At 42.8% G+C, this 144,179-nt stretch overlaps 2 protein-coding genes across 3 annotated transcripts; one reads left to right on the plus strand and one right to left on the minus strand.

Moving 5' to 3' along the window:
- Positions 1 to 21,945: 21,945 nt before the first annotated feature.
- On the minus strand, positions 21,946 to 97,896 carry LOC147900269 (uncharacterized). 2 transcript variants are annotated; one of them, XM_087377048.1, is made up of 16 exons: positions 97,728 to 97,896; positions 68,984 to 69,028; positions 60,529 to 60,610; positions 60,073 to 60,223; positions 59,737 to 59,902; positions 59,405 to 59,624; positions 58,500 to 58,683; positions 48,557 to 48,658; positions 47,668 to 48,000; positions 39,473 to 39,556; positions 39,199 to 39,357; positions 36,025 to 36,108; positions 35,693 to 35,830; positions 24,578 to 24,696; positions 24,298 to 24,476; positions 21,948 to 22,657 (listed from the first exon to the last, which is right to left on the minus strand). In XM_087377048.1, exons 2-16 carry the CDS (start codon positions 69,006 to 69,008, stop codon positions 22,506 to 22,508), a joined length of 2,178 nt encoding a protein of 725 aa, XP_087233174.1. In that variant the 5' UTR covers positions 69,009 to 69,028; positions 97,728 to 97,896; the 3' UTR covers positions 21,948 to 22,505. The 2 variants fall into 2 exon arrangements, with proteins under 2 accessions (XP_087233175.1, XP_087233174.1); XM_087377049.1 differs by lacking the exon at positions 39,199 to 39,357 and having other exon boundaries at positions 21,946 to 22,657.
- Positions 89,273 to 105,826, plus strand: LOC147900270 (uncharacterized). The gene is made up of 3 exons (XM_087376610.1): positions 89,273 to 89,281; positions 89,868 to 90,591; positions 105,597 to 105,826. The coding sequence occupies exons 1-3, from the start codon at positions 89,273 to 89,275 to the stop codon at positions 105,824 to 105,826; spliced, it is 963 nt and encodes a 320-aa protein (XP_087232736.1).
- Positions 105,827 to 144,179: the final 38,353 nt, after the last annotated feature.

Consider the following 144,179-nt stretch of genomic DNA (forward strand, 5'->3'; position numbering starts at 1 on the left):
GGATCCGAGACCTCGAGTATTTCTTTGAGGGGGACGAGTACGAAGACAAGGCGAAGATCCGGTTTGCCGTCTTGCACATGCAAGACCGTGCTTCACTCTGGTGGGCAGCTATGGTCAACACTGGATAGCAAGCCCACACCTGGAAGCGCTTCAAGAAGAACTTGATGAGGCACTTCCTGCTTAAGGAGTTTAAGAGAGATACAATGGTGCAGTGGGACATCCTCTGCCAACGCCAAGAAGAGAAAGTCAGTGAGTATATTGATCGTTTTTGGGATACTTTGTTAAAAGTTCAAGCATTCAGTAGGAAGGATAAAAAAGAGCATCAAAGGAAGTTCTTTGCTGGCCTACGGTATATCGTTTAGCATGAGGTGGACATTGCCACTCCTACTTCTCTCGAAGACACCATCAACATCGCCTTGAAGGTGGAGAAGAAACAATCTTTCTCCAACAAGCGGAATGGTAGCAACAACAAGCGGAAGTCCCAAGGAACCTCTTCCAAGGAACAAAAGGGTAAGGAGATAGCAAAGGACGCACCAAAAGAGCAAAAGTCAGCCAGCCAGCCTCCTTCGAAGAAAGCAGCCCGCACTTTCAGCTCATTGTCTCCACAATAGAAGCAAAAGTGTTACTCCGAAGGGTGGTGTTTCAAGTGTAGCGATCGAGGCCACAACTTCTACGAATGCCCTCAAGTTGCCAAAAATAGCAGCAACAAAGAAGCAACCCTCAAAAAGCCAGTTTTGGTAGTTAACAAGGTGGAAGCATCTCTAGAAAAGGGAGCTGTAAACGACACCCATAGTTTGTTGAAAACATGGGGTCAGGTAAAGGATCATCCGCTTTGTTTTTGTTCGATAGTGGAGCTACTCACAACTTTATTTCTCATGAGATGGCACAGAACTTGGGGATAGCCCCAGAGGATAAAGGAGAAGCCTTGGAGGCAATTGCAGCCTTCAAGAACCAAGAAGAGAAGGTGTACCCCATCTTCGGCGAGCTTCGGGTACACATCCAGGGGTACTTGGATCATCTACCCTTCATGGTGGCACCACTTCAAGGATCAGATGTAATTCTCGGCATGCCCTGGCATAAGCAAGTCAACCCCCGAATCGATTATGTGAAGAATATTCTAACCTTCCAACATAAGGGTAGAGATGTGAGCATTACAACGGGAGTTTCAGGAAACACCATTCCTATGGTAAGTCATGCACGATCTCCCAATTTGCTTGAGAAAGGAGTATGTTCTTTTCTAGTGTTTGTATGCGATAAGCAACCAAGTGAAGAAAAGTCAGATCCTCTCACAAAAGAAAGATTAGATTTCCTTCAGGAATTCTCTAGTTGCTTCTCTCAGGAACTTCCTAGTCACCTCCCTCCTGAGAGACCATAGGATCACAAAATTGACATAGTTCCAGGGTCTTCACCTCCAAATAGACCCCCATATAGAGTTAGTCAATCTCAACAAGATGAAATCTTCAAGCAAGTCCAAGAACTCTTGGACAAGGGATTGATCCAACCCAGTAGTTCTTCTTTTTGCTCTCCTGTCTTACTAGTCCAAAAGAAGGATAAAACCTTCAGGATGTGCATAGACTATAGAGCCTTAAACAAACAGACGGTTAAGAATCGTTTCCTGATTCCTTGTATAGACGATATCTTTGATCGTTTAGGAGGATTTGAAATTTTCAGCTGCATAGATCTTAAGAGTGGCTAGCATCAGGTACGAGTTGTACCTGAGGACATTCATAAAACAGCCTTAAAAACCACATTTGGGCTGTATGAATATATGGTAATGCCATTTGGCCTTACTAATGCCTCAGCCACGTTCAATCGGCTGATGGAACAGTTGTTTAGGAACTACAGACAGTTCACTACCATCTTCTTTGATGACATCCTCATTTTTAGCAAGAATGAGGAAGAGCATAAGGAACATCTAAAGATTGTATTTCAAATCTTAGCTGAAAATGCTCTTCACATCAATGAGAAGAAAAGTGAGTTCTTTCTTCATGAGATTCACTATCTTGGTCACATTATCTCACGAGAAGGTGTTCGTATGGACCCAGCCAAGATACAGACAATTGTAGAGTGGCCTGACTTGAAGAATGCCCATGACGTAAGGTCTTTTCTAGGCCTATGCTCATATTACCGAAGGTTTATTTGGCATTTTGGTGAACTTGCAGCCCCTCTACATGATCTCACTAAGAAAAATTCGAAGTTCAAATGGATCCAAAAAGAAAAGGACTCTTTTAATGCTCTAAAGCATGCCCTGACTACAGCTCCTGTACTTATCATTCCTCACTTAAGGAAACCATTCCTAGTAGCAGCTGATGCCAGTGGCGATTGCCTTGGGGCTTCTCTTACCCAAGATGGTCATGCTGTGGCCTTTGAAAGCTGACGGCTAAGAGATGCTGAACTTCATTATGATATCTATGAAAAAGAACTCTTAGCTGTAATTCATGCTCTCAAACTTTGGAAACATTATCTTTTAGGGATAGATTTTCTTGTAAAAAGTGACCATGAAAGTCTTAAATATTTTCTAACTCAACCTGTGATCAGAGAGAGACATATGAAATGGTCTACCTTTCTACAATCATTTCATTTTCAAATACAATATACTCCTGGAAAAGAGAATGTAGTGGCTGATGCCCTTTCTCATAGACCACGGCTTCACCATATTTCAGTTCCCTATCATGATGAGCTAACAACCCTCAAAGAATTCTATGAGGGAGATGCTGATTTTGCTCAGCCATGGGCACATTTGAAAGATGGAGGCAGCCATCATGCCTACCACATCAGGGATGGCTATTTATTCATGGAGAACAAACTATGTATCACAAAGCAGCTTAGATCTAAAGTGATGGAGGAAAGCCATAACCCACCCTATGCTGGTCATAGGGGTATTGTGGCCACTTTTTCAGACATGGATAAATTTTTCTACTGGCCTAACATGAAAAAGGACACTGCTGCCTACATTTCAGCTTGTCTCGCATGTCAAAAAGCTAAGTATGAGAGAGGAAAACCCAAGGGTTTACTTCAGCCCCTACCCATTCCTGAGAGACCATGGGAACACATCACCATCGACTTCATTACAGGAAATCCCAGGACCAATCAAAATCATGACATGATTTGGGTGACAGTAGATCGATTTAGCAAGCAAGCCCACTTCATTCCTTGCAGAAAGAATCTCAAGGCACCTGAAGCTGCCCATTTATTTATTAGACACATCTTTAAACACCACGGCATGCCCAAGTCTATAGTATCAGATAGAGACTCAAAGTTCACTAGTAACTTCTGGCAAGCTTTGTTTGAGAACCTTGGAACTCCTCTAAGTTTCTCCTCAGCTTTTCATTTTCAAACGGATGGCCAAACTAAAGTTACGAATAGTACACTCTTGGATTTGCTGAAATTTTATGTGCATGACCAGCAAACCTTTTGGGAGAAAATCCTTCCTCTTGTGGAGTTTGCTTATAACAACACAATTCATTCCTCCACTGGAAAAGCTCCTTTCAAACTTGTATATGGTAGATCTTTACCAACTCTACTCATGCAAACAAAAGAGAAAATATTTGCCGTTGATTAATTCGTGGAGGATTATGACTCTGCTTATGCTACAGTTCGAGCAGCCATTCAAAAGGCACATGAGAAACAAAGAGTAACTGCAAATAAAAGACGGAGGGCGTTTGCAGTGAAAGAAGGCCAATGGGTCTTATTGAAATTTGAGAAAGCCCGGTTAAAGACCAAAGTGGGCAAAAAGCGCATCTACTTCAAGCTATCCTTTCGATATTATGGTCCTTTTCAGGTGTTGCAGGTAATAAATGATGTCTCAGTCTGATTGAGACTTCCAGAGCATTGGAAGATCCACAATGTCTTCCACGTAAGCTTGGTGAAACCCTTCATTGGGGAACCACCTCAAGAGCCCACACTGGATGATGCACCTGAAGTACAGGACACAGAGATCTTGTTGATCCCAGAGCAAATTATTTTGCATAACTTCACTGCATAACTTCACTACGGGACGTCGAGGCACAACTCGCGAGGCATGACTCGCAAAATGTACCTTTTGAAGTTCAGAGGGTTTCCATCCACTGATGCCCAATGGGTGGACAGAGCTACATTTCAGGAGTGTCTTGAAATCCTAGATGCTTATGAGGAAGCATTTCAGTTGCGGACAATCGAATCAAAGACAGAGGGAATGTCATCCTACCTCAACATGTATCCACTTGCTTGGTACTATTTCTTTTTGTTTTTCAATAGTATGCTTATTAAGAAATGAAATGTTTTCCTACTATTCAGTTACAGACAATGGGGACTAGGTCTGGCATTTGAGGGTGGACCCCCTTGCTTGGGGTTATGGGCATTAGTGACCCACAAGAGTGATGGCCTCTCTTTGAGAGGGACATCTGGAAACCACACCCAACCTGAGTACCCAAACATGGGACCAATCAAATGCACAGATTGCATATCGACCTAGGAACCATTCAAGAGAATGTTCCCTGAGCTTTGGGTGTGGGCCTGGCAGCATGCCAAGAGTAATGGAGATACAAGATAAGACGACAATTAAATGAGCTCAGTATGGCTCAATTATGACCTTAGAGTATGTCAATAGATAGTCCAAGCTGTTAGGAACCCGTGGGTGCGATCAGAATTGAATTCTGACAACTTTGAAATTTTAGGGTTTTTGGGAGTGACACGTGGTAGCTGACACGTGGCAGATTGCCACATGGAATCTGAGCTGGTAGGTCAGTCCACCTGTCCCACACATGTGGTAGCATACAAACTGATACAGTCTTGTATCTAGGTCCTAGGTTTTCACTGAGTTCATCAGTTTGAAAGGTGCATTGCACCTTGGTCTTGTATCTCCATTTTCAAGAATATAGTGAGCCTGGATAAGGGGGGGGGCTGGTCTTGGCCCCTCAATCATATTGCATTTTCCAATGATGTGACTTTGTGTTTAAGCTGTATAAGTCTTAATTCGAGCTTAATTGCAAACTCTTAAGTTCAAGTATCTGCATTTGGCAACTCGTAATCATCTCATTCAAACGCCTCTGTAAAATCCGTTGTCTAAATTGATAGAAAGCACCGAGTAGTTTATAGACACAGGGATGTTGCATGCAATTGACTGTTGCATTCAAAGCCCAAAACTATGAGTAACGTGGAAACAATGGACCTCGAGTAGTGCACAGGCTGTGGAAGGTGTACTTCATTGAACCCTCCCACTGGTTTGATAATTGAAACAACAAAGGACGTGACGACGAGCGTGTCCCTTGAGGTAACTCTCAGCCGAATTTCAATGGTAATCGATCGGAGCAGGTGGCGCACCTTATTGAGTATCTGTACTTTCTTAGGAGGGGGTTCAAGATGGCATACAATTCTCTAGATTCAAAAGACTGCTACGAGCAAGATTGCAAGAAGCGACTGCGAATTAATGTTGTAGATGTGGAGAAAACGTTACTTTCAAAGTTGGCAGTAGCAAGGGACAACGTTGGGGAGACGGGCCATGCTTCCTTGATTGGTAACTTGCAATCTGAGTCGATAGGCAACAATCGACTGCACTGCCTCTTGCTATTGATTACACACTTTTGTCAAGCTCTACCCTTTGTTGTTTCTCCAGACTTGATTCGATCAGTTGAATTGGTGTCACAAGCTACGCAACGTTTTGTCCTTACAATTTCTTGATACATTCTTGTGCCATAGATGTAGGGGAGCAAAACTGTACACAGACGTGCAACCCAATCACAGGCTCCTCCTACAACGAAGAGACAGCCTTTACCGACCATGCCTTTCCATCTAGCTATCCTCGTAAATGATATTCAAGCACTTAAGACTTTTACGAAATGTAAGACGATTGATTGGGTTTTTTGGGGATTAAAAGTTCGTGTGGAATTTGTCACATCAAGTTGCTTGCCAACTTGCATTTGTCCGTATATATTTAGAAAATTGACCTCAATTTCTGGAATAGAAAAACAATGCATCTGTCAAATAAGACTTCACTGGCACACCCTCACGATCGAATTTGATGCAATGATCTCAGGGAGAGGGTCTGGCTCGTAGTAGCTGATCGATGAATCCTCCTTTAGTTGCCTCGCTCGCTACTTGCCAACTCTTGAATTGGCCCTCAAATTGAACTTGATATTGCATATGGTTGTTTAGAGGCTTGACAATTTGCTAAGCACCGCACGATGCCTTCCTGGAGGCTTACAAATCCATGGTGCAATAGAATGCCTTGGCAGGGAAGGGAGCAACGAGTGATGAAGAGAAGAAGCTAGGAAAGGGAACAGTGGCACTTAAGAGTCAAGGCATATAAGGTAATGACTTCGAAATCATGGGCTGAGCAAGATCCTTGAGGACAAAAGGTGTACACTCCTCTGAAATCCCATTCTGTTCGAAAAGAATCTGACACAGATTATCCTTTGCTTTTGGAAGAGCTTTATGCATTTTAATTCCTTCATTGGTTGGACACAGATATCCAGTGTTCCATCAATCTGGACGTTGCAAACAGATTCAAAGCTTGCAAGTTTCATTGATGGGTTGGTGGAGGGAACTCGAGCTCAAAGCTCAACAAAGAGATGGGAGGAAGGGAACTTGCACTAGACTTACCATGTTCGACTACGATTATGACTATTGACACTCATGTAATATGCCAACACCTTATCCATTCGCGAGACTTATTCTTAGCGCTAATATTCTTGGCGTTTATATTATTGGCACTTATATTCTTGGCACATGGGGAAGGGTCTGTTCCCTCGGATTATAACTCTTTGGGGAAGGAAGCGCGCTGCCTCCCTGCCTACACACTGTGTGGTTATAATAATTATATATTATATGTTATCATAAAAATATTTTGAATTATTGGTCCATTCAAAATTGCTTCTTTTCAATATGAATTCTTACAACATTTCTCTCTTTTAATGCATGTTTTCGATGCGAGGGAGCAAGGAAATCCAAGCTAGATGTAAGATCGAAAGATATAGACACCTTTATTCATATGAAGAGAGCTCTTGTGAGTCGCCTTATTCATGTATTTGTTGGGCTTCAACTCCCAAGATGGACAAACAATATGGCCAAGTCAATAAAAAATCACCACCCTTGACATTTGCAAGGAGGATCGGGTCCTAATGGACCCTGCGTCGTGTCTTATGTCCACATTTTTACTCATTTGCCTTTTTCCTTTAAAAAGTTAATTAAAAATTAGGATTCAAGTTCAATTTTGAGTTACCAGTAATGTGCTCCACGATGGAAAGGCTACCTACCACAACCTAGTTTATTTTTTAGTATAAAAATACCATGCTGAAAAACTAATTTGCATTGCATTTAAGGGCCATACTTGACTAAAGAGACTCTAATTTATCCTAGCCTAACCTAACCCAATGTTCCTAACATGCCTCACTAACCTAATCTAATTGTTTAAGCCAATTGAGGTGGAGTGACTGCACCTTTTGAAGGACTTGTGACTGCTTATGAGAGGGTATCACCTTGCTCTCACGTGTGCTTTACCATATTCAATGGTGATAAGTCACCATGCCTCTAATGGCTCTACTTTCTTGTAAACTTTGTGAGAGGAGCATGATACTTAAACCGACATTTTTATTTTTTGGTATGAAAATCCCATGCTCAAAAACCTTGCATTGCATTTAAAGGCCATACTTGACTAAAGAGACTCTAATTTAGTCTAGCCCAACCTAACCCAATGCACCTAACATGCCTTACTAACATAATCTAACTAGCCTAAAGTAACCTTGCCTAACCCAACTTAACACAGTCTAACATAAGCTGATGTAACCCAATAGTATAGGAAGAGGGAAGGGGGAGGCAGAGAGGCGAGTGGAAATGGGTGAGGAGAGCATGGCCGAGAGGTAGGGAGGGAAGGGGGTGAGGGGAAGGGGAGGTTGAGAGGCAGGGAGGCAGAGGGAACAGGGGAAGGGGGGGCAAGATGAGGAGGGGAGAAGGGTGAGGGAAGGCGGGAGGGCAATGCTACGGGGGATGGAGAGGAACAAGAGAGGGAAGGGGAGGCAAGGGGCAAGGGGAGATGGTGGAGGTGAGGCAAAGTAAGGGGCATGCGAGGGAGGCAAAGTAAGGGAGGCACGAGGCAGCAAGCAAGGGAGATGGATGATGGGAAGGCAAAGGTGGGGAGGTGAAACAGGAGAGAGGGATGGGGAGGGGTAGGTGAGGGAGGCAAGGGAGGTGAGACGGGGTTGAGGGGGAGGCAAGGGAAAGAGAGATGGTAGATGAGGGGGAGGGAGGGAACTATGCAGGGAGGTTAGGGACTTAGGTTAATCATTTCATTTGGGGTGGAGGGGCCATTAACTTAGGTTAATAATTTTCATATGGGGGAGTGGATCTACTTAACCTAACATAATTTTCATATGGGGGAGTGGACCTACTTAACGTAATTTTCATATGGGGGAGTGGATCTACTTAACCTAACGTAATTTTTATATGGGGGAGTGGATGGCTCCTTCTACTTCCTAAATGGCTCCTTCTCCTTCTAATTTTCATATGGGGGAGTGGATGGCTCCTTCTACTTCCTAAATTCGTATCTATCACTCTAATGACAATTATCACTGCGAATTGCTTGCATCCAATATCTAATTTTGTGAAGAAAATTCTAGAGGGTGCGTGATAGATTTGGGTGGAGAGGTTGCTGCGTGACACGAATGAGAGAGGGTCAATTAATATGTTAATTGCATGTTACATTAACCCAAGCTAATTTTGAATTAACCTAATCTAATTCATCAATGTCTGTCCCCTCTCTCTCCCCACTCTCATCTCTTCCCCCATCTCTCCGCCTACATCTCTCACTCCACTCAGCTCACTCCTCTTGCACAGTCCACCCCCTCCTCCCTCCCCATCTCTCCCTCAGCATCGCCCATCCTCACCCTCGCTTCTTCTGAATCCTCTCCTCTAGCCCATCTCACGTTCAGCCTACCTCTCCATCCAGAAGCTCAGTGGAAGCCCGAGGCCGATTTGTCGACACCATTCTGGAAGAAATGCAACTATTTACAATGATGAGAGAGCCGAAAGAGCAGATTCTATGGTCTTCAGCAATGGGACTGGAAGAGAAGTATGAATCTTCCAATGGAGGGGGATCAGGAAAGAAGCCTAAGGCGACTTAGAGACTAGAGGCATTGCTGGAGCGAGAGGGACTCAAAGGGGGAGGAAACTAGAGGTGCAGGCAAGAAGGCTAGATTTTTAAGTGGATCGTGGAATCTTCTAGAAACCGTGCCTCTTTAATTGGATTCCCTTTCCCTTAGCTTAATTGGGTCTTTCACAAAATTTCTCCCTTAGACCTTAACTTAATCGACACTCACGTTGCCCACCACAAATACTAATGCCCATTTTTCAATGTCGTGGGCACCTATTTAATAGGAAATTTCATTTAAAAGTTGACAACCTAACGTAAGATGTAAGTTGTAACCCAACCTAAAGTAGCGCAAGAGGGAAAGAATGGAAGAAAGAAGGGTTATTAAAAGTCTTCAAAAGATCAAAAGGGTCTATGAGATTGAAAGAATCGGTTACAATGAGCTGTGTGGGTAGAGCCTTGAAGTGGGCATCAACACCCAAGACAAATGCAACATAATCACATAAAAACTAATACATGAAGGTGGTTGAGCCTATGGACAAAAGTGGAAATTGTGGTGTGGCATAACTATGGTGACACTCTAGAAGCTAGCAAAAGGACAAGCCCAAGGGGGAGCCCGCAGTGTATAGGGTCGTAGTGGTATAAAACCTGTGATAAAACATTGGCGATGGTCGATAAGTGCGGTCCACTGTGGGTCTCCTAGCTATATATACTCTTGCATTGGACGTATCAATCATGCCTCTGGTCTAGTGACCATGGAGGGAAGGTCCCCAGTGCATCAACCTGTTGGCAAGTCTATAGGGCCTCTCACTCTAGACCTCAGCTTCGTCGTCTCCCAGGGGCTTGCTAGTCTGGGCTATCTTGTTGGAAAAACTCAATGATCATGCTCTAAGTGGACTCAGGCTGTGCACCATGATCTCGCTTGTGTTTTGAGCACTTGCTTTCTATGTCAGACAGCCTCTTGAATGAAGGTTGTTAAGCATCTTTCATTTGGATAAGACAAGAAACTAGAGGGGGGATCGAGCCCATCCCTAAGACACAAAACTAATGACCTCAGATCCTATAGTACTCAGGGCATTAGAAAGTCAAAGCCCCTCTTATTCAATCTCATGCCTATCACATAGAGTACAGATGCGACCCTCGCTAGGGATGTCCTCCGCAGCCCGCCCACTCTCTATGCATAGTCATGTGATTGAGACATGGAATTGCCTATTGATATCCTCAAGGAATAGGGGAAGTGGTGACAAAATATAAAGAGGGGAGAGGAGAAGAGTGGAGATGAGGAGAGAGGGCACAACTAGAGAGCACACCACAAATGACTAATTGTACACTAGATTTAGTTGAAACTAGTTTCGAGCAGGTAGATGTATTGAGCTAAAATATATTTCAATGAATTTGTTGTGATTTCCCATAAATTTAGAATTTTATTAAGTTTATATGTTTTACTGTATAATTTGATTCTTATTGAATTTATAAAATGAAGTGATGAGAATGTGGCAATAGAAGTACCTTTTTTGGTTTAATGGACGAGGGTTTAACTAGCACACTTCCTATCTTAAAATTATAACACCAATCATAGACTTGGATCCCTTGTAGACTTCTAATTTTCCTAACCATGTACCCCATGTATACAATATATACACATATGCCCCACCATACACATGTACACTCTTCCATCTTTAGCAAAAGGAGAATATGATAGAATACATATTAAACCCTAATGTGGCTTGCTCCAAGTCCATAAGGACTATTTAAACACACACTTGGATCCCTTATTGAGTTCTAATTTTTCTAACCATCTACCCCATTTATGCAACATATAAGCATATGACCCACCATATATACGTGGATGATGAACATGCCAATGGCCCATACTTTAACGTGTGATGGATTCTTCTATGTGAATATTCATGGAGATGTAGTGTCCCTCCTTAGAGCAATGATCTCAGTGGACACCATCTGGTGTGAATGGTGTGACCTGTAACATCTCAGGCAAGTATCTTGCATAGAAAAACATAATATCTAGATTTGCCATAATAAACGCCCAAATTTGGGATGCCTCTTACTGGGTTAGGGAGTCAAAAAATGTGAAGGATATTGCAATGTGGTTCTAGTGGGACCAACCTTTATAGGGTGTTAGGCATTATAATGACCCATGCCACCACTAAGTTTCATGGCATTTGGGAACCGATAACCCCCTCTTTGGCCTTCCCTTATGGAAAATTTTCCCATCACCAAGGCAATCAAATTAGTTAATTGGATTCCAAACTAGTCCATGCTATGCATGGAATGGGACCCAACGCATCCACAAAGTTGGTTCCATTTGGGTTTGCTTTCCCCATCTTCAGTAGGGAGCATGATGGGGCTTAGCATCCTATCATATTTGGGACCATTCTGAGACCACATTTAACTATCCTTCCCCCCTTTCAAGTTTCAAACTCCCCACCAGAGCCATATGTGATGAAGAAATGTGTAATCAGTATTCAAAGTACATAATATTTATCTACAAGAACAGGTTTCTAAAATGGACAAAGCTTTAAAGAACTGATTGAAGATGAGATGATGAATTTATTGACACTACACAAGTTACGTTTGAAGGACACCAAGTTATCCCTTGGGTTTGAGGTGAGATTTCAAATGATATATTCAACTTTGTTGATGCAGTGCAATGCCTAAAATCAAATTTTCAATGAATGATGTGTTGATACCAAAGTATGCAAAGTCATTTCGATAATAATTCATGCAAAGAAAGGATCTTCAAATATTATAATGTCTAATAAAGGACATCCAACAAGGATTATGGATTTAATTTATGATTTTAAATTGATGAGGCTAAAGTTGATGTTTTTAAAAGCCTAGCTCAAATCCTAGTGAATGTATTAAGTTTGTAACTTTTAGTGCACCAGACTTGCACTATTGTATATGGGATTATTGAGAGTGCTCTCAACAGAAGCAAGAACGAAAGAGGGAGAGAGAGAAACAGAGAGCCACACAAGTTTTGGTGGGTGCAAAACCACCCTATTCTTCTTTTTCATTCATTTATATATGTGTTTTAGTATTGTACATACCCCGGGTAAAGGCACAGTGACCTTTAACCCCCACAACCTCCCACTTAAAGGACAATGTGCCTTTAAGGGAGAACAACCAGTGAGCATACTATCCAATGCCCATCAAGACACGACAATACTCAAACCGCTGACTAGGTAGACTCTTCGTCAGCATATCTGCAGGGTTATCATCTGTATGAACCTTGACAAGCTCTATGCGCTTGTCCTCAAGTACCTCCCTAATGAAATGGTACCTGACCTCAATCTGTTTGGTCTTTGCATGAAAGACCGGATTCCATGCTAGCTGAATAGCACTCATCGAATCACTATCCGATGTCGGTACACCTGTATGAATCCCCAAATCTCCCACTAGCTGATCAAGCCATATAGCCTCCTTGCAACCCTCTGTGGCTACAACATACTCAGCCTCTGTGGTAGACAAAGCAATGCACTTCTGTGCATGTGACATCCACGACACTGCACCAACTGCAAAGGTGAACACATAACAAGAAGTGGATCTCCTACTATCCACATGCCCTGCATAGTCTGAATCTGTGTACCCAAGTACACGCATGTCTCCTCTACCAAAGCAGATGCACATCTCCTTGGTACCCTTCATGTACCTCATGATGCACTTAACTGCCTCCCAATGCCTCTTTCCTAGATTAGCCATATACCGGGTAACAACTCCCACTATAAATGCAATGTCTGGTCTAGTAGCTATCATAGCATACATAAGACTCCCAACTGCTGATGCATAAGGAACCTTGGCCATCATGGACCTTTTCTCATCTGATTTGAGACTATCTGTATGACTCAGTTTCACACATGGAGGCGATGGAGTACTCACTGCCTTCCCTTCCTCCATATTGAAACGCTGCAATACTTTTGTAACATACTCTTTTTGTGAAAGCCAAAGGAGTTTCCTACTCTGATCACACATGATGCGCATACCAAGAATATGACCTACAAGTTCCAAATCCTTCATATCAAAGGCCTCATGCCACTTGGCCTTTAATGCATCTAGCTCATAAGTATTCTTGCTAGCCAATAGCATATCATCCACATATAGTGCCAGGATTATCAGGCTATTATCCTTAGCCCTTTTAGTGTAGAGGCAATGATCAATTTCACTCCTTCTAAAACCCTGGGACCGAATGAAAGCATCAAACTTTTGATACCATTCTCTAGGCGCTTGCTTAAGACCATAGAGGCTCTTCTTCAGCTTGCAAACTAAATGCTCTTTGCTCTTTTCTTAAAAGCCTTCCGGCTGCACCATGTAAATTTCCTCATGCAAATCCCCATGCAAGAAAGCTATCTTGACATCCATCTGCATAAGCTCCATATCCTCTGATGCCACTAGTCCAAGCATGCATCTAAGTGTGGTCATCTTCATAACCGGAGAGAATATCTCATCAAAGTCCACACCCTTCTCTTGCTTGAACCCTCTAGTGACCAAACGGGCCTTGTACCTAAGCACATCATCACCTGTGACCTTCATTTTGTAGACCCATTTACATGGCAATGCTTTCTTTCCATGTGGCAAAGAAACCAAGTCCCAAGTCTTATTCTTCATAAGTGAACTCATCTCTGATTGCATAGCATACTCCCACTTGCGTTGATCCTCATGCATTCATAGCCTCTCTGTAGCAAGAAGGCTCCCCGCAATCAGTAAGCATCACATAGTCTACCCCTGGAACAAACCTATCAGGTAGTCTAGACACTCTAGATGATCTTCTCAAGGGCATTTCAGATTGCTGTCCCACCTGCATATCAGCCACATTTGGCTCATCAATGATCCATCATCTACCCTTGATTGTATACCTGTGGGAGTACTTGGTGGTACCATTTCTTGCACATTTGGTGCATGGACAGCTTGCTGTCTATCAACATATGTAGGTGGATTCACATCTTGGAAAGTGATTCTCCTCATTTCCACATCCCTCATGGGTGCCTTATGCATCTTCTTCTCATTGAAGACTACATCATGGCTGCGTATGATCTTCTTTGCTTCTGGATTCCAGAGACGATAGCCCATCTCTCCACTTTCACCATAACCTAGAAAGATGCATTTCCTAGACTTAGGATCTAGCTTCTTTCGAAGCTCTTTTGGCACATGTGCATATGCCTCACACCCAAATATACGCAAATGAGAGTAACAGGGCTCCTTGCCACTCCATGCCTCTTCAGGAATACCACCATCCAAACTCTTACCAGGTGATCTATTGATCACATGCACTGCAGTCTTCATTGTCTCAGCCCAAAAACCACTAGAAAGACTTGCATTGGAAAGCATGCATTGCAACCTTTCTTGAATGGTACGATTCATCTTTTTTGCAACTGGATTTTGTTCTGGAGTATGAGGGGATGTGAGCTCCCTCTTAATCCCACGTGTATCATAGAAATGCTGAAAGTCATGAGAGAGATACTCTCCACCATTGTCAGTCCGTAGGCATTTAAGTGTTCTACCTGACTGATTCTCAACCAAGGCCAGCCATTTCTGAAATACTTGGAACACATCACTCTTCCGAGCTATGGCATAAGCTCACAGTTTCCTAGTTGCATCATCAATGAATGTCACATAGTATTCAGTCCCACCTAATGACCATGTAGGCATGGGACCACATACGTCTGAACGCACCAAATCAAGCTTTTCAAACTCTTTCTTTCCCTTTCTTTTATGGGCTGATTTAGTCTGCTTCCCATAGAGACAGTGCCAACAAAATTCAAAATCAGAGAAACTCAAATGTGGTACATAACCCAAACGGCATAAGAGTTTCATTCCATTCTGGCTCATGTGCCCCAACCTACAATGCCACAAAGAAGTGCTTGGCTGCTCGCTTATTGCAACAACATGATCAAATACCCCTGATACATGTAAGGGATACAAAGTCCCACACTTGGCACCCCTGGCCAAAAGCATAGAGCCCTTCTGAAATTTCCAAGTCTGAAAGCCAAAAGTGGTGTGAAAACCAGCATCATCTAGCTGACCCATTGAAATAAGACTCTTGGTCAACTTAGGCACATGTCTCACATGTTTCAAAACAAATGCAGACCCATTTGCAAAAGAAAACTTTATGTCACCTACTCCCACTATGACACATGCATAGTCATTTCCAAGATGCACACAACCTGTCTTTCCATTAACATAAGTGGAGAACCATTCCCTATGGGGAGTAACATGGAATGAAGCACCAGAATCCAAAATCCAATCCTAGGAATATGCATCATCTGAAGTGGTAAGCAACTCTGCAGATAAACTAGACATGAAGAGAACGTCATTGTCACTATCATGTGTGACTGCATTGATCTCCTCGATCTTCACTTTTCCTTTGTCCTCCCTTGGACTCTCTTCCTTTTGATTTGCACCCCAATTTGCATTCTTTTTCTTATCCTTTTGCTCTCTTTTCAGCTTGTAGCAATCCTTTTTCATATGGCCCTTCTTGCCACAGTGGTAACACTCAATGTTCCATGCCCTGGATTTGCTACAAGACTTCCCTCTTTCTTGGGACTTCCCCCTGAACTGTGATCTGCCCCTTTGCACATTTAAGGCTGCATCCTGCTTGTTGCCGTCCATAGACTTGCATCTAATCTTCTCGGCCAATAAGCTACCCACAACATCATCAAATTTCAATACTCCACCAGGTGCAAAGTTACTGACAGTTGTACAGAAGGTATCCCATGAGGATGGCAATGAACATAAGAGAAATATTGCCTTAGTCTCCGCATCAAAATTCATCTTCTGAGCCTGAAGCTGGCTGAAAATAATATTGAATTCATTCAAGTGAGAAGCAATGGAGACCCCTTCCTTCATCTGCAGCTCAAACAACCTCTTCATGAGGTAATTTATTAGAGGCAATTTCCTTTTCATAAGTGGCACACAGTTTCTTCCACAAATCTTCCATAGTCTGCTCATTTACTACTGTGAAATAAACTGACTCTACAAGATGAAGTCTAATAGTAGATTTTGCTAATGCATCCAACTCATTCCAATCATCCTCAGACATATTTGCAGGCTTAGCTTCAATCCCTGCCAAGGGTTTAATCTGCTTCTTTTGAATAAGCACATCCCTTATTTGTACTGAAAATAGAACCTGAGATGCCTCAAAACATGGGCGCCCTTGCATAATCGGACGCAGCAAGAAAATCTGCAAATATCTCTCTTCTATCGGAACTCCAAAATCCCAACCGATGAGTGAGAAATGGGAGTCAACACTTATCCACTGCCATGTGGCATAAATCTAAGGTTTCAAAACCTTAGAATGAAAAATGCATAACAGAGAGACGAAATCGAATACACAGAGATCTATAACTCTGAAAATCCTCCACCGAATCGCGTAAGAACTGACAGGTAGGGGTTTTTGGGTGTCCGAAACGCAATGTGACAGACGGTTTTAAAAACCGTGGTCTCAATCACTAGGTCCAACACACGGACTGAAAAATGTTTTTGGAAACAGAGCTGTTTGTAAACTCCACCGGAGTGCGAATGATGAGCAACATAGAAGTTTTAGGACCTCCTAAGTCCACCGGAACTGACAGATCTACAAATGGTTGCTCCAAACTTGAGTTCCAACACCCAAGCAGAAAAACGCAGAAACTGACACAGTGAGTCAGAAATCCAATGAAATGATCCCAGATTCAAGAATGAAGGTGTTTCCAAGCTCCTGAAGTGAAGTGGACACCAAAAGCAAGCAATAGTTGCCTTTACAAGTCAATACGAAGTCTCTGTCATCGAACGGAACGGGAAAAAGCTCAAAAAACGACTTTTTTCTTTGAAAACACTTAGCAGGCTCTCAAAACCACTTCGCAAAACCAAAGTGACTTTTCCAAAGGTTCCTCCAAGGTCTCTGCACACTTGGATGCAAGTAAAGTCACCCACAAAGCTTCCCACAGAGCTTCTCCTTCCTCCCACAGAGCTGCTGAGCTTCAACCATTCACGCACGCTCAACTAGATCACCCGAGATCTAATACCAGTTGAGAGTGCTCTCAACGGAAGCAAGAACGGAAGAGGGAGAGAGAGAAACAGAGAGCCACACAAGTTTTGGTGGGTGCAGAACCACCCTATTCTTTTTTTTCATTCATTTATATATGTGTTTTAGCATTGTACATAACCGGGGTAAAGGCACAGTGACCTTTAACCCCCACAATTATTCCCAAGGGCCATTGCCATAGGGAATCCTCCAAGTGTGCATTTTAGCCCTTATGCTTGGATTGCTACCATAGACCACTTTAGTGGTTACAACACATTTCCTTAATCCAAGCATGAGGGAATTCTTTAAGTACATTGCCTAGCATGTCCCACATGTCAAATGCCATATGGAAGGAACGAATCACCAAATACTATGGCATCCTTGCACCATATCAATAATATCTCAACCTGCATCTATCTACTAGATGCAACTATGGAGACCGCACCATCTCGCGAATCACATGTAGTCGACCACTCCTTGATTGTTGTGCAAGGGCCTATGCCCTGCTGCTCTCTCTAGTGTTCTATCCCACCACCACCATGTGGCAATCTATGTAATCTCTAATCTCGATCTTGTGCCAAGTGTGTTGCTATTGACGCCTAGAGTCGACGTCGTTCATCACAAGGTTGCCAAGATCATCCATGTTGCTGCATGGAGCACACTGGCAACTCGCACTTCACTCCTTTTCAAAGCAAAGCTTTGATACCATGTTACAAAACTTGACTGCCACCAATAGAGCAGGAGCACTTGACTCACCAATCGAGCGGTACCACTTGACGGCCCGATTTGCCCAGATGCCCTCTACCCTATCTCAAAAGGTCCTTTTGAGAGAAGGCTAGAGACAGGGGTCTTCAACTTATGTACCATAATGTACCACATGTGCACTATTGTTTGTGGGATTATTCCCTAAGGGCCATCGTCATGTGTGGTAGCCCCTTAATGCTTGCATTTTACCCCTTGTTCTTGGATTGCCACCATAAAGCACCTTAATGGTTCTAACACTTTTTGGAAAGATTCGTGAAGGTGTTAAAAGGGTACAAAAGGTAGAAGACAAGACTAGAGGGTAACATGATAGGATTGGAATTTAGCATTAAGTTCAAAGAAAAGATGAATAGAAATGGAAGAGGTGTGGAATAACTCGATGATTTGAAGACTAGAAACATGGCTATAATACCAACACCAAGCACAAAATTGAAACACCATTTTTTGATAGGAAAGGTTTCAAAAGCCAAGTATGTAGATGCAAGGACACTGAGGATTGATGTTCATTCGCACTTTACCAAAGTCACAGATGCTTTTACAAGTCGCTACAACCCAAAGATTATGGTGTCTATATGAAATCCAACAAGACAGTACAAGTACTCGTGACCACTGCCTTTCATACCAACTTATCAAAGTGTCAATCATGGATGCCATTTATTACCATCACACTCATAAATTAATATAAGTGTAGTCTATCAACTAAATACAATGCAAAAAGACACATACATATAATATAAGTGTACTCTATATTAACTAAATACAATGCAAAAAGACAATACATCTTCATGCATGGAAGTGTGTATTCGCATACACGGATGTACATATGTGTATGTATAGATATGTATATACACGTGTTATATGTGCACTAAAAATTGTCAAATCATCATTGCAAGGACATGATGCTTTGACATCTAGATATTCAAACCCTTGCTAATTTATCTCCTAAGAAACGTAATTGTAGAAAGGTACAACTAATCTAACAAACCAAACAAATACAACCATCTAGCTTTTATCAGATGATCCTTATTTTCATTTACCATTCCTTCATATGAGTTGTAATCTATGTTTGGATGTAGGATGTTCACGTCACTTGTGGATCTTCCATTTTCCTTTAAGAGGTCTCGCTCAACAGTCCACCAAGCCATGTAAGCATTGCCCAAACTTGGACCTTTCACATCTAATTTTCGAATGGCAAACCATACTAGCCTTATTGTATCAACCGCATCAGCTATTCTCTTCCAAAAGCTAGTAGTGTGAGCCATTTGCTTCATCTATGTGAATTCAGTACGGGCGTCTTGTGAGGTTGACTCAATTATCCACTCGCTAGCTTCTACAACATTATATAGTTTGTTCCGAAATGTGTTTCGCCAGGTTTCAAAAACTCAATGGATGTTCAACAGGTTGGTGGTTTCTGAATATGCCCAACAATCTCTCGTGGTCATGAACACTAGAGTACAAAAGGAAACATTAATATGAGGTTACAATTGATTCCTTCAGATATTATTGTTGTCATCCAATTATTGTCATTATCATTGTTATTTCTCATGTTGTTGTAGTTGACTTTGTTCTTGCCACTACAAATATTGTTCTTCCACCATAGATTGCTTGAATGTTTGGCATGATGCATTGCCATCTAGGTAAAAACCCTTTCTAATTTATCTCCTAACAAACTAAATTGATGAAGCTACAACTAATCCAAACAAACTAAATAAAGATGACCACATAGTTCAAGTCAAATAATCCTTATTTTCATGTACAATTCTGGCACGAGTTATAATCCTACATGAGTTGTTAGGACATGTGATGTTCAATGTAAAATGCTACAATACAAAAGGAAACATTAATATGGGATTACCACTGATTCCTTCGGTAGTTGTCGTCCTGTTTTTGTCATCATCATCGTTATTTCTCATGTTGTTGTAGTTGAATTTATTCTTGTTGTTGCAACTATTATTGATCTTCTTCTCATCCAATAAATGCCATGAATGTTTGCTAGTTCATCAATTGTAGGTTGTTCTCAGTAGATTTTTCCCTATCCGCCGTCTCAAGTAGATTGTTTTCCATAGACCATGTTTTTAAGCTTGTTGCAATGCTTAATTGTTGTTTGTATCTTTTGTAGATTGCCATTGCGAAACAATGTCTGGGGAGCAAGCTAAACACAACACTAGAACCACACTGGCTTGTCATCACTGATGTAAACTTCTCTCAATTCAAGCACTCACTTGTTGCAATCCATTCTTCAATAGTATGCCGGAGGACTATGCATGGGTTACTCTCTAGTGCCTTTCCTGTCATGGGACAATCACGATTGCTATATGGCAATCCTTTCATAGGTCTGCTTGTTCTCTAATGTGACAAAATCTTGCATAATTGTTTTGGTCAAAGGAGACACAAATCACTCAGAGTGTGGCTCCATACGCTTCTGTGATGACTATTGTCATAGGAGAGGCTTGCTGAGTCGCACCCAATTGTCCACAGGTTGAAATCAGACATCGAGACTCTTTAGTACGCCAAGACATTGAACTGCTTGGTGTCTGAACATAAATCACTTTACCAACTGCAATTGCCTAGGGAAACCGATATGACACCCTTCTTGTCAGAATTCGAGGCATGCCAACGTCGTGGAAACCATGGAAACTCCTAGATTCGGGCCAAATTCCTGCACAGCTGTGGATATGAACAACGCTATATGAGATCGAAAGATAATTAACTGTGTACACAATGGAAGGTACCAAAGTGCCCAATTGCTCTACCGGTATCAATCATTCCAATAATTACATCCACCTCATGAATTGTGTCCGCCCAAGTTGCTTGTCATTGACATGCTGTATGAGCCCTCAAACGTAAGGAGCCCTACGATCTCGTTGCATGGAGTTTGTGAACCATGCTTACAAATATAGACAAACGTTTGCATTATAAGAAACAAGAAAAGTGTTGTAGAAGGCCTTGATTCAAAGCACCTTGCTTCAGCTTAGCAAGGTGTTGAGCGCGTCTATTGCACAAGCTTCTATGATCGTCCGCCTACGATATCATTCATTTGCGATAAAAATCAAGCTACTCCCAAGAGGAAGATACTAGGGAGCTTGAGTGGCAAGGAACCTGACCCAAACAACACCAAATTGTCGGAGTGCAAAGCCGATTTAATGCTGTGGTGAACATCTAGGATGGACTTCTGGTGCAACCCGTTCTCCGACAAAAATTTATTTGCAGAAGCAAGATGGAAGTGGGGAGCAAAAGCAAGGTGGAAGGAGAAAACGAAAAGCATGAGGTAGCCAGCTCGCGAGAGGTTATCGATGCTTAGAGAGATTGTCACAAGGTGCCTAGCGTTCTCTCATCGTCCGAATCACACTTTTTTTTTTTTAAGTTTCCTTTTCAAGAGTAAATTTGCTCTTAAAAAGTCAGCTTTAAACGGGAACCTCACCTCGTTGCTATAGCCTGCCCCTAGCGGGGCAATGCTAATAAAGGCCAAAAAACAAATAAAAATATATATTTCCTTAAATATCAGTCCATTTTCAATAATTTTTTAAATTACATCATGCATTGTACGTTTGACATCAAAATATGGAGACCTATGACTAAATCTACAAATTGGCATTTTAACAAGTCATCCTATATCAGTCAACTGTATTAAAGCCCAACTCACAATTGCCATGCAAGGCTTTATGTTAGGAACAAAGGTAAGGCTGCTCTACATTTAACAAAGGTAAGGCTGCTCTACATTTTATTTCAATAAAACTTGATATATCCTTCGATTCCTGCAATTTTGCTAATTACATCAAGAAACGCATTGTTCATGACATAGCAACCTATAAACACATGTGACTTAAAAGTCTAGAAAATGGCATATTAACAAGCCAACCTCCCTCCTTTTGTCCATGATGTCCTACAGCACTCAATAAAAGCAGCCCTTTCAACAAGAGAATGTACTGTTTTACACAGTAGCATGGAATACCAATCTAATTAACTCTCTTCTAAATTGAAGCTCCAGGAGTTCTCTGCAGCATTAGGGCCACTTCGAAATTTTTGAAGAATTTGAACAGTGCCCTCGCACAATATTCATTTTAAATAAAAACATCCATGGTTTATTTGAGATGCAGAAAGCATGCACACAATGTCTGGATGTTTGCACAGTGGCAAATTTGTCACTATTCCTTGTAAGATAATTGCCCTTTCTCTTCTCCACACTCACTCATTCACTACTGCCTTTTTAATAATGCATTCCATTTTGGACAATCATACAATAGATCAAGACTGTAAAACTTTCTACAATTAATGTCATGACCTCATGAAGCCATGTACAAAAATGTTGCCTTCAGTCTTGATTATCGTGCTAGTTTGAGACATCTCAAACTTCGGATCCTCCGAGAGAAAACACCAAGAATTTCCTACAAAGAACCAAAATGAGATTGTACTTCTAGTTCAATTAAAATCAGGAGGATTTTTTTACACAGAACTGGACATGTATATCTCCTTTCAATGTAACTGCTTGATTTCAATAAAATAGCCTGATTGTTATGCGGTTAGTAGATTACAATGTACAAGATTCTACAGAAGTTCATGAGAACTACATTGTTGATCCTCTGCGAATAGCACACAAGATTGCCAGACAGTCAAAATGGCACCCTTGTAGCAGTGAAGGTTGGCTCCTCCACTCCCTGGAATAAATCAGCCACTTTTGCGTGACTTCTTATTCGAAAGCTGACGTCCCTTTGCAATCTGAGCAGAAGGCCCTCTTTTTAATCGCCTCAACGGTGTAGTGGAACTCCTGTGATCAGTCACCTTGACAATATCGTCACTTTCTGATGCATCACTAGAATCTGCAGAGCATACATAGTTTTTAAACTCATGCCAAAGATAAATATATAGTGAATAGGGAAAAGAAAAAAACAGATTTCCAGTCGGGCCCTGATTAAGGTATGCATGCATGGTGCTATTTTATTAGTCAGCTCCTTGAGTTCCAGAAGAAAGCTAGTACATATGCATGCATGCTGTGTTTTGGTTACCCACTAACCCCCACCCTCCTCTCTCCCAGCAGCCCCCTTCCCACGTGGGACTGCTCAAAGCACGAATTGCCCTGGTGCTAGAGAGTGCACGCTGCAAGCTCCTCTACTGGAGCTCAGCTAGACTCTCATTAGCAAGGAGAGTGTTGGTGGTGGGCAAGCGCGGACAGGATGAATACCCAAGCTAGTAATGCCTGGAAGACAATGAGGAAGGCCTGGGTATCGTAGAGCTGGAGATGCAAACGGAGCCACGATGGTGAGGCTGATGTAAGGGGCTTGGCTCCACGCTCCAAGCCTTGGAACCTCCTAGTACATCAAGGGCGCACGCCCCACACTGGTGGTTATTGGCAAGAGGCCCACCCTTGAATCTTCACCGAGGTCCCTCTGATAGGAAAGCGGTCGCCACTAATGCGGAGCTTGATGAGAGTGTGATGACATCTCTTAGGCAACCTCATTAGGATGGACCCCTATGGCAGAGATGAGTTCGAGTGGCAACTATTGATATGGCACCTGGATGTCGATGATCAGGAGGGTCGTATACTAGGGCAACGTGCACACATTGGGTTGGAACAGCTGGTGGACCAATACATGGACTCAGAGCGAGGGGACAAAGATCTGCAGGATGACAGGATCTTAGACTCAACAGCGTGAGAATCATAGTATTCCAGTTTGGAGTGGAGTTGGACCATCGATCCTATACTTTTTTGGTACGGGCTCGATCACTCTTGGTGGCACCCCTGGCTATGGCATGCTACATCAAAAAAGACTTGGACAATGTAGTACAAGGAAGATAAATTAAAAGCGACAAGTCCCAAAACACTAAAGCTACTTCGCCAATGAGAATGAGCTTTGCTCTATAATTCATGCTTTGAAAGCATGGAGGCAATGTTTGGCATGTGGCTGTTAAAAGTAAAAGACCAAGTCCCAAACACTAAAGCTAATTAGCCTATGAGGATGAGCTCTGCTTTATACTTCATGCTTTGAAAGCATGGAGGCACTATTCATATGGTGCCTAGACTGAATGCTTACAATCATGAAAGTATCAAATGGTAGGTAATTACGGCCAACTAAAGGTTCTAAGCTAAGTCAATGCAAGGGTTCAGTGTTTCATTAGGTATGACCTATGCACTTAGACCAATGTATATAGTTCATGAATTCAATTATACTCAATGTCATAACATCTCCTACAGTTCTTGACAGGACACATCTGAGTGTGTGAGACTCTAATTTGATTTGACGATGCAAGTTCATGCCAAAGTCCCTAGGGGGTAAACAAGGGGATTCAGTAGGCATTAGTCTTATCAATGTGCCCCACAATATACTGTGGCCTGAGTCCTGACACATGTACAGCAACGTCTTACATATTTTATCAAGTATCTAGTTGAAGCTTCTCTTAACAGTATTTTTTCTTACTAGGAGTCCCCTTGATAAATGAAACCAATTGACCACTGCATTACCTTTATTAATCACAGTCGAGTTTCCTGCTGTTGTGGAAAGCTCTACCTCTTCCTTCACAGATGTTGGTCCAGATCCCAAGTTACCATATGTTCGAACAGCGTTAACTGTGACAACTCCTGCTTCAACTTCTTCTTCAGATAATGTACATGACCCTTTGAATGGAGGCATGTAGCAAAACCTGCATGCAAGCACGACTTGATGGTTCAAGGAATGACAACCATTCTCCAATCTCCCATGTATACTTCAAAAGAAGAAAGCCTCAAAAGTTCCGACGTTTACCATTCATCTGGAAGGTCCTTACTATCAAAACTCTTGTCTAAAATCCTCCATTTCAGACATTTGTTGCATTGAACCCAAGAATGATCAGGAGTATATTCCGCATTTTGATCCTTTTGGCCCTGCAGGAGACAAACTTTGTTACATATATGCAGGAGGGGGTCAATGCAGCAATCTACATCAATGACGTGCAGGGCAGTAACCAATTGTCATGATTTGAATAATTTATTTGCAGCATCTGCAAGTTTTGGAAATGAAGAACCTGTCCATTGCACTAACAATAAAATTTTACTTTGAAGCAAATATTGTTGAAGAGTAATTTACCATCTGCCCACTAATACACATTCCCATCTCTCCCTACCTGCTTGCTGTGATACTGTCCCGGTTGAGTTCCATGAAAGATCACAAACACCACACCATACATGGCTTCAGATTGTCACACCAAGTTGAAATCAGTTCCCCATCATGCATTTCTCAAAATACACTCAACCATAGAACTTGTACATCAACCCAAGCCCAATCATGAGGTATAAACCATCCCAATTCATGGCAGTAGCGCTATTGTCCTGTGCCACATGTTCCGAATCCGCACCGCAAGGATCATCACCATGTTCAATCAATTCTCAGGCCACACGGCCATGTTAGTGGCTTCCAAGTATTGCCCCATGGTAAAGCTCCTCATAAGCTTACACCAAACAAGGCCCAGGCCTTTTTATATAGCCTCAGGAATCCTAATACTAGGAACTCAAATCCTAATACTAGGAACTCGCCCTTGTCCAGTGCTGGTCCAAAGTTGCCGCCCTAATTAGACAGATGTGTGTATACCAAAGGTAATGTACTTTGGAAAAAAGCACATCACTACACAGCCTCAGATATTCTAACCCTAGTACCTTTCAGTACTCTGGGGAAAAAATATTTTCAGTAACTTGTACAGAAACTCTCCAAGCTGAATTAAAGAATCCCCCATCGATTCCAAAGAGCTGAAGTTGACCCATCTATTCAAAGAGCTTAAAAAGTTCTATTTACTTCCCTTGTACGTCTCAAATTTCCCTGCAATATCACAGCAACCCCTGATGAGAAAGTTTTTGTGGATTGTGCTTATTCTTTTCCATATGACCTCTGCAGTTTTGACTCCCTATTTCGAGAAAAGAGTTTCTCAACCCTTCTTGCAAAGGAACTACATTATCAATATCCAAATGATCGAGATATTGAAGGTCTAGTTGGGAGCCGAAGTATAAACACTTATACTATCCTATTGATAGAGACAGTGATGGCACCTCTCGAAGGGATCCATGTGCTAGTACATGCTCTACTTCAATAAGCATGAGTCTTGAGAACATGGAGGCAAACAGGATCCCTCACAGTCCAGCTGGGATGTACAACAGTTTGTTTTGGGACAAACCCTAGCAGACACAGATTGTGTCTCATGTAGAGAGACTTTAGCCTCTACATCTGACTTGGATGATCCACAGCAAACCATTGGTCCCACATCAGATCTTACTAGCTGTATGTGTGCCCATTTTTAGTTGCCCCACCTCTTAGCTTTCATTGTATCTATTTTTTTTCAGTCTCAGACAGATGCCGCTGGAGGCCCTTCGCCAAGGAGGAGAGTAGGACCATGTCATCTACGTACAGTAAATCAGGATCAAGGAGCCAAGTACGGAAAACATGCACCTCCTAGAGTCATGATGAAGGACTGGAGCTCGTCAATGTATAGGCCAAAGAAGGTTGGTGATAACGGACAACCTTGCTTGATCCCAATTGCGCTCATGATCTCCTCTGCCCACCCAATCGAAGGCCTGACTCTGCTTGATACATACTCATATAAGGTCCCAACTACCCTGATGATGTCCTAACTGTACCCTGGATCAAATAGTTGTGTACTATCGGCCTTGGTATAGTGTCAAGGCTTTGCAAAAATCCACAATGCAACAGTAAACGCTGCTTCCATGCTTGGGCCCTCTCAATGAAGCTCTCAGTGTAAAGATGTGATCCAATGTAGCATGATATGCCTGAAAGCTGACCTGTCCCATCGCTCTGAATCCCTCACACTCTGCCTAGAGAGTAATGAGAGTGATAATGCCTGAGGCATTATAACTCATGTTACTCTATCCTTGTAATGAATTTGTTTCAAAGTTAATGTCACAAATCATGGCAATCGAACACTAATTAGCCGACCACAGCTACGGATCTACAACACCGCAGTAGTCGCAAGCTCCCTGGCTCCTTCAACGCCTACACAGAATGGGAGGCTCCTCAAGATGAACGATCGGCTAACAGCGCCCTCTCGGCTCATCGTCAACCAATTCAGTCTAGGCTTCAGCGCTATAGCTCTCCATCAACGCCAACTCCACTCCTCATAAAGCACCTCTCAGCCGTCTTCACCATCCAATGTAACGACCAGCTCCCCTAAGGCGGCCAGCCATAACCTTGCATACGAGCCTCAAAGAAGCAGCGCTCCATAAGCAAGTAGATGCCTGGGAGAATGAGAAACATGTTAACATGGCATAAGCCTCCTTTTGGCACTTTAAATATTCCTCTCCCCGGACCAAAGGAACATTTACCTGCCAGCCCCTTATATTTTGATAAGGATCACCACTCTCCATTTTGGACAGAAAAGAATTTGTAATAATATGGAAGCTTATCAAGCCAATTTAAAAGACTACTTTTGTAATATGTTATATCTTGTGAGAAGAAATTCCTAGTATTAAACATACTCCCAAGTACTTGGATTGTGCTTTGTTGGATGCACCTTTATATATCACAAGGCTATATGGCATAGTATACACTAGATATATTCGGCACATCTGTGCCTGTGTTAGAAATGACCCAACAAAGGGTACGCACAGCGGAAGACTGATAGTATTGCCCAGGAGCTCACACAGTGTGCGTGTGGGGTGTGGAATCACAGACTTCTTAGCTTAATGTGCATAGATGTGCAAGCCAGTAAATCGACAATGCTAAGAGACAAATATAGAAGCAACACTTAATATTTCCATCCGTCCACAAAGTAGGAGAGGATACAATACCAACAGGTTCTCCTACTAGACGTCAAGCACTTCTAGATCTTTGAGCCCGCGTGCTCCACCTCGAGCATATGTAGACTCTCTGTCTAGATCCCTTCCACCTTGCTGTCCGGAAGCCAACCTAGGTGGGCAGCCCTTTCTCAGCTTTGTCTGCATGCTATGATGTACCTCCTTCACCTCCAAAAGATAGGCCCAAGGTAGGTCTTACTGCTGCTCCAATCTGCCGACTTTTGGCTGCTCCAGGTGATATGATCACAACACCTTGCTGCCCTAGAAGACAGCCAAGGTCCAGCCTCTAGGGAACTCAGTCAGCAGCACACCTTCCACTCTCCTTCACCCCCAGTGTGAGGCTCACGGGAGTGGCTGCTCCTGTCTGCTGCCTTCCCCGCTGAATGTTGGATGTTTGTATGAGGCACAATGGCCTCCTTTTATAGGCCCAAAGGCCCTGAGAAATGGAGAAATGGCCGACCCAGTAGGGGAATGAACAGAACCCTTTGGCCGACTTGGTTGGCTGCCCCAACCCTAACCAGCCGACCTGCTGGTCGGCCTGGTTGGCTGGCTCAACCAGCTCTATATAAGGGCCCTAGCCAGCCCCTTTTGGGCTGCTGCTAGGCTGCCCTTTTCTGCTGCTGAAGACTCTATTGCAGGCTGTAAACCTACCCACAGATCCCCGCCATGCTGCAGCCCGTCGCCGGCACCATGTCCTGCCCGTACACCTTCTGTACACTGCCGCGCTGCAGCAGCCTGTACAGATCTGTACAGTGGCTGACGTCATCGTGCCTTCGTTCCTGGCTGGAGAAGCTGCGCAGATATGCTTTGCTCATGCCCGTGGCACCGGTTGTTTCCTTCCCTTCCTCTCCTATTACAGCTCTCGCACCACTTATGATACCTACTTCGGAGGTGTCATACACTGTCCCGCATTACGCTTCACTCTCCCCTCTCCCTCTCAATCAGCCCACGCTCCCACACCCCATTGGGACTGCCTCATCCATTCCACAGTCATCTCCGTTCCTCACCCAATTCACCCAGTCACCGTCCAACTTCTGGACTCAATCCCACACTTTCATGCCACAGCCATCACAGTTTCAGCTTGGACATGGGTGGGCTGATACACCAGAGACCTGGGAGACCTTGCTCATGGAGATAAATAGTTTCCGTGGGCGTGAGATGGAGCTGACTCGCTTCGCACGGGAGCAAGTCCGCTTCAACCAAGAGCAGAGCCGCATCATACAGGAGCAGGCTGGTCTCATTCAGGGACTCAGACAAGATATCCTACAGCTCCGACAGGTGGTCACAACCATACACACAATCCCAAGGGAGTTACCCGGTGATCGAGGCACAGATTGCGAGCATGCAATCTGCTATTGAGAAGACATCCACGTGGGTTGACATGGCCAAACAGGAATCCGCAAGGGTAACCATTTCAACTACCCTCATGGAGCAGCAGCAGAGAGCCAGTACACACAGCGTGAGCACACCCAACGGCCCATCACTAATTTCTTCCAATCACAGGATACCTCTCCTCAGTCTAGCTGACGACGCGGACATGAGCGAGAGCCAGAGCCACGACAGCTACGCCAACGAACAGACTCACACATCCGGGTCCATGACATCTCGTCTCTGCTCTCTGCCCGCCCCACCGGGGTTACCGTTGCCCTCATCCACAGGGCCACCCGCCGCCCCCGACGACCGAGCTCGACTAGGCCGCGTGACATCAGAGGCCAATCATCTATCGTAGGGTTTTTTCCGGCCTCCCATTTGACGGCCCCTCTATGATTGGTCTCTTTTTTTTTTTTCCATGAAAAAGACTTCTATTAAGTAAGAACAAAAACCCGCGAGAGCAAGCTCAAAGCGGAATACATCATGAAATCATGAGGATAATAAAAAACCCCCTCAGAGTGAGGTGGAAAGAAACCAAGGCTGAGGCTGAAAGTGCCATCTCAACCCTGTAGTAGATTCAGAGAAGAAAGGAGAATCCTTCCATTCCCTGAAGAAAGAAGCCCTCCTAGCTGAGGCTGCACGGGAGTCCCCCTGCATACCCGTCCATACGGCCATCAGAGTGTGTACGATGTCTGTCCAGATACTAGCCAATGTGTGCGAGGGATGAACCTGAGTACCCTCCATAGCCTCTGTGCATCTGGATCTCCAGATATGCCAGGCTGCTATGCTCGCTATAATCTCCCAAGAAGTATCCACAGAGGCATGTACAGCTGTAAAAGGACGGTGTGTAACCACATCCAACGAGCAGAGCTCAACCCGATGATGTCGAACTGAAATGGCCCGGGAGGAGTCAAGTCCCTCATAGAAAACCTGAGGTCCTGTAAGAGAAAGCCAAGCCACCGAGCCCCAAGTCATAAAGAGTGGGGAATGGGCAAAGTGACTGAAGATCCTGGCTATCCCCATCCAAATCAATCTCGCCTGTCTGCAATCCCATAAGCAATGCTGAATAGACTCCGAAGCAGAAAGGCAACGAGGGCAAGTAGGGTCGGCTCCGAATCTGGACCTCCAAAGGTTCACTGCAATCCCTCCATGAATAGAAAGCCAAAAGAAGATAGTGATCTTTCTATTCCTGTGGGATTTCCAGAGCCTCCTCCAGAAGTACCTCTGCTGATCCGCAGTAATACCAAAAGTCTCCCAATGAGGAACTCTGGAGGGTCTCCAACCTCTACTACTGAGCTGAAATCTCCTGGCATTACTGACCGTGTAACGAAAGAAGGGGATGCTCTTCTCTCGATGCCCCGCGTCAATCCACTCCCACTCTCCGGGGTCCCACTGTAAATACCTGATGGGAACTCCTCCATAGAGCCAAAGTCTCCAAGACCCGGTGGAGAGTAACTGGGGGTCAGGGTCTAAGAACCACTCTGAATCTGATCCCTGCATCAAAAGGCCTACGACCCTGATAGGCTGAAAAGCAGACTCAAGCAATATATCATCTGTAGATCTGAGCAATCTGCCACCATCCTGGACACTGAAAACCAAAGCATCCTCCTGTGCACCTCGGAAGGCTAAGACCTGAAGTGGAACCCCGCCTCTCGAGAAAGTACCTGCCCAAGTGGAGGTAGTGAGAGGCATATCATCTGTGTCTATCCAAGCCTCTGGAAGGGCTGACTCAATCTACAAGATCCTCCCTGCACTCCCTCTGAGATGTCCTATCAACCCTGACTTGGTTTCCTCTGGAATATGATTGGTCTCTGACGATCACCACCTGCACATATATTTTGTATCTCCCCCCTCTGCCCCATTTTTGGTGCCCCCCCCTTCTTTTTTGTATCATCTGGAGGTAGACACATATTTTTTTGTATCAGGACTAGACACACCGTCCTTCATAACCTCTTTTTTTGTAGAAACGGTTGGCTGGCCCGTTTTGAGACCGCCACCGTTATGCTCATTGTATCAGTTATCTTTAGTCTCATAGACCTTCACGGTCTCCCGAAGACTTTAATAAACTTTCTTTCTTTCTTTCTTCTTTCTCAACATCAAAGTACGCGGGATCCCACGCACTGAGGCTACACCGATGGCAGATGCGACTGCTTTCGTGGCCGCTACCCTAGGTGTGGTTGAGCACAGGATAGAGAGGGCATGGCAGGTGGGGAGAGATCCCAACCGAGAGCAACCCCTGATCATACGGTTCCATGACACTCAGGGATGACTTTCAGATCTACGACGCAGGTCAGTCCTTCGAGATCAGCCAGCGATCTCTATGGATGAGGACCTCACACCTCTACAGGTTGAGGAGAGGCACTCTTTGCTGCAGCAGCGAGATCAAGCCCGAAAGGAGGAGAAGTGAGCAGTGGTACGGCGACACATGGACAACCGGGATCTGTTTGTCGCAGTTTGCTACTTCCCCCCTAAGACCTCCCACTTTGCCAGAGATAACCGAGGTGAGGATGAGACATCCTCATTTGCTGCTCTTTATCAATCCATCGTTGACTTCTCTAGCCGCAAAGAAGTCCTCCTACTGGGGGACTTCAACACGAGGACAAGCGCCCGTCAAGTGCCACTCCTCGACTTCAGTGATGATTCCACTCTACTGCCAAACATTGACCTTAAGGAGGCAGGTATGCTACGGGTTTCAACTAACATGCGAGGTCCATTCACATCTTATGGGCAAGCCCTATTAGACCTCGACAGGACACATGATCTCATTATCTATAATTGTCTTGACAGATGGCCCACTTCAAGTGGTTTCACGTGCTTTTCACATGGGTGAGGCACGGGCGGCGTTGATTACATCATGGGATTCATTGCCTTCAAGTCTCGTATCACTGACTTTACTGTAGCACCTCTCCCTCCAGGGGTTGATCATACTATCATTTCTTTAGCATCTCCACTCCCCTTCACATAGCATCTTCCACCCCACTGAGTTCTTACTTCACCTACCACCCCACTGAGTTCTTACTTCACCTACCACGATATACGCTTTGACCGAGATCACTCACCTACTTACTCTGGCCGCCTATACATACTTCTCGCTTATATTGACTTCATATCCCTTTTAGAGCCCGTCACCCGCTCACTACACGAGACTGCCATTCACGCTTTCCCCCACACCACCCGATCTACCCGCCCACCGCCTCCTAGGACCGTATCCTATAATAGCTGGTACGATGATGATCAACTCTGATTCGAAACCAAAAACAGTCTTCCGAGTGCACTAGATACGCTACGCGAGTACTGTAGACTGGTACGGAGGAAGAACTAGACTTCCTTCGTCGAAACGAGGAGGAGCTATTGAACATTTTGTTTAGTAACAACTCTAAGGACTTCTGGCAGAGATTTCTAGAAGGACGGTCTCACTCACCACTCACTGACACTCAAATTTGGTTTAATTATGCACGCACACTTTATGACATCCCAAATCAGCCAATCCTTAACCTCTCACACAAGCCCCGTCCCACATCCTGCACCCTCTTCACTAGAGGAGGGATAAAGGATGCCGTAATGAAACTTCATAATGGCCGAGCGAAGGATCATGAGGGGCTATGCACTGAGTTCATTGCATATGGGATTAACCTCCTAGCCCTAATCTTAGTGAAGCTCTTTAATGAAGCTGTTTGTTTGGGGTTTCCACGCACCTGGACCATAAACACTATCTCACATCCACAAGACGGGGGATCCCATGAGCTCGAAGAACTACATGACCATTATGATTAGACATGTCATGTCCAAGGTTTATGCATCAGTACTAGACTCCGAGGTTAGCGGATTTGCAGAGTGTCGAGGACTTAGAGCAGCAAGATAGGCCGGATTCCGGCGTGATCATGGAACCATGGACAACATTCTTACGCTCAGATGTATCATTGAGGAGGCGAGGATACGAAAGCAGAGGGTTTATTGTTGCTTTGTGGATTTCTGCAAGGCATTTGGCACGGTTTCAAGAGCCCACCTCATACGACGCCTACAAGACTAGGGTTATGACAAGGAGATCATTTGGATTGTCATAGCACTTTACGAGAGAGTTTCAGGCAAAGTTCGGGCAAGATCCGAGTGGATAGACGAGACCATGAGTACTATCAGGGTCAAACAAGATATCCTTTATCGCCTACCTTGTTTGGCCTCTACATTGACAAGCTTGAGACAATGATGCAGACACCAGGGGGGTAGATTGCTCTCTAGCGGGCACGTTGATCTAGATATTGCTCTACGCAAATGACGTGGCTCTCATGTCTTCCTCAACAGAGAGGCTCCAAAGACACCTAGACACACTACAGTCCTTTTGTGAGTCTCATGATTTGAAGGTCAACCTGGGTAAAACCAAGGTCATGATCTATAATACATGTCAAGCCATCATGCGCCAAGAGCAGTTCACATTTGAGGGGTCACTTGTTGAGATATTTTCATAATACACTTATCTTGAGGTTATCTTTTCCAGACCCAGCTTCACTATGAGACCCACGATGCAAGCACGCTTGAGCAAAGGGTATGCTTCATTGGCCAGACTAAAGAGGCAATGCTTCCGCTCGCACTTTCAGGATTCACGCACCAAGGGATTGCTTTTTGTTCGCCCAGCAAGGATGTACGGCAGTCCATGTTGGGAGCCAGACTTGTCAGACACAGAGTGGGCCCGTGTGGAGCAGCTACAAGTTCTCATGTTATCACGGATGATTCGTGGTAAGCCATCCGTTCTTCACCATATCATTCAGGCTGAGTTTGGGTCACTCCCTTTACAACTAGATGCTGCATTTCAGGTCATCACGTATCTGTACCGAGTCAGGGAATATGGGGATTACACCTCTGGGCGTAGCAGGCTACCATGGATAGCTCTATCCTCTTCTATGGCACTTGCAACAAGATGGGACCAGAGGTGTTGGTATGCAATTATAGAGAGATGGTTTGAGTGACTGGGGCTCCACATGGATAGACTACCTCCCTTCTAGTACAGCATGGATGCTCCGTTTTCTCCCCTCCTATCACACAAGGTCAACCAGATTATCCGTGAGGATCTATTACAACTACACACATGTCGGACCTGATTGGGACCGGGTGAACTCCCAGTGAAGCTTAGCTTCTACAAAAATCACTTCTTACATATCACAGCGGAGGGTTTCATTGACCCACCAGGATACACGCAGATTCACCTACCCCCCTCGTTGAGGATCTCTCTTGGGCAGTTCCAGGTCTCTTCATACAGACTTCGCATCGAGAGCGACAGAGCAGAGCGACTACCCAGGGAGAGGCGCATATGCACACTGTGTGACATGCACGCGGTTGAGACAGAGGAGCATTTCATCTTCAGGTGTCCTATTTACTATGAGATCCGAGGGTGTTTCTACTGCCTCTTCAAAGATAGCTATGGGAATTTTGCCCATTTCCTCTCCTACCCAGACCAAAGGTGTTTGGCAGGTTTCATTCATGAGGTAGTTAGACACCACGAGAGGATACTCCGAGCACGGAGACAGGAGCAGACTTCTTCCTCGACTGATCCCTCTCAGAGCTCTATCACAGATTTCTTTCAGCCAGATTACATGGACCCCCACGAGACGAGGCCTCGACATGACCGTGACCGAGAGCCTGTGACCCGACAGCTCAGATAGAGGGTTGACACACAGATCACACTTAGGGACATCCCCTCCTTGTTTAGAGTCAAAGCCCGACCGACCGGGGTCACAGTAGCCTTGGTTAGATGCAAAGCTACGACCAAGAGGCATGCCAGGACTATACCTTTGAGTGGCCGACAGCACTCTATTGCCGACTTCATGCCTCCATTGCCTCATCCATCCTGATGTCCTACTGATGATGATGATGATTTTGTTGATGATGATGATGCTGAGATTGATATATAGTCGACCATCGACATGACTATGTTGTACTTAGGACTTAGTACTGCCATTCTGCATTTTTTGCATTTTGCATTGGTATGGATGCTCGTTTGTTTAGTAGCTCCACTACCACAGCTCATTGTATCAGGATTTTCACAGTTTCGTAGACCCATCGGTCTTCCAAAGACTTTAAATAACTTTCTTTCTTTCTTTCTTTCTGTCCTTGACAGTCCCCTGGCTTTTCTCTGCCAGATCTGCCCTTGAGGCAAGCTTCCTCCTACCAGGTACTCTCCTCTCTTTGTGTGAGGTGCTGCCCATGTGGCAGCTCCCTCCCTCTCTCTTTTCCTAGGTTCACCCCCCCCCCCCCAATGCTCTCCTCATATGGGGGCTTACAGATGGGGAGGTGACCTTTCCAACAGCATTTTCATGCCTCAGGACTGGGTTGATATACAGCCAAGGATCTTTTATTAGATGGCAATGGAATCTGACATAGTATGCACCACATATATCCCTCACATCTCTACCTGTTCATGCCTCGGTAATGTAAAGACAAATATATTTTATCATTTTGTATATATGCATTTTGCTGGCAATAAGGAGGACCATCTGCCTCATAATCTCTGGCACTAAACAGCAACGCTACATCAGCAATGGATATAATAATAAAGTAAGCTTTAAATTTCTCTCCATATAAGACGCAACAGCAGGCAAGAAAATAAACATGTGGATTAAAGAGGTACCACTTCTAGAAGCTCAAAATTCTCATCCCAATAGCTATTGGCCATGTTAGACAACAAAAGGCAAGACAATAAACATGCGGATTAAAGAAGTACCACTTCTAGAAGGTCGAAATTCTCATCCCAATAACTATTGGCCATGTTACCAAGCCAGTCTTCCAAAAAAGCATATGCCTCACAGTCTAGAAAACCTTGCTTATTGTTGAGCACTGCAACACGCCCATTTCCAAGCCTCTGTGAAACAAAAACTAGTTAGGAAACAAAAAGGCACTTTGACCATGCCTCAAACAACCTGAATGACAAGCCACTATTGATCACAAAACGATGAACCAAGAAAGTATAATATGTATTTGACCCTTGGTATAGCATTGAGAAGATGGCAAGACATAACGCTAGCAAATATGATTGCCTGAATACAGGTAGCTTACCATCATATCCGTTACATCTATTACTCCAATGACTCCACGTCCCATGTCTGCAGTGTGAACCATTCCTCCTACACGTTTGTATGCCTGGATATTGCAAAATCCCTCAGTTAATCATCACAGCAGTGGCAAAATGTGGCGTGAATTCCATTGACTTGTGAAAGGAATGCATGGAAATATATATGCCAACATGCCCATACGTGCACACATGCACAAACACATATTTAGTACTAAAACAACATATATTTGTTTTGATATTTAGAGAGCTCTGCATCATCTAATGACTCAACAAAAGGGGCCATTTTCAGATGATTCTGGCAATATCATGCATCTATCAACCAAAATTACTTTGCTTAAATATAGTGCCTCCTCGCATTTAGGCATTGACTTGATTGTTGCCTTGCATAGTATGATTGATGATTTTGGAACATTCACCATGTGCATTTGCAACATTGGCGCACAGAACCAATAGGTATACCAATATCTAGGAAAAGACAGTCTCACAATGACCTTCCCTAATTATATTTATTTTTCTGAAAATTTTGCACAAGCAGTAGGGGAACAGTGTATAAAGACACAATCTCATCATCACTATCATACTAGCAAATCCTCTCAGATAGGAGCAAATGAGCCCTTAGCTCTCACAACCCAGAATAGTCAGACCAAGCATGTCATCGAACCACAAATGATGATATGTACCCCTCAAGAGGCTTAGAAACTTCATCAAGGAACTCTTAACCAGCCTTATTCCATAGCTCTAGCTACAGCGTGATAAGACTCACTTCTGAAATTTGTCATCAAAGGCTTACTGAAAGTTGTATTGTGCAGCCAACTCTCCTTGTTTGTCTCTGAGCCTCTTTACTCAAGTTCTTCGGTTTCTCTTATGATTTTCACATTCCAGGTCCATTACCTGCAGTGAAGAGTGTCACGAAAAACCCCACTTCCTCAAAGAATAGTCCTGACAATGAGACAAAGGATAAGATGATAGCAAGGGCTGGTAACAGATCGTGGTGGTGAGGGGGAGTTGGTGGTGTGGAGAAATCACTCTAAACAGATAATGTTGTTAGCCTTGAGAAGATTGGAGTTTGGCAACCAACATGGCAAGAGGAATTTCACAGAATTTAAGCAAAGCTTTGAATTGTACACCCCTTTGCCTCAGCTTTTTCCCCCAAAAATAGAACCGTGATTCCTCGATCTGTGAAAATTTACTGTAAAAAGTGCCTTGCAAACCTCTCTCACCTTTCAGCAGTCTTCCTAGACCCCTCGAAAGCCTGCTCCCAAGTGACTGGCAGGGCATAGATGATATGATGCCATGCGTTGACGAGGGTGGCTAAAAGCCGAGTCTGTTGTCCCCCCATACTAAGCTGCAGGGCACTACTCAAATATTCCATGAATTTCACAGAATTTAAGCAAAAATCTTTGAGTTGCACACCCCTTTACGTCAGGATTTCTCCAAAAGAAAAAAACCGTGACTCTTTGTTTTGTGAGAATGTAAAAAATGCCTTGCAACGCTCTCCTACATTTCGGCAATCTTCCTAGACCCCTCCATAGTGGCTACAAGCCAAGTCGGTTCCCCCCCCCATCACTAAACAGCAGGGCACTACCCAAATATTCCATGCCGTGAAGCTGGCAACCATCTTCCAAATGACGTTCTCTGAAGAGAAACTACAGCGAGCTGAAGTCATTGTCGAAAGGGGGATCGAGTCTGAATGTCCTGGCGAGTGACACTCAAACCATTTATCATATAGGAAAGAGAACTATGTCAATGTGAACAGCATGTGACCCCTTTTATCAACAAGCTACCATGCCCTAACCGAAGACCCCCTGCACCCCCTGAGCATCCTGGCCACTATCTTGAGAAAGCACTATGAATCCTCTATGCCGCCAAGTACTATCCTGGCCACTATCGACTCCAGGTCCCAATTCCCAACCATCACAGCCATGACAAGTCCCATCTACCCTAATTTGCTCTAACCACAATCCAATGGGCAGAGCTCCATGGGCTACCAACCAGAAGAGAGAAAAGATCTTCCTCATGCGGAGACTAGTTCAAAGGTGGGACCAAACCCTAGTCAGCACCTCATGTGCCCATTGTTGCTCAAGGCAATGCTACTCCCATGAAGGAGCCCAAGCCATGCATCCAGCTAAAGTTGTCTACCATTGCAGGATAGGAGAAGAAAGGCACCTATGCTATGTGCTCTGAGTGCCTTTCTGCACAGATTAAGGTGCTTTTGAAGTGAGGCTCCATTTTTGGCAAATAGGACCACATCAGCTGCGTAGTTAAACAATTAGACCACATATCCATCTGGATGCCATTTCTTCCCTTTTTTCTAATCCATTCCTCTAGTTTCATCTATGAAGAGTCGAAAGAGTGTGGGGGAGAGGGGGCAGCCTTGTTTCACTCCTATATCACTGATAAAGAGGCTTTATGAGTGGAGTTTTTTATAGGATGTGTAAGCTTGGTTAGGAGCCTTTCATACAATCTGTGTCATCCCAGCTCTTAGTTCTAAAGGAACTTTAAGTTTATCCATTCTCTCCTATAACTTTTGCCTTGATACCACATCAAAAGCTTTCTTGGATTCCCAAAGAAGCCACATACATTACAGGGTTCTATATGTCCATCAGTACCTCCCAAGGCGTGGAACAACACGTTTATCTCTACAAGATAGGTCTTCAGCAGCCCGAGAAGGCAACTTATCTGGGCTTTATGTAAGTAGAATCATGGGTGAAACATTGCGAAAGAGGGCTTATGGTGGAAACACTCACCATCTCTATAATACAATGACTGATATCCCTGTGAAGATACTAGCACCTTTAGATCTACTAAATGTAAAAGTATTTTGTAAAGCCTTTACATTGTTCACCCATTTATATCATTTCAATATGTACAATCAACAGGAAATAGCTGTTTTTCTTTGAGTATTAGGATTGTTTAAACTTGATGACTACTGGTATATCAACTGTAAAATGTATGCTCATTAAAAAAGCCACAGAAGTAGGCAGGATTATTCATCACACCTCAGAGACTAACCATTTGGACAAAGGAAAATTCCTGCGAATTACACTGCATGAGCGAATGCAACAGAAAAACAGACCCATAAAAAAAAGCCTTCGGTATTTGCCATGTGAACTCTGACAAGACTGTACTTATTGCTTTCTGAAAGGTATGAGCATTACCTCTATTAGGCGTCCATGCCAGTAAAGAAAGATACCACAATTGCCACGGTCTCTTTCTGCTTGGCTCCGTCCCAGTGTGAGTTCCACCCTTTTCCCAATTAAAGTATCTTTAAAGACTCTCGTTTTATTCAGAGATTTATGAAGACGGCGTGTTTTGACCTTTGAGGGGAGAAAAAAAACACATCATACATACTTTTTCAGATGCTCAGTTTCAGATGCCCCAATTTTACAGTCCAGGGATGAAAATGAACTGAACAACAAAGTTCATAAGTACCAATGTTCCTTGTACATATATCTTCATTTTCGGCTCCAGAAACATGACCTCCAAGTATGCATGCAGAGAATAATCTAGCGGAACCTGCAAAATATCAGCCAACACTAAGAAGACAACTCAACTGTGACTTTCACTATCTCACCTCAATGTTACTTTGAAAAGGTTTAGAGTGCTCAAAGCAAGCCTATGGTCTGAATACATTAGCATGGAATTATGTTGGTTGTGGAGCTGTTCTCATTATCTGATATCATGAACAATCCAATGCAAGAAGGGATTGCAAAATATCAGCCAACACTAAGAAGACAACTCAACTGTGACTTTCACTATCTCACCTCAATGTTACTTTGAAAAAGTTTAGAGTGCTCAAAGCAAGCCTATGGTCTGAATACATTAGCATGGAATAATGTTGGTTGTGGAGCTGTTCTCATTATCTGATATCATGAACAATCCAATGCAAGAAGGGATTGCAAAACAGAAGTCCAACCTAGACATTTCAGTATATGAGAAGGCTATGCCTTGATCATATTGTTCCAAAGGTACGAATCTGCTATTTTGTCATATCATACCGCCCAGTTTAGCATCTATACATTGTAGCAACACACTTCTGAGTCATTAAAGAAATGTTTTGCAGCAGGAGCAACAAATCTTCTGTAAATTCACATAACCTGTTATATTAGGTGTGCTTTAATAGAATATAGATTCTGACACTGAAAATTCAGAATTCGCCATCGAAACTGCACTTTCAAACCTTCTCAGCCAATACCGCCTCCAGGCATATTAATGCAAATAGCATTCTGCTTCAAGGTTCATTCTTTGTCTACATCCCATTTGTAAGAGGTCAACAAACTCTTGCCCACCCATTAAGGGGGTAACTCAATTACTAGCAACTTGTCCCAAATCCTTCTCTCGCACCCACTCAAACCACACACGCCCATCAAAAACAAAACAAAACAAAACAAAAAAATACAATATGCATGCCCCCTAGTATCTACCTTCAGAAAACCAAGTTCCTGGGTAGTCTTGGTAATTGCAAGTGCTCAAGGAACTCATTGTTTTGATATATCTGTTACAGAGCACAATTGTCAAAAGTGCAGGAGTGCTTTTTGAGGTCCTTTGTGCAGTAAATAAAGAGGAAGTTGGACCAGAGGTACGCAGCCTTTTACACACCTTAACGTTTTGGGATGTTTAGTTCTCTTGTCATCGTTTCTTATAATTTTCCCATGAATGTCAATCACTACAAGACAGGCCCTCTTATTGGCCTGTAGTTATGAGCAGCTAGAAAGGATGCTGGGGAGAAGGAAATTTATGTCCCTTACAACATTCTTCACCAAATGAAGGTAAAGCGTCACTGACTTTAATGAGCCAGGAGTGGGTATAGACTGGTTGGTGGTGTGCTTATAACTGCAGCTCCTTTGATAGCATAAGTTGTCTTTTCCACAGCTCTAACATGTATGCCTATTGGAGTGCATTCTATTGGCAAGCAAGGTCTTTTTCTAGGGTGAAATTGCCCCTTTCAGAGCCAATATCGTGCATACCACTCCTTCCTATGAGGTGGGATGTCTCTTTTATGTTATTCCCTTTCATACTGCCCATGACCGAATCCCCTCCGATCTTATCCTGTGATGTAAGAGTACACTTAAGATCCAACTTGGTCCTTTGATCATCTTAAACACACACAAAGGCATCAGATTCCTCAAACGAGAAATGGAAGGGCTTTTACCTTCACCAGCCTCCATGTCTCATATCCAAAGATTTGATATGTAACTCGAGGATCTAAACTCTATCTTTTGTGAATTTAAGAGTCCTATAGATAATAGAACTTGAGCTTGGGACAACTTCTTGACTACATAAACGAAGATGTTAAACCAATGTGACAAGCACTGATTGAAACCTAAATCATTGCTCAAGAAATTAGGAGCCCTAACATAGCCAATGAACGAGCTCAATTATCTCACACGTAGCCAATGAACCAGCTCAACAATCTCACAAGTAGCCAGTGGACTAGCTCAAGAAATTAGGGAACCTGAACATTCAGGAATCTCACAAGTAGCCAATGGACTAGATCAAGAAATTAGGGACCCTAAACGTATTGTGAGCCATGTTTGCTATGGTCACGTCACATGCACATGCAAGGCTCACAATCTGAAGAGTCCTAGCTAGCTACTATTTTATCTACAATATCAAGCTTTTGCATTACTACTGGTGAACCAATTTAAATGCTTAAAATTTCCATGCCAAAGTTTTCTTCAATCTAGTTTGGCCGTATCAACAAGTGATCCCAAGCTTGGTTGCAATGAAAACTTCGCAAAGCTTCTGAATTGAACTCTTTTATAATCAAACTCTGTGTATTTAGAAGGACTAGAGACATAGGATTGAGCTAAAGGAAAGGCTAATGGGGTGTTACATCTGGAACCTTGTGCCACCTATACAAGTAGTGCATGCTGTAATTAAGGCTAAGTTTACGGTGATGGGCAGACATGAAACACCAGTGACCACAAGGCCCCGCCCCTATGAGTATTATCAAATAAATAGTTCAATCTTCCCTATGTCCACCCTCTCCACTTTAACTCTGAGCAGCAACACCATGCTCACGCTTCAAAATAGTATGAGACTGTGTTGTGACGAGATTTAGGGCATGAGCATAGATGTAGCATAGATGAGGCAAACTACAGCAAATAGGCAACACCAGCAAACCACACCAATAACAAAGCATGGTAAAACTGGACCTTCAGTACAGCTGGTGGGTTACACCTATAGTTTAATAGTAGCAAGCATCATGTGCCTCATGTAGGCCACATAAGGGTACAAATCTAATCCCCATCAATAACTTGAATGTTTGATGAATGTAGGATGCATCCTTCAAAGACGGTACTAGTATCAATGACTATTAGGGGGGCAAAGCTCCACCCATACGGGTGTTATCGAAAATTTAGTCCAATCATCCTCCTTTCCCATCTTGACTCTCAACAGCAGCACCCTCCTACGCCTTTCAAAATGGTATGTGTAGACATAGCAGAAGCATTATGTTAGAGCGATGAATCAACTTAGCAACGAGGCTCCACGACAACACTGCAGGAGAAAACTGGAAAAAAAAACATCTGGTGAGTTACATCTACCACTCAATATAGGCCTTCTCTCTCTCTCTCTCTCTCTCTCTCTCTCTCTCTCTCTCTCTCTCTCACACACATTTCACTTTATATTATGTATTGTGTAGTATGATGACAGATGCTTTGATGATGATGAGGATGACTTTGTAGAGGACTACTCTCCCTGGATATGACTGTGTAGGATACAGTGTTTTTGTCTTTTGTATGGATGTGGATGCTCGCTTAGTAGCTCCACCCCTCCAGCTAGTTTGTATCAAGTTTCTCACAGTCTCATAGACCCATCCCTCTTCCGGACACAATGGAGTGGAGGAGGAGGAGCTAGCTTACATGAGAGCAGTCAAGATGAGCAGCCGGCACAGTACCACTAAGAGAGGGGCGCAAAGACCACATGCGCGACAGAGAGTCCCCACAGTACAGTCTATTGTGTTAGAAAATAGGAGGGAATGAATCACTCAATCCTCCACCCAAGATCTCTCCAACTCTCACACACTCAACTCAGATAGATGATCACAAATGCAACAAACACACACTCAGAAATATAGACGGAATAGATGGAGAGAGAGAGTATATTCATCCACCGGATGGTGGGCAGAAAATGGCTCCAAGGGAGCAGTACAAATCACAGCATGGTGCTGGAGCAAACTGATGAACTCTCTCTCACAAACTCTCCCAGATCTGAGTGCTGAACGCTGCCTTGGAGAAGGCTTTCTGTAGTGCACTGGATGCAGGGATCAATGGAGAAGTGGGCCTTTTATAGGCACTGCCCAGGCCCCTTCAGATGACCGACCAGTAGGGTCGGTACCCTATCTGGTGGCCGACTTCATGGGCCCCATAAAATTGACCAGGGTTGGCCCTGGTTGGGCCGACTTGGCCTGCCACAAGCCCCTATATAAGGGTGCCCTGTGCAGCCAGTCTGCGCTGCTGCACGAGCCTCCATGTGAGGCCTAAAGCCCCCTTTTACCTGCTGTTGCATGCTACGACCAGCCCGTGTGCCGGTCGCCTATATTTGCCATGCTCTCCTCCCTCTAGTTCCAGCCTGAGTCTCTCTCTCACTGCCCCTTGTCCCCTCAAATCGAGGGCTCACAGGTGGGCACAGTGAGAATCTAACACCCCCGCTCAATGTCACAACTGTGGGCCAATCCCCATAGGTCTGATGAGGTGCTCCATCTGTTCTCGAGGGAGTGCCTTCGTGAAGAGGTCGGACAAGTTGTCGGCGGTCGGGCAATACATGAGCTCGATCACGTCGTCGATGATGAGTTCTCGAACAAAGTGGTAATGAGCTTCAATGCGCTTGGTCCGCGCATGGTACACTGGATTCTTGGCAATGGCTGTGCAACTCTGATTGTCGCACATCAGCACTGTTGCGCTCTTCTGACACGTCCATGTCCTCCAAAATCCACCTCAACCACAGTGTCTCACAAGCTACTGTACACGCGGCTCTGTACTCTGCCTCTGTAGATGAAAGGGTCACTATGGGTTGCTTCTTACTCAGCCAAGAGATGGCACCAGATGCAAGTAAGAAGCAATACCATGTTGTTGATCTTCTGGTGTCAGCATCACCCGCCCAATCACTGTCACAGAACCCACCTAGTTCGATGCCTTTCGTATAGGTGATCCCATAGGTGCAAGTGCCCTTTAGATACCTCAGCACCCGTAAACTTGCATCCCAATGACTCTTTCTGGGAGAAGCAGAGAACTAGCATAATAGCCCAACTGCATAACAAATATCAGGTCGAGTATTGGTAAGGTAAAGCAAACTTCCTACCAATCGTCGGCACAAAGGAGTATCGACCCGCTGGGATATGTCGTGAACACTTAGCTTGAGCCCGACCTCCATGGGAGTTACTGATGTCCTGCAATCCTCCATCTGGAATCTCTTCAAAAGTTCTCTGCAATATTTCTCCTGTGAAATGAAGATCCTGTCTTTGGCCTGCTTTACTTCTATCCGAAGGAAGTAGTGTAATAACCCAAGGTCAGTCATCTCAAACTTAGACATGTGTAGCTCCTTAACCTGAGAAATCTTCTTGGCATGGTCACCTGTGAAGATAAGATCATCAACAAAGAGGATGAGTACCAATCGCAACCCCTTCTCGATGAACAAGTAGAGGTTTGCCTCAGAAGGGCTCCGACTTAGCCCTATCTTCTGAAAGAATACATCAATCCTTTGGTACCAAGGTCTGGGGGCTTGTTTCAGTCCGTATAACGCCTTCTTCAACCTGCAGACCTTTAATGGGGACCCTGGGGGGTCTTGAAAGCCCAGTGGCTACTCTACGTATACCTCCTCCTCCAGGGTTCCATTAAGGAATGTGTACTTCACGTCCATTTGAAAAATAGGCCACTGGAATTGGGCAGCAAGGGCAATCACTGTTCGGATAGTAACCATGCGAGCTGTGGGAGCAAAAGTTTCATCAAAATCCATGCCTTCAATTTGAGCAAAACCTTTGACCACTAACCTTGCTTTGTACTTATCCAAGCTGCCGTCTGATTTGTATTTAAGTTTGTATACCCACTTAGTGCCGATGACGTTCCGTCGCTGGGGCTTGGCCACTAAGTCCCAGGTATTGTTCTTCAAGATAGCATCCATCTCTACCTGCATGGCAACCTGCCATTCTGGATTGCCCTTCGCCTCCTCGAAGGTCCTTGGCTCTTCAAGCTGAGCCACCAACGCAAAATTCACGGATGGGGTCTTTTAAAGACATTGGGACCGACACAATCCAAAACTGGTACTCTCAGGTATTTCGGTGACCCGAGAGTCTTCCAATGTTCTTAGGTACCATTGGGGCAACCTCTTCTGCTTCTCACTGGGAGGAGGAACTGAAACTGCTTCTAGAACAGCCTGCTCTTCCTCGGTACCTGGCGGAACATCGAGAGAGTGAAGTATATTTTGACCCCTTCTCTAAAAGTCTTTGTGGAACTGTAGTCTTATTCTTCTGACCAACCGCTGCGAGCTGGTCCCGCACGACTTTCACCTTTGTCAGATGGTCATGCACACTATCACCCTCATTCATATCAAGATTGTAAAGTTGATGCTGAAGAGTAATGATACAGGCTGTATTATCGATTTCATACAGCTCCTTCAGTATGGCCCATGCCTCTGAAGACGTCTCTACCAATTGGATATGAAAAATCACAACATCTGCTGCCGTGCCAATTAGCATTGCTAAGGCTTGAGCATCCCTCTCCTCCCATGCACTGAGTTCATCCGCATCTGCTTCAAATAGAACATCACCTCTTTTGTCGACAATGTCCTCCGGCTTCATCTCGGTCCAAATCACTATCTTCCATAGCTTCCGTGCCACCAGATGACTTCGGATCTTGACTTTCCAAATTGGATATTTCGCCCCATCGAGCCTTCCAGCTTCACCAAAATTGGGAATGAATGAAGAAGGAAGCTGACTGGAGGAGGAGGAGGAAGGACGAGCAATGGGTGTAGAGGCTTCTGAACGCTGATCCCTCTCAGTGAATAGCAAACTGAAAAAAACTGAAGCAAAAAAAAAGATGTATTGACCTCCCGTGCTAGCCTAAGCTGAAAACAGAATCGCCTTTCTGCCAAGGGACTCCTTCCTTCAGTGAGTGCTTTGATGAAGAAGAGTTGAGAGCCTATGGCTCTGATACCATGTTAGAAAATAGGAGGGAATGAATCACTCAATCCTCCACCCAAGATCTCTCCAACCCTCACACACTCAACTCAGATAGATGATCACAAATGCAACAAACACACACTTAGAAATATAGACGGAATAGATGGAGAGAGAGAGTATATTCATCCACCGGATGGTGGGCAGAAAATGGCTCCAAGGGAGCAGTACAAATCACAGCAGGGTGCTGGAGCAAACTGATGAACTCTCTCTCACAAACTCTCCCAGATCTGAGTGCTGAACGCTGCCTTGGAGAAGGCTTTCTGTAGTGCACTGGATGCAGGGATCAATGGAGAAGTCGACCTTTTATAGGCACTGCCCAGGCCCCTTCAGATGACCGACCAGCAGGGTCGGTACCCTGTCTGGTGGCCGACTTCATGGGCCCCATAAAACTGACCAGGGTGACCAGGGTTGGCCCTGGTCGGTGGCCCTGGTTGGGCCGACTTGGCCTGCCACAGGCCCCTATATAAGGGTGCCCTGTGCAGCCAGTCTGCGCTGCTGCACGAGCCTCCATGTGAGGCCTAAAGCCCCCTTTTACCTGCTGTTGCAGGCTGCGACCAGCCCGTGTGCTGGTCGCCTATATCTGCCATGCTCTCCTCCCTCTGGTTCCGGCCTGAGTCTCTCTCCCAGCCCTCCTATCTCTCACTGCCCCTTGTCCCCTCAAATCGGGAGCTCATAGGTGGGCACAGTGAGAATCTAACATATTGAGGTCCGACCTATCACAGCTTTCCTTAGGGGGGACTGACAGAGACGAGGGGTCACTCTGGACATAGCCCAGAGAGTCCAGAGAGCGAGGAGACCGCGTCCCCCACCGCAACGCAAGATAGCTCGACAGACACAGATACGAGACATCTTCGCAGCCCAACAGAGAGCCATCACTGTACCAGGCTTTGGTTTCTGATCCTGTTTCTAAGTCCGAGCACCAAGACTGACTTGTTTTTCAGTCTGTTCCTGATACTGGATAGATTGATTGATCTAGACCACTATACAGTTGTAGTTGACTATTTCTATGATTATGACTTTGTTAGCATAGATTAGTACTCAGCAAGGGTCCTAGCGTGCCCTTTGCTTCAGCCCACTGAGGCTTGTATGAGTTCGCTTTCTGTGTACCTTGTCCCATTGGCCCGCGAGGGCTCCCGTGGACGTCTCTCTCTCTCTCTCTCTCTCTCTCTCTCTCTCTCTCTCTCTCTCTCTCACACACACATGCATAATCTCCATTAATAACTTGAATGGTTCACAAGTGTAGGACTCTGTCTCACACACACACATGCATAATCTCCATTAATAACTTGAATGGTTCACAAGTGTAGGATACAAATTCAAAGATGATACTGGTATCAATGACAAAAAGGGCAGCTGTCCTTTTTAGAGGTACAGTTTTATCAGACCATTTTGACCAAGAAGCATTACGTACAGCGAAGCAAGAAATTGTGGTGGAAAACTGCATTACCTTATTAGTCATCTGAGCTGGGCGTGAGCGCACACGTCCAGATCGTATTTTTATATCACACTTGTACGCCTTATTTCCATTTTCATTTCCAGCTTTGGGGTCCCACTGCAGACTATAGTCTGATCCCCATCGATCCAGATTGTAAATGCACACCATTGTTCCTGTGCCTTCCCCAAAAACAGAAAATTTGGGTCCGATGCTGTACTCATTGAAGGGTGAATAATCTTTCACAGCCTTCAAACTCGCATCTGCTTCTCGTTGGCTATGGACATTCAAATTATATTCCATCCAACCCCCATCCTTTTGATAAGTGATGATAGGAATTTCCACCTCCTGCAACACATGCACCACAAATAAACTATGTGCAACTGTCTTGCAGCCAGTAAAACAGCAAATTCTATAATGGCTGTATCATGACTTTAGCCACTTCTTATAATATGTCCTACCTGGCTTTATAAATGGAGAGAACCTAAACATGCAGGAGATAGCATCAAAACATTATGTATCAAGTTTGTTGAAAGCGCCTACATATCCATGCACAACAGAATTTTGCAGCTGCAACTAGAGGTTATATAGCTATATTAGCAGGTTCTGATGCTAACGTGATACGTCTTATCGCTTCTCATTCAAAAGTACGCTCGAGATTATCTCCCAAGTTCACTTTAGAAGTTAAAATGACAACTCCTAGTCCTTGTTTCTAATCATACCATTTAATTTGTTCATTTCTTCCCATGTAAACTCATATTATTAAGAAACACCAATCAACCTCCTCAAAAGGCTCAAAAACCATGACAGTCATTTCTCCCATATTTATATTCAGCTATGTTGAACATTAAGGAAATTTCAAATCATGTACTTGAAGAAGACAGCATACGGACATAAGCCTTACATCTTTTGCTTCATTGTAGGACCGTGATAGAAATGCAATGGATCGAGTTTCCTTGCTTTGAGTAAATACGACTGCATCCTTCCCAAGTCGCATTGCGCCAGTCTAATGCACGTATCACCAAAACCAGATAATCAAACGGCAAGAACAAGGAACACTGAAGTGGATGGACAGAGAGATCTTTATTTTCACATGAGAAAATGCAAGAGCAAGGCATGCTGACGTGGCTTGACAGACAAATCTTTACTTTCATATACAGATTAGCAAAAATGCGACAGCAAGGCGTGCTGAAGAGACTTGACAGACAAATCTTTACTTTCACATACATGTACATCCATTCATTTCCACATATTCCTCGGTGGTGGAAAGAATATTATAAGCAAATGATTTACACCTTTGTATAAGATGTCATCCTTTCCTCTTTGCAAAGCACAATTCCGTAAAGTAAATTAAGGATAAAGAAGTGGCCATTCGTGTTCAGTAGATCAAGCCACACCAATCCATCAGAAACCAACTACATTCCCGAGGAGGTACATGGATCAAAAGTAGATAATACGAATCTAGTACATGGGCATCCATGTGGGCAACAGAGAGAGAAGGGAGATCCTTGGAAGAGGAGTGCCTCCATGGAGGGCAGATCTACCGGTACTAGAATCAAGGAAGCAAATGCTTTTTGGCAACTCGCTTTTGTTAAAGCATGTAATCACCACTTCCATTTCTACATAGTCTCAGGAAAAAAAAATACTCACTTTGGACGAGTATGGACATCATCTTTTGTAGCTTGGAGGTAAGTGAAGCTTATGGTAACAATCCCTTGGCCCACCTTATCTAGATGAGCCAACTACACAGTAGGATCCTAAGTAGTTGTATTGTGTAAACAAGTAGCCACAATTCAGCATAAGAAACATTCACAGTTGATATTCCTGCAGCACCACCAAAAAGTTTTTCTCCCCCAATCCTATACTACAAAGCTAGCCTCTACCTACTTTTCCATCAGATCAAGTATTCATAATGGATATGTTTCCATAGACCTTGCTCCTCTCATTCAGAACCGATTCAAGTTCTAATAGAACATAGGTAGGTAAATCCTGTAGTAGGATCAGCTCTGCTTCATAGACTAAACTGTCCCCCGCACAAAACACTTCTTTGAATTGACTTATGTAAAAACTCAATGGTTTATAATCTTATTGGAAAGTTGAAATTGACATGCAGCATTATTATCTTCTTTATGGTCAAATACTGACCACAGAAATCAGAAGACAACTTAAATGCTTGTCACTTCGCATGGACTTGGAAAGTTTGGGAATCTATAGATAATAATGGGAGATGCTTTTTCATTGTTGACACGGTATCATGCTCATTTCTCAACCTTTCTGATGCTATCCTTTGCTCGCTATAACATTTCTTACATATCCTACAAGAAAGCAGTGCGTTTTTTTATATCAGGATGTGTAAATTTATCTCATAAAAAGAATTATCGCCAACCATCTTGACCTTTATATTCTTGCGGCTGATAATGATTGGTGATCTCAGGTGAGACCCATTAAAAAATCATCAAAGGGGGACTAAACCATGTGGCTGAATCAAAAGAGGGACTACCGATTTGGGAAAATTTTAGTGGTCTCCTGTAGCTTCCATCATGGAACGTTTGAATAAATTATTACATGGTAGAATAGCCATAGATATTTGTAATCAATATTAGCATTTCTACATAACATGTAAACCCTCAAACAGCCTTTGTAGGATCGGATAGAAGAGAGAGAGAGTGCAGGTAGCAAAAGTCGTAATAGAACAGCCGTCACGTCAAAATCTTAGATAGTCAAAAACATACAAGTACAAAGTACTTGTACCTAGACCTAGGACTAAGTGTCCTAGGTGTCACATAGGACTAAGTGTCTTATGTGGCCTAAAAGGCACTAACACTATAAGTGCCTACACTTATGCCTACAAGGCACATACCATGGCCTATAGGGCATCACTAGAACCACCAGAAGATGGCCTACAAACCCCCCTCCATGGGATGGGCTGAAGTACTCTGGAAACGTCTCAGAATACCTGGTAATTTCTGGTCATGGTGGCACATGTTCATCCAAAAGGATATAGCCACCTATGAATGTACAAGGAATGTCAGATCATGTAATGAAGGGAACCAAGTGTAAAGCCTGTCGGAAGACTTCGAACTTGGGACAAGGAAGTGCCTTTGTAAACATATCTGCGATGTTGTCCTCTGTGGGAAGATAGGACAACTCTATGTATCCTGCTGACAACCGCTCCCGAACATATTGATAGTAAACTTCAATATGCTTGGTACGCGCATGAAACACTAGGTTACGCGCAATGGCCAAAGCACTCTGGCTGTCAGTGTAGACAATAGTGGAGGATGTCTGGCAAATACCAAGATCTTTAAGTAACTGTCGAAGCCAAACACACTATACTGTAGCGGTGAAAGCTACCCTGTACTCAGCCTCACAGCTAGACGTGGCAACTGTTGGTTGCTTCTTGCTGAGCCAAGAGATACATGAATTGCCAAGCAAAAAACAATTGCCAGTATGTGACACTCTGGTGTCGGAACATCCTGCACAGTCACTATTCGTGTAAGCATGCATGGTAAGTGAACCCTGATCACCATAGAAGAGGGCTAAATCTTGAGTGCCTCTAAGATATCTGAAGACTCTCTTCACTGCCTACCAATGCTGTGAACTAGGCATGTGCATGAATCTGCTGAGCTGAGATACTGCAAACTGCAAGTCAGGTCTAGTGTGACATAAATAAATAAGGCATCCAACAGCCTGATGATAAAGAGTGATATCACATGGTGGGCTCCCATCATGAGCTGAGAATTTGAAGCCAGGGTCCACTGGAGTAGAGATTGGCTTGCAATCCTCAAACTAAAAACGATCAAGGAGCTGTCTAATATACTTGGACTGAGACATCATGATACCCCCCTCAACATGAGCAAACTGAATGCCCAAATAATAGTGGAGCCGTCCCATGTCTGACATGTCAAAAATCTGCTGCAAATCAGCCTTGAAAGCTGCAATTTGCTGAGTATCTGGACCCGTGATGAGCATATCATCCACATATAAAATCAGCACAAAAAAATTAGAGCCACTCCCACGGACATAAAGAGTGGGTTCTGTGGGACTATTCTGAAAACCAAGGGATAGTAAGTGTGCATGAATTTTGGCATACCATGCCCTGGGTGCCTGCTTCAAACCATAAAGGGCTTTTCTAAGCCGGCATACATTATTTTCAGAATTAACAACCTCAAAGCCAGGAGGTTGTGTGACATAGACTTCTTCCTGCAGATCCCAATGAAGAAAAGCGGTCTTGATGTCAAGTTGGTGCACTTGCCATGATGATGGGCTGCAATGGCAATGACACATCGAATGGTAGTAATCCTGGATGTGGGAGCAAATGTCTCCTCAAAGTCAATGCCTTGTTGTTGGGCATACCCTTTTGCAACAAGACAGGCTTTGTATCGATCTATGCTGCCATCAGATTTCCTTTTTAATTTGTAGACCCACCGGGTTCCAATGGCATGCTTGCCAGGTGGGAGATCTACTAATTCCCATGTGTCATTTTTGGCAATAGATTGTAACTCAGCTTTCATTGCATCCATCCACTCTTTGCTGTCAAAAGCATCTTTATGGCACAAAGTCTCTTCATTGCAAGCTGTAGCAAGGAGTGCAAACTCAAGAAAGTGACCATGCTGTCTATTCCCTGATCTTGTCCGGGCAGCAAAAGGCTGATCTTGTTTGCTGTCCCTCAATGTATCAAGAAGCCATCTGGGAACTTGCCTTTGCTGTCTATTGACAGCTCTTTCTTCAATGACTGCATCATGAGTAGTGGGATCATTTTGTGCCGGAAGAGAAACCTGCAAATCAGCATGAAGTTGTGGCTGATTATTGCTTAGTGGAGGGCTTGGAGGAGGCTCATGTTGCTCCTCAAAATCCTCTTCTGATGATGGCAGAGGTAACCAAGATTCAAAGGCATCAAACATGTCAACATCTGGCTTTGCTTTGCAGTCCACAAGAGGAGAAGCTGAATGTTCAGCAAAGATCACATCTCTACTGACAATAATCAACCGATACCCTCTGCTCTCCTGGCTGTAACCAATAAATATGCATTTGATTGCCTTGTCATCAAGCTTATGTCTCAGCTGAGATGGTACATGAGCATATGCAAGAGACCCAAAAACTCTCATGTGTGAGAGTGAAGTCTTCCTGCCTTTCCATGCTTCATAAGGTGTAACAGTCTTCAATGCCTGTGTAGGTGATCTATTCAGCACATAGTTGGCACACATTACTGCATCAAGCCAAAATTTATTGGGCAAAGACTTGGCCTTGAGCATGCATCTGGCCATCTCCATTGTGAACCTGTTTTTTACAGGATTCTGCTGAGAAGGAGTGTAAGGAGTAGTGCATGAGTGAATAATGCCCCGTGAGGAAAAAAATGCATCAAACTCCTTTGACATATACTCACCCCCCCTATCTATGTTGAGGGTGACAAGCTTGCTTCCTGATTCATTCTCAACCATATTCAGCCATCTCTAAAAGCATAAGAAAACTTCAGATTTGGCCTTTAAAAGATATACCCAGCAATATCTTGTGAAATCATCAATGAGAGTCATGAAATACTTATACCCCCCAATGGCATTTGTCCTCATTGGGCCACAGACATCACTGTGTACTAGCTGCAATTTCCTTTGTGAGAGTTTTGGACAATTCTTTTGAAAAGGAAATCGATGCATCTTACCCAAAAGACAACCCTCACACACATGTTTGGAAACTGTGTGAGTCTGAGGTACATCATTTGCCATCTGCTGTGAATGTAGCTTTGCAAGAGCTCTGTAATTGAGATGGCCTATTCTCTCATGCCAAAGATGAGTTTCAGCGAGTTGTGAATCTGAAATAGCCAATGCTTCAATAGAAAGTGCAGCTGGATGATGATCAAGGTGATAAAGCCCTTTTTGCAAAGTGCCAGTGAGAACTATGGCATTGTCATCACGAAGATCATATACTAGGCATCTATAGCCATCAAAAATTACTCTGAAACCTGAAGTAGCAATTGCTGAAATTGAAATCAAGTTGACTTCAATGCCAGGCACAAAAAGAACATCTGTCAGAGTGACAGGATGGCTGGAAATGGATGTGAGCTGCACATCTCCAACTCCTTTTACAGCATATGAAGCATTATTAGCACATGTAACAGTCCCCCCTCGAGGTGCATCAGCTAGAGAATGAAACAACTGTCTGCAAGATGTGACATGCTTGGAAGCACCACTATCAAAGTACCAGGACTGAGCATCATTCGCAGTAAAGAGTGCATCAGCTTTGGAGGGATCAAATGAGCAATGGACAGCCCATGCCCAATCATCCTGAAGAGCATGTGCATGTGAAGCATCTGCTAGCTCATGGGATTCAATAGCATGTGAGGCATTAACTGTCAATCCTGCTTTCTTTTTCTCCAACGCAATGCACTTCCTGCATTCTGAAATGTCATGTCCAAGCTTGCGACAATAGTTGCATCTTTTCTTCTTTGCCTTATCTGCTGTATTTTTAGATGCATGGGAGGAATTGCAGCTGCTATGCGCAGATTTTGGCTTGCCCATAGGCTTGGAAGCCTTGCCTCTTCCTGTCTGCTGTGAAGCAAATGCATGATCAGGAATAATGGCTTGTTTGTTAGCTCTACTTTGCTCTTCCTACAAAAGCAAAGTAACTAGCTGATCAAAAGAATAGTGGTCTGGATTACCCATGGCCACTAATCGAAGGGTTGTAGCAAACCCTTGATATGTATCTGGCAGTCCATTCAATGTGGTACTGACAAGCTATGAATTTGGCACCACCTCATCAATGTTGGCAAGCTGTTCCATGAGGTCCTTGACCTTTGTCAAGTATGCATCCATTGACTCACCTTCATTCATATTGACTTCCTGTAATTGCCTTCTCAAATATGCAACACGAGCTTCATTGCGAATCTGATAGAGAGAAGCCAATTCATCCCAAGCATCCTTTGCTGTCCTGTAAGACCGGATGTGTGGAATAATGATTCTCTTGCATGATAAAGCAATGCATGAATGTGCATTTGCATCTCTTGCATCCCATCTTGACTGTTCTTGAGTTGGAAGAGCAACAACAGGAGTGCTAGAGGAAGAGGCATCAGGAGGAGTACCCCCTGCAGAAGGACTAGCAGTAGAGACAACCACTTAGAGACAACCACTGTAGCATTGGCTGGCCTCAGATCAGCCCCAGAAACAATATTCCACAAATGCTTTGCAACAAGAATATGTTTCATGGCTTTGCAACAAGAATATGTTTCATGAGATAAGACCACATCGGATAGTTGGTGCCATCCAACTTATCATCTTCACGAAGAACTCCAAATCAATCTCCCAAAAAATGACAGCAAATATCTGCAAATTTCATACCCAAATCAAAGGGCAAATGCAGATCTGACCCAAATGTGACTGTGACACGCAATGTTCACTGCAAAAACAGCAAATTTGGCAAAAGCCCCAAATTTATTGAGGGCAAATAAGCCAAAAAGAGGGCAAATACAAAAAAGCCTCAAATTTTGCTGAAATTTTTGCAAATGTGACCCAATGTATGCAAATCTGAATCAATATCCTGCAGAAGTGACTCAATGTCTGAAAAATCTGACTCAATGTCCTGAGTGATGACGTGGCGCAATAGGACAGTCCTAAACCAAATTCCGAAACAAGTACAATGTACAACGTAGGTACCGTACAGACGTACGGAACAGTACGGGAACCAATGTACGGCTGTACGGGTGCGAGATGCACAACTGTACGAAACCTGTACGGACCCCTGTATGGTGACGTACTGAACGGGTACGCTGTACAGAAACTGTACGGAAGCTATACGGTGTACGGTGCACAACGTAGGTACGATGTACGGACGCGCACAGGTATGGCGATGTACGTGTGCATGTACGTTGTATGGACACGTGCAAGTACAGCAATGTACGTGTGCAAGTACGTTCCCATGCGCAGGTACGGCGATGTACGTGTGCAAGATCTGTACGTCTGCTCACGTATGGGCTGTACAGCGCAGGTACTGTATGCAGTACGGAACAGGTGAAGCTGAACGCCTGGATCTGCAGCACAAAAAATGGCAACTGATGGCCACGGGTGCTGAAGGAGACCTCGAAAAAGCTGCAGCAACTGGAGATGTGTCGACCAGCAGAGCAACACACTCCCAATGAGCAATGGAGGACTCGGGGGGCTAAGGAGAGCTGGAAGACAAGAGCAATACCTGCTCTGATACCACTATAGGATCGGATAGAAGAGAGAGAGAGTGCAGGTAGCAAAAGTCGTAATAGAACAGCCATCACGTCAAAATCTTAGATAGTCAAAAACATACAAGTACAAAGTACTTGTACCTAGACCTAGGACTAAGTGTCCTAGGCGTCACATAGGACTAAGTGTCCTATGTGGCCTAAAAGGCACTAACACTATAAGTGCCTACACTTATGCCTACAAGGCACATACCATGGCCTATAGGGCATCACTGGAACCACCAGAAGATGGCCTACAGCCTTCATTGTCTCTACTATTAACAAAAAATTATAAGGAATTGCACCTAAACATACATGAATGTTAGACATATGAGTAAGGAACAAGGTGAACATTCAATCAACCATAACTAAACTTTCGAAGGAAGTCATAAATGGAAGTCATAAATGTATGGCAATGACAATACAATTCTAGAACACACTTCAACTTTAAAACACTGAGCACCAAGCTTGGACTGCTGGAAATGGGAGACGGTGTGGAAAACAGAAGCTTCTTAAGATGGATCTACCATTGATATCATGAGAGATACTAGTCCTTATTGCTCTTATACATGAACTCAGATAGTGGGAGATACATTTTCCACTTTGACTTTTTGTAGAAACATATGCACAAACACATCTTCCATAGATCATCCAATTCGAGATGATCCCCAAGGATTCAACTTTTGAAGTTTTTGAAACTCTCATTACTAGAATGTGGAGTCCAATCAATGACTATCCAGATTAGATGTGGTTACACTTGAGAGGGGCAAATGATTGAGGGTGAAATAGGAGAGAAGGAAATGGATGAAAGGCCTTGAGGGGAGTGGGGGTGACGAGCTATAACTGGTTGTGGGGGCTGCATGGTGCGCATGTGTCTCCCTAGGGCCCGCTAGTCTATGCTATACACTTGAGAGGGGCAAATGGTGGAAGGCCATCTCCCTAGCGGGCCCTCCATTCAATTGAACACTACAATTAGCAATTCTTCATCTAGTTCAGTAAGTAGCTACGAGGAGAATTGATCACTGCATATGGAAGAAATTGAGTTACTTCATTAGCCAGCTTGTCAAAGCAAATGTTTACCACTTGTGCTTTCTGGATATGCCAGCAACAAGCAAGATGGGATGGCAAGCAACAAGTACGACGACCATTTTTAGATAAAAGAGGAATTCATTGGAGAGGCTTCTCCAAATGATTGAGTTCGGCGTAGAAGCTAGAATGTGGAAGGCAGAGACAAGGTCAAGGCAGAAGAAGCGACAACAAGCCGTGCCCATTCGGTATGTTTTTTTGGCTTAGAACATAGCTATTCATCATTTCCATCTCTAGGGTTGGCTTAGAAAATAGCAATACATCGCTTCCATCTCTGGGGAAAATATTAAATGTCAATAAATGGTGTCCACCTAAACTGGGATGTTGTCTTTAAAAGCAGATTTTTACAAGGACCGTCCACCACTTTACGTTTCACACAATCTACCATTTGGCCAAACCTTGCTAGAAAATTGCCAAGCATAATATCATTATTATCTCTTCGATAGCAATGTCTGTCTATTCCAAAATGCAAATTAATGCAGTTGTCATTATTTTTAAATTCAAGTACTTACCTAGCTCTACCATTGCTTGCTCGATGCAGCTATAAGTGAAACATTTGCATTAGCGCATGTCTAGAGTAGTTCACAATATGAACTATAGTATGATACTTACTCTTATCCCATCATTCTTTTCTCACCCTTTTATCACCCCCCACCTTTTCTTTAACAAGTACAACTTATATCATGCTTTGAAACTCTATACAAAATCAGCTATCCAAATAGGGAAAGAGTGGCTATTTGTGACCCATCTTACTACCTATAGCAATGGTGTAATAGCTACCATAGTGGACTATACAACCAATGCATGCCTAGACAAATATGTAGAAAGCACTTGCAAGCCAAACCTCGCAAAAAATCACTCAATGCTTAGAGGTTCGCTTGGAACCTTGGTTATGCCCTAGATCCATATCCTGCCCATGTGGCAGCCATCCTCCTGATCACATGGCAGCCTATCTAGAGTACCTTTCCCCCTAATATGCCCATGTGGCACCTGTATCTCCTACAAGGGCCAAGTTATATGTCGTCCATCATAGGTTGGACATTGACCTACCCCAACCTGCACAAGAGGTTCATCATGTATAAGATGCCCGAACTCAATCTAAAAGAGCACTCATTTTAAACTCACTGTCACCCCCAAGGGACAAGCTACTATAACATTCCTACAAACTTCATAGACATCCAAAAGCACGTGTAGATCCCGTGTAGATTACCGCATAAAAGTATGTTCTCAAACCCTGATACATTGAACATCCATAATATGTGTATATAAAGACATTGTCCTGCTATATTTTCTTTTCTTTTTTGCAAAAAATCATGCTACATTTTTTGAAAAATATATGAATACAAAAAGATGCAACCAATACCTAGCACATCAGGATAGCATGATGCCACAACACTCTACGCTCTATTATCAATACTACAACTACATGCGATGGAACACAATCATTATTGATTGCAAGGACTAATACATAGGAAGATTCTGATATACAGATGAGAAGTTAGATGTGAAGGTCACAATTGAACAGCTTGAAGACAATTTAAACCATGAAGATGTTACGCACCTTGAAACCCACCCCAAAACGTCCAATCAAACCTTCATCATCACTGTCTGGCTTCTTGTGACCAAATGAAACCATGCGCAAAATATCTGTGTGACTCATACCAGTGCCATTGTCTGTCACAGAGAGAACAGGTATGTGGGTCTTTGTTGCTTTGAAGTATTCCAATTCAATGCTTATATCAAGCCTGTGGTAAATCAACACAATAGCATAAATGAGAAGAGCTTAATACAGCATGATTTGAAACATGGAAGAGAGGTAAAGCCACATTCATTCAAATTGTAAGCTTTCTTGACTCTATGACAATTGAACTGTTAAAAAAATCGAAGAGCATTTGCAATATGCCAATTCTTAAACACGTGACTAAACTAAATAGTGTGAACATGAATCCACAAAAACTCTAATGTCACCACACCGAAACACCCCCTCTCACCCACAACAGGAAAAAAGGGGGGAAGGACACACACACGCGCACACAAGTTCAAAAAACCAAAATGGACTAGGAGAAACAAAAGCCTAAATGATTTCTCAAATAATATGAGGGTGGCAAAAGATGCAACATCAACCTTGTCTTAAGTCACGTCAAGCCCTTTTTTTAGTTGCACGAATCACATCCAAGAAAATGTTCCAAATGACCAGACCGTACAACATCTTCCCACTTTTAGAAAACATGATCCTCACAAAGAGTTTACAATTCTCTGTTGTACATTTGGTCAAGCTAATAAGGCAATATTATCGCATCATTTATTTGCACTTATGCAATCAAGAACCAGTCCCGCTGGAGCAAGAAAAAAGTTCTCAAGGAATGTGCGACAAAGGCAGGAGTCCTTTAGAACAGATATTGTACAGCTAGCTGTCATCTTGTATAGTTTTTCTTGGTAAGAAGGATATTGTTTGTACTAACTCACCTTGAGGCTCTTGCATCCCGAGCGTTATCTATTAACTCTGCAATTGCTCCAAAAATCCAAGATGCATGGTTTTGACCAAGTGTCTCGAGATAACTAGGGTGCGTTTGTGCAAATTTTGGCTGCACATCACGTACATTCTTTTTTTGCTCTTTGAGTGTCAAATCCAACTGAGTGCTTGCTCGCTGCACTGCCCCAACTGCATGCAAGGGTTCTTTGAAACCTGTTTTGATACGACCACCAACCTCGATCAGAACAAAGCAAACAATCATATTAACAAGTCGCACAGAACACAGCATTCAAATCAACCAATGCACCCTAGCGTGAAGACTTACCAATAGCAATATCTGGGTTATGTGCTGCTTCTAATGGAGAGAACGGACATGGCGGCAACGAAATCTTCTGTCGATAGCTCACAACAACAGGTTGCTTAGGATGGATGGGGCCACTTGCTGGGGGGTTGATCAAGAGCTCCCATCCACTAATCTTCACTGCAGCAATCTGAACAAAAATTTAAGAAAACCACACCATCATCTCATTGCAGCTCAGAACAAGCTAAATGGACACCTTCTCTGCTAAAATGCACTGAGAATCAACATGTCTACACACACGCAGCTAGGTGTTGAATTTAAAAACTGCAGCTTCAGACCTCTTCCCAACCAAGAACCAACCTTTTTTTTGTCCAAAAGGTATGTGAGAAATCGCTGCCACTCCACTAGTCGAGCTGGATTAGGCCCCAAGGGATAAAGTTGAAGGTTAGGCAAAGTGCCAAGTGGGAAAAGTGCAGCCGAATCATAGCTCTCAATGGTCAAGATGGGTGGCCTGCCCCACATCATAAAACAGAGAGAAAGAAATGTAATCATCAAAAGCAGAGCAAGGATGAAAATGACAGTGGAAATGAGCTTGATTAACGCAAACTCTCCATCAGGCCAGACTCTCTGCAAATGCACACACAGAACTTCCTCCCCCCGCCCCCTCTCTCTCTCTCTCTTTCTCTCTCTCAGGTGTGTGTTAAAGGGAGCGAGTAGGCCTTTTTTTTTTTTGGGTGGGGTTTGGGGGGGGCGCGTTGAACACTATTTCATATAAAATCTGAACTTTTATAGTTTGCCACCACCGTCACAACTTACAGTGCAATAGGGATGTTGTAGCTCTGAATGTCACACACAAGTTTACCATCCTTCAATAGCACACCTCTCCAGCAATGTTCATCTGGAGCAAGTATTAACCATCCATGTCAGAAATAGAATGACAAGTAAGGACATGGCTAAACATGAATTTCAGAAGGAACAGAAGACAAAAATGCACAGATAAATTGAAAAGCAAGAAACAACTTCAGACCTGACTTTGTGGCATGCTAGAAAGATGTCAAAAAATAAGGCTTAGACCCCATGATGATAATGCAGCGATACTTCAGCACACCCACATTGCCAAGCATCAAGTCTATGACCAATTCATAAGCACACGCGCCGCATTGCCAAGCATCAATTCTATGACCAATTCATAAGCACACGCGCCCCAATGCGAATACCCTACAATAATCACATTCCATGTCACAATACTTCGAGTTTCCATTTCATTGAAGACTTTGCATGCATCCTTGAGGCTTCCACATTTGACACACATATCAATTAATGCAAGAATGAATCCGCTTGCCCTCATGTATTGAGGCTATGCTGGAGCATGCCTGCAAGACGTTGACAAAGGTTACATTATTTGTGTCTATGCCCTCTTATTGCATGGCACAAAAAAGCCTCTTGACCTTGTCCTCCCTGCTAGGCATATCCTGCAATCATTGAAGTCCTGCAAGTCACAGGTTGGAAACATGCATTTTTTTTGTAACCAAAAAACTCATGCAAGTAACTCTTAAAGTGGGGACCCTTAATGGAATGTATATTGCACGCCCGCGCGTGTGTGTGTATATATACACACACGTATATACACACCGGTCACGAACTTGGGAGGAAATCCAATCTGTAAGTTTGTTGAACTTGAATGCTGACCTGCAAAGTTGCAAACGATTCTCCATTTAGCCTTGTCGTACAATTCTAATAGGCACAGGAGAATATACTATGCATAGGTGTCAGGTCACAACTTCAGCCTTTTTTATTATGTAAAGACTTCTATTAAGTATGATTGAAACCTGCATGAGCAAGCTCGAAGCGGAAATACATCATGCTGGGCATGAAAATAGAAGACACTCTAGAAGAGTAAAAAAATACTCAGAATGAGCTGGAAAGAAACCAAGGTTGAGGCTGAAAATGCCACCTCAACCCTGCTGTAGTCTCTGAAAAAACGGGGGAGCCCCTCCGTTTTGTAAGGAATATATCCCTCCTGGCAGAGGCTGCCCAAGAGCACCCTGCATGCTCACCCAACTAGGGTATAAAAGGGTGGACCTTCGATCCATCTAAGGCCTCTGTGCATCTGGCCCTCCAAATCTGCAAAGTAGTAATACTAGCCAGTATCTCCTAATCAGAATCCACATCAGCGTGTACTGGTCTATAGCGGGAGATAGGCGCATCCTCCAGAAAGCAAGGCTTGACTAGGTGTCGTCGAATGGAGATGGCCCAAGAAGCATCCTGACACTCATAGAAGATCTGAGGTCCTAACAAAGGGAGCCAACCCACTGATCCCCAAGTTATGAAGAAATGAGAGGGAACAAAAGCACTAAGGATCCTGGCAGCCCCTATTTATATGACTCTCGCATGCCTGTAGTCCCATAATCAATGATAAACCAATTCCTCCGCAGACGAGCACCTAGGACAAGTGGAGTCTAACCTCCACCTGTTCACTGCAATCCCTCCATGGATAGAAAGCCAAAAAAATAAATTGATCTTCAGGATTTCCAGAGCCTCCTCTAAAAGACTCTCTACACATCTGCGAAAACCTAGTAACTCTCCCAATGAGGGGCTCTGGAAGCTAGAAGATCTCCAACCTCTACAACTGATTTGGCATTACTAGCCGTGTAGCCAAAAAAAGGGAGACTCCTCTCTTGGTTCCCTACAACAATCCATTCCCACTCTCCGGGGTCCAACTGAAGATACTTTATGGGGACTCCTCTCCATAGAGCCACAACCTCGATGAACCCAAAAGAGAGAGACTAGGGCTCGGATCTATATGCCAAGCAGAGTCTTGCCCTGTTCCACATAGCCTATGATCCTGAAAGGCTGAAAACACATGCCCAAAAGAATATCATCTAAAGAAATAGACAGCCTGCCACCTAGCTGTACATCAAAGATCAAGGCATCCTCCTGTGCTTCCAAAAAAGAAATGAACTAAAGAGGTATACCTATCCTCGAAAAAGCCCCCATCCACTGTGAACAAACCATGCGCATGTCATCTGTATCCATCCAATCATGGGGTAAGGCTGCATCTATCTAAAGTATCCTCCCTGCACTTCCTCTGAGGTGACTGACCAATTGATCTTCTAGAATCTTTTTTAAGGCTTTCCAAGCACTACAGAAGCGGCAAGGCCCCACTGCATATAATGAGACAAGTCAAGCTGCCTACCACGCTAATCAAGTATATTGTCATTCTACATGATAGGCTGCATGTCAATCTCTTCGAGAGAGGAGGGAGGAACCCTCTAAAGGGTATTTTTGAAGCTGGCCCATGCTTTCAGAATAGCAACCATAAGTGGGGAGGAAGGAGATCTAAGACGGGCCGAACTGAAAATCCATCTAGGCTCTATTTGAAGAAATTTGAGTTTCACGAATCACAACATCTCAAGGGGGATAATGGGCCGTTCAAAAGATCTCATTTGGCAACAGGCGGATGTGGAGTCGTCATATGGTGTATCAAGGACCAAGAAGTGAAAGTGCAAGCACTGTGGGGGCACCTTCGTGGAAGTGCGCCTCTTGTGAGGGCACATTTACTTGGCATCTCCAGGAAAGGCGTGAATGGGTGTGTAGGAGATGCCTCGAATGATATTGTTCTTGGTTTGGAAGGCATTCCAGATGTATCAAAGAGACAGAGGCTTGAGGCTGCCCATGCTATGTCAGTACATGGATCTCCTCTTGGGAATCTGAGCGCACATCTTCCATTGAGAGCTGCATGTGGACCACCATCTGTGTCGTCATCAACCACTACTGTTAGAAATGACCCAAGGGAAGGTACGCACAATGGAAGACTGATAGAATAGCCCAAGAGCTCACACAGTGTGTGTGTGGGGTGTGGAATCACAAACATGTGCATAGAATAGATGTGCAGACTCATCAATAGACAATGAACCAACCAGATAGAGAAACCACCAAAATAATATATTTCCGTCCAAAGCTATGGACACAATACAAAAGAGATAGATCCAGAGGCCCACCAATGGTGTGGTCCTTTGATCTTACCACAAGGTACTTCTCCTATCTGCTCGCTATCTCTAAAATCGAGCCCGCGTGCTCCACCTCGAGCGTCTGTAGACTTTCTATCCATAATGGTTCTCTCTATCTTATTGCCTGTAGAACAGCCTAGGTAGGCAGCCCTTTCTCAGCTTTCTCTACAGCTTCTATGTGCCTCCTTCACCTCCTGGCACAGTTACGCTGAAACGCGTTTCAGAGCCCAGCCATACCTGAAACGCTGTTTCAGAGAAGCCCCGTTTCTTGAAATGTGTTTCAGGGTCTGAAACGTTTCAGGACCCTGAAACGGCTGGCGTTTCTTGAAACGCGTTTCAAGGTCTGAAACGTTTCAGGACCCTGAAACGGCTGGCTGAAACGTTTCAGCCAGTCTGAAACGCGTTTCAAAGCCCTAAAACGTGCTGTTTCAAACAACACAGGCTGCTAGGTCTCCAAAATCATGCGAAATCTGCCGCCAGCCCCGTTTTTTGTCTTTTTGCTTTCGATTTCGGCCTCCTTCCACTCCTTCAGCCTCATACTCTCTCCATCCTCAAGGTTTTCCAGCCCTCCTTTAGCCCCATTCACTCCTTTCCTCTCCTTTCTCTCCTGCAACCTGATTCAGCCCTCCATCATCATCTACTCCCCTCCAGCCCTCCTTCAGCCCTCCTTCAACCCCCTCTTTCAGCCCTCTCTTTCAACCTTCTGTTCCCTCCTCTTTCAGGCCCCACTTTCAAGTTTCAACCCTTGGCTCTCTTTGCAGTTTCAGCCCCCCTTTCAAGCAACAAGCTTCCATGGCTTCAAGACACCCTACCCCTAAGTCTCATTCCGAGGTAGAATTCACCCAATCAGATTTTTGGTGGAGTCAAGTCGATCTCCTAGGTGCCTACGACTCCAAGAAAGGAGGCACTCGCAAGTTCATGTGTAGGCTTTGTGGATTGAAAAGAGGTGGGATTCCTGATAGGGTGAAGGCCCATCTTCTTGGCATCAAGGGAGAGGGGATTACAATATGCAATGAAATATCCGAGGAAGAGAAAGCAAGGTTGGCATGAGAGGTCAAGGCATTTCCTTCCGCGAAGAAAGGTAGGGCAATTGCATCCACTGGTGGAGGAGCTACTTCAGGTGCTCATATGGCTACTGCAAAAAGGAGTCCTCTTCCCTCTGCTGCTGCTACTACAATTTCATCTTCTGGGAGTGCACATGTTCTTGGAGCTACAGGTTCTACTCCTAATGCATCTCCTTCACCTCTCCCACCTACACGAAGGCAAAGCACCCTTTATACTGCATGGCATCCACAAAGGAAGGCACAGGTAGATGCAGCCGTGGCCCATTTCTTTGCAGCTGCAGGGAATCAGCTCCATAATCCTCCCACCATGTAACAGACCCAACTCGAAATCTGAAATTTGAAAAATCATAAAATTCAGATATATGGCAAAGCTCATGAAATCTGAAATATGAATCATTAAATAGTAAAATTTAAGAATTTAAATGAGTTAGGATTACCTATCATGCTGGGCATCTGGCCATCCAAATATGCCCTCCTTATTGCGGTAATTGGCGAGCTGGTCCTTCACTGTCCGGCGAGCCTCTGGCATTTGCACCATCTTCTGAAGAGTGAGGTTCCAACCACAGACCACCTCTGCATCACTTTGTTGTGCAGTTGCCTTTTGTTGAAACTCTGGGTCCAACACAAATGCAGCCGCATGAATGGGAGAGTAGTACTGATTCCACCTAGTCACAACCAAGTCCTCGAGCTCTTTCAACCTGTGGGGATCTTTCTCTAACACTCTGATATTTTCTATCATAAGATCCATCCCCTCATATACCTTGCCGATAAAAGGCATGTCTCCATCAACCTTTTTTAGCAACAAGACAATCGGCTTACACAAGTCATACAAGTGTGATGCATCAGCCCAAAAGTCATCGTTGCCTATGCACAAATCGTACACCAATATCCCAAGAGCCTACTTTGAAGTGGGCCATGCATCCCACTATGGGCTTGCCACGACTGCATCTACCTTTGTGGATGCCATGCAGCATAAAGGCTGCTTTGCCTTCGTGTAGATGGGAGAGGTGAAGGAGATGCAGTAGGAGTAGAACCTGTAGCTCCAAGAACATGTGCACTCCTAGAAGATGAAATTGTAGTAGCAGCAGCAGAGGGAAGAGGACTCCTTTTTGCAGTAGCCATATGAGCACCTGAAGTAGCTCCTCCACCAGTGGATGCAATTGTCCTACCTTTCTTCGCGGAAGGAAATGCCTCGACCTCTCGTGCCAACCTTGCTTTCTCTTCCTCGGATATTTCATTGCATATTGTAATCCCCTCTCCCTTGATGCCAAGAAGATGGGCCTTCACACTATCAGGAATCCCACCTCTTTTCAATCCACAAAGCCTACACATGAACTTGCGAGTGCCTCCTTTCTTGGAGTCGTAGACATCCAAGAGATTGACTTGACTCCACCAAAAATCTGATTGGGTGAATTCTACCTCGGAATGAGACTCAAGGGTAGGATGTCTTGAAGCCATGGAAGCTTGTTGCTTGAAAGGGGGGCTGAAACTGCAAAGAGAGCCAAGGGTTGAAAGAGAGGGCTGAAACTTGAAAGTGGGGCCTGAAAGAGGAGGGAACAGAAGACTGAAAGAGAGGGCTGAAAGAGGGGGCTGAAGGAGGGCTGGAGGGGAGTAGATGATGGAGGGCTGAAGCAGGCTGCAGGAGAGAAAGGAGAGGAAAGGAGTGAATGGGGCTGAAGGAGGGCTGGAAAACCTTGAGGATGGAGAGAGTATGAGGCTGAAGGAGTGGAAGGAGGCCAAAATCGAAAGCAAAAAGACAAAAAGCGGGGCTGGCGGCGGATTTCGCATGATTTTGGAGACCTAGCAGCCTGTGTTGTTTGAAACAGCACGTTTCAGGGTTCTGAAACGCGTTTCAAACTGGCTGAAACGTTTCAGCCAGTCGTTTCAGGGTCTTGAAACGTTTCAGACCCTAAAACGCGTTTCACGAAACGGGGCTTCTTTGAAACGGCGTATCAGGCCTGGCTGGGCTCTGAAACGTGTTTCAGCGTAACTGTGGTCCCAGGTGGCTCTCTCCATACACTAGTTCAAGTTTCAGCAAAAGAAGATGTCACAGGCATCCACAGCCCATGGCATGCTTCCTATAGGTTGCAACGCCATCTAATACTGCCAAGAAGCCTCAGAAGACAATGCAAGTTTGAAAAAAGCAAGTTTGCTTTTTTATCAACATTGATTTTGATTGACCTAGTCAATGGTCGTCATTGACCAGCCAACCAGGTCAATCAACCTTCCCTAAATGCCTATATAAGGCCAGCTCCTTGGCCTGGCCTCATTCTTCATCCAATTCTTCTAGCGCTCTAGCCCTCAGCAACAACAACTCCACGGATTAGGATCAAGGCAGAAGAGTCCGCAGCAGCCCCTCCAAGCCTACATCTCGTTTAGTCTTTTGTAGTGGGGGATTCCCCTCAATATAGTACACTTGTTTCTACAGTTGTATTCAGCCCTCTAAGCCAGACATTGTTCATTATTCATTTCCCTCTTCGGAGGCCCGCTATATTCTCTCCCTCGGATTCTCACACTCACTCCATAGCATCAATTGTGTTTTGAGTGCATCATTCTCTTGGTTCAGATAGTATTGAGCAAGAGAGAGAGTGAGTCAGAATATCTCCATGCTACATGGGTGTAGCCCGACAGTTCAATGAACCCCTCCTCTGAGATCTGTAAGCAATGACCTCTGTTGAAGATGAGCTTCACCAAAATCTCAGTAGGTACTAACCAGGTCCTGAATGTGTAGAGATGCAAGAGATCCTCTCTGATGAGCTAGTTCACATCCTGATAGGCAAGCAGAATGGATGGAGCCTCAAGGCTATACAGAAACGATATCAATCTGTCCATCTGTAGCCCCAATCCTATGAACCATCTGCATGTCCGAGCGTACCAACTCTTCTAATCCCCCTCTATCTTCAATGCCATAAATGGAGTCAAGGCTAGCCATGTAGTCTACGTCATCCAACTATCGTGCTACCAAAGTCCTTGACCCTACGCAGATAAGTGACCACCTAGAAGATTGCATCCAGCTATAGAGGATCTCATGGAGCAGTTCTTTGACAAAGTCGGTGTTCGACTACAGTGTGTCATTTGTGGGGGGGTTGGACGCCACACCTATGAGCCCCTTAAGAAGGAGAGCTCAAGGGGTTAATTACTTAGCATACTTTATAGTAGATGGAAGGGGTGAGGCTGCCCCACATGGGTAGCGCCTAGATCTACTACTAGGTCAAGGGTATGGAAGTACCTGGGCTGGTACAACAGGTGTGCATGGGCTGCATTAGTGCGGAGCAACTGCAACAAAGAATAGGATGGCAAGGACAAGTCTACACGGCTGTGACTAGTACAACAACAGAAGTCCTTATGTCTCTAGCATACCTAGGTGCACACCTACACATTGTAGGAGAGTAGCAACGGGAGCTTAGTCTGCAGTCACCTTCGAAGTTTGGAGTAGAGCTTTTTGCAGAGTGCTCAACCTTGAGCAACTATTGAAGCCTACCATAGTAGACCCATGGCAGAGAGGAAGAGTTTCCTACAGAGGGTGCAACAAAGCATAGCCTATTTTGGTAGTAGGTACCTTATCTCATGGGTTGTTTCTCGAGGTGTTGGTACATATAGGCAAGTTTTTGTACTTGGGATTCACCTATATATATATATATATATATATATATAGGTGAATCCCAAGTAATATATAGTACTTGGGATTCACCTATTTATTTATTTATTTATTTATTTATGTTTTGGCTATACATCTGAGTACCCTCTAAAATCCGGATTGCCCTCTAATATTTAAGTAAAGCACATGTGTGTTGAGTTGTGTTCCACGTTAAGTGTCTTGTGACCTCAGGGTGCACCTTCTGCTGTGGAGTAGTCTTGGAACTTGGCCTTAAGCAAGCCACCAACCTCTAATTATCTAGGTTTTAGAATTGTCATTTTTAAGATGCATCCATGGTTGTGTGTCTTACACTTAAGACCATTGAAACATGATGGTATTGACACTATTGATACATCGAGCAAACATTGCTGATGCCAACGTCCTCGAACTTCCATTTGTTCTATCCTTGAGGAAAACTCCATCCCCAAAGTTCAATGCAATGACCCTTAGAAGAGCCACCTAACACTAAGCTTTCAACCATGATGCCGTGAATACAACCAGCCTTTATCTATGCCAAAAGATATTAACTGCTCTAGACATGAAATAAAACCATCAAAAACCTGAACGCCTTCTAGTCGGATCCATAAGCAAAGGCACCACAAGACCTGTAAACAAAAACAAAACCAGCACAACTCAATACAAAGAAATAGATTATAGACAGCACACACTAAGTTCAGCCTTTGCTCACAAACACTTGAAACTCTTACTCCACATTGTAGATTCTAAATAAGTAAAAAGTGACAAAGGTATAGGCCCCATTTGAAAACCTACTCCATAGAAAAGCATCATGCATGATTGAGCCATGTCATAGTCCCCACATGATGGCTATGCATGTTAAGTGTGTGTTTGTGTTTGTGTCTTTGCATGCGTGCGTGCGTCCATGTGTGTGTGTGCGTGTGTGTGTGTGTGTGTGTAAAATTTACTACTAAATGTTATATTAAATATGTATTGTAGTGTAAACAAATAAGAGATACCCAATGCATAATAGGCTGTATAGCCTAGGCCACCCTCCCCCCAAACTCTCTCTTATCGAGGAGAGCCAATTGAGATCGTGCAATCATATGCCAGCTTCACTGGGCCAGTATTCATGATGACTTGCGCAACCAGGGCACGACTCACATGTGGACACGAAGCTCTGGCTCAAGCTGAGCGACAATGCTTTCAAGCACACTAGCTCTTGGGTGCCGGAAGCAATGGAGCACAAATATAATACAAGGGAGCAGACAACAACTGAGAGAACATGAAGTGTTTGCAAATGGATAATGAGAAAGTACAAGTGTGGCCAATATAGGCCCCAAACTTAACCACAAGTGTTGACAAATGACAGCATCATGAGGGTTGACTGAATCCTACCCAGCCTACAAGGCCAACTAGGGCTACGTGCTGGAAAACCCCCTCTATGGTATGGCTGAAGTATCCTGGATACATCCTCAGATACACCTGGAAACTAGATCATGGTTGCACATATGCATCCAAGATGAATATAGCAACCTCCGATAGTACAAGGAGATCACATCACGTAATAAATGGTGCTAAATGTAAGGCATGTCAAAAAGCCTTAAACTTGGGTCATGCTAGAGCCTTCATAAAGAGATCTACTCAGTTATCCTCCGTGGGAACGTAGGACAATTATATGTCTCCAACTGACATGCGCTCTCGAGCATAATGATAGTGCACCTCAATGTGCTTAATACGTGCATGAAAGACAAGATTATGCACAATGGCCGAAGCACTCTGGTTGTCATTATAGATCTTAGTAGAGGAGGTCTGACATACATTAAGATCTGCAAGTAACTTAGTAATTGTGACTCTCACGTAGCATTCTCTCTACCACATTACATTCATCCACCCTCTCTCACTCACAACTTGTGGAGGGCCAATTGGCATTCAAATTCTGCATGCATTGCGCACATTTGCATTCTTGAGAAGGTTGGTTCTTCACATTTGGTATCAGAGCAGCGACAATCCACGAAAGGGACAACAAGAGAAGAGGAAGAGTACAGCGAGACAGAGAATGAAAGCATACGAAACAAAATCACGGATTGCAAGCACAGCGCAGAAGAAGGGCTATACTTGCAAGCCACGTGCAAACAGGCCGTGCGAGAGGAGGAGCGCGGAAGGCAAACCAACAGACGAAAGAGACGTCACGAACAGAAGATGACGTATGAGGAGGCCACATTTTGGCAGGCCCAAGATGACACGCACGGGACGCGAAGAATGAAAACCGGCAACATATCCCAACAAAACAGTGCCAACAAACCGCGACGCAATTTTCCTTAAAGCAAGGGGCTTTTGGAATTGAATCCCTGAATTATAGTCTCTTTGAGATAAGGGCTTTATCTGATTTTTTGGGTCTTTGGAGAGGGAATGGATTGTCCTAACGAGGTGACACCCCCCGTGCAAATAGACCCTTAAAACCCTTAAACCGTGGGAAAAAGAGACCCCCCCCCCGGTTCTCCCCAACGGAAAATCGGATCGGAACAAGATTTTATGGGGGTGATCCACCCATCAAGTACCCCCTATAATGGTATCTAGAGCCCCAATCTGCTCAAAACAAGTAGCCCAAACGGAGCGTACCAGTTTACAGCAGAAATACAAGAAGAAAAGCTTGAAAGAGAAGGAAGAAGAGCTCATTTCAAGTGTTTTCTCAACACAAAGGAAGCGGGAGTCGAATAAGTACCACCAACTCTATAACACTTGACTTTTGTTGCAAAATAAACCCCTTTTCTGAAATTACAGCAAGTCATTTTCTCTCTTGTATTACTAAAACGAAGGAATGGAAGAAGAAGGAATATTTAGTAATGAACTTGTCCTTTTAACTCCATTACCAAAAGAAGATAGGGAGAGAACACCATCACCTCCTCCTGAAGAGGATAATGTAGATCAGAGTTACACACATATCGAGTATGATAAATAACCCACGTACAGAATTACCTTCATCTCTCCTTCAAGAATCTCTTGATAGAGAGTTTTCCTTTAGAAACGAAGGGAGAAATGAGTCCATCCAAGAGCAAAGCGTTGAGTTTACGCCTTTAACTCAAAATCCCATACACATGGATTATAATCCAAGTGCAAGAGGGAGAGAGGAGTCTCCCGTTGATAAGCTGGTTTCTCAGCTTAGCCATATGATTGAATAGTCCATTATGACAAATTTAGGGACTAAGAGAGTGCTGAATTTTGGGGATGATGACAAAATTAGAGACTAAGAGAGAGCTAAATTTCAACCTCGAGAGAGAATAGGGTTCCCAAAGTATGATGGAGCAAGAGAGGCGGATAAAATACTCAATTGGATTCGCCATTTTGAGCTATATTTTGCCCATCAAGATAAGACCGACCACGAGAAGCTTGCTCTTGCCACACTACATCTACAGAAGGATGCTTTGATGTGTGGGTCTTTATCACAAACGGTAAAAGATCCTATTCTTCAATGGTCCAAATTTGTAGAGTAGCTTAAAGCCACTTTCATGCCTCCGAGGATGAAGAAGAATTGACCTTCCGCTAGGAAAGGTTCAAGTAATTCGATAACGAGAGTAACGCTAAATTTACAACTAGATTCTGGAAACTCTCTTTAGAGTTACCTGAGAAGAGTGAGAATGATAAAAGGAAGAAGTATTTAGCAGCCCTAACCCCGAAAGTGAGGTATGAGGTTGAAATGTTCAACCCAACCACCTTGAAAGACCTAACTAAATTGATTGAGATTGTTGAGAGGAAATTGAATCTTCGTAAACCCTTCAACAAAGGAAAGGAGAAAGTTATTGTACAAAATGTTAACATCCAATCACATCCTGGATGGATACCATTTCCTTCCATGACTGATGATGAGAAGAAAAAGCTAATTAAGGAGGATAAATGTTTCGGATGTAAAAAACATAAACCAAGGCATCCATGGCATAAATGTCCTACTCTATTAGCCAAAATTGTCAAAACCAATTCTGTAAAAGGGAAAGGCAAAGCATCCAAGCAAGAGGGTGAGGCTTCTACCTCCTCATTTCAGTTCACGAGGGTACCTTAGTAGACTCTGCTTCACCTCGAGCTGTCCCTCCTGTCTCACCTTGCACAGTCCGAGATGCTGAAGCTTCGACCTCCTCCCAAGTCGCAGCTTCTTCCTTAGATCCAGCAGTGCCAGATGCTCCTCTTGAGGACGGAGAGATCTCTGCGGCTGGGCAGACACAGGATAGAGAGCATTCCTCACTCCCTCCCTTGGATAGGGGGAAGGGGATAGCTTACACTGTTGATCCTCTTCCCTCACAAGGGATCCTTCGTACTCCGGTGTCTGGCTTGCTCCACAGGAACTCGTTTTCAGCCTTGGCAGAGAGTTCAGATTTCCCAGAGGAGGAGTTTGTGCCCGCTACTTTTGGGGAGCCAGTGGTTGGGTTTCCTATTGAAAGGGCTTCTTCTTCAGGTGCCAGGATTCTTTCCCCTATTGATTTTCCACCACTGGGTTCCTTCCCTCCCTCCTCGAGCAGGAGGTCTTCCCCTGTTGAGGGGTTTGTTTCCGCCACTAGGTCGGGTAAGGTGTTCCACTCTACATCCTCCCGTCGATGAGGATTATCAGTTGGAACATACAGGGCCTAGGTGGCGTCCCACATCGCCGCCGTAGACAGCTGATCCGGGATCAGCTTCATCCAGGTGTTATTGGGGGTTCCATTGATATATTATTTATTCAAGAGCACAAGCTGGATTATAGAGATTGTGCCAAGTCAGGCAAGTTGCTTTCTGGCCATACTTTTTGGTCGCCTGCCTTGGGCACTAGGGGAGGCACTTCTATTTCAGTTTCGCAGTCGGTTCTCCCCTTAGTTGTTGGGCACGGAGTCATTATCCCCTCTAGAGCTCAGTGGATTATTCTTTTGATTGGAGGGCGTAAGGTTGGCTTCCTTAACCTATATGCCTCCAACATTAGAGGGGAACGTGTCCTTATGTGGAAGACTTTGCTCTCCTGGGCCCCCATTGTGGATTCATGGGTGATTGGAGGTGACTTTAACATGGTCGAGTTACCGTCAGACAAAAAAGGGGGTAGAGAAGGCGGACTTCACTCTTTGGAGAGAGCAGCTTGGGATGCCTTCCTTTTCCATTTCTGTGGCAGAGATACTTGGTGTGATGATGCCTTTCTTATTCAGCCACAGTCCCTCCTGTTCTCTTGGTCGAACAGGAGGCAACAGATGCCTATTCATGCACGCATTGACAGATTTTATGTAGATGACTGGGCACTAGACAGAGGTGGATCCGTACGCATTGCTGCGGGGGTTTCCACTTCAGACCACTTCCCTGTTGTTCTGGCTATCTCAGAGCCTCACTTGAGAGGCCGATCTGCCAGCATCAGGATTCCAGATGCCTTTTACACAGAGGAGGACCTTACGGAGGCAGCCCTACGGATATGGTTTGCTCATGTCCAGGGTGGGCAGCCACATCCATCACATTTAGCCGCTGCCCTTTCTGGTATTAGCGACTTTTACTGCTCAGTTGCTTCTACCAGGAGACGATATATTCTCAGACGTGAGATTGGTGTTCGCCAGCAGTTAGCAGCTTTGCAGAGGGAAGAGCAGAAACGGCCTTCATATGCTTGGATTCAGGAGCGCCTTGCTGCAGCGAGGGCTCATCTGCAGTTATTGCTTGATCAGAGAGCAGAGTATGCCTTTCATGCACGGGAGTCCTTCTGGATTCAGATGGGTGGTAGAGTCAATAAACACTTTTTCTCTACTCTTGGCCCTAGACATAGTAGAGAGAGTGTATCTCATCTTATTGACTCACATGGGGTTTTACAGACAGAGCCAGATGACGTCTTACGCATAGCTTCAGATTTCTATGCCACCCTCCTTACTGCTGATCCTGAGACACACGATAGAGAGGATGCTAGACAGGCTATTTGGCAGAGTATCCCAGTGTTGGTGAATCCGGATATGCATGTTCTACTTGACGCACCTTTCACCAACACAGAGTTCATGACTGCACTTTCAGCCCTCCACAAGGGCAAGTGCCTAGGTTTAGATGGCCTCACCCCGTCTTTTTTCATTGCATTTTGGGATATGATTGGAGACTATATTACTTCAGCCATGCAGGCCATTTGGGACTCTGGCGAGATGCCTGAGTCGCTTACAGAGGGCCTCATCCACCTTATCCCAAAAGGAGGTAGCAGAAATTTATTGTCCCAGTGGAGGCCTATCACACTTCTGGGGACTTGTTACAAGATTCTGGCCAAGGCTATCAGCCTCCGATTGCAGCCACTTCTCCCTGATCTTATTCATGACACTCAGACGGGATTTGTGCATGGCAGAAGTATTTTTGATAACATTTTTTCTTTCTGGGAAGCTTCAGAGTGGGCCATGCAGAGTGGCCAGAATCTTGCCATTCTACTATTGGATTTTGAAAAAGCTTATGACAGAGTAGATTGGAGTTTTTTGGAGGGCACCCTTCTACGCTTTGGATTCACTGATGTTTGGATCAGAGGTGTTTCCTCTTTGTACAGATCAGCCCATAGCCAGGTACTTATTGGTGGGGTAAGGGGTGAGAGATTTCAGATTTCGAGATCAGTCCGTCAGGGATGCCCCCTTGCTCCTTTCCTTTTTTTATTCGTGGCCGAAGCTATGAGTATCTATGTTAGATCTCAAGCTGACATCTTTGGGCTGAGACTTCCCATCAGAAGAGAAGAGGAGCTACTTGACTGTGAGTTGGCTGACGACACAGCGATTTATTTGGATGCCTCTCCACAGACGCTCACTTCTTTCAGGACAGCATTGGATTTATTTTGCTTGGCGGCACGGACGCAGATAAATTGGCATAAATCCAATGGCTTTTGGATCAGTGATGAGGACACTCCAGTTTGGGGGCTTGACATAGGGTTCACTTGGGTTCAGAGGGGTGTGCCTATCAGGTATTTGGGCTGCCAGGTCGGCTTGGGTATTTCTACCACGCAGCAGTTTGCTCCCGTGTTGGAGAGCATCAGAAGGAAGCTTCTCTTTTGGAGCTCAGCCAAGCTGGATCTTGCCTCTAGAGTTGTGGTGGTCAACCAGGTCCTCTTGGCCACAGCCTGGTTTATTTGTTCATGTTGGTGCCGTTCTAGGAACTGCATCATTCAGCTCAGAAGACCGATCAGGAACTTTCTCTGGAGTGGGCTTGATGGCACAGCAGATGCCTTAGCCAGGGTGGCTTGGGAGACCTTCATCCTCCCTACACAGGATGGGGGTCCCAATATTATTGATCCAGATTTACAGTGCAGAGCTTTACTTTGCAAGATAGTGGTGCGAGGACTTATGCCAGGACAGGAACCGTGGAAGGACTTTCTTATCAGCAGCATACAGAGGTGCACACCTTCCTCAGGAGGAGACTGGATGAGCAGTGTTAGATGGATCTTCACAACAGCACACCTCAGGTCACCTTCATCCCCTCTCATGGTTGCCATTCTGAAAGCTTGGGCCAGTTTCAGAAGCTCTCTTCGGAGGATTCCTCCTTCCTCCCGGGAAGAGATTGATAGGCAGCCCATCATGTGGAACGACAGTATTTTAGATGATCTTGGCAGGCCACTGGGTGCCTCACTCTACATGCAGTGGGCCAGGTGGGAGAGGGGACCTGCTTCTTCTTTGGGATCTTGGAAAGCTTTCCGTAGGCTTCCAGAGAAAACCAAATCAAGGTTGACAGGACATCTCAGAGGGAGTGCAGGGAGGATCTTGCAGATTGAGGCAGCCCTTCCAGAGGCTTGGATAGACACAGATGATATGCCTCTCACTTCCTCCACTTGGGCAGGTACTTTCTCGAGAGGCGGGGTTCCGCTTCAGGTCTTAGCCTTCCGAGATGCACAGGAGGATGCTTTGGTTTTCAGTGTCCAGGATGGTGGCAGATTGCTCAGATCTACAGAGGACATCTTGCTTGAGTCTGCTTTTCAGCCTATCAAGGTTGTAGGTCTTTTGATGCAGGGATCAGATTCAGAGTGGTTCTTAGACCCTGACCCCCAACTACTCTCCACCGGGTCTTGGAGGCTCTGGCTCTATGGAGGAGTTCCCATCAGGTATTTACAGTGGGACCCCGGAGAGTGGGAGTGGATTGACGCGGGGCATCGAGAGAAGAGCATCCCCTTCTTTCGTTACACGGTCAGTAATGCCAGGAGATTTCAGCTCAGTAGTAGAGGCTGGAGACCCTCCAGAGTTCCTCATTGGGAGACTTTTGGTATTACTGCGGATCAACAGAGGTACTTCTGAAGGAGGCTCTGGAAATCCCACAAGAATAGAAAGATCGCTATCTTCTTTTGGCTTTCTATCCATGGAGGGATTGCAGTGAACCTTTGGAGGTCCAGATTCGGAGCCGACCCTACTTGCCCTCGTTGCCTTTCTGCTTCGGAGTCTATTCAGCATTGCTTATGGGATTGCAGACAGGCGAGATTGATTTGGATGGGGATAGCCAGGATCTTCAATCACTTTGCCCATTCCCCACTTTTTATGACTTGGGGCTCGGTGGCTTGGCTTTCTCTTACAGGACCTCAGGTTTTCTATGAGGGACTTGACTCCTCTCGCGCCATTTCGGTTCGACGTCATCGGGTTGAGTTCTGTTCCTTGGATGTGGTTCCACACCGGCACAGAGGCTATGGAGGGTACTTAGGTTCATCCCTCGCACACATTGGCTAGTATCTGGACAGACATCGTACACACTCTGATGGCCGTATGGACGGGTATGCAAGGGGACTCCCGTGCAGCCTCAGCTAGGAGGGCTTCTTTCTTCAGGGAATGGAAGGATTCTCCTTTCTTCTCTGAATCTACTACAGGGTTGAGATGGCACTTTCAGCCTCAGCCTTGGCTTCTTTCCACCTCACTCTGAGGGGTTTTTTATTATCCTCATGATTTCATGATGTATTCCGCTTTGAGCTTGCTCTCGCGGGTTTTTGTTCTTACTTAATAGAAGTCTTTTTCATGGAAAAAAAAAAAAAAGAGAATTCTAAGTATGAAGAGATGTTGAAGAGGCACTGCAGTGGAGAAGACTATTTGCAGATTATGAAGAGGAGATGCAAATGCAAAAGTAGAAGAGAAGCGTACGCAAGTGAAAGAGACAAGAGAGGATCTAGAAGAGGACTTCTGCCCATTCAAGCAGAAGGGAGTGTCATGACAAGAGAAATCACTAATCCGTGATTAGTAGACATTAAAACATTATTATATATTATACACCAATGGTGTAACATGTTATTGTACTTATAATGGACACCGACTGATTTGTTAGTGGATCGTCTCAGTAGATAGGACTAGTCGAGTTGGAGCCACTGCTTCAGACGTCATCGAATTTGGACATGTGATACTTATTCTATTAATAAAAATGTGCACACACGTGTCTAGGTCCTAGGGGCAATAGGAAGGGAAGGGTGCATTAAGGTGCATTGAATGCTAGATGCATGGGTCATAGGCTAAGGGTAGGTGTAAATGGAAAGATGGAACTTGAGTGATCTCAAGGGACATTAATGAAAGGATATCACCCTTTCATTGTGACTCTCATGTAGCATTCTCTCTACCACATTGCATTCATCCACCCTCTCTCACTCACACCTTGCATGTAGGTCGAAATAGAAACAAGTACTCTCACAAGGGCGCTCTTTCCCATTGGAGGGCCAATTGGCATTCAAATTCTGCATGCATTACACACATTTGCATTCTTGAGACGGCTGGTTCTTCACAAAGAGTTGCTCTCCTAGGCCCCAATAGCAAATTCTTGAATCATTGGAGGGGACTTCAACATGATGGAGTTACCCTAAGATAAAGGAAGGGCCAATCTCTTCGAGAGGAACTCTCCGAAGGATACTTTTGAGCTTTCATAATAGCAATTAAAAGCGGGGAGGAAGGAGATCTGAGACGAGCTGAAGCAAAATTCCATTTGGTGCTGTCTATCCAGTCTCAACCTGAGGAGGGTCTGCATGTCTGAATGCACTGAATAAAATTGTTTTTCCATGGCTCATCCTTAAGCAAAAAACCTCTAACCACAAACTTGCAAAGCAAGGCCTTGCATTGCAAATCTAGGTTTATGATGTTGAGACCCCCCTCCAACGTGGAAGGATCAAGGTCTCCCAAGCCACCCTAGAGATAGCCCACTCCATAAAAAATTCCTTGCAGGCCCTATGAGCTGAGTGATGCATCCCTTGGAGCTGCACCAACAAGAGCAAACATACCAAGCCATGGCCAACGAAACGTAGTTAACATCCACCACCCTGGATGCAAGGTCCAACTTGGCTGAAGTTCAGAAAAGGAGTTTCCTCCTGATACTCTCCAACACTAGAGCAAGCTTATGCGAAGAAGAGATACCCATACCCATACCAACTTGGCATCCTAAGAGCCCAAGTGAAGCCCAAATCAGACCCCTAGTCCAGAGTGTCGTCATCACTGATCCAAAAACCATTGGACTTGTTTCAATTAATGGTAGCACTTGCTGCACTACAATACAAGTCCCAGGCTGTCAATTTCATAGCTATGCGTAAAGAATAGCTATAGATATTGAAGGGGTAGATGAACGAATTTGACCACATCATAGAAGGGAAAGTTGAACGGGATGGCATGAAGTGGCCAAAACACCAAAACACACCATGATACAAATTCAATCATATGAACACCCTCCAAATGGCCAAATTCATGCCATGTTACGTTTGTTGTTTATGGATAGTACATGTTGTCCCGATCAAGTTTTCATTTTGTGCCATGGTCAAATTCCTTCTAGATTTTCCAAAAATGATAATTGGAGTGGCCAAAGTTGGGCCTAGAACATTTTATTGACTTGGAATATTCATCAATATTGGCATCGACTGAATTTTAAATAGTATAATTAATATTGAAAGCACTTAACTGCATGCAATATTATGAGAGAAGTAAATATTGTCCACTCTGCATGGCCCATTCCGAAGCTTTCCAAAAAGAGAATATACTATAAAAAATGCTTCTTCCATGAACAAATCCCGTCTGCGTATCATGAATAAGTTCTGGAAGTATGGGATGCAAACGCAAGCTGATTGCTTTTGCCAGGATTTTATAGCAAGTGCCCAATAAAGTGATAGGTCTCCACTGTGCCACTAAATTTCTACACCCCTGTAACATGCAACGGTAATCTCATCGTGTAATTCACAACAAGACCTTCTTTAAACCTTTAGCGAGGAATGAGCGTTATTTACCATAGAGAGAGAAAGGAGATGAGGGTAGAGAGAGAGTATAGTCGACAACCAATTGGATCCCTGTACCCACTGAGGGCCCTCTTCCCCAATCAGGGGAGAATTTGCTTTATACTTGGAGAACTGAGAAATACAAAGAACACTCTTCGAGAGAGCACGGAACGCGCTTCTGAAGAGCTCACTGTGCACACGTATAGCAGACCCAAAGACCTGAGAGGCAACGTCGACCAATACCGAGGCAACGTCGACCAATACCGAGACCTTGATGCTGTCCACACTAACGATGTAGGATGCTTCTACAAGGCAAGGAAGAGGCTTGTGCTGTCTACCATAAAATGCAAGGTTGCTGCGTGAGTGAGAGAGTGATAGCTGAGAGTAATAGATACTAAGAGAGAGCTGATATATGACTGAGAAACTAGAGCTAAGAAGTAGGCTGTGTAGCCTATAAAGAAAACTGAGAAAAGCTGAGGAGACAGTGTTCAAACCTCTCTCCGTTTGCTGGTCCAAACCTCCAACTGTGGTGCTGCGTGGACACAGGCTGAACTGATGGCCAAGGGACTGAGGCTGGAGCAGGGCCAGAACTGAGGATCTCAGGGGCTGCACAAGGAGGCTGGAGTGGAGCTTGTAGGAGAGCTTGTAGGAGGCTGCACAAGGGGCCCTTTTACAGGGCTGGACTGAGCCAACCCAGTCTGCAAACAGCCGACTGAGTCGGTCTGTTTTACGAGTCGGTCTGTTTTACAGACTGGTTGGCCTACAACCAGCCTATAAAAAGCCCTCCCTGGCTCATTTGCCAGGGGAGTTTTTGGGCAGCCTTTGCAGGCTGCCTTCCCTGCTTAGCCTTTGGGGACCCTAAAGGGACTCCTAACCTAGGCTAAGACCTAAACTATAAGATGGAAACACTTAACCTACTGTTCTCCAGCGGGTACTAGTGAACAAGAACTGACTTACTGACTTGACCTAAGGCTGAGAGACTGACCTACATAGCTTGTGCATGACTGTCCCTTGACAAGGGCTCACAAAGGGGTCACAACATACGACAAAATCTCCTATCTGGGAACTATAATGCACTTGTCAATGTAGCCAGTGTGTCACCTTGCACACAAGTGCAGGGGTGCATGTGGCAACCCCCCTTTGGGATTAGATGAAAGAGACTCTCTGTAAGTGAGTGAGGCATCTCACTGGAGTCCCAAACACCCTGCAAGGTAGAGGTGATGTGAACCCCAATCATATCCTAAAAGTCAAGAGAAAAGTGGGTGAGAGCCCGTTTGAATCTGGGCACTTCCCTTATGAAAGATAAGAAGTGCAGACTTAAACCCTATGTTGGTGAAAGGTGCATCAAGAGAGACTCTCATATCTTGTTTCACCAACATAGGAATGCACTGCCATATGACCTGTCTCGCATCATTTGTGGCCTCGCTACTAGGATCAACTAAGAGAAAGGAGACGTAAAAATCTATAGCTATGCGCATGAAGGCATGGATCTAACTGCAATACTCCATCTTAGTCAATGAGCTAAGAAATACTCTCTCTACTATGCCTGGGGCCATGAGTAGAGAAAAAATGCTTATTAGTCTACCTCCCATCTGGATCCAAAAGGACTCTCGTGCAAAGACGTACTCTGCTCTTTGATTTAACAAAATCTGCTAATGAGCCCTTGCAGCTCTGCTCTTTGATTCAACAAAATCTGCTGATGAGCCCTTGCCGCAGCAAAGCGCTCCTAAATCCAAGCATCATGTGGCCTCTTTTACTCTTCCCTCTACAAGGCTGCCAATTGATGGCAAACACCAAACTCTCGTCTAAGAATCTCACGCCTCCTAGTACTAGCAACCAGATGGTAGTAGTCACTAATGTCAGAGAGGGCTGCTGTCATATGAAGGGAAGGGCACTCCACCTTGCAAGTGAGAAACCCACAGCGCTCCTCAATCCAAGCATCATGTGGCCTCTTTTGCTCTTCCCTCTGCAAGGCTGCGTTGGCGAATACCAAACTCTCGTCTAAGAATCTCACATCTCTTGGTACTAGCAACCAATAGTCCCTGATATCAGAGAGAACTGTTGCCATATGTGAAGGGGAGGACACTCCACCTTGCAAGTGAGAAACCAAGATGTGTAAAGCTGCCTCTGTGAGGTCCTCCTCAGCATAAAAGACATCAGGAATCCTAATATTGGTGGATCGACCTCTCAAGTGCGGCTTAGAAACCATTAACACCACCGGAAAGTTATCTGAAGTGGAAACCCCAAGGGCAATGCATACTGATCTTCCTCTATCCAAGGCCCAATCATCAACATAAAAGCGGTCAATCCATGCATGGGATCGGCATCTGCGGCCTCCTACTCAACCAAGAAAACATAGGTGACTGTGACTGAGTGTTAAAGGCATCATCAAACCAAGCATCTCTGCCACCAAAATTTAAGAGGAAGGCATCCCAAGCTGCCCTCTCCAAATCATAATTGATCATCATTGTAGTTATGCAATATTGTCACATAGACTACAATCTTATGAATAAAGGTGTCGATTTCTTTCGATCTTGCATCCAGCTTGGATTTCCTTGCTCCCTCGCATCGAGACCATGCATCAAAAGAGAGGAATGTTGTAAGAATTCAGATTGAAAACAAACAATTTTAAATGGACGAGCAATTGAAAATATTTATATGATAATATATAATATTTAATTATTATAACCACATAGTGTGGGTAAGGAGGCGGCACGTTTTCTTTCGAGGGAATGTGTCCTTTCTCATGCGTCAAGAATATAAGTGTCGAGAGCATAAACGCCAAGAATACTAACGTCAAGAATAAGTCTCGCGAATAGATAAGATGCTTGCATATTACGTGAATGTGAATAGTCGTTGCACGGATGGAAGCCACCCTCTCTGAGGTAGCCTATCATGTGGAATGACATTATACTTGATGAGCGTGGTAGGCAACTTGATTTGTCTCATTATATGCACTAGTCTAGGTGGGAGAGGGGCCCTGCCGCTTCTGTAGGTTCTCGAAAACCCTTCAAAAGGCTACTACTATTGTACCGATACACAAAGCAGGAGATCCTATGGAGACAAGGAACTACCGTACCCTCATGATTGGGCATACTCTGGCCAAGATTTATGGATCAGTTCTAGAGAGGGAGCTCAGCAATCATACAAAGGCTCAGGGGCAATGAGCACTAGGGCAGGCAAGATTCCAAAGACAACATTCTACCCTAGATCACATGTTCATTGAGGGCTGCTATCATTGAGGAGGCGAGGTCCAGACACCAGAAGGTCTACACATGCTTTGTCGACTTGACTTTTAACACTGTCCCACGGTCCCACATGATCAGGAGCAGGAGCTCCAGATTCTAGAGACACTGATATGGGAGGTAATGAGCCTATATAAGTCAATCAGAGGCACAGTCCACGCCCGAGGTGGTCTATCGAATTGGGCCAAGAGTACGATCGTAGTGAAGCAAGGCCGCCCTCTCTCATCGACTCTCTTTGGGCTTTACATTGATGAGATCACTTCTTTCATAGACCGCCTAGGAGGCAAAGGATCATTATCGTCCAATCTCATGATACAAATATTGTTGTACGCTGATGACATAGTCCTTATCTCATCCTCAACGGAGGGACTGCAGAGACATTGGGAGGCCCTAGATGGATTATTTAGAGAAAGAGACCTAACAATCAACCTTGGAAAGACCAAGGTTATGCTCTTCAACCCTTCACATGCAGTGCTCCGTCGACTCAGCTTCACTTATCGAGACAAGCCAGTGGAGATAGTGCTATCCTACACCTATTTAGGAGTAGCCTTCACAAGGCCCCTTTTCACTATGACACATGCAGCCCATGTACGACTCAGGTGGGGGCGAGGTGCTCTAGCCCGGTTGGAGAGACAATGCTTCCACGCACTTTCAGGATCCACCGACAAACTGCTAGCTCTTCGATATGCTAGTGCAGCCGACTACCATATATGCAGCACCCTTTTAGGGATGTGACCTACCAATAGCACAGTGGAGGAGATTTGAGCGACTACAGGTGATTATGGGATCTAGGATGATTCGAAGCAAGCCCTCAGTCCCGCATGAGATAGTACACGTAGAGTTCGCCATCACACTACTATAGAGTGACGCCATCTTCCAAACAGTTAGTGACTTTCATTCATAGAGTTTGGGACTTACCCCAGAGAAACTACCGAGGCTAGCTCTTGAGTCATCCAGACAACTAGCTAAGAGCGGGATGCACGCATATCCACATGGTTTGCCAGACGGGATTCAAATGGACAAGCTCCCACCCTTTCAGTACAGTATGGATGCACCCCCTGAGTCGATCCCGTGAGATGAGATTAATCGTATCATATGGTTAGACCTCCTTCAGCTCCACACATCTCGAGCTTAGGGGAAACATTAGGAGCTCCCCACGAAGACCCAGTTCTACCGCAACCATTTCTTGAGTCTCTCAGAGGAGGGAAGCATCATTAGACCCCCAGTATCTCGAGGACAGAGGAGTCTCATACGCACTGAGGATCGCTATTGGGCAAATATGGGTTTCATCCCATCAATTGAGGATTGAAACAGGGAGAGCAGCATATATACCCAGAGAGCAACAGCTCTACATGCTATGCACACTAGGAGAGATTTAGATGAAGGAACACTTTCTATACACCTACTCAGCCTACTACGAGATTCGAGGGCAATACCACTGTCTCTATCAAGATGGGAGTGGGTTTCCACTTCCATGACAAGGTCTGCATTGGGTTGAGGTGCACCGACACAGTGAAACCTTGCTACGACAGATGAGGAAGCAGCAGAAGGTCACCAGATCACAGGATACAAAGGCTGACCAGACAGAGCAGCATGTCACAAATTTCTATGCATTTAAGTCCGCTCTAAGACACAGTGGGGTTGTGAAACCTACCCCACTTTGTACCTGCGCGAGAGAGAGGTCCGTGGGAGGCCTCACGGGCCTATGGGACAAAGTGCGGAATACACCAACAGGGAAAAAGCTCATACAAGCACAAAACATGTCGTATCATATTATATCATATCATATCATATCAAAACATATCGTATCTGAAGTAGGATGAGAGCTAGAGCTGGAATTGAGACTTAGAATCCAAAACCCGGCACTGTGGTGGCTCGTCTATGAGCAGCGAAAATGTCTTAGATTTGCATATGCCTGGCTGTCTCACGCTATGGTGGCGGAGGGAGACGTGGTCTCCTTAATCTTTGAACCTGTTGAGGCTATGTTCAGAGTGACTCCTCGTCTCGGACGGTTTCCTCTGAGGAAAGATGTGATAGGTTGGACCTCAATTGAGTGTGCTCTGGTCGCTCTCTGTGTCACAGGTAGCCTCTGCGGTCCTTCCTCGACAATCCATAATGCATGCATATCAACTAGCTATGTCGCGGGCACAGGATAGGGTAGGTTGCTCTCTCGCAAGCACGCTGATCCGGATATTGCTTTACGCAGATGACATGGCTCTCTTGTCTTCCTCAACAGAGGGGCTCCAGAGACACCTTGACGCACTGTCCTGTTGTGAGTCTCATGATTTGAAGGTCAACTTGGGTAAAACCAAGGTTATGATCTTCAATATATCTCGAGCCATCATGCGCGATGAGCATTTTGCATTTGATGGGTCCCCTGTTGAGGTAGATGACGTGGCTCTCTTGTCTTCCTCAGCAGAGGGGCTCCAAAGACACCTTGACGCACTACAGTCCTTTTGTGAGTCTCGTGATTTGAAGGTCAACTTGGGTAAAACCAAGGTTATGATCTTTAATACATCTCGAGCCATCATGCGCGATGAGCATTTTGCATTTGATGGGTCCCCCGTTGAGGTAGTTTCATCATACACTTATCTTGGGGTCGTCTTTTTTGGACCCATCTTCATTATGAGACCCGCGATGCATGCACGCCTAAGCAGAGGATATGCTTCATTGACTAGACTAGAGAGGCAGTGCTTACACTCTCACTTTCAGGATCCACGGACCAAAGGGTTGCCCAACACGGATGTATGGTCACTGCTTACACTCTCACTTTCAGGATCCATGGACCAAAGGGTTGCCCAACACGGATGTATGGTAGTCCATGCTGGGGGCCAGACTTATCGGATACAGAGTAGTGGGCCAGGGTGGACCGGCTAGAGGTTCTCAAGTTATCACGGATGATCCGTGGTAAGCCATCCATCCCTCACCAGATCATTCGGGCAAAGTTTGGGTCACCCCCATTACAGCTAGATGCTGCATTTCAGGTCATTACGTATCCGTACCGAGTCAGGGAGTATGGGGATTACACATCCGAGCGTAGCAAGATACCATGGCTAGCACTGTCCTCTTCTATGGCACTTGCAGCAAGGGAAGACCAGAGGTATTGGAATGCACGCTCAGAGAGATGGTTCGCAGGACTAGGGCTCCACATGGACAGACTACCTCCTTTCTAGTACAGCATGGATGCTCCTTTCTCTCCCCTCCTCTCACACGAGGTCAACCAGGTTATCCGTGAGGATCTACCACAGCTACACACATTCCGGACTTGGTTGGGCCCAAGTGATCTTCCAGTGAAGTTGGGCTTCTACAAAGATCACTTCTTACATATCCCAGCGGGGGGTTTCATTGACCCACCAGGATACACGCAGATTCACCCACCCCACTCGCTGAGGATCTCTCTTAGGCAGTTCTGGGCCTCTTCTCACAGACTTTGTGTCGAGAGCAACAGAGCAAAGCGACTACCCAGGGAGAGGCGCATATGCACACTGTGTGACATGCAAGAGGTTGAGACAGAGAAGCATTTCATATTCAAATGTCCTGTTTACTATGAGATCCGAGGAGCAAGGGCCTGACCACCTGAAATACATGCATTTCGACTAGCATGGCTTTGCAGGCTGATCAAAACTATAATGACTGGGATTGCCCAAGGCCACCACCCTCAACGTGGTCGCAAATCCTTCATATGAGTTACGGAATTCCCTCAATTTCGTGAAAACAATTTGACTATCTAGCACATCTGATCAATGTTGTGCCAATTGCTCTTTGGAACTCCTTGACCTTAGTCAGATAGGCATCCATGCTTTTTCCTTCATCCATCTTCAAGACATCTAGCTGCTTCTGCACATATGCAACCCATGCTTCATGTGTATCTCATACAAGGAGATCCCAAGGCCACCACCCTCAACGATGTCGCAAATCTTTCATATGAGTTAGAAGTCCCTCAATTTCGTGGAAACAATTGGACTATCTGGCACAATCTGGTCAATGTTGGCCAATTGCTCTTTAAACTCCTTGACCTTAGTCAGATAGGCATCCATGCTTTTTCCTTCATTCATCTTCAAGACATCTAGCTGCTTCCGCAAATATGCAACCCATGCTTCATGTGTATCTCATACACGGAGACTACCTTATCGCAAGCATTCTTCGTACTTCAACAAGATGCTTGTCTTCAGGAGCAAGCATGCCCAAAACATCATTGTTTGCCATTTCAGATAAGGCACAAACGCAAAGAACCCAAAGATATCGAACTAAAGCAAATGAATACACTTAGGCAAGTATATATCTAGATGAATCTAGGAACATGCCCAAACTCATCCTATAAAAACACACCACACAATGCAGTTTCAATCTCACGATAGTCACTCATAACATTGAAACCGAAGCTGAAGCAAGGCCATGAGCTACTAGCGCTCCTCCATCGCTACCTTCCCTCCTCCCGTTGCCTTCCCTCCTCCTCATGTCGCCTCCTCTCCCTTTGTGCCTCTCCTTCCGCGCCCCTCCTCATTGCTTCGCCCCGTCCCCTTTTGCGGCTTCAACCCCTCCTTGAAGCCCGCGACCTAATGCATCGATAGCTTGCTGCCCCACGACAACCGCTAGCCCGCGTTGGCAAAGGGAGCCCAAAGGCCACCCTCTCACTGTGCGCCCCTTGTGAGGGGGCTGTGCAATAGCCCAAGGGCTGGTTGTGCCCCCACAAGTGCACATCAGGTCGACGTGTTTCCATGTAAAGCTGCCAAGCAGCTTGTATAGTCCGGCGCCCTCCCTTTCCTCAGCTTCAATAAGGAGATCTTCGACTCAGCTTTTGGTGACTCTTTCCGTTTTCCTTTTCCTCTTCTAACCTCTTTCCCTTTTTGCAACTGCGGTTACTTGCCTTAACTTGGAGAGGAAGTTTTTTGGCATTGATCCTTGTTTGGCCAAAGGGGTCAACGCAAGAAACTTCCTCTCCCCGTAGGATAAGAGCAAAAGGTACAGCATGCACTTCAATCATTGTAGGACAAAGCCATGATTGGCAAGATCGTGGGTCTCACGGCCTATGAGGCGACAGGTGCGTGACTCGATCCAGGCGAGCTTGGTACTGGAGGGTGATCAGATTTAAGAGGTCACCATCTACGAAAAGGTTGTCTTCCTCCTTTAGCTGCACTAGCAGAGGGAGCCCAAGGGCACCCCTTTCGCCTAGCCCTGTTAGCCCGCGCTACCAAAGGGAGCCCAAGGGCCACCCTCTCGGTGTTCACCCCTTGTGAGGGCACAATGCTAGAGTCCCCACAAGACACAGCAGCTACAGCTGTAGCGAAGGACACGGTCTCCAACTCCATCTAAAGGTGGAGTGCCTAGGGTCACTCATAAAGGAGATCTACCTCGAGACACTAGACCGAGGGGGAGCTACGTCAAAGGATAGAGATCTCAAGGCTTCCAGGTCAGTGCCTTCAATGTCGATTAATGGGGCACGTGGCACAAAATTGCCCTAGAGATTAAAGACGATCCCTCCCTCCCCCCAACACAAGCAAATGCACTGTCATGTGCACGGATTGGTATCTGACGTGTACTAGGTACACAGGACTAGCTCAGGTTAGCCTGGGGAGGCTTAGAGCTAGGCAGGCTTGATTCTCAGGTTGAGTGGCAAGGGTACGAACTATTTATAGGTCTTCGCTATTTTTGGCGCTCGGGACCCGAGTCTATAAAAGGGGCCCAGGGGGTTCAGTTCTCAGTGCGCAGTTGGGAGCAAGTCTCGTTCCCAGGTGCTAGGTCTGATCCTGGATTGAGTCGTGGACGCGCGCCTGCATCTTAGCGTAGCCCAAGGCCTAGTGGCAGATCCAGGGCTTCACAGCGCCACCTGGTGGTATATGACACCAGGCTGGTTTGGATCTGATTGGGAGTTCGTGCCAGTAGCTCAGCTCGTGGCTCGGAGGGGACATCTTCTGATTCGGGATCACATCCCGTTGATGTCATGGTTGGGTGGTGAGCAGCCTGCTCAGATCTGACGTTGTGTGTGGTTTGCTTGCAGATCAGGGGTTTCAGGAGTGCTGGGACGTGTCAGTTGGTATCAGAGCCAGCTCCTGAGGTAGGAACTTCTGATGCGGGAATTTTTGACGAATTTTTCCTCCAGGTATGCCCAAAATTCGAAATCTGTTGCTGCGTTTTCTGCTGGGTACCTGGGTTAGCAGGGGTGGACAAATGTTAGGGAAAAGGTAGAAGAAAGGAGGGAGAGATTTCGAGATTCCTGAAGGAGCCTGTGAGAGAAGGCTGCAGGAAGCTGGAGAGAGAGCAGAGAAGTAGGAGAGAGAGGCGAAAGGGCTGCGAGGGAGGCGGAGAGGTGACGTCTAGACTGTACGGAATCAGGCGGGTGCAGGAAGAGGCGCAGTAGGGCAGCGAACAGGCTGCGTTCAGCCTGCGTGGAGGGTGCTTTTTTCGAAAAAAGCACCCCCTCCAAAGCTGGGGGAGGTTGGCCTTTTTTGGAAGCAGGGCTTCCTAATAAGGCTGCCCTGCTCCCTATATAGATGGGGCAGGTACCAGCCCACCCACAGCCTCGCAAAGTGCCTTGTAGCTGCCCCTCGAATTGCGTGCCTGCCTGCTTCAGCCCTGCATCAGCCTCAGCCTGTCAGCAAGCCTGCTTCAGCCCTGCAACAGCACCGTACAGCTGCGCCAGCCTGCGTCAGCAACCGTACGCTGCCTGCGTCAGCCATCGCCATCCGTACGGATCTGCATCAGCCGGCCTGCGTCAGCTGCTGCGAACTCTGCCTGCATCAGCACCTCCTGCATCGCACCTGTACCTGCAGATTGTACGGACGCCGTACAGCCACGTCAGCAACTGTACGGCCTCCGTCAGCAACTGTACGGCCTGCGTCAGCAGCACGTTTGCCGCAGGATTTCGCACGTGCATCCGGTAGCGGGTTCAGCGAGGTCTCGGGATTCGTGGGCTTCCGGTTCGCCAGTTTCCAGCATCTCTTTCCGGCGGCATCTCTTGGGACGGTTTTCCTCTGCTCCATTCTCCTTTGCGCTTCGTTTCAGTCAGTTATTTCTCTCAGTTTATATTCAGATCAGATTTCAGTTATGTCTGATTCTACAAATCCCGAGTTCACCATGGGAGAGCAGGATTTGGATTACACTCCTGTGGGAGAGGAGGATCAGGGTCTCTACGATGACCTGATAACAAAAAAGGCCTTCAGTGAATTTACGACTGCTCTAGATGGAAAATTCGAGCAGGTCAATGCTAATCAAACGGGGTTGACACAGCAACTCCAGGGGATTCAAGCAACTCTCACCCTTCTGGCTAGCACTGTGCAGGCACTCACGCATGTGGATGCCATGGCTTCAGTGCTAGGCCCGAATATAACTCTAGACCCTTTTCCGGGCGACCAAAAGTCTAGAACGAAGGAAGTAGTTGACACTTGGTTACACAAGTGGCAGGTACACTTTCAGTTCCACCCATACCCAGATGAAAAGAAGATCCAGCTTGCAGCGGGGTTCATGTCAGGTAAAGCATTGCTATGGTGGAAGGAACTCCAGCCTAAGCCTGATACTTGGACAGATTTTGAAGGGGTCTTTAGGAAGGAGTTCCTGAAGAAGGAGGATGATTACGATATCGTTGGGAAGCTCAAAGCCCTCGATATGTCAAAATTAAACTTGCCATTCGAAGTTTATCTTCAAAGATTTCGGGATCTGCAAACCAGGGCCACTAAGATGGATCCAGTGACCTTATTAGGTTTCTTCGTGGATGGTTTGCCAAATTCAGATAAGTTGCAGATAAAGAACAACAAATGCACAACGTTGCAGGAGGCCATGACTTATGCACGCATATACGATGATACCATGGCCGGTGCCAAAGCAACCACGGTTTCCGACACGAGTGGAAAGAACAAACGCAAGTTCTTTCAGCATACGACTGGTATTGGGGAGACGAAGTCTACGGACAATGCCTCCAAGAAAAACTTGACTCCAGCAAAGAATGGTAAAGCCCGTTTCCTTCGCACTCTGAGGCTCAAGAAAGAAGGACGATGCTTCTATTGCGAGGAGCGGGGCCACACAAAGAATGAGTGTCCCAAGCGCAAGAACCAAAAGTTGGTGCTTGGACCGAAGCTCCAGGCGGGTCCACGTACCGCAGCCAAGGGAGCGAACCAAGTCGCGATGACAGGTATTTCAGTAAATGTCATTACCTGCCCACTCTCTTGTAATTGTACTTTCAATACTTCGTTGTTTGGTTCCATGATCTTTTCCGAGTTTATGGAGAAGTTATGGACCAACAGGCTCACATTCTCTTTGATCCGGGACTTAATTACAAATTTGTGCAGAAGATGGGGCTGTCCACAGTACCTAGCGACCACACCTATGAGGTGCAGCTTCCAGCTGGGAAGCAGTTTTGGGATCGCAAGGTTGAAGCGCTTCCTATCCGGATTCAGGCCTACACAGGAGCTCTTACATGTTATGTTATGCATCTGGAGCATGTAGACTTGTTGATCGGAATAGAGTGGTTTAAAACCCACAATATTCAGATCGGATGGACGGAGCATACGCTTTCTTTTGTAGATAAGGACACCCAATTTTGTATTCAGTGTGATAAAATTCCCTCTTCTCACATCCTTTGAGCCAACTCAGATGGCCAAAGGAACACCAAGGCCAAGGTTGCTTGGCATACTTGCTTGGCAGACAGTCAATATGCCGCAGGCTAGAGGTGGTTTGGACATCATCGATCCAGAGACGCAGGGGACTTCTCGAAAATACCCCGCACACAGGTGATCATTGGCAGCAATCCCATCGATGACTCTTTTCAAAGGCCCCTGGGATCCCACTGATGTGGAGCCTTTTTTGGGTCTAGAAAAGGCCACTAGTAGGAGGACTCATGCCAGATGCACAAAGGAGTTTGAGCACTAGCCCCTCATTTGGCACCCGGAGGCCCGAGATCAGCATGGCTCTATGCTTGGACAGCGAACACACATAAACTGGGCTCAATGAGATTGTTGACCAACCAGCTCGTTTGGGGCTTGGAGCAGACTACCATCCAACCCTGAGGCACGTTTGAGGGCTGCTCACTTGCAAGGAGCTGGGCTCCGGATGAGGGGAGATAGATGCAGCCATACCACAAGCATGAAGGGCAACTTTGCAGACTTGGGCAGACATCAAACGATTGGGACAATTTATCAGGATAGGTGTGCCTCTGAAAGTCATGATGCGAAACTGAAGTGGTCGAGTCAATTTCTTCCACATCGGGATGGGGAGGCTTCTGCAGCCGCTGGAAGAGGGAGACCCAGATACACTGGCAACTGATCATGATAGTGGGTCATATAAGAGAGTCATCGTTTATTGACCCTCCTAGCATACAAGACCACTCTTGCTCTAGGAGAACCGCCCCCTTCGAGCGATTCAGTGGGAGAGTGTACATGGAGAGGGTGAAGGAGATACCCTTCTTCTCCTACACGACACAATGTCTACAAATGGAGGCATCCTGGACTCCGACACTAGGGGGAGCAACTAGGTATATTCCTAGATGAACCCAGGAACATTCTCAAACTCATCCTCTAAAAACACAACCAAGTATCTCAAGAGATTCGAGCTCGGTTCTAGATGCAGCTATGGTCCAACCTTTGACCTCGAGAGATCTCATATTTCTTTTGGTTGACTGCTCACGGAGGACTACCTATAGGCCCTTGGCTCGAGCAGATAAAGGTTGGTGGATGCTATCAAAGCTACACGGAGGAGGGCTTGGAGTCAATCTTGCACTATCTCTGTCATCCTGCTTCAACATGTATCCACTTGCTTGGCACTATTTCTTTTTGTTTTTCAATAGCATGCTTATTAAGAAATGAAATGTTTTCCTACTGTTCAGTTACGGACAATGGGGACTAGGTCCAGCATTTGAGAGTCGAATGTGGACCCCCTTGCTTGGGGTTATGGGCATTAGTGACCCACAAGAGTGATGGCCTCTCTTTGAGAGGGACATCTGGAAACCACACCCCACCTGAGTACCCAAACATGGGACCAATCAAATGCACAGATTGCATACCGACCTAGGAACCATTCAAGAGAATGTTCCCTGAGCTTTGGGTGTGGGCCTAGCAGCATGCCAAGAGTAATGGAGATACAAGATAAGACGACAAACAAATGAGCTCAGTATGGCTCAATTATGATCTTAGAGTACCTCAATAGATAGTCTAAGCTGTTAGGAACCCATGGGTGCGATCAGAATTGAATTCTGACAACTTTGAAATTTTAGGGTTTTTGGGAGTGACACGTGGCAGCTGACACGTGGAATCTGAGCTGGCAGGTCAGTCCACCTGTCCCACACATGTGGCAGCATGCATGGCAAGTGGCAGGGCATGCAGGCCAAGTATCTGGCCCCAAACCTGGTAGATTTGGGGCAGGTTGTGGGCTGTCCTCTTTGGCAGGTCAGTCCACCTGTCCCACACATGTGGCAGCATGCATGGCAAGTGGCAGGGCATGCAGGCCAAGTATCTGGCCCCAAACCTGGTAGATTTGGGGCAGGTTGTGGGCTGTCCTCTTTGGGACTGCAGCCCACCAAAAATCCACTCTAAGCCTGGGGGGGGGGGGGGGCTGAGCGGCGAGCCTATAAAAGAAGGCCTCTCCCCTTCATTCCTCACATGAAAAATTCGTCACTTTTCTTCTCCCTCCTTTTGGATGATGCAGCAGAACCTCTCCAGGTTGTGGGCTGTCCTCTTTGGGACTGCAGCCCACCAAAATTCTAGGACAAGTGTCCACCTTCCACTCTAAGCCTGGGGGGAGCTAAGCCTATAAAAGGCGGCCTCTCCCCTTCATTCCTCACATGAAAAATTCGTCACTTTTCTTCTCCCTCCTTTTGGATGATGCAGCAGAACCTCTCCAGCTCCTTGGGTGCAGCCAGCTTCTCCCCAGTCCATTCTCTCACCTCAACAGCACTTTCTCTCTCTACAATAGCACATTCTCTCTCTACAGTTCCAGCCCCTCCTCTCCAAAAATCTGCCCCCTCTCAGCTCTTCTGGAACAGCAACAGCATCCTCTCTCCTTCTCCTAGCCTGGAGCAGCCACAACCCCTTTCTCTCTCCTACTGCAATCTTTCTCTCTCTACTGCAGAATTTCTCTCTACTGTTCCAACCCATTTCCCTTGCAAAAATCTGCCTTTCTGTGCACCTCTGGAACAACAGCAGCTCCTCTCTTACATCCCCTCCCTTGGGATCAGCATTGGCACTCTCTCTACAGCTATCACTCCATAAAGGCTTTCTCTCTCTAGCCTACAGGCTGTTTTTTCTAAGCTGTTTTCATTCCAATCCCATTTTCCACACTCTCCTCACCCAAGGTAGCTTCAGAGGCATCAAGTACATCTACAAAAAGGGTCAAGTCACGAAGGGAGCCTGTATTGTCAAGTTTATCTCATTTACAGCACTATTTCATGTTGTTTCTACTATCTTTCTAGAAACTAGTGCTTGCCTCTAATGTTGCATGTAAGTGGTGATTGTTGAGGCTTCTTCCTTGTGGATTGGGCAAGCCAAGAGTTGAAACCTAAGCTTGAAGTCCTCCTTTTTGTTGTCTACCTTGCACATATGCTCTTGAGTCTTAAATCTAGGTCCTAGGTTTTCACTGAGTTCATCAATTTGGAAGGTGCATTGCACCTTGGTCTTGTATCTCCATTTTCAAGAATAAAGTGCTTGCCTCTAATGTTGCATGTAAGTAGTGATTGTTGCAGGCTTCTTCCTTGTGGATTGGGCAAGCCAAGAGTTGAAACCTAAGCTTAAAGTCCTCCTTTTTGTTGTCTACCTTGCACATATGCTCTTGAGTCTTGTATCTAGGTCCTAGGTTTTCACTGAGTTCATCAATTTGGAAGGTGCATTGCACCTTGGTCTTGTATCTCCATTTTCAAGAATAAAGTGAGCCTCGATAAGGGGGAGGCCATCTTGGCCCCTCAATCATATTGCAATTTCCAATGATGTCACTTTGTGTTTAAGCTGTATAAGTCTTAATTCCAGCTTAATTGCAATCTCTTAAGTTCAAGTATATGTGTTTGGCAACTCGCAATCATTTCATTCAAACGCCTCTGCAAAATTCGTTGTTTGAATTGATAGAAAGCACCGAGTAGTTTACAATCTCTGAAGCTGCCAGAGCTCTCGGAGGATCGGCTCCCTACGGATTGTGGCCCAAATAAAGACTGTCCACCAATACTTTACTTAGGGCATGGCTCCTTGGTTGACGGAGGGGGACCATGTCTTCCATATTAACGAGGTCTCTCCAACCTACAAGATACACAAACAAAGCATCCATCATATCGAGTTGCATGGGCGACTCCTCATTCCGACAACGTCCTCCCTCGGCTCCTAAGGATGATGTGGGACAAACATCACAACGTGGAACATTTAGGTTGTACATTGCAGCCTAGTAATGGGAGGTCATCAAGTTCCATCGACAGGGTATCATCTACACTCTGCGCGCCATCTCAAATCATAGGACAACCAACTCTAGAGCGAACGTCAAAAGACGAGAGCATTTCTGCAAGGCATGGCCTGCAGGGGTTTTTAGGATTCGCTAGTCCCCCTTGGCTGTTGGCCCCTGTCCTAGATAGCTGACTTGTATGGTTTTTGTTTCCAAGCATTAATAGAAAGTTCTTTTTTTTTTTGGAAAAAAAAAGTTGAAACCATAAACTCCATCACATAGCAAAGACTAGCTACTATGACATCCCCTAACGTCATCAGTGCCCAACAGTGGGTGTAGACCATAGAATAAGCATATGCTCTCACACATACAAATCCACACCCACAAATTCAAGCTACAACTGCTTGTGAAGGGCAAACTCAACTGTGACAAAGGCTAGCACTACAGGAGAAGGCTAATCAAAAAATAGTCCACATTCTCTTCATTCAAGCTACAACTGCTTGTGAAGACTATAAGGTTTCATTTTAGTCTCTCCCAAACGAGCATCTAAGGAAAAAAAAGAAAAAGCTAAGACCATCTCGCTGAAACCACTTAAGATAGATAGAATTTATCACAATATCAGCAAGACCGCAACAATGGAGCAACCTGAAACAAGATTCAACCTGACCAAATTTTACTTCATCGGTTCAAAAGAGGGACAAGCAATCGACAATGCCTATATGCAGTCATGCTCAAGCACAAAGGCTACCACAAAGCACCATGGGTGGAAGAGAATTTAGTCACAAATTATCCAAAGCTCCTTGCAAAGAACAAGGCAACTTTTTCCCTACCGTAGTTTGAGTTTCAGTAAAAGGAGATGTCACGCACATCCACAAGCCCCGTGGACATACTGGACTGCCACGCAAGGTAGCCACGTGCACGACCACACAAGCAACGATGTTAGTTGGCTGCCATGCAAGCAATAGCCAAGTCAACAGGTGCAGTAGAGTCATAGGCAACATAAGAATGACATCATCGCACTACCGCGAGGACTAGTTGGTGCAAGCGACCCCCCAATCAACCATTTCCTAAACTCAAGGAGGCCTATTAAAGGCAGCCCCTTGGTCCCTCATTTCTCATCCAATCTTGGGCCTTCAATGCTCAACAAAGGCAATCAAGAGCCCCACTAGGGTAGCCCTTGGGCTACAAGGATCATCAATGAGGAATCATCCCTTCATACAATGCATTCAGCCCTTTGGGCATTCATACATTCAATTTACATGTTTCCTCTTCGGAGGGCCCATATTCTCTCTTTCTGATTCTCTCTCACATCCACAGCATCACTTGTGTATTAAGTGCATCATCTATCCCTTCAGTTAGTGTTAACACTAATAGTCTAGAGTTCAACTTGAACTCATGTGATAGAAGTCTAGCATGCACCTATGCTGCTACAAATACAAAGACCTCCCACTCTATTTGACGGACCTATTTTAGATGACTGACACAACCACTTTGCCAAGATTTGCACGTCCAAAATCTACTTGCCGTGGTTTTTCAACTCCAAGCATAGGCAGCGCATGTGGATAGCCAAGTTCTTCCTAAATTGGCATCATTGGACATATTTTCCTCATAATTGTCTAAAGCCTTCTTAAAATGAAGGCTGTGCTTTCTTTAATGCCATGCATACCTACAATATGACAAATTAAGCTCCTTGAGATAAGACAGCTCTTGTGGCAACCACATAATTAAAAGAATTCTCCATCGTAGACCTAAATGGAAGTTGCAAAAGCTCTTCCATTAGAAGCCTGTTAAGCTCATTGGTACATTAAGGGGCCCAGCCAGTCACGAGCTTCCATTTGGCTCCAAAGGACGCTAGAATTGTTGGCTTGCTCACAAAGGACATGTGACTACAGTCATGGATGGTACAAATTAACTCTGATGTGACACTCGATAGATGAAACCTCACCGCTAGACAACAGAGACTTTTGGGTCACATTAATTGCATTGCTATGCTCGAAAGAAGCCATAACCAAACAATGAAAAGACAAACGACATATAACACGATAACATTTTTTGAAACTCTATTGCTGTAAGCCAACATATGATATTTCAGAATCTCTCGCACAGTTTTATATCACCACTATACATAATCATATCTCGCAAGAATCACAAGAGAGATTCTCGCTTCTCCAATTTTGCGAGCAGTTTGATGCAAACTAAACAGCGAAGAGGAGAGGACCTAATAAACTTGGAAAGGCTTGAAATCAAGGTCCATAGCCATCCTACAGCAGGTCGAACTTGAATATTGGTGTACTGCTATGACCAATCGTACGTTACGTGAACACAGACGAGAAATCGTCTTTGTCACAGTTTTTCGCAATTCCAAAGCCAAGCTAGAACGGAAGGCAATCTTGGCGTGAAGAAAAAGTTATGGAGGGGTGTGGCAGGCAAGGAAACGGATGGCAGGCAAGGAAACGAAGGCCATGCATTGAGAACCTAAGAAGAGGCGTGCATGGGGGCAGGGGGCTTGAACGAAGGCAGGGGCATAAAGAAAGAGAGACTGCATGCAGCGAAGGGAGGATGGAAAGGAATGGAAAGATGCAAGAAGGAAAAATGTCTGACCTGGTGTTAGGGGAGGATCAATGGACGGAGAATTGCCATAGCTGGGGAGGGAGGAAGGAGGGAGGAGGCGTGGGACGTTAGGGCAAAAGAAGAAACCAAAGGAAGGCGGGAAAGAACGAGTGAAAGAAGAAGAGCAGACAGAGACTGTTTCAGAAGAAGAAAGGGAACACAGTATAGCCGCCACAAGCACCGCTTTCTTGTATGTATATATACACACATATATATAGATCTATATATGTATTTATGTATGTATGTGTAGAGGATTTTTCCAACTTGCCGTTACTTGTTCCGTTACGTGTTATTCATCCCAACAGTATTCCACCTCTTCCTTTTATTCCTTTTTTGAATCTTCCCCTTTTTTAATAAAGAATCCGCCACCATCCTTCCATTACCTGTCTCACCTACCCCCCCCCCGCCCCCTCCCCACCTCTTCCTTTTATTCCTTTTTTGAATCTTCCCCTTTTTTTGTCTTACCTACCGCCCCCCTCCCCACAACAAGCACTGCCCCACTCACCTCGCCACTACTATCTCGAGCGTCATAGACTCCGCGCATCAGTTCACACATCCGGTGACGTCAAAAACCCCATGCGCAACCGAATCAACTAAAAACATCTTGACACTCTAGTTTAACAGTGCAGGAAATCGTGTCTTGTGTAAAAGGTTTGTAGAGAGATTTCTGCTGGCTCTTGGCTGAGGACACACTAGTGAGTAGATATTTACGTGGAATCGCCACCCACATTAGGGTGTAATACCCCTAGCTATTTATGGCCTATAGTCCATCTATCAGCCAAATGTTGATTGTTTTGTATTTTGTCCTTTCTTCAAGAATCAACCACACGCCCTTAATATACTCGACATGTTTAACTTTTCTTTTTCTTTTTTAAATCAATGTCTCATGTGTTACTTAGACTTTGGAATTCAGACATACATGATGATATTTTAAAGTAAAGTTCCCACACTGCAAGTTGTGGGATTTGCATTGCATTTTCCATACAGTCAATGGATACTTTCATGAGAAGGGTTAGCTTGCTTTCTTTTGATAAAACGTATTTTTGTCAATGACTTAATTTTAAATCCCCTTATGTATGTAGATTTTATATGCAATATATAAGCGGAGCTCACATCCCCGTCTCTAAGATGGAGGGTCTCAGGAGCAAGTACCAAAGTTAACTTTTACTTAGCATATAATAACATATGCGCAAGGTCCATGCAATACTATACCCTTAGTTATACAACATAACGATAGTCGGCCCCAAAAAAGGCAATGCTCTTACAAGCAACACTCCAAATATCATGGAGATTCAAAATGGCACAATCTACCTTTGCACCTTTAAAATTTTAAGGCAAGACTCTCAGTCATAACAAGTCTCATGCATATATCATAAGCCTAACACAATCTACTTTTGCAACTTTGACTCTCAACTTCATTTGTTTCTTTAAGGTAGGGCTCTCAATCCCAAAAAGTCCCATGCACATTGTCATATGAATTATGCTATAGTGTGCTTGGTGTTATTTCAATGTGAATTAGCCTAAGGTAGAAGGAGGCTATAAAATATTGTGTGCATTTGGTGTTTGTTTATGCAAGTGAGATGCTTCTAGGATAAAATATTGGAGAGGCAAATGATGTGTGAAGGAATCTCCATGGGCCACCTTGCCATCTGGGCAAACCCATGGCAACATTAAGTGAGCTTGGCACAAAGTCAATGGCATGGAAATATTAAATGTATAAAATAAAAGACGTTAAGGTGGCAAGGAATCTTATGCCAAGCCTATCTCTTGAAATATTTTATTACATCAGTAGGGATGAGGCGGCAAGCATCTTTGTGCCAGCCCTCCACTTGTCTTCCTAGGTCCTTGTGCACACTATAAAATTAGGAACAAGCCATGGGGCATCTTAGACTTGACATAAGGGGTGCTTGATTTATATGGAAAATTGAGGCAAGGTGTTGTCACTTGCAATTGAGAGTGTGCGACCTCCTCACTTACATGGATGATACCTTCCCCAGACTATGCATGTGGGAGGGTCAATTTATTAAAGAGGCCTTGGCCTATAAAAGGAGATCACTCTCTCATGTTTGGGGGCTCTCAACCTTTGACACTTCTCCATGTAGATACTCTCTTCCTTAATCCTCCCCTCTCCATGTACATAGCCTTGGTGCTTTTGAATACTATTATGGATTTCCTTGTGTCCCCTTGTGCCCCTTTGAGTTCTCTCTCTCTCCACATGTGCCATTGTATGATAAATTCTCTCTCCCTCTCCCTACTCCTCTCTCTCTCTCTCCCTCTCTCTCCTTTTCCATGTCCATGTGCATTGTGAATACTCTCCCACCTCCACCTCATGCTGCGGCTCCTTTTGTTCACGTGTGGTGTGCGGCACTCGAATCTTTGACTTGTGAGAGCACGAAAATTCCACCCTCTCACAATTTTGAGCACGGAACTTTCCATTTTTGCGTTTAGATTTGACGTTCTCTCCTCTTTGTAAAAGGCTTGGTACTCCACTTTTTCCAAGTTTCTCATGTTCTTTTTTTTTTTAAGTAAAGAAAAGGATTTGCCTCTCCCTCCCTTCTCTTCCCCCTCTCTCTACCACCCTCCTCTCTCTTCTCTCCCCTCTCACTCTCCAACTGTCTCTCTCCACCACTTTCCTCTCTCTTTTCACCTCTCTCTCTCCACCAACTCCCTCTCCACGTTGTTGCCACATCATCACTTGCCACATCATCCAATACCGTGTAATTAGGTACCACATCATCATTGGGGACGAGCATTTTTTGAGCGAAATCTTCCGAGCGTCCAAGCGAAGGAAAAAAAAAAGCTTCCAACTATGCATAAATATGGCAAAAATCGATCACAAGAAAACATAATTTCACTTAGAAATATGCAAAGTATTATAGCAATGCCTATTTTGTACAAAAATCTTTAGGTGAATCTTTAGGAATGGTGAGAGCATAATGGGATGGCTTTTGAAGAAACCCACATGTAGAGTAGACTTCTCTATGAAAATTCCCTTATGATCCTTCTTACAACTTTTACTTAATAGGGGGTGACATTGAAAACCCTCTCTCAACCTATCTTCATGAAAGGGTTTCTTCAAAGAAAACTCATTGAAGCAAGCCATCAAGGTAGTTTCGCCAACGAAACCCCTTTGAAGCAAGTCTCCCAAGGTAGTTTTGCTGGCGAAACTACCTTGGACAGCACTTTTAAAAGTGACATAACTTTCATATCCAATGTCCAAATGTAGTCATTCAACTACTCAAATTGATCGGAACACCCCCTTTGAGCACATATATGGAGAAAATCTTGCATATATAGTATTAAATATTACATGTATCTTATGAGAGTGATATATAAGCCCAAGTTAATACTTATTTATGGTAATTTGAACTTCTTTACAAACATGTCCATAAATATCTTGTTATTTATGATATAAAAACACTAAAAAGATATTGCCATATGATATAAATGTGTTAATAAGTAATTATATATGCATAGTATTATTACATTGAGAGTGATTATGAGGGATGTTTCTTAAAGGAATCAACACTTTTTTAAGGTAATAATAGGGGTACAGAGGGATGTCTCTAAATAAGAAAATTATGTTGTGTAAAAATGAATGAGTGACTAGTCTGTATATTTTTATGATAAAGGTATCTAGTTCTAGTGAAAATAAAAGTGTAAAAACCATGTTTCCTAAAGAAATACATTTTTTTAAATCTCTTGAAAAACACGCTCGGATAAACCTACTCATAATTTTTTGCTCGTAAAATTGACGCATCTCATCATCATCAGCCATGTCATCAATTACCATGTCATCACTTGCCATGTCATTAGTGCCACATCATCACTTACCACATCATCACTTACCACATCATCAGGTGCCATGTCATCACTTACCACATCATCATTTATGCAAATGCCACATCATCATCTGCAATCTGCCTTGGCAAAATGAGGATTTGTACTCGCAACCTTCACTTTGGCAAAAGTTTGCTCTACCACTAGGTAATGTATGATTTCTTGTTACATGTGAGGGAAAAGCTCTACTTATAGCAAAAATAAGGACTATGTTCAAAAGGTCATAACTTTTTTGTGGGTAATGGATCTTATCACCTTAGAAAGCAACGTTGTGGCATTTTCAGTGATCTACCTCTGTCATAGAGCAAATCTAGCATGACTTGTTTCTAGTTATGGCCATAGTCCAAAAGAGTACACTATGGCATGGGAGATTTTGATTCCAAATTGCTATAAGTTTTGATTGCGACATCAGATCAAGCCATCGTAAAAGGTGAAGCATTTAATTCTTCAAGCTCTACATGTTGGTGTGGTCTCTTGAAAAAAATGATGAGAGTAGCTCTTAATGGAGACACCAAAATGAATGGGAGTGATCTTTAATCGGCTGTCGAGGTTGCCAAGGATAGTTCTAGTAGGCTAAGGCCTTATCATTAGCCGAGTATCTCTTACCCTCTCTTGTTTCAATGAGGATCTAAATAGTTATGTTTCCATGTCCTCAATTACCTCCCTGGCAATCGCGGCGTGAGCTTCGGACCTTGCCATGACTAAGTACCTTCAGAAGGGAATTCTATCGACTGCCTCTTCAAGTTTAGTCAAGGATACTCTTTCCATTATTCAAAGAGCATGCAGTTGTATTGGGATGTCCATGCTATTTGATGGATGGAACTATAACAACTATACATTATGCGTGCTAAGCTTTTACTATTTGTCCTATCCCTCAAAAGGTTGACTTTTGTGTATAACATCTATACTGAGTCTGAGAAGGGCCTAATTCTGCGCTTCATCCGGAATTGCAATGGTCTCAATGCTACATGCCTTGTTCTAACATCATTATGAAGGTGGTTCTTCTTATATAATCTAGAAGATTGTTCATTCTTGTTGTTTCATCCTTAAAGTAATAAAGTTATGTTCTGTCCTCATTTGCCATTTCCCCCAAATCAGCCATTCCAACCAAATCCCCAACTAAATCTCATCATTATTATGGGTAGAAAGATTTTCTATTAGCAATAGATTGCCCTATTATTTGGTGTCGATCGTTTGGCTAAAGTGCTAGCTTCTCCTCGCCCCTTCATTCTGCCCATCCTTGAGTACAACATCACTTGGGATATTGTGATTCTATGCCTTTATTGATGTCAAGTTGGAGGTTCCATTTTGGCGAAGCACATCAACCCACAAAAGGCAAGGCGAGACTAGGGATAGTGCTTATATCTCCGGAGGGAAGAACTACCTCTCTTGGGTTACCGAATCCCATCCACAATTCTAACAGGTTGAGTATCAAACATTAATTTTGGGCCTTCAACATGCCAGGCCTTTGAATATTTAGTGTGTGTGATCTAGTTGTAGCAGCGGGATGAGCCCTAGAGGTCAGGTGGCAATTACAGACAACCAAGGAATCAGTAAGGATGGCTACCTTATGAGTGTTCACAGACCGTGATAAGCAAGACCCCAAGGATTATTTACCAAGAGGTATTGCATGGCACATGGTGATTGCACTATAGAGAGCTAGCTTGAAATGCTGCCCTTGTACTTTGAAGGGCGAGCTCTAAAGTCCTTGCCTGTTGCTACAAAAGCATGGGTAGCCTTGGCTGAGGCTATGTGTAATAAGTTTAAAAAGGAGGAGAGCTATTAGATGATCCTCAATGCAATGTACCAATTAAAGCAAGACCCAAATGAGCGGGTTGAAAGTTATGCAGATAAAGCTATGGAGTTGTTAGGTCGACTCCAAAAAGCTATTATGGCTGGGCTAGAGGTGACCGAACCAACTTGTTGCTCAATAGCGAAGGAAGAACTGGTAGTGCAACAATTGAAAGGGTAGAGAGAAGAGGAGCGACTGGAGGGGGTGGAGTAGGCATAGCGGGCGGTAATGGAATAGGAAGCACAGATCGCTAGATGACTCGATGAGGACTCTTGGGTAACCACGATGAGGGATGGGATGAAGGGTCTATGAATCAAGCACTTCCTCATCTTCTAGTAGTATTGTCTCCCACTTAACTACTAGTTGAACAATAGCCTCAAGGTTTGAAGTCTCTTCAATTTTCAATTTTTTACAGAGAGGGGGTGAGAGACCATTGATGAAAATTTTATTGGCGAAGGCCCTCTCTCTTAATTTGATTAGCTGACTTGACAATCCGCCTACTCGACACTCAAAAGGGGGGGGGGGCATCCTCCATGAGATAAGAGTGGTGTCACTTGTTATAGTTGTGCTGAAAAGGGGCATTACAATCCTGAGTGCCCTCATCAAATTTCCAAAGTCAATCTTCTTGAGCTACAAGAGCTGTCTGAACTAGAGGTATTTGGAGCCAAGAGAGATAGGGAGGGTAGCGATTCTGCACCCAAGAAATGAGGTAGGCCTAGAAGAACGACGGCCAAACCTCTTGGAACTACAAGTCAAATCCATCCTTCACCACTAGAAGTTAAGATGTCTGAGTCCTCTCCAAAAAAGAAACACATAACATCTAGGAGGTCCTTGGTCCCAAGCTTTTGTGTGGGGAAGGGTGAGGAGCCATACTCTATTCCAAATAACTTATCTAGATGTCATGTTTCAATTATCTAGTCCCAACTTCTTACCTTGACTCCATCAGTACATTGAGAGTTTAGTTAAGGGATCTATGCTTGAAGGGTCAAAAGAAGGAAGTTTCCTCAGTCCCAGAAGTACAAGTGTTGTTTAACATTTCTATTGGTAACTCAATATTTACATACCAAAATAACATTTAAAAAAGTAATGTTTAGTGGCATCTCTGTCTGACTTGTTTTAAAGAATGAAGAATGTTCTTTCGGAAATGCATTTGTTCAAGTACTCACTAACTTTTTTCCGCTCACTTTTTTGGTCTGCTCGATTTTTTGTAATTCTTGGTTTAGAGCATGGCCAAAACAAAAGATGAGTGTCCTATATGCATGATCGGCCTAATCTCTCTCAAATTGATTATTATGCATGCAAGAAGCCATAGAGCACTTCATCTATCTCCAAAATTTGTATCTCCACTGCATGTGCCCTTATAGCCAATAAGATATGTTGAGCTTGATTTGTTTGCAATATAATATTGTTCCTCATGTATCAAAGTTGGAACTTGAACATCTTGTGAAGATAGTGGGAGAGAAGGAAGGAGTCTCACTTGCGGCTTTCTCACATACACAATGGGGGAATACACACAAAGGTGGAGGCTGAAAACAGTTTTCCTCTTCTTAGTTGTGTAAGCTAAAAGAACTCTAGTACAAAGAAATAGAAGAACCCTATATGTGGGTCTCAAACCAAACTCAGCTAACTAGGGTGGCATATTAACTAAGCCACGAACTAGAGTACATAAGGATAGCTGTCATCCAGCTATTATTCATGGGCGGTGTACCAACCGCATCTACACCTAACAAGTCGGTGACATAAATGCACAACGGTCACCCTAGCATATCACGAGTGGAGCTCAATATCTCAACACATCTAACCCTATAGCCTAACTCTAGAGATGTAGATAATTTTTCCCACACCATGGATGTGGTTATCAATGGAGTAAACATTCATGGAGCTTGCATTGACGGTGGTGCGGGGTGTAATGTAATGTATTTATGAAACTTGGCCTCCAATGCACTTCGCTTACCTAGGTCCGAATTAAGGTGGATGAAGGAAGGAATGTTCCACCCCAGTATGTGTCATGGAAGGACGATGTGTGGTGTGACTATGCTAGCGGACTTCCACGTGATGCAAGTTGATGAGAGTGCCAGGGATTACCCATTGATTGTGGGGAGGCCATGTATCCATTGGGTGAAATATTGAGGAACCGACCACATGACCATGGGGGATTCAAAGGAACGAATTCCAGTTTAGCTCGGCAGATCAACAAGTAAGGGAAGTATCCCTAACATCTACTTCAGATATAGAAGCAAGATATACAAGTGAAGAAACAGAGATGGAATCTTATGAGTGTGAGTATGAAGTGGACCTCTACACCATGTTGTTGGAAGGTTCACCTCCCCGTGAAGAGAAGAAACCAGCCCGTAGGAAGGATTTACAGGAGATGTTAAATCCAGAGCTAATAGAGTCAGAGAAGCAAGATTATATGGAAATGCTAGAAGGATTTCCCCAGCTTTTTGCCAACTCCTAGGAAGAAGTCCGCAACACATCAAAGGGGTTGAGAATAAAATTGAATTGGTACTAGGAAGTAAACCCATGGCACAAAAACTCAGAAGGTTGGGACTAGTGCAATGAATAGCCATGGTGGAGGAGGTTTTCAAGTTACTGAAGGTAGGATTCATTGCACCCATCGAGAATTCCAAGTGGGTTTCACCAGTGGTAGTTACCCCAAAGAAAAATGGAAAATGGTGGGTATGCATAGACTATAAAAGGTTGAATGAGGTGACAAAAAGAGATCCTTACCCCATTCCCTTCCAAGATATAACCTTGATAGGATAGTTGGACATGAAATGTATACATTCTGTGATGGGTATTCAGGGTATTATCAAGTGAAGATTGCAGCTGAGGATGTAAGGAAGACTACCTTTACAACTCCTTGGGGTACATTTGCATTCATTGTCATGCCCTTTGGGTTAAAATGCCCCAACCAATTTCCAAAGGTTATTGAATAAAATCTTTGCACCTTATTTGAGAATATTTATGCAAGTGTATCTTGATGATTTTGTTATATATAGCAACCACACAAGTCACTTGATGAAGGAATTAGAATGGCTTTTGCTTGCATAGATGAAGCTAGGGAGTGCTCGAACTCTTCCAAGTGTTGAATTGGGACCAAGAAGGCAGAATGATCAGACATATCATCTCTCAAGAAGGAATCAAGACAGACCCTAAGAAAGTCTGTAAGATTCAAGGAATGAAGACCCCAGCCCCATTGTCTCTCAGCTTCAAGGATTCCTAGGTTTGGCAGGGCATTACCGTAGGTTCATCTTTGATTTTGCCAACTTGGCTAGTCCACTCACAAAGCTACTATGCAAAGGAGTTCCTTATATTTGGGCCGTTGAAAGTCAAGATATTGATTCCTTTAAAAAGGCATGGATTACCACTCCTATCTTGAGGTATCCTCCTACAAAGTTTAGACCTTACCTTGGCTAGTATCCTACTCCAAAAGGGTGAAGAAACTAGAATGTTTCCTTTGCCTTTTGCTTCTCAACAAATGTTACTAGTAGAAACTCGCTATCCCACAGATGAACAGAAGAGGTTGGCATTGGTCTTTAGCCTCAAGCATTTCAAGCATTATCTATTGGGGAGGTCATATGCGGTTCTTGTGGAGGATGGTTATATCAAAAGCCGAGTAGCAGGCGCACAACCAACTGGACGGATTGTCAAATGAAAAAAATTGTTTTAGGAATATGACTTCACATTTAAGGTGGTTAAGGGGGAGGTATTAGCTCTTAAAAATTATCTCCTCCAAGAGGACACTTGGAGGAGAAGTTGTATTGGTCTTGACACTTGATCAGGTCGACTCCTTGTATGAGTGAGGGATCACTTATTTGACTCATTTCTCTTAACCCATTAGGAGCCACTTTAGCTGAAAGAAAAAGGTTTGCCAAGAAAGCAAGAAATTCTTCTTGCTAGGAGGAGTTTTATACCATAGGTGATGTGACAGTATACTTCAAAGAGCTATCTTTTTGAAGGAAGGCAAAGAAATCATGAAGCACAATCCTGATGGCATCTGTGGGGGACATTTTGCTACGGTTACTATTGGCCAGCTCTATTTCATGATGTGAAGGAGTTCTGCAAAACTTGTGAGGTATTCCAATTCTTTGGAAGGAAGGAGTTACACCCTAATCTTCTTTACCCCTCATTTCCCCTTACTGCATTCCATAAATGGGGGATTGACTTTGTAGGGCCCTTGTACACTACAGCAAAAAGAAATAATTATCTATTGATTGCCACTAACTACTTCACTAAATGGGATGAAGGACCATCCCCTGTCCATTGTGATGCCATTACTATTGCAAATTTGGTCATTAGGCACATTCATGCTCATTTACGCTACCCTCTTTAGCTAGTATCTTATCAAGGCACACATTTTATCAATGATGTTGTGAAGGAATTGTTTGACCAATTGTTTGTTCATATACTATCCTCGAGCCAATGGATAAAAATAAAAAACAAACGGCATCTTGTGTGGCATTATGGGAAAGATGGTTGCTGGCAATGTGCAGGATTGGGATAAGTTAGTGGTCCATGCTTTACTACACATAAGGTCACAAGTCAATACTCCCATTCCAATTAGTTTATGGGACAAAGGCTATTATGCCTTTGGAAAGTTTGAAGATCTTGATTTAGTCACAAGTCTCGTTGAGGCAGAAAAGGGGGACCTCTGCATTTTGCAGCTTCAAAAGTTAGATGAAGATAGCTATGCATATGGCTAGCTTCAAAAGTTAGATGAAGATAGGCATATGGCCAGACTACATATGGAGGCCGAGTAGATGAAGAGGAAGGAAGCGTATGACAAGGCTTTGTTGAAGACATAGAGGCAGCCCTGTACACTTCAAAAAGGTGACTTAGTTCTACTTTTTGATGCTTGCTTGACAAGGGATTTGACAAAAAAAATGTTCCTTATTGGAAAGGACCACATAAGGTTGCAAATGCCTTGGACAAGGGTGCTGATGTGTTGAAGAGGATCACTACGCATAGACTATGCCAAAGGTCTATAATGGGAGTTTTCTCAAGAAGTTCTTTATTTGATTGGTTAAATTTTAGGCAGAGCATGTTGGGTCATCTCCAGTGAAATTCACCTGGAGTTGAGGGGGGAAGCTGTCATATGAATTAAAATTCCATATGCTATGGTGTGCTTCATCTTATTTCATGAAGAAAATTATGTGAATTAGCCTAAGGTAGGAGGCTCAATTGAATCCTATAAAAATAGCTTTTAAGGATTCGACCACATCAACTCTTTATAAATACCTATTTTCTGTAGTCATATCATGTTCAATGCCATGCATATATTCTTGGACCTTCTTGAGGGGCTCAAGTTTAATCTCCACACACACACATTTTATTTTATTTTATTTTTGGTGGAATCACACACACACACACACACACACACACACACACACACACACACACACACACACACACACATACATGTATACTTCCCCAACTATGAATTATTCTTTTAAGTAACCCCCTGTGAAATCTCTCCTTTACACTATCTTTTTAATCAACCCACGCACCAAGCACACTAATCCTTCCATACCTTCACTAATCCCTTGTCAACTAATGCACTCATTTGCTCCTTAGTCTACTTGTGACTTAAACTTTATATATATATATGTATCCAAGAATCCATATGGTTGTCTATATTCCTAAGTAAAGCGATAACAAGCTGGGGAAAACAAGCATTTCCTATCTACCCAATCATAACTATGATGTTCTAACATCTAGTTTATTTGGATGGTGGCAGGTAAGTGGACTCTACCCTCGAAACGTGGACTGCTTGAGGATTCGACATCTTTTTTCAATCTCATGTTTGTCAAACTCAATATTATTGAAAATTCTTAATTTTGGTGAAATTTTTTGCAAACTTTAGTTATTGCATTTTAAAACTTAGATGTCTTAAACATTTTTTTCTTATGTGTTTCCCTTTTAAAAAAACTTTTTATCCAATTGATGGAATTACTTGTATGGCTCAATTATTGATGGGACTTTTTAATCTAAACACACACTTTGATTTCCTAGCTAGCCTTTGGTCGCGGGCTAGTGCCATACAATTAATTCACATCCATTGGATAATTCTCTAGCATGGAAAATCCCTAGTCATTTTTAAATCCGCTTTAGTTTTTATTAACCTTTATATCTATTTCGTAGAAGTGGTTTACGCATTTACTATTGGAATCAGTTTTTTATTTTGACACTTATCATACAGATCCACTTTTATTCCCTTATTATCAGTAGGTGGGGAGTAAGTTCCACATGGTGGCTTACTCCCCACCATGTGGTCTTACCCTCTGGGTTGGGGGTGGGCCACACACACACACACACACACATACACACACACACACATGCGCACATGTATACTTCTCCAACTATGAATTATTCTTTTAAATAAGCCCCCGTGAAATCTCTCCTTTACACTATCTTTTTCATCAACCCATGCACCAAGCACACTAATCCTCTCATACCTTCACTAATCCCTTCTCAACCCATGCACTCATTTGCTCCTTAGTCCACTTGTGACTTAAACTTTATATATATATATATATATATATAATCTAAGAATCCATATGGTTGTCTATATTCCTAGGGAAAGTGATAACAAGCCGGGGAAAACAGGCATTACTTGTCTACCTAATCGTAACTATAATGTTCTAACATCTAGTTTGTTTGGATGGTGGCAGGTAAGTGAACTCTGTCCTCGGAACGTGGACTACTTGAGGATTTGACATCTTTTTTCAATCTCATGTTTGTCAAACTCAATATTATTGAAAATTCTTAATTTTGGTGATTTTTTTTGCAAACTTTAGTTATTGCATTTTAAAACTTAGATGTCTTAGACATTTTTTTCTTATATGTTTTCCTTTTTAAAAAAAACTTTTTATCCGATTGATGGAATTACTTGTATGGCTCAATTATTGATGGGACATTTTAATCTAAACACACATAATAATTTTGACTGAAATTGTATCTCACATACAAAGACACTTATTTCTTTACACACACACACATGTATACTTTCCCAAATATGAATTATTCTTTTATGTACCGCGTGAAATCTCCCCTTTACACTCCCTTTTTAACAACCCCATACACCAAGCCTACTAATCATCTCATACCTCCTCTAATCCCAACCCATGCACTCATCTGCTCCTTACTCCATTTGTGACTTAAACTCTTTTTAATTATCGAAGAATCCATATGGTTGTCTATATTTCTAAGGTAAAGCGATAATAAGCCAAGGAAAACATGCATTAACTGTCTACCCAAATGCAACTATGATGTTCTAACACCTAGTTTGTTTGGATGGTGGCAGGTAAGTGGACCTCGACCTCTGCCTGAGGATTTTACATCTTTTATCAACATTATGCTTGTCCAACTGAATATTCTTAAAAATTATTAATTTTGATCAAAATTTTTGCAAACTCTAGTTGTTGCACTTTTTAACTGTCTCAAACATTTTGTTCTTATATAATTTCCTTTTTTACTTTTTATCCAATTGATGGAATTAATTGTATGGCTCAATTATTGATGGGACTTTTTAATCTACACACACACACACACACACACACGTGCGTGTGTGCGTGCATGCACATGCACAACAATCACACACATTTGTGTGTGTGTGTGTGTGTGTTTGGTATAAGCACAATGACATATGCAATAGATGTTCTAATTATAGCTTTGAATAAGATACGTACCTATTTAGACATATTGGAGATCAATTAGATAGACTCTTCCATTCATGATATTACAATTGGTACATGGAAACACTTTTGTTTATGATCTTCCATTTATGACAGCTTGTCCCGTATACAATTCCATGGGTGAATTGACATAAGATTTTGACCTTGATAAGTACACGTAGCACACTATGTACTAATACAATTGAGGGTCAATGGAGGAAATGACTTTAATGACAATAGGAATGGATCTCTAATGAGAAACCATGACACTCCCCTTGGTAGAAATATAACATGGTCATACACATAGAGAAAGGTATATTTAAGACATCTTTGTGAAGAATGTTTGTAAGGTTTTTAATGGCTTAAAGAGTGCTATAAGTGGGATAGTGCTATCTAAGGCTAAATATATACAAATTGAGCTGAATGTCAAGAGTTGGGAAGAAGAAAAAACCAGCTTGACTATTCTTTTTCTATTTATAGGCTTGAAAGGAGCTAAACCTAGATAGTTGCTTTGGTAAAATTTGATTATGTGAAATATAAACTCAGTTGTTCATAGCGTGGACCAATGCTAGATAATTACAAGCAACTAGTTGGTAGTGAAGCTATGTGGTGGTCTTTCGATCACAAGGAAGATCAATATTTGGGAGAAGAGGTACATCAAGAATCATGGGTATTTATACAACCTACACAAGCCTATGTTTTATATCGATCTTTCTTTGCCTTATATATGCTCTAGAATCTATGTATCCCTACCTAAATCTTGATTATGCAAACACGATGCTTAGTAGACATAATCTAAATACTAGGTACACAGATATGTATTCTAATTGCTCATTTCTTGGTTGTGTTGGTGCTGGTACTCTATGTATCATGGAAGTGTGGCTTCTACATTGATCTTCCTCTCAGTCATCCATATGTGCAAGAGCTTTATTACCCTACATTAATGATGCATCATGGTTGATATATCTCCAACCTTAGTATTCTATGTGGAATTTGGGTGTAATGGTTAATGGAATATGCATCTAATCAACCATTAATATTATTTTGGTAGAAGGATAGAAAGATGTCCTAAGACACTTTTATGTCTTGTTAACTTAGCCACTTCCTATAATTATTCTTTTTTATTATTGACTATTATAGCTTATGTGTGTTGAAAAAAACTTGGATTTATGATGGATTAAAACCCACACCCATGACTTGAGTTTTAACTAAAGCTTTAAGGTCAATTTTACTATGATTAATGGACTCAAAATTAAATTTTGTGAATGTTGATATGTAGGCAAATTTGTTCTTTTGCACATTATACGACATGTATAACAAGTTGCAAACTCAACCATAATTTGCACATGTCTTCAATATGATGTTATGAAGTATCGTGAGATTTTAGGGGACCTAATATGGCATAGGACATCAAACTCAAACCTTATTTTGATTTGTCATTACACTGCAATTTATGCTAATTTTAAGGTATAAAGATTAAGTGCCGTCATAGGAACTTCAAAGGTCTAAATTATACTTATAGAGTGGCTCTAGTAATGAATGAGTGATCCCAAAAGAAAAGGTTATATGTAGAGCTCAGGGACACTCAAATAGAGCGATATTTGTTATGAAACCTATTTTAAATCTTGCCAAAATGGAAAATTATGCTACTATACTTTTGTGGGCACTTCGTAATCATGTATGATATGTCTTTTTATTCCTTATATTTTTAGAAATAGTCTTAAGAGTATATGTTAAGCTCAAGAGAGGGAACCCTCGTGATAAAGTTGTGAATTTTTTGCCAAATCATGAAAAGGCTGATAGTTTTATGTCCTATATTACTACCAAACTAGTGTTAAAGGTTGATGCTAATTATTTTATGATTGACTTATTAAAACTTGAGGCTTACAAATGGTAGTAGATTTAGAGGGATTAGAAATTAAAAAAACTCTCGACGTGAAAATTGACCCCTTGTGCATGCATGTAAATTAAATGCTAACATGATCTTGGCATGGGCATTAGTGCTATATCAAAACTGGCGTACGGTATCAATTTGGGGTGTACAAATACAAATAAGTTGAGTTTAATAGGATCCTTACACAAAGCTTTATCCTAGTTATATGTATCCTTTGTTGATCTAATTGTATACAAAACTGCTATGCAACTCATTGTTTAGGGAATTACATAATGAGACTAGAGAAATATCTTGCATGTTTGTGCATATAATCAAACTTGGCTCCAACAAGAATGTACATGCTCCATTTCTAACAGCAGCAACAAGAACAAATCTCCATCTAAATTTTTCTTTATAGAAGGCCAATGAAAATGACAACGGCTTGGGAGAATGAAAAAACATGGGGAGCTTATATTTTGAGATTGGATCAGATGGCATATCAACATAGGTTCTAAAAATATGCTAACTGGCTTACATTTACTTTTTCTAATCATGTGAATGGTATGGCTCTATATAATGTTCTACAACTACTCCAATTGAAGGGTCTTAAGTTATTTATTTTGTCACTTCCATGAAATTACATGATGAATGTCTACACATACACACACACACACACGCACGCATGCATGCACACACACACATATACACACTTACTATCCCTTCCTCCATTGGTTTGGTCACTTGCTCATTAGATCTCCTCCCAACCCCCCCCCGCCTCCCAAAACCCCTCTTTCAATTTCTCTCCCTAGTATTTCCCTCTTTTCACCCACTCTCTATTCATTTCCCTTCTTAAATGTTCCCTCATTTTATTTCTCTGTATTTTCCTTAAAAGCCTTCTTATTTTTTCCTATTTTTGTTCCCCTATCTTCCCTTAATTATTTCTTAATATATTCTTTCCTTCTTTCATATTAATTTCGTTTTAGTTTATTCCTAGACTTTCACCTCTTACTTCCTCTTTTAACCCCCCTTTTTTTCTAATTTAACCCCTTTTTTTCCCCTCTTTATTTTCTTTCCTTTTATTTTAATTTTTTCCTAACTTAGTTTTTTCCTAATAATAAATCCCCCCCCGCTCCCCTCCTATTTTCCTCTAAGTTTTCCCTTAAAATTTTTCCCCACAATAACCCCCAAAGTACTTTACAAAACCCAATAAAACTACCACTCCCCTAACTGACTGACCCTTGACGTTCTAACTTCTCACTCCCATGTTAAAGTCCAACTGCTCCTGACTACGTGACTCCCCACCCTCCCTCCATTCACTACCACCATTATTATGGCCCCTTGCTGTGCACCTGCTGCTTTGAGGTACCCACGCCCGACTCCCTAGCCCTTTATCACATTCCCCTAACTCCCTAAGCCTCACACCTATTTAAGGAGGTACTACCCTCCACCCACCTCAAACTCCATAGATGAAATCCCCTCTGCACCCGTAGTCTTCACTGCCCACTTCTGCTCTCTCCGTGCTCTGTGCTCCATACTCTCTGAATCGTGCCCCATATTCTGTCTCTACCATCTACTACTAGCAATCATTGTTTGCCCTTCCCTCGTGGCCCTTTCACCATCACTCTATGGACTCGTTCTCTATTTCGCCCCCCAGATCAATAAACTCCTAGGTACTCCCGCATGGTCTCTATGCTGCACGTCACATGGTCTCGACTCTCGATAGTCTCTATGCCAAACTATCACACTTGCCTCCGCACAGTCAACATCTAATGCATTAACATGCCCACGGCTCAGCCACTATTAGCAGTGCCTCTACCCCTTGAAAATGGGTTTGCAGGTCTTCCTTAATGATTTCAGCAACTCCCCACCCTCTCTCATTTAAACTTACCCTCACTCCCTCCTCTCCCTACCTCTCTTCACTTAAAAAATAGTCATATCTCTCTTAGTTCTCCCCCCCCCCCCTCTCAACCTCTTAACTTCCCTTATAAACCTCTTAATTTTGTTTTACCTCTCAAAACCTTACATTTATTAATGTAAACCTCTTTATTAGCAATTTTTTAATTTCTTGACCTTTTTACTAGTTCTTTCTTATCACACACACCCCCCCCCCATTCTTTTTCCCTCACCTCTTTATCTCTAAATTTACACCCGAATTTCCCCCCCTCTTATTTTCTCTTCTTGTTTTCATAATCTCCCTTTACAGCATCCCCTTATCATTTCCCCAAAAAATTATTTCCTTTGTGATCCACCTCCTTCCTTTAATTACTCTCCTTCCTTTGATTTTTCCATGTTCAACATAACTCTCTTCATAAATTATATATATATATATATATATACACATCTACGTGCTTATTATCTCTTGAACTAATCTTAGTGTGATTAGATGCTCACATTAATCTCCTTATTTATTATTCCCCTTTCTTTTTCCTAAAGGTTACTTTAGTTAACTTTACACTTGCAAGTTCTGATTAAGCTTGTTCAACATAACTCTCTTCATAAATTATATATATATATATATATATATATCTATGTGCTTGTTATCTCTTGAACTAATCTTAGTGTGATTAGATGCTCACATTAATCTCCTTATTTATTATTCCCCTTTCTTTTTCCTAAAGGTTACTTTAATTAACTTTACACTTGCAAGTTTTGATTAAGCTTGATTAGTCTGAGGTTGTGTTAAATTTATTGTGACCCCGATAACAAGGGAGGGGTGTTTACGACACCTGTCTTCCCAACTAAAGTTAAAGCTGGTTCTCACCATTTTTCTTGTTGGATGGTGGCAGGTAGGTAGACTCCCCTCTTCAATAAAAGTGATGCTTGCCTGGACTTATCCAAGCTCGACTTCTATACAGTTTCCGAAAAGTCATTTCTACAAAAGTGCCCACTACTAGTTTCCTTTATAAACAGGGATTCACCGACTTGTACGAACTTTTCCGTTAATGCAATTAGTCCTATTTCATTGTCTAACTTCGCTCTTTTGTCTTTTCACTATGCAAAGGGGTGTTGTAAAACCTTCCACACACACACACACACACACACACACACACACACACACACGCACGCACGCACGCACACACACAAACACACACAAGTTTCTCAATATTAATTTTCTTATAAGAAAACCCCCTTCCCCCACTTTTTTTATCACTTTCTTACCTTTGCAACCCCCTAACTTTGTTCCTTCCCCCTTTTTTCAAAACTCTGCCCTAACTGATCCCTAGTATTAATTTTTTTCCCCCTCCTTATTTATTTATCCCCTATTTAATAAGCCCCTCCAACCCCCTTTTAATTTTTTCTCTTTTTTAAATCAAATCCCCTCGTTTTACTTTTAATGATTTTTGACTTTTAACTAAACTTTTTTCCTGCTTCCTTTGCAAAATATTTTCTACTCCCTCCCCTCTTATGGTATTTTTACAGTTTAAATTGGTACTAAATTTATTATTAAGCTTGTTTAGTTTTTGTAGCTTTGAATTGTTCTTAATGGCTTACTTTAATAGGATCTTTAATTTTTGAAGTCTTCTCTTTATAGTCTTTATAACCATTTTTGAAAATTTGGTTTAAAGGTAATTAGTTTTTTAATGTATGAGTATACTTAAAACCATCTCCCCTTTTACACTTTAATTACTCAAAGAATTTTTTCTAACCTAATTTTTGAATGATGATTGTATACTGGTGGTTATATAACCCCCTAAGAACTACACATTCACACCAATGTAATGGTCTTGTTTTCTTTAGGGTTTTCCTTGCTTTTAAAAAAAAGTAATTCCCCCTTTCGTTTCCCCTAATTTTTTATAGTCCCTCACACACACACACACACACACACACAAAAAAAGTAACTCCCCCTTTCGTTTCCCCTAATTTTTTATAGTCCCTCACACACACACACACACACAAAAAAGTAAATCCCCCTTTCATTTCCCCTAATTTTTTATAGTCCCTCACACACACAGACACACAGCCTATTCATTTTTCCTTCACATTTACTTTATTTTTCCCCCCTCCCCTCCCCTTTTCCCCCCCTTTTTTATCATTAATGTTCCCCTTAACATTTTCCCTTAACTTCTATCCTTTATTTCCGTTAATTTTTTGCCTTTTCTACTCCCCTCACCCCCCCTTTTAAAATTTATTAATTAAAAATTTCCTCTTTTTTCTCCTAAATTTCTTGTATCCATTCTCCCTAATTTTCCTTTTTATTAATTTTTTTAATTTACACTTACTCTCCCTTTTCCCCCCCTTTTTCTATTAGTTCCACTATTCTAGTATCTAAATCTAAAGTTAAATTAAACTCCTAAAGTTTTCCCTTAATTTATCTCTTTCAATTATTTAATTGAATAATAATTCCAATTTCCCCCCCTTATTTTTTTTAATTTTCCTTTATCTTTAAGCCCTTCATTAAACCCCCCCAAACCCCACACACACGTGCCCTTCTAGACTTTCTCCTTGAGGCACATTGTTAGCACCTTACTGTACACCCCCTTGCACCATGTGGCATGCCACGTTTTGTATGCTGCAGCTTGCTCAGTGCTCCAAGTCCCTTGGGCTTCTCAACCCCTAACTCTCCCTTCCCCGACACCCCTCTCTTACCTATATATTAAGCCTTTCCCTTTTGATCACTCCCTACCTCGTGCTCCATAGACTAACGGATCATCTTCCTGGCTCCCTAGCTCCCTTGCTTTTCTCCCTTTGTAATTCGCAATGCTGCACCAATTAGCTGTGACTACCCCCGTTGTTGCTTATAGTATTGTACTGCAATCTCCTACAGCCACCACCTGCTTTCACATTTGTATGTATCTACTCTCAAATCTCTATTTACCGTTGCTCTAATCACGTACAACTAGCATGCTGCTCCACAGTTCCTCGTCTGCTAGACTGCTCCTACTCTTCTTCAAGTCCCGCATACTCTCGTCTTGTTACTACACACTGCATCGAGTCTCGCGCTCGATCAGCCTGCCAGATGTTCTCTCTCCCTCGTGCGAAATAGACTCATAGGTTGGCTCTTGATGTGATGATTAAACACCCCCCCCCTTTTCTTTTCTTTTCTTAAATTACACTCTGTTTATTCCCGAATCCCTCCTACTCCCCTATATGATCCTTTCCTCCCCCCCCCCCCCCCCAAAAAAAAGAAAAAAAATCCCCTAACTTTTACAATTTCTAATGTCCCCCCCTTTTTTTCTTTACATTTTTCAATTATTTAAATTCCCCCAAATTTTTTCCCCCTTTGTTAATATTAGAAATGTTTTTTCTCCTTACTTCTTAAATTAACCTCTTTCGCTTTATTAATATTTCATTTTTATTTAATTTCTCTCTTTAATAAAAGCATTTCTTAAACTCCTTTCTTTAAAACCCCCCTTTTTTTCATTTCTCTCTTCAATTTTCTTAACCTCCCTCTTTAATTTCCTTTAATACTTCTTTAAAAAACTCCATTCTTCTTATAGCACTACGCCTTTTCCCTTTTACTCTTATATCATATTTCCCTTTACCATTATTGATTTCCTAAACTAAGCACTCCTTAATTGCCCTTTCTTGCTTCTTTAAGTTGATTAATTATTCCTATGTTTGGTCTGCCCTCCACTTATTTTCCTTCTTTTCTTCTTAATTTATAACTCTACTTAAGTTCCTCTTCTAAACCCTGTTCTTGCTCTCTATCAAAACTCTCACTTCAAACTCATAAACCTTTCTTAAATAATCCCAATCTCACTAATTCCACACTAAAGCCATTCACTTAATTAGTCGCCTGTCTTTTCACATTCATAAATGTACACCAAGCTTGATAAGTTAGTGGTTAGCCTCTATGTTTATTGTGACCCCGATAACAAGGGAGGGGTGTTTATGACACCTGTCTTACCAACTAAGGCTTAAGCAGGTTCTCACCACATTTTTCTTGTTGGATGGTGGCAGGTAGGTAGACTCCCCTCTTCAATAAAAGTGATGCTGCCAATGACTTATCAAAGCTCTACTACTCACATTTCCTTTTTTAGAAAATTATTCATCCTTTAATGATGCTACTCCTTTTTTTTGGATGTTTATTGCAATGTTTATCTATTAAATATTTCTCTTTCCTTCTCCAAATTTGTCTACTCTTCACTATGGAAAGGACTACACACACACACACAGAGACACTTTCATTTTTCTATTTACTTGCTTCCCCAAATTCCCCCCCCCCCCCCCCCCCACATACTTTTGAACTACACTTTTGTTAAGGCTCTCCTCCTTCCCCGTTATTATTTTTATTAAGGTTCTCCCCTTTCCCATTATTATTATGATTTTTATTATTGTTCTCCCCTTATTTTTATAGTATTTTTTACTAATGTTCATTAATTTTCATGAACTCTTATTATAGTATTCTCTCCCTTAAACACACACACACACACAAAATTCATGCACATATGTTTCCCTGTATTTCTAGTGTACTTATTTTTATAATATATATTTATGTAGTATAATCACACTTTCTATATACATATATTCACACTTTAATCCCCCCCCCTTTTTTGTGTGCTTTTAATTGTAAACACTCACTTAACTTAACACCTAACCTAATCATTATAGTTTAAATTGTTTTTCAATTTGTCCCCCTCTCTTTTTTTCTACCCTCTAAACCTAACTAACCTAACCACCTTCTTCTATTCCTACCTACATGCATGCACCAACCTATGACCACCCTTCCCTCATGCATGCACCACCCTACGACCATTAACATGCATGCACCACCCTACGACCACATTTCCCTCATGTGGTGCCCACTTTGTTTCTTGGCTAATGCATCCTCTACCCGCTCTTCAAAAACATACTATTTTTTAAGTTTCTTCGCACCTACCTTACACCTACGACCTTGGCGACTCATCACCTTGCATGACCTGGAGTTTTAAAGCCATCGCTAGCTCTTTCTTCTCCCTGCTCTACTCCTTCAAAGCTTCTTCATACAACCACCTTCGTTCCCCCTGCTCTCAAGCTTAGTCGCCCGTTCTTGTGACCTTCTTCTTCGGTTGCTTGCTTCATGGCCATGCTATAGTCCCACACTGGACCTCCCTGTGTCGACAACTATCGTTTCGACCTCCTTTTTACCAACTTAGTTCTCTGATTGATAGCGGTTCACTTCTCCTCTCCCTTACGTATTACATACGGTTTATTCTCTTGATCGATCGATTGTGCTAACAACATCTGGGTCTCCTTCGCTTTTACTCTTGGTGTTGGCATTTCACTAGTCTACGGCGGCTGCTCCAACTATTGTGTGCTCACGACCCTTACATATCTTCCACCTTGATTCCAACCACCTTCTCTAGGCTACGCTTCTCTAAGCTACGCATTGACCTCGTAGCTACGTCCCACCACTGTAGATGAAAACTTACTTATGTGTTTGCTATAAAGCTACCTAGATTTAAGCTCTCCTAGATTTACTTACAGGACTTCTTTTATGGTAGCTCCTTAAGCAAGACTATCATAGGGTGCAAACTTGCCATTCTCTATTTACTTACCTTACTTTTTGTAGTTTCGATGTCTTCCAGTAATGTGCGCGGCATTCTTGGCTTAGCCTGGGACCTTTGCTTTTTCTTTTTTTGTGTACGTGGGAACCCTAGTGGTAACCGTCCATGTTGAAGTTTTATATATATATATATATATATTGGTACATTTATTCATATATATAATCTTATCTCAATGCTACATGTATATATATAGGTATTCTTGTAATTATTTTTTGATGGCTTTGACTTTTACTAGGTTTCTCTAGCAGAAAAAAGGGCTAATGCTTCATTATTTATGGTTTTAATCATATGTATATGTGTGTGTATCTCTCTCTCTCTCTCTCTCTATATATATATATATATATATATCTATCTATCTATCTATCTATCTATCTATCTATCTATCTATCTATCTATCTATCTATCTATCTATCTATCTATCTATCTATCTATCTATCTATCTATCTATCTATCTATCTATCTATCTATCTATCTATCTATCTATCTATCTATCTATCTATCTATCTATCTATCTATCTATCTATCTATCTATCTATCTATCTATCTATCTATCTATCTATCTATCTATCTATCTATCTATCTATCTATCTATCTATCTATCTATCTATCTATCTATCTATCTATCTATCTATCTATCTATCTATCTATCTATCTATCTATCTATCTATCTATCTATCTATCTATCTATCTATCTATCTATCTATCTATCTATCTATCTATCTATCTATCTATCTATCTATCTATCTATCTATCTATCTATCTATCTATCTATCTATCTATATAGGTTTGGATCTCATTAGTTTAAATTTGTTAATATTCTAGTCAATTCTATTCAATTTGAGTAAGATAATCGATTATCCTTGCTTTAGCTTCTATAAATTAATTTCTTCTTTCCATGATTTCCCTTATTAAATTAATTGCTTTGTCATTATCAGTTGCTTTATTCATTTAAATAACCTTAGTGAATAAATTTGTTTATCTCTTTTAACCAATTTAAATTTATTTTTAAGTGCCCTTTTTATTTCAAGTGCTATATCAAAATGTATGCAATTTTGCTTACATATCTTAAAACTGCCACCAATTAGTGATTTAATTGTCTTGTTCCCTTAGGAGTTCCTTGTTTATTTTCCTACTTGCAAGTTATTTTGTATGGTTCAATATTTTTTCCCCTTCTTTTTTACCATTAATTTCCAATCATGGGTGTGGATTACCCCCCATCATCTTCATCAGCTTCATCATCAATGATCATTAATTTAATTGGTTTTAATAATAAAAGTAAGAGACAATTCTCTTTTTCACAAGGGTGTGGACTACCCCCCTTGGAATTTTTTCACCTATAGAGATAGACCATCCCTTGGTATCTTGTTTAAAAATAAGAATCTAGCTATTGTATTGATACGAGATCCCCCTTGTTAATGTTAAATTTTTGATGCCCCATGTTTTTGATCATTTTAGAATCTTGATAGGTGTCCTTCTTTGTGGTATAAACGATAACAAGCTAGGGTTTACAGGCATTACCCATCTTCCCTCACAAAACTATGATGTTCCAACATATTGTTTTGTCTGGATGGTGGTAGGTAAGTAGACCCTGACTTCGGAGTATGGACTATCGAATGGATTCGACACTATTTTACTGATTCTTTGCTTAAGTTTGCAAACTCTATATAAAGAAAAATTCTATTACCAATCCTTTGGCTTTCTGTACCAAATTCTTGGTTACAATATTGTCAAAAGTTACTTCAATTTAGTTTTCTTGATGAATTTCAATACATTTCTCATATGCATCTTTTTATAATTATCCAAATTATTGAATTACTTGTTCATTTATTGATGGGATTATTAAATCTAAACATACATAGATCTCCCGACTAGCCTTTGGTTAGGCTAGTACCATACAATTAATTCATAATCATAGAATAATTTTAAGCATAGTCAAATGTTTGTCATTGGAACTATAGGGAACTATTTTATGTCCCGTTGCTCTATTTACTAATGATTACTTTTATGTGTAGAAACATTGGCTCAAAAAACTAGAGTATGCTTCTTCGGATGGCATTGTGCTTTATATCACTTCTTACACTTATCATAAGAGATCCATATTTTGCATTTACTTTTAGGTGGGGAGTAAGTTCCACATGGTGGGCTTACTCCCCACCATGTGGTCGTACCTCCGGGTCGGGGGTGGGCCACACACACACACACTCTCTCTCTCCCATTGTAGGAGGTAGCAGGAAGTGCCTCAATCTCATGGGGGCTTATGTCAATTTAGTACATTATTGTGTGACAATATTAGATATATAGTACCATCACACATGATTAAGGTAATCAAAGATAATAAGTGATGTCCAATATATATGGACTAAAGAGAATGGGAGATGGCTTGCATTTATATGCCAAGAATATTTTCATACTTGATCGGAATGTATCTATTTGAGCCAGGGGAATTGGAATTCTATGCGATGCATGATACGAAATTATATTACAGGAGTATTATTGGAGGAAACTAGAGAGGCTAAGGTATAGAAAAATGAGAGGACATTAATTCATGGCTTCTAGTCATTTGGATGAACATAAGTTCTCTTTATAATGGATATGGAACCACCATGGGTTAAAGAATGTATCATGACTTTGCGTGAGAAGTATATCCACAAAAGGTGGAATATGAGATTGAATGGAAACCCATGATATATACCACTAGTTATTTAATGGACTATATGTTGGAGTCATCATGCAACACTGATTTTTCCATGGATAAGTAGAAGAGACATACAAGTACCCATAGAGATCGATTTTATCCAAGGAATCCCGGGAGAATAATGAAGGGTAAAGAGAGGAATATTAAGACAAGTCCCTATCCTACCTTACCGTCGTAGATATATACATTAGGGTGAAAACTGGGCACTATCGCACTTTGATTAAATAGGAGATTGCAGCTAGAGATTTTCGATGACAGTCGGCCGCAGCCATAATTGAATGCAAGAAGTACCCGAGGACCTCCTCATTGCCCAACGTACTGCAACATCCAGAGGGAGATGCAGGAAATAGGAAGTGCGCAAAACGAGCGCTTGCAGCGGCAGGACTGAGCGGACGCGACTTCGACACACGCACCTCCAGGAGAGAGCATCCAAGGCAACCTTGCTGGTGAGAGGCCCGAGATACTGAAGACACTGAAGCGAGAGAGACAAGTCCAGCGTGAGGAGCTAATAGCAAGGTCTGGGAACCTGTGTGAACACTCAAGAAGACGTACTCTACGCACAGAAAGGACGATGGACGTCCAGCAGGTACGCTATTGCCTCGATTTGCTCAGAGGCACGGGAGCCAGGTTATTATTAAGACGCCCCGGAGTCTCCCATTGGAGCCCATTAGCAGCGTAGCCACTAGTATAACGTAGTCGCATATACCATCGTGGAAACCGATTGTTCTTCGAGGAAGCATAAGTCTGGATGTTGCGAGGGAGCTTGTGTGACGCTACGATTTGGAATGCTGAAATGGAGAATATGTCTGTAAGTGGCGAATACACCATAGCTACATTACATTTTGCATGTCAAGTGACTTCAGTGCTTGAGGAACACTGGCAGCGTGTAGTATCGAGGGCATTAGAGAAGACAGATCCAGGAGGGACAATACCCTGGGATAACCAAGAGCTGAGAGCCCCTTCACTAGAGATGTGAAGACTCGCCGACTAGACTACCGACTGGTAGGGCGATCCGATTTCACATAAATAAGGAGGAGCATTTTGGATTACTGCCAGAGAGAGGGACTAGTTATATAGCTTGTGAAACGATCTCGATAGTTTGCATGAAGGTTGTATACGACATGAAATAGAAGCACGATAATGGTGTGCGCGTCGTCAGTCAAGTAGTTTCTGCTAAGCAACGACCGAAGGAACAGAAGGACTTATGAAATGTAGATGAGGCCACCTCCATGCATGATACCTCTTAAGTGCTGTCCCTTTTGGTAGAGAGGTGGGCGGAGACCCAGGAGGGGTTACCGAGAGCTGGCTTGTAGAACAGAGAATGTAGAGGATGGGACGAACTAGTTAACTAGTCAATGTTATATATGTATGTATTACTATGATTATTTCTTCCCCCTTTTAAAAAATCCCTTTGCCCTTTCTTTAAAGTTATATGTTTTGCCTCGTTCCTCTATACGGAGTGAATTAATTTATGTTCTCCTTTAATGTCTCCGGTTAGTGGTAAATATATTGTGATATTTTTTCTAGTTATGTATGCTCCGTTTTTAAATAAACAACACCCTATAATCATAAATCCCTAGTAAAGTTTTTCTTTTTTAGAGTAGTTTCTTTTAATTCTTTACACATGATAATATTCAAGCAAGGGATTTTTTTCATAAGTTCTATGTACAAGGACCATTATTGGGATACAGACATATGGGTATACATGAGTATGTAGCGTATCATTCTTTGTTGGATTTAATTTATCTCTCTCTCCCTCTCTCCCTCTCTCCGTGTGTCCCTCTCTCTCTCTCCCTCCCTCTCTCTCTCTCTCCCCCTCTCTCTCACTCTCCCCCCCTCTCTCTTTCTCTCTCTCTCTCTCTATATATATATATATAGCACAACTTTGTAAGGAGCATATGAGCACCATTGCCATGTCACACTGCCACATCACCCTCCATGCCACCTCATCATTTTGATCACCCTCTTGATCATTAAAGTTTGGTCATCCTTTTGAGAGCCATAACTTTTGATCCCAAAGGAATTCGGAGGTGATTCAAAAAGAAAAAATGATTGCTAGATCGTGTCTACATGCTGAGAACCTTAGATCTATTTGTTAACTTTTCCATACATCAGCATCACCAAATCCTCATCATTAGAACCACCTCCTCATCCATTGCAGTGCACCCACCACATAGAATGAATCAAGATAAAATTCATTTATTGCATTTGATGCTTTGACGTGTAGTCTCTAGTTGTAGACTAACATAGCCATAGAGGAGATCCAACTCCACTAAGAAAAGTAAGCCATTGCCATATTACCCAATTAGCTCCCACCGGTGTCAGTTCCATCTTATCTATCATTGATGTACACATTCACACATGTGACACCAACTCAGTTCTCTTGGCATTTGGAATGTCGTTTTGACACTTGGCAGAGTTATCCTTCTTGGATTTAGGATTGTTGCATTCTTCTTGCACACACATATGCCACACATGTATAATCAAATTTGGTGACTATTTTTTGGCATTGGTTCCTGCACATATCCATGAGCCTTGTATAGCCTCTTGGCTACTCTTGACTCATAGTTATCATCTTCATTATAGCTTGATCTCTAGCATACACATGTTCTCACATGACTTGGTTCAGATTTATAGATTCAACATAAGTCCCCCAGTGGTAGCTCTCATACAGTATTCTCATCGGTAGACACTCTCGTCGATACATGGGTAAGACTCTTACATAGAGCACCACATGAAGGGTACCAAGGAGATGTGCATCTGCTTTGGTAGAGGAGACATGCATGTACCTAGGTACACAGATTCAGACTATGCATGGAATGTGGATAGTAGGAGATCCACTTCTGGTTATGTGTTCACCTTTGCAGGTGGTGCAGTGTCGTGGATGTCTCGTGCACAGAAGTGCATTGCTTTGTCTACCATAGAGGCTGAGTATGTTGCAGTCATAGAGGGTTGCAAGGAGGCTATATGGCTTGATCGGCTAGTGGGAGATCTAGGGATTCATACAGGTGTACCGACATTGCATAGTGGTTCCATGAGTGCTATTCAACTACCACGGAATCTGGTCCTTCATGCAAAGACCAAACACATTGAGATCAGGTACTATTTCATTAGGGAGGTACTTGAGGACAAGTGCATAGAGCTTGCTTAGGTTCATACAGATGATAACCCTGCAGATATGCTGACGAAGAGTCTACCTAGTCAATGGTTTAAGTATTGTCATGTATTGATGGGCATAGGATAGTATGCTCACTGGTTGTTCTCCTTTAAAGACACATTGTCCTTTAAGTGGAAGGTTGTGGGGGTTAAAGGTCACTATGCCTTTACCCCAGTTATGTATAATACTCAAACACATATATAAATGAATGAAAAAGAAGATTAGGGTGTTCTGCACTCACCAAAACTTGTGTGGTTCTCTGTTTCTCTCTCTCCCTCTTCCGTTCTTGCTTTAGTTGAGAGCACTCTCACTATTGATGGAAACCATGTCCAAGGATGTAATATGCTCCATGTCAAAGGTGAAAGCATCAGTGATGGATGCTGGAATGGAATCACCGAAGAAGTTGAATGCACTGTGGCATAAATCTCTGCATGTGGTAGAAGATGTGAGTGCCTCATATTGAGGACTTACCTATTGCATAAATCTCCTCATGTGGTAGAAGATGTGAGTGCCTCTACTGAGGACTTACCGACTAAAAACTGCATGACCATAACTGAACTCTTGGTGTGTATCTGTATCATCTATGGCAAAAGATGGAGTCATATCCATGCATGAAGGTGATTATTATACATCACTAGAATCAGACTGTGCTGATGTAGATGGGACTATCTCATGCAGAGGGCCTATCATAAAATGTACCTTGTGCTAAGGGCTTATCGTCAAGTGTGCATGATCAAAAACTATGGGTTGATCCATGCTAGCAAGTGGTGCATCTGCTTCTAATCTCTCAAGACCAATGAGGCTTGAGTCACCATCGTAGACTGGTACATACCCTGTGGCAATGAATGGTCAAAGGTGAACCATTCCTAATGCTTTGTCATGTGAGATGAGGCACCACTTTCTAGGGGGTAGCTCTCCCAATCTGCTTATTTGCCCCCTCTTCTCCTATTGGGTTGGTTTTTTCCCCTTACAACAACTATGAAGGGTGTCTCAATTGTCTTCTCTTTGTCTACTCGGAGTTGTTATTCTTCAAAAGTCTGCATGTTTGGAAGGCTTCTTCCTCCTCATCCGAGCTAGTGTCTTCTAGGACCTCCTCTTATGGGGCTTCCTTTCTCAAGGTCTCGAATCTATGCATAAGGTCAATTGCCTTCCCCTTCTCTTTTTGTGCCATGGCCTTCTCTTTCTCCTCCTCTTTCTTTCTCTATTCTTCTTTGTTTGTTTCTATAGGTTCCTCCTCAGTTTCCCTTGCTACATTTCTACGTGTTTGAGAGGGGAAATCCCTAATAAAATGACCCCCTAATCCACACAAAAAACAAGAGTTCAGGATGTTCTTGAAGAAAACCTTTTGGATGAACTCATAGACATCTCCATTGACTATTTTGATTGATGGGGGGGGTTTATGGCTAGGTCCATTAACACACACACCTACGGGCTTCCTCGCAAATTAATAAATTTCTTAGTTTTGGTCCCCAGGAACTAACCCAGTGGTGCCTACAGCATCTCCACTTGAGGAAAGAGAGATAAAGGGAGGTCAGGGAACTCGACCCAAATGGGCACTTTGGACGGAGGTGGCATATCAGGGGAAAAGGAAGGATCCCACATCTACACAGATAATGGCTGACTTCTAATGGTCCAAGTCCCATTTTGGACTACTGAGCTTGCCATCTCTGGCTTTTCAAATAGGAAGACTATGAATCCATTCCTTAGGAAGCATGCATTGGTTACTACTAGTCATCTCTCTCTCTCTCTCTCTCTCTCTCTCTCTCTCTCTCATAATCCTATAAAATGCAGTGTAAGTGAGATGGCGTATAGATAGTAATTGTAAGTTGTTGGTTTTTTGCTTAGCAAGGACTACAATCGAACTAGCAATATTCTCTCCTATGGTGTGTGATTTGGTTATTGGCTTTTTGTGTTAGTTGACCATCCCGTAATATCAAGCATAAAAGTGATCAACAAAGAGGAATACTATTGTCCACCTCCCTAACAATGCACATTGAATCTTTGCGCATTGAAAACACACAATGAATCTTTGCGCATTGAAAACACACAAAAGAACAATGCTCATTATAAAAGTTGAAAACAATTGTAAAAGTTTGGAAAGTATGTCGTAGACTCACTCTTACTCCTCATTGATCTAATGAATTGAGGGGAGAATGAAGGGGAGGACACTTTTCGTAAGGAATTTAGGGTTAGGGTTGGGGGCCTAGGGTTTCTTCTCTACCCAACATTCTCTCCCCCCTTATTTTATCTCCCTTTCCCTCTTGCCTTCGCTTCCTACCCCTCTTCCTTTCCCTTCCTTCCTTTTCCCCTCTCCTCTCTCTTTCCCTCTGGTGTCCCTTTCCCTTTCCTTCTTTTTGGCCTATCCCTTTCCCCCTTCCCTCCTCCCCCCCCCGCCCCCTTCCCCTTCCCTCCTTTCTATATAAAATTTCCTTAAATATTCACAAATAAAATATATGTAATCTTTCTTTGTTAATATAAAAAAAGTTATGTATAAGATTTAATTTTTAAAAATATATCCCATCTCTCTTTTGCCTCAAATTTACATAAATATTCTCTTAAAAATATATCAAATTTTCTATAAATATATACATAGACTATAATCATAGAAACAAACTTAATAAGATTATTGTTTAAATCAAGTTCAAAATGATTAGCCTAGTATGCCCTAAATGTTATACCCCAAATCCTATGCTTTTATGCTATACTTCTACCCTAAACCTTTAACTCTAAACCATATACTAAATTGTAAACCTTGAAGTCCATACCCTAAACCCTAAGCCCTAACTCATACCATCATACCCTAAACCCTATACCCTAAATCCTATATCCTATACCCTAAACCCTATATCCTATACCCTAAATTATAAACCCTAAAGCCCATATCCCTAAACCCTAAGCCATATAGCTAATACCCTAAACCTTAAATCCATAATTCTATACCCCAAACACTAAACCCTATACCTTGAACCCTAGCCCTATATCAACTCTATACCCTAAGCCCTAAGCGCTATACCCTACATTGTAAATTCTTAACCCTATACCCTATGCCCTTTAATTATATACCTTAACCCTATACCCTATCCCTTTAATACTATACCTGAAACACCAAACCTAAAGACCTAAACCTTGATATGTAAGCCTTCTAAACTAAAGACAATACCCTAAACCTTAAATCTTATCTACAAAACCCTACTATATAAGTATCTACAGTTTACTAAGGTCAGCCTTGTCAAATCTTTATTATCAATTCATTGGTGCTCCCTCAGGATAAGAAACACCCCCCTGCCCCCTCCTTCCTAGCCCCACTTTGAACAACTCACTTCCTTGCTCCTTTGCTTTAATGTTCCTTGCCTTCCTCTTTGCTAACTGCCACTATGGGACACAAGTGAGGAGTAAAGTGGGGAGTAAGAAAAGAAAGAACCAATTTTGTAATCAAGTTTTTTGGAGGATTTTCACCTTGCAATTGCTAGCTTTTGAGGGAGCTCACATTGCTAATTGCTATCTCAATTTACCTAACATGTACCCAACTACAACTTGGTTATGTAGTATCCATACATACATGCCACTTATTCTACCCTTAAGACACTACTACACAAGAGGCTAGTTTCATTACTGTTTGCAATTCTTTTAGGTACCTTTAATTTTTTAGAATGAAAAAAGGGTCTATTTTTAGAAAAATTAGTGAAACATCAATAGCCAAGTTGACATCCGAATATGCATTTCAATAGCAATACCAACATCCGTGTAGATACTAAGACTATTAAAAACCCAATGTCTATATGGATACTAGGATGATAATTTTGATGGTAAGACCAACCTCTATATAGATATTGGCTTGATAATGAGACCTCTACAAGTTAATACCACTATCTATATGGATACTTAGACTACAAAAACTTTTATAAAAAGTGGTTTTGTATACCTCCCATAAAAATATTGCCTTATACTTTTGATGAAAGATAAAAATGTTGAGAACTTCCACACAAAGTTTGGTTGAAAGTAGTGAAAAAATAAAATGTCATTATGCAAATACAAGTTAATGGAAAAATAAGAAAAGGATTTTCCATGATAAATTAATCAAGAATTTGTATTTACATTAATATTTATATTTTTTTATGATGATGCGATAGAAGCAATAGAAGATGTGCTATCCATGAATCCCTCATAAGACAATGAATCATCTTCTAAGACTTCTTCTAGATCAACTAGAAACACTGGCATATTTGTATCCACACCTCTATCTATAAAAGACTATTTACTTTAGGCGGCAACTTGGACAACATACTGCCATCTACGGATTAGAATGATTTGATGAAATATCATCACCTATGTTCAACTTGAAGCACCATTATTAATGAACATATGAGAAATCATAATTAGCTTAATTCATTTTAATTTACCTAATCACATTCTTTACAAAGGAAAAAGTAGCATCTTCATTTGTCCAGAGTTTGGTAGGGTATACATCAAGAAATCCACTTTTGTCTTTCCTCACAATAGCATTGAGACATTGTAGAGATAACTCTAAACCATTTTAAATCAAAATGAAAACACTAAATTGTCTAAATTAAACATATAATATATCATGTATGGTCCCACAATAAACTAATTACGAGGTAAGAAGATTGACATTTGAAGTACTCACTCAATTTTCTTATATGAAGTTAGCTTTTTCCCATAGTTAAATGTGGTCCTCTTTGAACTAATGTGTTCCATGTGACCCACAACATTGATCCATGTGGTCCTTTCAAATAGATGTGTTCCATGTGACTTACAACATTGATCCAAAGTCCTCCATACATATAGATACACCAAATAGATCATAACATCTAGTGGCCTATGTAAAGGATCATGAGGACATGCAAAAGGACATTGAACCAAAATGGAGGAGTGGGCAACTTTGTCAAGGATCTAACCTATGACTTGGTTGTCAATATTTAATGCACTAAATACTCAACCAAGTCACAAACTTTGGTGTGGTAAGTGGTGCCAATTCTTTCTATCTTATGCCATAGCAATTTCCAAAAGAGGTCATATAGACGACGAAGTCAATTCAAGGTTGCATTTTAGGGGTTAAGCTATCCTTCTCTAGTCTTGTGCATCCATAATCATATATTGGATAAGACATAAAGTCAAATATTCCTTATGTTCTCTATCATATACCCATCTTTGGAGGTTCATGGTTCAAAAGGGAGGCCTAAGATCATTAGGGGCTAAATGGGGTATGAAAGGCATACCCAATTAGTGTTTCCTAATTCTAAGAAACTTGTGAGGGATTTGAGGTGTACCAATGAGATTGCTCTTTGCATTGGGACAATATCATGGGTCATTGTTTGCTTAGGTGTAGCCATTTTTGGTGAGGTTTAGGGACGTTTTTATATATAGTTGAGACCGTCAAGCTAAACCAACTTGGTGGTTAAAATTGTGACAATGTCCTAAACCATCCCAGGCTATTGTCATATAAGAGCACTCAGCCAAGGGAGCTTATAGGTCGCATGGTTCAATCCATCCCAAAATATGTGCTTCAGAATTTCATGGCCAGCTGGCAGGATAAGTAATTCAGGACATGGCTTGCCAATTTTCCCCGTGACACTATTGTCTCTTTCATAGATTTTGCTAAAAATTATTCATTTCAAGAACAAGATGAGATACAAAGTGCTTACTAGTACAAGTAGATAACAATTCTTGTGCATATCATGTACAGTCATTTGCTTGATTCTTCCACTCCTGATGCTAATCTGCTTGTTGCTGACTCACAGGAGTCTAAGTTAGTGCAACACACATACCATTTCTACATTTCAGATGATAGGGAACATGACACCTTATTTGTGCAACATGCTTTTCTATTGCATTGGGAATGGATGAAAAAGGAAAATCTCCATGCAAAAGATATAAAACAACATTGGGTGTGGTCAGATGGTGCCACCTCTCAATTTAAATCAGCCCATGGATTCTACTTCATCTCAATGTTCAAATCCCTGATTGGTCTAGACATGATGTGGAATTTCTTTGGGTCTAGCCATGACAAGGGTGAACATGATGGATGCAGTGTTGTTATTAAGCAAGCTTTGTTTAAATACCAATTAGCATCCCCTCAAGAAAAACTCAATGATGCCCATGATGTTGTAACATGGCTTATAGCCAACCTCTCCATAGGCACGCATTCAACACATAGTAAACAAAGCCTTAAGAATATTGTACTACGCAGAGTGTTCCATGAAGTAAAAGTGGATGAAATGCAAAGGAGAAGCAAGCACAGTTGCGAGAAAATTAAAGGAGTTTGTCATTTGCACACATATGGGGCTTTTCAAACAACCAACTAATTAAAACAAGAAAACTTTCTTGTTTTTGCAGTGCATGCATCATGATGATTATGAGAACATTGCAACTAAAGAAGACATGGGAGCGAGTTCAAGTTTTCCCTCTATGTTTAGATGGAGTTCCAGAGGCAACCTATGCCACAATGAAAGAAGGGCAAGAGTGCATTCAAATTGGATTTAGACATGCATGAACACATCTTGGGGTGTCTTGGAGCAGTGGACGAGGATGACTGAGATAGTACTAAGAAAATGTAGCCTCATTGCAAGGAAACAATATTCCACTTGTCTTAGAAAATGGAATTTGTATTTGAGACTATGCTTCTTTTTAGTATATCCCAAACAACCATCGTGCTAGTTTTATTAAATTGTTTTTGTAAATCCCATGCTTCTTTTTAGTAAATCCCAACAACCACCATGCTGGTTTCCCATAACATATCCACACATCCACAAATCCATTCATCTTGTAATAATAGAAGCAAATCACTGTGTTGGTGGCTGTTAATATCCTAGTACAACCAACCAACATGCTGGTGATAACTTATCTTGTACTACTACCGTGTTATCCCTACACTACTGCCATGCTATCCTAAAAGCTTTTGCACAGTGCTCTACTAAAATAGCCCCCTTTAGACTTGTATCGTTAATCGTCAGATTTCAACCATTGGGCTACTTAAAACATTTAAGAACTAACGTGGAAGTAGGTCGCCACAAAATGCACCATGAGAAAGTCCACAAGTCTGAGAAATGTCTGCAAGAACTTTACTTTTTCAAAATACGATGACATTTTGCGACTCAAGGAAATTCCAAATTCCCAACTATCTTATCAGCCTCTCTATAGCAAGCATCTCCCATCTCTTTAGGCCAGTCTAATGCACAATGGCATACCTCTTCACACACTCAGATTACATACTTCTTGCTTGACTCTGCTGACTTGTACACCCATAGTAACTCCTCCTTTTCTTGGGGGTCCTCTTCATCCTAGTCTTTGCGCTCTATACATCTTACCTCTATCATGTCTTGCCAAAAGAAACCTACATCATGAGCTTGACAAGTACCTTAAAGGAGCAAGAAAAATAATAGCTAAGAAAATTAATATTCATCATTTGTGTCGACTCCAAGTAATACAACCACCACCAAAGCATGTCCTTATTGCAACTATTTTTCTCCTTCTCCGAGTCTGTTTCTACAAGGAGGTCATCTAACATCATTTTCAGATAGAATAAAAGCATTCCAAAGCCTTTTGGGTATGCCATAGATTTGTAGTAGGTGGATTAGTGTGCAGAGTTTTGGGGCTAGATTTCATAATGGGCTCTTCATTGTATCTACACTACAGTTAAATATACAGTTAAATAGGAAGAGAGTTCATTGAGCCTAACCTTCTCATTCTTCAGTCTCATGTTAGTTGTCTAATCAAAATCTTTGAGTTCATTGAGCCCGACCTTTTCATTCTTCAGTCTCATGTTAGTTGTCTAATAGAAATATTTGGTCTCAACTGTCTCACTCCCTCAATTGGCCTAGCAACTCTCCTAGTGCTTTAATTGCATCATCCAAAGATCAATCAACATTGGAAGAGAGGAAAAAATTCAAAAATGAGTCAACATTAGAAGAGAGGAAGGCATATAATAGGACAATGCTCTGATGTAAAGCAACCACATGAGCTTTAAATTGAACTATTTTAATGGTCTTCTAACCTAATCTATTTTTTGGGTCTTCTAATCTAATGGTAGTTTAATCCTAGCAAGAGGCATTTGATGTTGATGAGTTCTTTTCTTAGTGGGCCAATTTTTGTAGCACATTTGGTGAAGATCACTCACATTACATCGGCCAAGCAGGGGGACACATTGTAGTCTTCCATAATAGACCACAACGGCCTACTAAACTATTAAAATGCAAGGCCTTGTCATGGAACATTGGGCATTTATGAGATTTGGGTATAGTTGGGTCAAATATCATAAAGCTACTTGTGTTCTCAATTTTGAAGTAAAGATTCTCTAAAGCTGGAGTTATAGTGCACAAGTTGTAGTTTTGCTACCATTCTCATCATATTTGATGCAATTAAGTGTTGTCAATATTATCTCTACTATTTTAAATTCAATCCAGGGAATTATGATGAAATTTCCAAGCCAAGCTATGAATCCTCTTCGTTCCTAAATTGAGAAATCTTAGAACAAACATCTATCTATTATCAAGTTCTCATCCTTGCAAAATACCATGTCATAAGGTAAATAATGAATATCATCTATGGGTAAATGATGAATGTGTGATGTGCTTTTGAATTTTAGAGTATTAAATACACTTCCTCTAAGTTTGCACATAGAGAAATGAATCTGTTGTATGTACACCTATCCCTTTTCCTTCTTTTGTATCAAAAGTAGCTGTAAAATTATGACCACCTCAAATTGTTGCCAATTTTTTAGGGTCTTTTACATTGAATTTACAAATTTGGGTCGTCGGTCAAATCTCATAGAGCTAGCTATGTTCTCAATTTTGAAGTAAACATTCTCTAAATCTGGAGTTATATTGCAAAAGTTATACCATTCTAATTTCTCATCATATTTGATGCAATTAAGTACTTTCAATATTGTGTCTACTATTAAAAATTCAATTTAGGGAATTATGATGAAATTTCCAAGTTAACAAATTGCTCTCAGCCAACTTTGGATAACTGAAATTATCATTTTTGAAAAATGTAGAAAGAATCTAACTACAATTGAGGATGAAAATCTCATTGAGGTAGCATGTAGTGTCTAAAAATACCCAAACCCACCACAGTGAAAATTTGGCCATTTGTAGGAGTCTAAATGGCTAAATTTAGGACATGTCAAGTTTTTTGTGATTCAAAAATATCTTTCCACCTTGATGAAATTTCCTTTCTGCATCTGGTCAAATTCCGTCATCCAACCCTTCAAAATCTATATTCCTTCATATAGACATGGAAATGAAATATTTACAAGGTGGTCTGGCAAATCAAAACATTTTGTATAAAATGAGAAATTATATTGACATATCCATTTGACAAGGTGCCTCCAAGGGCAAGATATATGCCAGATCTATGACCTAAGGGAGGTTTTGGAGTCAGACATTCCTCTATCTCTATTCCCCCAATTGGAAGTGTTATGTCTACCGCTAGGTCAGTTTCTAGGATTACAGATGGGAAGATTCATCAGCCCCAAAGGAAATCCTCTAGCCTATGTGCTGATGGATTTGGCTATTGAATCACCCAACACCATTTGATTGCTGGATGGGGACAGGTCTGAAGTTATTCAAAAGGTATTCTACAAGAATATCCCCAACTCATGTTTCCTCTGTGGATTGGGTGGATATTTCATAAAAGACTCTCCCTCTTGAAGTAGTCATGGAAAGGAGAAACAAGCTGAGAGGGTAAAAAAGATCTGGATGTACTAGAGAGGACAAGTGTGGAGGAACCAATTCAACCACCATAGGAAGAGAAACAGAGTAAGACAGTGAGTCAGAAAGAAAGAGAAAAGATGAAAGGAAAATAGGTAGAGGAAAAGAGGGCCAAGGTCAATGAAGAGAACATGGAAGACAGCTCAGGAGAAGAGGAGTTTGTCCCTAATACGCAGGATTTTGAGGCCTAGTTAGAGCAAGCAGAACATGCCGCCATCTCCCATGAGGAATAGCCCTTCACCCCAGTGAAGGGGAAAAGAATAATTCAGGTTGAAAAAAGGTTAAATAGCTCCAACCTAGACAACCCAACTAAGAAGAGTCTCACAGAAAGAGAAAAGAGAAGACTATCTAGAGGTTTTGCTCTTTTTCCTCAAATGAGCCCACTTAACTTCAAGAAATTAAGGAATAAAAGTTATACCCAATGATGAGTCAAACCCATAAAAAAAATTATTGTCTCTCAATAAATGTTCAAGGGTTATCTAATGATTTAAATGCCCTAGTTTTCAAGAGATGGCTGAGGTCAAATAAGCTCCCCTCTGACTTGTTAGCTCTTTAAGAAGTCAAAGTAGGAGCAAAGCTTTTTCGGCATTTAAAGCAGATTGATGACAAGAGATTGTGGTTCATAACTAACCATGATGAAGGGAGAGGAGGAGCAACCTTAGGTGTAGCTAATCATCTGGCCCAAGGAGTGGGGAGAGTAATCTCGATTTTTGGCAATTACAGGGTGGAGGTGGATTTTGTTCACACAAACCTCTCGTGCCAAATTTTTTTGGTTTATGCTCCAAACTCGCCTAGGGACAGAGCACTTCATTGGGAAAGCGTTTGCCTGTCAAACAATTCTCTGCTACTAGGAGATTTCAACATGGTTGAGAGTAGGAATGACAAATGGGATGGGATAGGCAATGTGACAAGAGGGCATGAACTGAATGCTTGGACTTGCTTTAAAAGAGAGGGCAAAGTTGGTCAACATATCAAAAGACACTACTTTTACTTGGACTAACAATTAGATAGGACAGCTTCACAGAAAAGGGTGGTTGGATAGAGCCTACTGTTCTAAGAAAATTATTGACGAGATGCTTTGTGTTAAGAGTAGAGCTTTGGTAATGCTCCCCTTCTCTGACCACAAACCCATTTCAATTGTCCTTGAAAAAGAGGACAGGGTCATTGGCCACTCATGGTTTAAAGCCAACCCTTTCTTTTTTCACCTCTCATATGTCAGGACTAAGATTGCTAAAATCTAGAACAATGCTTTTGGTGGGATAGCCACTACGATAGATAAATGGATCAGAGCCACAGATAGGACAAGAGTCTTTTTAAAAGCAGTCAAATACTGAGCTAACAAAGCCAGAACTCTTAGGACTCAAAAACTCAAAGATCAACTGGCCCTCCTTGAGAGAGACAATACTAAATAGGGATAGAGACAGATGAGGACTCTCAGAGAGAAACTTAGAGTAGAAACAGAAATAGTAGCTAACCAAGCCAAGATCTATATGCATGAATGGTGGGCAAGAAGAGCTCGCAAGGCCAATGATGATATGTTCAAAATCCTGAGAAAAAAGGATGCTAAAGAATCCTTAGAGTCTCTTCAAATTGAGAACTGACTCATTCAAGACATGGGGGAAATCCTTGAGGTGATCTCAAGACACTTTCAATAGCTTTTAGGAGAGGAGGAGATCATCACAATAGAAAAAGCTAGAGCTCGAGGGAAATGCTCTAAACTAAGAGAAAGAAAAGTTTCCACATTTGACAGCATCTATCTGGACAGAGACCTCACATTAGAGGAGCTAAAAGGAGCAGTGGGGAAGGGTAAGACACTTGGAGAAGATAGGCTTCCTATGGGAAATAGCAAGTCCTTACCTAATGATGTTATGGCAAGTGTCCAAAGCAAAAGGGTTTTTAGACCCAAGAATAAACACAAGAATGATCAAACTCATAACTAAAGGTGGCCCAAAAGAGGAACTCAAGAACTGGAGACCATTGACCATGCTGAACTGTAGCTATAAGATCTTTGCAAAGGCCTTAGCCATTAGACTTAAAACTAATATGCAAACTGGATAAGGGAGGATCAAAAGGGTTTCATTAAAGGAAGACATATTCTAGAAGCTATTCTAACTCTATGGGAAGGACTTGAGCTAGCTAAAGAAACATAGCAGGACATTTGCCTCCTTAAAATTGACTTCGACAAAGCTTATTATTGGCTTGAAGCTTGTTAAAGCTCGTCTTCATAGGGAGGATTCCATTACCCTAAGGTTACTATGTTGCACGTGATTAGCTTGGTGGCGTAAGTCGAGTTGTTTGATTGGACCATGCAACCAAAGAGCATATGATTGGCTCACTATTGTATGCTTAGTATGTGGCAACACTGCAGTTCATGCTATACATGGTCACAGCTCTTGGAGCTTCATGAGTGTTTTGCTTACTACGAAGGCTCATCACTATTCAGAGGCTTGGAGCGTCACATCAACTTGTAGATAGCTTGATGAGAGTCGACCTCAGAGCTAGATAGGCTAGGAGATTGTAGTGAAGAATGCCATGAATTGTGAGCTCCAACAAGGTTAGTAGACTTGAGGAGACGTGCATGGCCACATATCTATTGAGAAGGGTAGTTGATTGTTAATTTGGAAGCTTGTGATAACTAGTGTTTTTGAGTTGATTATAGAAGAAAGAGTTCTCATTCATCCTTCGTGTACTTTCATCATTTCATGCAGTTCATTTTCTTCTACATTTCATGCAATTCTAGCTAGTCTTCCTTCAGTGGTATCAGAGCTTATCATTGTCCCTCAGAAGCTCAGAAAGTCGAGAAGTAGAGGACCTAGGAAGACAAAAACATCCTTGGATGTGCTTTTGCTGAAGCGTACTTTCGAGTTTCTCTAAATCCCTTCAAGTTTCAGTGATGGATACAACAAATAAGGACAAAAATGGAGGATTTCTTGTGATTTTCAATGGCAAGGACTTCATATCCTGGCAGCTTGCTACACGATTGCTATTCATGCAAAAAGGATTGTGGGGAGTTGTAGGCAATATAGAGAAGAAACCCAAGGGTAATGCATCGGAAGTAGATAAGAATGCATGGAAATTGAAGAATGAGAAGGCTATAGGCTACATGGGATGAGTTCTCAGACCAGAGTTCTTCCACCATCTTGATATGGTCACGGCATCAAAGAATTGGCAGATGCTAGAGACATTGTTTGGAGTACGCATGAAACATTCCAGAGCCAATCTCAAGAATTATTTGATCTATGCATGCAAGAAGATGAGACACTTGGAGTGTTTTTAAACAGGATGCAAGTGTTGCTAAGACAACTAAATGATATGGGAGCAAAAGTTGAAGATGAGGATAAGAAGGTGATACTACTCAAGAGTCTACTTGTTGATCAGCATGGAGAGGTGGTACATATCTTGCGTCTGGATGAGGAGATGGATTTTCTCGACTATGTTGGAATGTTGCTCAGTGAGGAGAAGTGTAGTAGTGCATCTTTTTATGATCCAAAAATGTATGTAGTAAAACTGATAAGAGAAGATCTACTCGAGATGTTCAAAAAGATAGTAGATGTTATTATTGTGCTAAAGATGGGCATACCAAAAAATTCTGCTATACCAAACAGCGTGATGAGATACTAAAAGGTAAGGATAAAGAAAAAGTGTTAGCTATGGATAAAGGTGGCAAAGAGGAATCTGGTATGTTAGTTGAGGCAGATATCTTTAAAGACCAAGGTTGGGCCTTCTAGAAGAAGCATGTTCTTTGTGAACATTTTGATTCTCTATGTCTCAGTACAAATCTTTTTTTTTTTTTTAATTTAGTCATAGTGTGCTTTGATTTAAAAGCTCTTTGTGAGCATTGACAGTTCATACTCAGTCCTCTTTGTGAGATAATGAGCTCTTTGTGAGCATCGATATCTTCATGGAAGTTTTTTTTTATCAAGCTCTTTGTGAGCTAATTATTGTTTGTCTATTACTTCCCCATTTTGGCCCAGGGGGGGTATGTTGGCTTGAAGCTTGTTAAAGCTCATCCTCTTGGGGAGGAGTCCATTACCTTAAGGTTACCATGTTGCACGTGATTGGCTTGGTGGCATAAGTTGAGTTGTTTGATTGGACCATGCAACCAAAGAGCATATGATTGGCTCACTATTGCATGCTTACTACATGGCAACACTGCAATTCATGCTGTACATGGTCGCAGCTCTTGGAGCTTCATGAGTGTTCTACTCACTACAAAGGTGCATCATTATTCGGAGGCTTGGAGCATCACACTGACCTGCAGACAGCTTGATGAGAGTCGACCTCAAAGCTAGATAGGCTAGGAGATTGTAGTGAAGGATGCCATGAATTGTGAGCTCCAACAAGGTCGGTAGACCTAAGGAGATGTGCATGGCCACATATCTATTGAGAAGGGTAGTTGATTGTTGATTTGGAAGCTTGTGATAACCAGTGTTTGTCAGTTGATTCTAGAAAAAAGAGTTCTCAGTCATCCTTCGTGTATTTTTGTCATTTCATGCAGTTCATTTTCTTCTACATTTCATGCAATTTTAGCTAGTCTTCCTTCACTTATGATAGAATGGAATAGGAATTCATTTTGTCCTCCCTCAAGGACATGGGAGCTGGCCCTATATTTAGCTCCTATGTGGAATTACTTCTATGTCAAGCTAGAAGTAAAGTCGAGGTTAATGGCAAAACATCGCAACCCTTTGTGCTCAAAAAATCAATCAGACAAGGATGCCCGCTAGCTCCTCTTCTCTTTGCTATAGCTATAGATGCTCTAGGATGGCTAATTAATTGATGAGTTGGATAAAGGTAACATAGCGGAATACAAGTGGAAGGGGGCAAATAGATTATGTGCCAGCAATTTGCAGATGACACAAATCTAACTCCACATAATGATGAAGAGTCAGTAAAGGCTACTTTGGAGTGTCTAAACACGTTTTGTTTGGCCTCTAGTTCCAAAGTTGACCATGAGAAAACAAGGATATTTGGCACCAGGAGCCCTCCTCCTCTTTTTCTCTCTAACAAAGGCTGTAAAGAGATCAAAAAAGGAGGGGTCTTCAGACTCTTGGGAACTCCTATGGGCTTCCGTTGTTCTATGAAGGATAGGTGGGACTGGGTCCTAAACCAAGTCAAAATAAAGTTGAATAGATGGCAAGGTCTACAACCAACATTAGCAAGATAAAAATTTGTCCTTAACCACTACATCTATCCCTCCATTATTCACTTTATTTCCTGTTGGTACCCAATGCTATAAATGACACTATCATGTGATTCCTTATAGCACATATAATGTTTTATCCATCACTTATGATTGATTTATGGTGCTTCAAGGCATAATGGATGTCGGATGTCCACTCTAAAATGTGATATAAGGCACATTATGGTGTGCCTTATAGCACATACAATGTTTTATCTATCACTTATTCTTGATTTTTGTGCTTCAAAATGCTCCAAATGTCAGATTTCCACATTGAAATGTGCTCTAAACCACAAAGATTATCCATCACTTATGATTGATTTGTGGTTCGCCAAAGCACATGGATGTCCAAATTGAAATGTGCTTTCAAGCACACAATGATGTACCCTCTAGAATGTAAATTATTTTACTGATCATGATTTACATGGTGCTTTAATGCAAACCAACTATCCACACTAAAATGTGCTATAAAGCACACTGTGATTTACTACCAGCCCAATCAGCATCAATGTATCCATGCAACTGTATATGAACCCCAATCTCATAAAATAGTCCATACTGCAATGTGGACTTCACATACCTCAGTACTTGTCTAGCCACATCCAAATGCGGTTTCCTTGGAGCCTGCATAAACTGACTTACCAACCCAATAACATAGCTCAAATTTGGCCTGGTAATAATCATATAAATCAAACTTCCTACTATGCGTCTGTACATAGTAGGGTCTTCCAAAAGCTCACCTGCATCTGTGCTCAACTTTACATTCTGCTCCAAAGGAACTGAAATAGGCTTATAGCCTCTGTCATCCCATATTTGGACAGCATGTCCAATCCATACTGCCTCTGCAAGATCCATATCCCACTTGTGGATCTAATCACCTCAATGCCTAAGAAGTAACGTAGCTCTCCCAAATCCTTCATCTCAAACTTCTGCTTTAATAGCATTTTCACATGAAGGATATCTTCATCACTATCACCTGTGATGATCAAATCATCAACATAAATGACAAGCAGCATAATGCCTTTCTTTGTTTTTCTCACATAAAGTGAGAAATCTACCTTGGAAATCTAAAAGCCAATAGTGACAAGATACTATCCTATCTTGTCAGACCATGCTCTAGGTGCTTGCTTCAAGCCTTACAAGGCTTTTTTCAACCTGCAAACAAATTTAGGATGTGAACAGCATGAACATAACCTGGTGGCTGCTCCATATAGACCTCTTCTTGCAAATCACCATGCAAGAAAGCATTCTTTACATCCATCTGATGTAAAGACCATCACTTTGATGCAACCATAGCAATGACTGCTCTTACAGTTGCCATCCTTGCAACCGGACTGAATGTTTCTTCATAATCAATGCCATATGTTTATGCATACCTCTTGACAACTAATCTTGCCTTGTATCTGTTCACAGAACCATTCGCAGTGTGCTTCGCCTTATAAACCCACTTGTAGCCAATTGCATTCTTGTCTTTAGGCAAAGGCACCAATTCCCATGTAGCATTTCCTTCCAAGGCATCCATTTCTTCATCCATGGCTTTCTCCCATTTTTCTTTTCTCATGGCTTGTGCTCAAAAGAAGTGGGTTCTGGTTCATGTATCACTTTGACCATACATGCATAGTGAATGGTTGTAAATCCATCATATTTCAACCTATGCATAGGATACCTAGCTCTAGTAGACCTACACAAAATAGGCTCACTACCAGGTGCTCTCAAAACATCCCTTGTCTTTCTTACTTTAGGTGTAACAACAGAAGGAATACCCAACTCATCATCAAGGCTTTGTTCTAAGCCACTGCATTCACCATCCACATAAGAGTTACCTACATTCACATCAACCATGGGCTGATCTACTTACTCTTTTCCTTTTCATGATACTTGCATACCACTATCTGCATTGCTTTGAGGAGATCCTCCTGATCTCAATCTACCTATCCATGGCAAAGTATGTGAACCACTACTAGAGGACACTACAGGTCCACTAATATTTTGTAATTGCTGCTGTGAATTCTATGCAGCATTACTATTTTGTGCATCTACATCATCAATCACATTTATTGGTTTATACGAGTTATTCATCTCATCAAAAACATCTCTGCTCACTGTAAACTTACGAGTAGAAGGGTTATAGCATCTATACCCTTTCTACTACAGAGAATAACCAATAAAGATGCACTTCTCAGCTTTTGGATCCAACTTGGATCTTGACTCATCTGGCACATGAACATAGGCAATGCAACCAAAAAATTTCAAATGAGAAATATCTGGTTTCCTGCCAGTTACCTCTCCTCTGGCGTTATGCCATGTATTGCTACAGTGGGAGTCCTGTTCATTATGTAGAGTATTGTAGCAACTACTTCAGCCCAATAATAATCTGGCAGGTCTTTTTCATTGAGCATGGCATGAGATACTGAGAGTGCTCTCAACAGAAGCAAGAACGGAAGAAGGAGAGAGAGAGACAGAGAGCCACACAAGTTTGGTGGGTGCAAAACCACCCTAATCTTCTTTTTCATTCATTTATATATGTGTTTGAGTATTGTACATAACCGGGGTTAAGGCACAGTGACCTTTAACCCCCACAACCTCCCACTTAAAGGACAATGTGCCTTTAAGGGAGAACAACGAGTGAGCATACTATCCAATGCCCATCAATACACGACAATACTCAAACCGCTGACTAGGTAGACTCTTCGTCAGCATATCTGCAGGGTTATCATCTGTATGAACCTTGACAAGCTCTATGCGCTTGTCCTCAAGTACCTCCCTGATGAAATGGTACCTGACCTCAATGTGTTTGGTCTTTGCATGAAAGACCGGATTCCGTGCTAGGTGAATAGCACTCATGGAATCACTATGCAATGTCGGTACACCTGTATGAATCCCCAAATCTCCCAATAGCCGATCAAGCCATATAGCCTCCTTGCAACCCTCTGTGGCTGCAACATACTCAGCCTCTATGGTAGACAAAGCCACGCACTTCTGTGCACGAGACATCCACGACACTGCACCACCTGCA

The sequence above is a fragment of the Dipteris shenzhenensis genome, chromosome 7 (assembly GCF_047967505.1).
Source record: "Dipteris shenzhenensis isolate YYH24624 ecotype China chromosome 7, Dip_SZ_1.0, whole genome shotgun sequence".
NCBI lineage: Eukaryota > Viridiplantae > Streptophyta > Polypodiopsida > Gleicheniales > Dipteridaceae > Dipteris > Dipteris shenzhenensis.

Coding starts and splice junctions, on each gene's coding strand:
- LOC147900269 (XM_087377048.1), bottom strand. CDS start 69,008: ATGGATCCGACTAGAAGGCGTTCAG. Junction 60,224..60,528: donor TACAACATCCCTATTGCACT/GTAAGTTGTGAC, acceptor GATGTGGGGCAG/GCCACCCATCTTGACCATTG. Junction 22,658..24,297: donor CTCGACTGTGATTAATAAAG/GTAATGCAGTGG, acceptor TATGCTCTGCAG/ATTCTAGTGATGCATCAGAA.
- LOC147900270 (XM_087376610.1), top strand. Junction 90,592..105,596: donor ATACGATGATACCATGGCCG/GTGCCAAAGCAA, acceptor CATCTACTTCAG/ATATAGAAGCAAGATATACA.